The sequence below is a fragment of the Sceloporus occidentalis genome, unplaced genomic scaffold (assembly GCF_023333645.1).
Source record: "Sceloporus occidentalis isolate IW3139 unplaced genomic scaffold, rSceOcc1.0.p SCAF_3, whole genome shotgun sequence".
Taxonomy (NCBI): Eukaryota; Metazoa; Chordata; class Lepidosauria; order Squamata; family Phrynosomatidae; genus Sceloporus; species Sceloporus occidentalis.
Window position 1 is genome coordinate 127,910,594 of NW_028316983.1, and position 144,179 is coordinate 128,054,772.

Below are 144,179 nucleotides of genomic sequence, written 5' to 3' on the forward strand. Positions count from 1 at the left end.
ATGCTGAACTTGAAATGCATGCACTTTATAAATTATACTAATTTATTAACCTAATTGTCTTTGAAGGAGCAAGTATGCTCATGAAATGATATGTCTCAGAAAAAACAATACAGTATGGTCAAAGGAATAATCTCAACTCTTCTGAATAAAAGATCATACAATGAAACCTGTTTAAAGGAAGTAGATGTGACACCGTAGGTACCACAAGAGGTGTTTCCACTTGCAAAATGCAGTGTGTGCTGTTGTGCCATGGTTATTAGGGCATCCACTGGAGAGCATATGTGGTGAGAATGCTTCAGTAGCTGCATTTACATGACAGTAATTTGGAGGTGAAACAAATAGGAGTGACTCCCTGCCAAACATTCCACTATCTCAGAGGATAATTTAATGTAACATTTTCCATCCTGCGGTTGAATTCTGGTTCTGGAGTGGCTCTATTTCAATGGGGAAAATGCAGCTGTGGAGGACAGCTGTTTACTAACACCAACATCATCTTCATAAAGATGAAGGGTAAAAGTCTGTTGAATGTGTATGTTATGTTTTGCTTAGTGGAAGGATGAGGATGAGCAGAACCACTGTGTACTGAGTTTTCTGTTCCTCTAAATCTTGAAACAGATCATGAAAATCAAAATGTGATTTAGTCCAGTTAAGTAAAACTTAGGCGGGTTACAAACGGCTCTCAAGGGGCCGTTTTCCCGCCGCCGCCATTCGCTGCGTAGGGAAGCCCCAGCTGCCAGACCGCGAGGCTTCCCTGCGCAGCAAAAAAGGAGCGGCGAAATGCCGCTCCTTTTTGGAACGCGGAAGTGGCGCTGCGAGGGGTGGAGTGCGTCCTCGCGACGTCACTTCCGCCGCGACACGTCTGGACGCACAGCGTCCAGTACGTCAACATGGCGGCGCCCATGTGGATGGGCACCGCAAAAAACTACGCGCTCCGCGCGTACTGGGAGAAAGGGCTGTCAGGAAGGTAAGAACCTTCCTAACCCTAATACGGCCCTTCCTAACCCTAGTACGCGCGGAGCGCGTACTTTATGGCGGTTTGTAACCCGCCTAAGTTGCAATATTACGTGGATAGCCAGGTTTTACAGGCAAGCCATCTGGTGTTCATTTGGACCAAGATTTGGTGCTGATGCCAAGCCTACTTTAAAAGAAAATAATAAGTATCCAGAGCCTATAGAGGTTGAGATATGGATCAAAATGCAGAGGCACTTTTCTGTGAAATGTTTCTGCAAGAAAGAAGCCTGCCTGAGAATTTCATACATGGGGCAATTGCTTTATGAACAACAGAGGCCCTCTATGGACTGGCCTGAAAGGCCAGCATGGGAGCAGAGTCGGGGCATCATGTCCTCATGATGCATGCCTGACTTCACCCTCCCAGGGTGCCCTGACACTGTGCACTGCTCCACGTGATTCATGGCATCATGGCATGCCTACAGCACCACGTCCATACGACACAGCGCTGAAGGAGCACCATATAGCCATGCTGCTGTGGTTATGGTGCCCTTTTAAGGGTGCAAAAAAGAGCTGCTTTTTGTGGTTCCTTTTTGTGCCCTCAAAATACCAGATTGGGGCCGTGGCATGAGGCAGTTGAGGCCCTGATCCAGCTCAGAAACCTTTGGAGAGGTCTGTCGAGCTCCAGAATGCAAGAATCAAACCAGCACACATCATAAGGAAGTAAGGTAAGGCAAGAAGAAAAGTCAGAGAGGAAGACTAAGAAATGTGAGGGCTGGCACACAAGAAGCAAGCAAGGGGTGCACCATTGCACAAGGTGATGGAGGAAGTTAGGAAAGATGGGAATATGAGTGGTGTGAACAGCAAAGCACAAGAAGAAAGCAAGAGGTGTTATAAAAACGTGAAAGGGACAGAATATAAGAGAGTGACTGTTGTGAACAGTGTGCACAAGAACCAAAGGAAGGGTGTCCTGCAAGAGTTCAGGTTAAGAAGTGATTAGAAGATATGGGAGAATGAGCAAGTGGCAGAGTGCAAGAATTTAGTTGGGGTGCCCTGCAAGAGCACAAGATGTGGGTACAGAGGGAGTATGAGAGAGTGAGCAGTGTGAGTGGTGGTGCAGAAGAACCAAGAATGAGGTGAACTACAAGAGCAGAAGGTGAAGTGAGGAAGGAAGGGAACAATGGGAGTAGCAAAGCATAAGAAACAAGTGAGTTCAATACCATGAGGGCGCAAGGTGAGGAGAGACAAGTATGTAAGCAGTAGTATGCAAGAAGCAAGGGAGGGGCATGCCATGAAGGTGAGAAGGGAGGGGAGAGAACATAAAACCTGGGAGAATGAATGATGGGAGCAGTGATGTGCAAGAAGCAAGAGGGAGCAGACTACAAGGTGAGGCAATGAAAAATGGCAGAGATATGCAACTGGCAGAGTGCAGGGAGCAAGGGAAGGGAGCACAGTATTGGTATGGGGTGAGGTGAGGGAGGCAGTAGGAGAGATGGGAGAGCCAGCAGTGTGAGCAGTGGCACACAACAAACCATTGAGAATCTGGTTGGTGTCACCTGGTGTGTGTGAGGGGCTGCGGGGAGGTGGCAGATGGGTGGACTTCCTTCCTCCTTCCTGATGCCTTCCTTGCCTACCTTTCACTCAGCCCACTGCCACTTGGCAAGACTGCTGCTGCGGAGGCTGCTGCACCCCTCAGGGTCTGATGTGGTTGCTCAGGAGAGCAATTTCACTGGATCCAAATGAAAGGCACTGCCCACCAGCAGCACCTGCTACTCACGGGGGCAGGATGTCAGCCTCCACAGGGCTGTTTGGGGTCTTGAGCAAGTGAGAAAACCTTCTTGTTTACCCAACAGCTGCACCAGCCCCTACCAGGGTTACACCCCCGTGATGTCACCCAGTGTGATCCAGACTCTCTGTACTCTCCTCCAGTGACACCACTGTCAAAGCTCACATCACAAGTATGAAAACTGAATTAAGGGAAGGAATGGGAGAAACAGAGGGAGTGGTATGCATGGCAATGTGCAAGAAGCAAGCAAGGATGCACTTTGAGGGTGCAAAATTAAGCAAGGGAGAGAGTAAGAGGAAAGTGAAACTGAGACGAGGGGGGAGGAAAAACAGGATGACAGGCTGCAAGGGGCACCATGGGTGGCAGGGTGTGAGAGAGGGCAATGTGGTGTCACAAGATGAAAGAAGGGGAAACGGGGAGGAGATGCAGCAAGACAATGTCAAGAGCACAGACTGAAGTGAGTCCAAGAAGGGGGAGTAATGGAAGTGTCAGGTCAGGAAGGTTGCAAGGCCGAAGCAGTAGTCCTGGGGGCTGTTTCCACTTGTGATTTACAACGATTTAAAATACACCGTTTTAAATAAAACCGATTCAAAATAACCCTGGTCTTATCCCGCTTTTTTTTTCTTCGTTCTCATTTACCAACTAATTCGCTTTAAGTGATCCGCTTGCGTTCCTATTCAAATAAAACAGTGTATATATAAACCGGTTTTAGCCATATTTCGTTCCCACTCACCATTTTGGGGCTGTCAATCAAAGCAACGTCATCAAAACGTCACTTTTAAATTTTGCGTTTTTTTTATAAAAGAGCCAATGAGGAGGCACTTAAAGTGCGGCGGGAAAGGGAAGGAGGATTAGATGTGAGGAAAGGGAGAATAGATGGGGACAGAAAGGGCAACTCCCCCAAGCCGGCCCATCGCGCTCGCTCCTCCCATCCAGCTAACCCGATTTCAGAGGCTGATCGTTCCCATTTAAATAACTAGATTCCTATCCCGAATCAAGGAAAAAATAGAAGGTTCAACCCTTCTATTTTTTTAACGCGGGTTATACGCCTTTAACGCGGTTTATAAAAAGAACCAAGATATGAATCAATTTCAAATGGGGACGCATGCGGGGTGATCTAGAACCGTTCTAGGTTTAAATCGGGTTCAAATGGGCACGCTACTTTCTGAATTCACTTCGTAACCCGCGTTATACCCCAGTGGAAACGGCCCCCTGGTCCTCCAGGAGAAGGAGAACAAATCTTCTGCTTCTTCAGGCAGCTCCCTCAAGATGCTATGCTGAGGAAAGAAGGATCTGGGAAAAAGCAAGGAGAGAGGGTAAGCAGAAATTAATTAAAGTATATTTATGATAAGAATCTTCAGGTTTGGGGGAAATGGATACAAAGAATTATATAGAAAATATGAGATTTTTTTTTAATTGACTAGAATCATACTATCACAGAAACTTAACAGTTGGACAGGACCACAAGGGCTATCTATTCCTCTGAGATACAGGAATTCTACATTTATTTGTCTTGGGAGTATAATGTGAGCATTGGAACTGTTTACTCACACATGCTACTATGTTAAATGTACATAAGAGAGGATTACCACTTACCTCTATGTTGTCAGGGAAACAAAACAATAGTGACTATTGTGAGAATGTAAAAAGGATTTATGGTGAAGAGAAATACATGGATGGAGTTGGGAAAGAACATATCCATCACGCTGGATTCACACTTATTTTATTGTCATATACGAAAGTACACCCTTTAAAGTTTTCTGTGGGTTTTTCGGGCTATGTGGCCATGTTCTAGAAGATGTTCTTCCTGACGTTTCGCCAGCATCTGTGGCTGGCATCTTCAGAGAATGCTTACCCGGAAAATGACCTTTTTTCCAGGCAAGCATTCTCTGGAGATGCCAGCCACAGATGCTGGCGAAATGTCAGGAAGAAAATCTTCTAGAACATGGCCACATAGCCTGAAAAGCCCAGAGAAAACTATGGATGCCGGCCATGAAAGCCTTCGACTACACCCTTTGAAGTTTTTTGGGGGAGGGAAGCTGTATTACTTTTTGCATCTAAAATAATATGTACAATGCACCCTTGTCATACGCAGGCATGCCTTACGCTGCTTCCAGCATACGCTGGAAGCCGTGCTGGAAGAAGCGGTGCTGTGCACCAGAAAAAGCAATGGTGTGCACGCCATCACTCACTGTTGTCAAGTATACACTGAATTTTCATACGTGGGCTGGAGGTGGTGGGTCAGTGGGTCCGGAACGGATCCCCAGCATAAAGGAAGGGACCACTGTACTATCTACCCAACAGTATCAGATACTGTTTTCTACTGAACAGTATCAGATGCATGGAGAGTCACCTCAACTGGCAGATATTTATACACGTGTTCAGGGTGGGAGGATGTAATTAGCATTACCAAACAATAATTGGGTGGGAGCACAGATGTCCTAGCACAAATGAGCTGCTTATCATGTACATTGTAACGCAAAGTCAAATAGAAGAAAGACAGTTAAAATAGACTGTTTCTGAAGGAAAGCTTACCATGCCTTTCCCTCTTTAGTTATTGCTGTTTGTCCCTACATTCTTTGACATTTTGCCCTGTAAATCAGGCAGCAGTCCCTCTCAGGGGCTTCTTGTGGTATTTTCATAGATCTTAGCTTTTTGCCCTCTGTGAAACATTGATAGCTAAGTAAATAAATAAATAATCTAGTGAGAGCACCACTAGAGATGTCTGTGCATAGCAAAATGTTAATATTACCGTTACTGTCCTTTTATTTGTACTATACTAGAAATACGCATGTCCACTTTACATGGTTCTCCTATGTTAATCCCCATAGCAATTCTGTAAAGCAAGTTTGTTGAGAAGTAGTGATGGCCCATAGTCATATGGTGAATTCCTTGACTAATCAGAGACTTGAACTTGGTTTTCCTGTTCCAAGCCTGGAATTTTAAACATTAATCTGTACTAGTTCACTCAAATCAGTTGTAGCAGTTTTAAAAAAATAGTATAAAGTTTGAAACCCAGTGGGATTAATGTAACTAATAAAACTAATTTGCACAATTAGAATGCAAATTAGAGTAGCAATAATACCCCTCCAGCTAAATTGGGATGTGGGAGTATGTAGAAAGATCTAGTATTGTGCCTAAGCATGTTAAATGCCTCCCTCACAAGAAGTTTTTCAGCTTCCCTATGTTTGATCTGAGGGCTTCCAGAAGCATACAGATGAGTTGTGGGAACTGAGGGGAGTTCCAAAGCCTTACAATAAAAGTGAGTGGATAAAATATGATATCTACCAATTCCCAAACCCAAAACCACTCCTGATTTCCTGAGCAGATTTCAAACTTCCCAGGATGCTGTGGGTCCTGGATCTAAATTGGAAATACTCCCTTTCTGCCAGAAGCCATGGATTGTATGTGTATTGCGTTGCGGGTGAACTTCATTCCCACCATGAGGGGAAAAGTAATATAGACTGAGGGCCGATCTAGAAATCTATTAATGTACTGTACACTGTAAAGCCAAATTTGTTCACTGAAAATCTTATATGGATTTCCCCATATATTTGCTCACAGAAAATCTGTTAAAATCTCACATCTCTCTTTACCTTTTGGTGGACTTTAGACTGCCTGCTTATAGCAAGATCAGATCCAGGGATGCTTTTGAGTATAGAGGAGTAATCTCTACAGAATTTCTCCACAGAATCTGCCATTCTCATCAGCCTTGTCCCAAATGTGTGGAATAGAGCAAAATGGACCTGCTTTTTCCACTTCTTCCAATTATACTTTCTAAAGTTCTTGTAGGGGGTATGTATTCTATGACTTCCCTTTGACCTCATCTCCACCACTAGAATATATTGTAAGGCTGCTGGCAAACCATGGAGTATTCCTTGTCATACAGATTGCTGGATAATTGCTCAGGATGGTCTGCCAAAAGAGCTAATAATAAAGAGCTATCTGCCTTATGAAATTCCTTGTGAAAATGCAGACTTCCTTCAGATATGCCCAGTGCAGCAATCATTTACTCTCTATCCTTCCTTCACTTTCACAAATATATACACAGAGCGAGCAAAAAAGCGAGAGAGCTGAGGTGTTGCTTGATGCGGGGTGCAATCTGTGCTAATTGCTACACTTGTTAATGTATGAAGTGCAACAGAAGATTCCATTATAATAATTTACCACTATTAATCAAAATTCAAAACATGCTCAAAAACCTCACAAGTTCCTCTGCAAAGACTGAAAGGATGGCATTTGCCTGGTGGCACACAACAAAACAATAACAGTCCATTTAATATAAATGAATAGGAATGTACAATGGACCCTTCACATTCACTGGGGTTAGGGGCACAGGATCTCTGTGAAAGTGGAAAAACTACAAATAAAACACTATTTTATTTTACCTGAGAGATCTCTAGGAACCTCTATTTCCTCTAGGGCAATTCTATGGTCAGTATCTGCCATATGTTGACCATGAAATTGTGCTAGAGGATCTACAAATGCCTAGAGAAGTGTTCTCTCTAGGAATCTCTAGATCCTCCAGTGTGGCTTTTGGTGGAAGCTGACCATAGAGTCACACTGGAGGACCTAGAGATTCTTAGAGAGAACGTATTAATCAAATCCATGAATGATCACTCACTTCTACATTCCTTTTCAGTATCTGTTACATCAGATGTAACAGGATGTTTAGTTCCCAAACAGCGAAATATTCTCAGGATATTTAATATTTAAAAAATTGAATGGTTTGCCCTCAAATACCCCATAGAAGGTATAGGTGGAAATTTTGCCTTGCTTTGATTTCCCTGAGGCCATTTTAGGCCCAAAGAGACATTTCTTCCCTCCTAAAAGGAAGGGAACTGGAAGTTGCTTAGAGGGCATTTGAGACTAAAAATGGGTTGTTTTATGAGTGAATACAACAGGGGTTATGGCCTTCTGAGATCTCCTGGGGGAGGATAATGCATGTCCCAAACTTCCAGCAGCTGCCCACCCCTATTTCATGCCCTTTTATAGTCTTCTGCATATGCCATTTTTGTGGACTTTGGGGCTCGACAGATGGGCAGGAAGGGGTGATGAGATGCCACCCCTTTCTTCCCCGGATCATTGCTGTGGCAACCACACACCGTGGCAACGATCTTCTACCTCTTGGGAGCAAAAAGAAGCTGCTGAAAGCAGCTTCCTGGAAGGGGCATGATTATGGTGCTCACACACCATGATGACGCCCCTTTCATGGAATGCCATTTGGACGCTCTGATGCCCATGCGTCATCATGGCATGCCCAGTGTAGATTGGGCGTGTGCCAACATGGTGCATGGGCAGTGAAGATAAGGCTGGGCACGTGTGGACTCCCAGCCCTATCTAGTCCTACTTTCGGCCCCAGGCCAGCACAAAGTGCCAGTCTGTTTAGGGCCTTTGTTAATAGCAGTTTATGAAAGCCAGCATGGTATAGTGGCATAACTCTGGAGGCAAGAGTTCAATTCCCAGCTTGGCCATGGAATCTAGTGGGAATTTGCCAGGAAAACTTAGGGTCACCATAAGTTGAAACTGACCTGAAGGCTCACAACAACAACAACAACTTATTCTTAGTATATTATTGCATGTTCTTGTTGTTTGTTTGCATACTTGTGATATTGAATGACCTTATCACTTGGGCTTAAGTGATACCTTTCCCGAATTCAACCCTAATTCTGAATCCAGTAGGGTCTTATCACACTTAAATTGCCACCGAAATTGCTGCCATGGTTCGTCCTGGATGCAGGCCAGGTGAAAGCTGCACCCAACCAGGCTCTTTTTCCACTCGGAATCTTCCATCATTACAACTTGGCCGCTGAAGTGACAGAGGACCCGGCTGCATTTGGGACAGACCCGGCAGCAATTTTAGCAGTGATTTGTGTGTGCTAAGACCTGGCTGCCTCCCGAATTAGGATTGAATTCAGGAAAGGTAAACCTGGCTTTTAAGCCCAAGTGATAAGGTCCTAAGTACTTAAGAAGTTCTTATATATTTATTGGTTTTGTACTAGATTATATATTCTTATATGTTTGAGAGCCAGTGTGATGTAATCATTTGAGTGTTGATCTGCAACTCTGGAGACCATGGTTTGATTCCCAGCCTGGCCATGTAACCCACTGGATGACCTTGAACAAGTCACATGCTCCCAGCATCAGGGGAAGGCAATGGCAAACCTCCTCTGAACAAACCTTGCCAAGAAAATCCTCATGATAGGTTTCACTTAAGGTCAACATAAGTCAGAAACAATTTGAAGGCACATAACAACAACAAATATGCTTAGCCTCAACTTTTGCTTCTGTTTGACCACGTGTTTTTGAATATATTGGTTCTGCATTTAATTCCATTCTCTGATTAGTTTATTTTGAATTGGTTTGACTCTTTTGACCATTAATTCTGTTTTAATATTTTGTTGCCCTTTTCTGATTTTTTTTTCTTGTTCTGCCTCTGTAAAGAATTAGGACGGCTGTAATTGGCCATGAAATCCCACTGGATTACCTTTGGCAAGTCACATGCTCTCAGCCTCAGGAGAAGGCAATGGCAAACCTCTTCCGAACAACAACAAAACTTTAATTCTCTTTTGGGATGGGCTTTAATGAGCCCCTGAAGTTCCTTTCTAAGCCTGGTTGAGGAGACCTTGTTGCCATCTTTGCTAGCTACATCTAATATACTCTGCAGTTATAACATGCTCACAAGAGATTATTTAATTCCTCTTCATACCTAGATAAGGGAATATCATACAAAGATCATGCACTCATACCCACTGTACCCATGAGGCTGTTGATCTGAATTTAATCTGTAGGGTTCGGTTCTTTGAGCTGTCCTTTCCATCATGCTCCACCTTAATTGTTGTTACTTGGTGGCAGGCAGTTGACAATTCAGTCCTGTTACAGTTCTCCTTTTTCTCTTAGAGAAGACTGTGCAATGCCACCAAGCACTTAGCATATTCTTTCACAGCCTTTCACAAACAAGGATAACTCACTGCTCCTCAAAAGATGATACATGAGATGTACTCCTCATTGCCACCAAGGAAGGTCAACAGCAAAACAGTTCAGAGAAAAGAGGTCTATGTGGATATAAAGCTTTTAACTGTTACTTTGAAATCTATGCCAACGAACTGTGAGATCTGTATGCCAGCAAAACTGAAGAATGTTTATGATGGTGATATCTTAAGAATAGACACATTCGTTTCTGTTTTTATAATGAAACCTAAATGTTCTTCTTCTACCTTTACTAGTACTACTTTAATTTGTATTAATTTACGTTTTTTTCTGAGAACTGAAGAGAAGGAGAGCATCAGTGTGAAATTAATTATACTTTAATTCTTTCTACAGCTTCAAATATGTGACATTTGTGAGTCATGGGTGAGTGAAGAGGGGAAGTAAGAAGAACAGCAATGTCAGTCCTCAGAGGATGTGCATGGGACCTTGGAGGATACAGCACATGGAATGGCCTCTGCCAAACCTCAGACACATGGAAGTCAATCACTTGAAAAGTTTTACCAGGATTTCAATAACTCCCACCCTGGGCCTGAAACAGCCTGAAACAATCCACATAACAAATTCATTTTCTTGACACTGCTGTGCAACTGCACAATAAACTTCTAAGCACCATTCTCTATCAAAAAACCACCAATCGCTACACATACTTACATGCCTCCAGTTTACATCCAAAATACACTACCAAATCTATTGTTTACAGCCAAGATCTATGCTACAACCACATCTGCTGAGACTCACAAGACACTGATTCAAAACTCTTGAATGTACAACAAGCATGTCTCAAACTACAATAACCACCTGAGGAGGTGAAAAAACAAATCAACAAGGCAAGATTGGTTTCCAGAAACAATCTACAACAGGACACACCAACAACACAAAATGATAGAACAACTCATCTATGGTCCCCAGCTGAGACTACTCAAACATGAGCTACCACCCATTCTGGAGAATAATACAGCCCTTTCTCAAGGCCTGGAGAACAGGCCCTTATGAATTTGCAGACAATCTCAAACCTTAACTACTCACTTACAACAAGATGCATAACATAGACAGTATTACAAGGATAAGACCTGCTACAAACCCAGATGCCAATAATAATGTGTTGTTGATTATGTTTTCCATTGCACTTTTTTCTATGCACGGTAACTGACTGAGACTTTAAACAAGCATTTTCAAATATGCCACCTGAAGTGATAATGGGATATTGTAGCTTCTAAGGTTAGCTGTAGTTCCACCACTTTATTGACCCCTTTTGATCTGCAGAAGCTGGCCTATAAATCAACCAATGTTTGCTCCTAGTGCCAAACCTGCAGTGACCTCAGAAATTTTAACTGTATTTTTGATATGTTTAGTCTGTACATGTGTCTGTATTTGTTTAAGTGAACTTATACAACATCTTTCCATTCAAAGTTGAAAAGTCAGTCAAGATTACACAAAGTTTCATCCCTGATAGTTTTCTCCTGAGAAATGGATAAATGCAAAGGGCCTGTATTGAAGAGATGGGTAATTGCAGCCACCATGACATTATGTAATGCTTCTTTCTTTTTTTTTTTGGGGGGGGGGGGGAGGGAAGGAGTATGGCCAAGAATGTACTTCAGAAGTGATCAAAAGTCAACTTCTGATTTGTATTTTCAGGTTTTAAGGAAATTTTAGCAAATTTCTGTTAATTTAACGGAATGTAGATGGGGAGAGTCAGGGGGCTTTGAGGATGTTTGGATGCCTAATGCCACTCAGGTGGTGTTTGGAAGCATTCAATGGTCAAGGTGGTGTGGGGTCTTGGGGGAATCACAAAAAGGGGTTTTGGAACAACATGGGGCCTAGAGACCACAGTTTTCTTGTGGACAGCAGTTCTTGAACATTTCTCTTTCAGTTTCAATGAAGATTGCCAGACTGAAAATTGGAGATGGCTCCTGCACCTTTAATGGTTGTGTAGAAGTGGGAACTGCTGCAGGCATTGCTTGTTACATAAGAAAATATCATGCAACATCTGTTGGAATTCCCTCTTGTACACACCCATTAAAGACACAGGAACAGTTTTCTATTTCCAGTCTGGCAAATCTATATACACTGGCCTGATTTGTACTTCTTGGACTCAATGATGTTGCTAAAATTGGTGTCACCCAGTGTGGTAAAACATGGTGTCACCCCATTGATCTCCTCTCCAACTATTCATCTGCCCTTAGTGCAGGGCTGCAGCTGGCTCCCACAGTCATGCTACAGTTCAACTGCATTACCACATTGGTGCTCAAGTCAAACGGTGGGAGTGGCATCATGCTCATCTTTTTTCTCCCCGCCAAAACAGGAAGAGCCTTGATGGCAGCTGAATGGGAAGGAAGAGCAGATAGCCTCTGGACATATGACCCACCATTCATCCCTCGTCTGGTCAATTGCTAGAGGATGTTTTTATCTTGGTTTGATATTGGTAGTCCCGGTTTGTTAATCCAGAAAGTTAGATTTTTATAGACAGTCATTTTGGTGTCACCTCTTCTCATGGTGTCACCCAGTGTGGTGCACTCTTAGGGTGCCACTGCCTGGACTAATACATGAATAAGAACACAGTTGTACTCCCCCCCCCCCCCATTTCCCCAATTTTTGTCATATAATACCTTACTCAAAATATATACCAAAATTAAACTACAGTTACTTATTTTAGGATCAAATGTATATGGAAATGCATATTTTAGGTGGGAAGACATACAAAAATGCACATTTTGATTAAAAAATGAACATGTGGTTTCAATCTGCTATTGTAAACATTGCAAATTGATGTGGGATCAGGAACAGGATGGAATGGGTCAACACATGTGAAATTAACATAGACTAAAAAAAATCCCAACCTATCCATCCCTAGATGAAGTCTGAGCAAATGCTCACTCATACACACGCCAGGGAACTTCAGACTAGCTAAGAGTTCATTCTTTCAGCACCTGTAGATGCAGCCCCAAGAATAGTAAGAGCCCAAAGATGAAGGAAACAGAACACATCAGGCACAAAGAGGTAAATTGGAGAGGGGACAGTGTTGAGATAGGAACAGTAAATCCATTAATCTTAAGAAATAGAATTCACTGTGCAAAACAGCTAAAGCCTGAGAGACACCTCATTTGTTATCAGGTTCACTGTGAAAGCCAGGTTCTTTAATTATCTCACCAAATTCTACAGCCCATTCATCAAGGTGCCTGCACCAGGTTGCTGTGATTACCACCCACATACCATCAGGGAAAAGCTGCAGAGGAAGTCCAGAGAACTGATTCTTGAACAGTCAGCCATCTCTTGCTGCATGGGACAGAATACAACCCTATATGTGGTAACCTGGCTGAGTCCCACTGAGCTTATTAATACTTCGTGTTTCAGTACATATGGGGTTGTGCTATGAGCTTCTTCCTGTCCTAGTTCCTTTCCTTTGTACTAGTATATGAAAACCAGCTGTATGATTGACTATGATAGGAAGAAACTAACAGCCATTGGTACTGAAGATTCATTAGAGCTCAGGGCAGGCCCTTGCATCTGCAGAAGAAATGAGAAACTTTCCCAGTATGAGGGGGCTGTATTGGGCCACCCAGAAAACCTTGGGGATGGCATTTCTTGTCCACAGGATTTGCCACCATAAAATTCAGCAGCAACTGTAGAGCCACCCTATCATTCAGGAGGATATGATTTAATTGAGAGTTCCTGCATGGCAGGGGTTAAATGCGATGGCCCTTGTGGTCTCTTCCAACTCTATGATTGTATGAAAATGCTGTTTTCTATGCAAATTAACCATATGCAAATTTTATGCAGAATAAATCCCCAATCATAGTGCTTTCTGCACAGAAGATTGCTTTTTTGGGGCAGAAACTGACGTTTCTGTACTGACATATTATTTTCCATGCAGAAAATGCTGTTTCCTACATAGAAAATTCTGCTTTCTGCTTAAAACAACCATGTATGAATTTGGCACAGAATAATTCCTGAACCAGAAAGATTCTTCTCAGTCCAGGATTCTTCTCATCAGCGTTTCTTAACGCTTGAAAAACACATTTTTCTACCATTTTTCAAATATTTTCTAATTCTTTCCATCCATCCCTCAAGGCTTCTAACTTGAGATCAATAAAACAGTTTATTGTATGGGAGTTATCTATCCCACTTGCTATCTCTTCATCTTCAGAAGAGAATAATGGCAATGGGGAGTATTGATATTTCGCAGCAAAGATATGGATTTTGCAAATTAAGACCGTCTCTAGGTGAACAATGCTGAGCAAATTATCTTTGGTGCACATATACCCCAACACACACATATGAAGAAATTGATTAAACACTATTCCCCCATACTGTTTTCCTTTCTGGCAGGAACCTAACACAATTGTAAATGTGTTGGATGTTCTGAGCTTTCCATTGTCATCTGTAGGATATTCCTGTCCATCTTTTTCCTCTGACATATTGTTTTATTAATTAATGTTAATCTTTACCAATGAGTGTGTGGACATAATTTAAAAGTTTTTAAAATGACAATACAATACAATTTTTTGGACTCTCATTGTTTTAACAACTTTTGTTTTACATGTTTTAAAATGTTTAACAACAATGTGAATACTCAAGTCCCATTAAATACATTGGTGCAGTAAAATCGTGTCCCTTCTGTAACTGGCAAGATCAAGGTTTGCATTTTGGAATTTATGTATTATAAAAAATATCTTCAAAGTATGGATGGTTGAATCCTTGGATAAGGAATCTGTGGATATGGAGGGCCAGCTGTATGAGTAACAAACAGGCTGTCCAGACTGGCATCTTTGGCTGGCCTGGGGGTGGAGTTGGGGCATTGCATGTACACAATGCATGCCCTGACTCCACCCTTAGGCCGTCATGATGTTGCGTGCCATGACACACATTGTGCAGTATCACAATGCTCCTCTGGCACTATGTCTAGATGACGCAGCACCAAAGGAGCGCCATAAAGCTATGGTGCCAGTGGCTATGGTGCCGTTTCCAGGGTGCAAAAAGGAGCCACTTTTTGCAGCTCCTTTTTGCACCATGGAAAGGCCAGATCAGGGCCACGGTGTACGGTTGCTGTGGCCCCGGTTTGGTGAAGATGGAGGCTGCTGCAGGCTGCCCCTTCAGGGGTGGTCTCTACAGCCCAAAAGTCGCTTGTTTGAGCCATTATGCACCAAACATGTATAAATGCCATGTACCATTCTGAAGGAATGAACTCCCACCTTACTCCCAGTTTTATAAGCATCATTTGTACAGATGACATCAATAGGCAATATTCAATTTCTCTGGAATGCTTTCCTTTTGATCATATAACACTGAAAACAAACACATGATTCTTCATTGCATGATGTGCTTTGACATTCTTCTTGGGACCTACATTTATATCCAGAATATCCAATATATCTGAGTTGGCTGCAGTAATGAAAACTGAATCTTCAGCTTTCAGAAGTTACTAGTTTAAGGTTTTATGAAGCAGCTTAGCAAGACTATACTTATAGTATGTAAATGCCATTTTGACTAAATGTCATTCCTCAGAAGTAAGTAGTGGAATTTTTTTCTTACATGGACTTTGACAATACTTCTGGTGTTAATTGTTCTATTGTTCTCAAACAATGCAGTGTTTTATATATCCAACACAATATAAGTTGGATATATAGGGTAAAAAAAGACCCTTTTCCTGAACAGTTAAAGGGTGCAATAGAATTTTCATTCCCTTGTGCTTCCACAAAACACATTATCAGCATCTATGAAATATTTCTTTCATGCAAGATAAGGCCACAGAGAGATAGTCTACTGCAAATATTAAATTTACCACAATACAAAAGTAATGCATCCAGTTAGTTGACATATTTTCTCTTCTATAACAGGATCAACAACTGGATTGTCTGTAAGCAAAAGCCTATGTTCAAGGAGAAAATAGTCCTTTTTGTAAGACAATGTTCAGTTATTTTCTTGTTTGGGGTGTATGTCATGTGCATCACTTGATTGTACCAATTGTGTGACAATATTTGTCAGATTCTGCCTCATCATGCCCCAAGTATACAAAAAATGCTTAAGAGCATTTTACACCAAAGAGGAACTTGAACCAAAAATTGTAAGAAAGTTAAAACTAAGACCTGGTAGTGGGTACTGGACTAACAGAAGTGAACTTGGGTTGCTTTCACATTAGGTTGCTTACTATTGAACAATGTAAGTATTCTGTTGTTACTGCTTCCTGAAACCTGCAAAGGAATGTGTGACAATTTATTTCAATCTTTTTAATACAATTTTTTAAAAAATTTCAAAGCTCTTCATCTTTAAATCATAGTGTTGGAGAGGACATCAAAGTGATCTAGTCCAAACTCCTGCCAAATAAAAAAAATACATAGCTAAAACATTTGCAGAGGAAAGTGATGGAGGTTATTTTTTAAATAAATAACTTGGGAGATTTGAATTTTGGTGTTGTTGGTCCCCCCCCCCCAAAAAAAAAAAAACTGCATCACTTCCCACTTGCTTACAATAACACACATAGTGTGACATGCATCCTTTATCTTAGCTATGCAGACTTCTACTCTGCAGTTTCTTGCTATGATCTACCTTTGAAGTTTCCTCACATTTAAAGCAATAAAGACTTATTGATTCCTGAGGAGTTGCTGTGTTGTTTCATTGTTGCTGAAAACAAAGAACATCCTACTGCACCTCAAAGATTTAACATTGGCCATACAAAAACCTGTTTTTGATGATACAAACATGCTGGTAGTAGGTGAGCCAATTAAGACATATCATATAGTAAGAAACTATTATTCCGATTAATACCTGTCTTGATAACTGGAACATGTTAATGTATTGCAACAGTTTCTCTCCCTCTTAACTATTCCTCTGAAGTTTCTTTGGCCCACAGTAGTGACTTTGATGTCAGTGATAGTGGCAGAATATTCCCAATTAGGCACACTAACGGTTTTGTGGCTGTCGTATCACCTAATACATATACAGAACCTGGCATGGAAGATAAACATGGTGGATCCATTGTAATTGTTTTTAGTCTGGCCCCCAGGCCCCTAGAGCTATTTTTAGGGTGGAAGTGCTCAATGTTTATGGACAAGTCATTATTAATATTTTCCCATGTCTTTCAAAAACAGACTGGACAGCTACCTGTTGGGGAAAACGTTCACTGGAGATCCCACTGAGAGCAAGGGGTGGATCCTGAGGGCCCCTTCCAATGGTATTCTGTCTGTCTGTCTGTCTTACTTACCTATTGTATTTATACCTCACTCTTTAGAAATGTTGTCAGAGTGGCTTACAAAATGTTAATAAGACGGTTCCCTGGCCCTGGCTTACAATCTAAAAAGACATGGCACAAAAGGAGAAGGGAATGGCAGTGGGGAACGGGAAAGGGATCAAGTCCAGCAGATACTGCTGGTTCGTCTCTCTTTCTGAGACCATGGCAGTGGCTGTTGGAATGGAGAGAGGGCCCTTCTTCTTTTTCTATGATTCTATGCTTTAAAAAAAAGTAAACCCAGAATAAATTGCATTAAAATAACAAGCAGCTGAATCAGAAATAAATCTGACTACCATGAAAGGAATGATAAAATAATAAATGTAATATTCAAAACTCAGTAAATAAAAAGAAATAACAAAAATCAATATATCAAGCAAAGGGGATAATATTTAAGACCTGTTAAGTGAAGGGAAAGCTGCCTGTAAGACCTAATACATACATCCTTCTACAACACTACTTCAAGAGCAAAAACAGAAGTACAGGACTATACTTTCAAATTAAAATGTAAGCTTGAGGTATAGCGGATCTCCTGATACAAACCTGAAGTCATAGGCGCATATGTGAGATGTCACATTTGCTGGTAGCAATACATTATTTACAATGCTGGGAACAAAAAAAGATATGGAAAGGATTCTGAAAGGATTTCTCTAAACTGAGAGAATAGCTAGATGAGAATTCAGTGAAAATAAGTGTAGCATGATGCATATTAGGGCAGAAAATAAAACCCCACAACAAACCAATTTATACAATGATGGGGTATGAAGTGGCAAAAAATGATCAAGGGATCTGGGGGTCATGGTTCATATCTCTATGAAATGTCAACTCAGCTGCTGTAAAACAAAACAAAACAGCTGCTGTAAAACAACAACAACAAAAAAGTAATCCCAAGTTGGGCACACAAGGAAAAGGAATCAGAATTAACACTGCCAGTGTCATATTGCTCTCATACAAATTCATGTTATGTGACCACATCTGGAATACTGTGTACAGATCTGGTCACAGCACTTACAAAGGATGTTGTACAGATGAAAAAGGTGCTGAAAAGGGTGACCAAAATGACCAGAGGACTGAAATAACTCGCCTATCAGGACACATGTATAAAATTATTTATTTCTCATAAATCTTAGAACTCAAATTCATCCTCTGAAACTGATAATAAGGTCATCTAGAGGACTACACTGGAGGCTGATGGTCTCTCTTTAGTTGGAGACTTCTAAGCAGAAGTAGGAGGGCCACCTTTTAGGAGTGCTTTATGGTGAATCCCTTCACTGGCAAGGGATTGAACAAGATGATGAATCATACAATTATAAAATCATAGAATCATAAGAGTTGGAAGAGACCACATGGGCCATGCAGAAACTCACAATCAAAGCACCCCCAAGAGATGACCATCTAGCCTCTGTTTAAACACCTCAAAAGAAAGAAACTCCACCACTCCTCAAGGGCTTTCAAATGAGTTATGTGGGGGAGGGAGAGAATACTTTGAAAGGCAGGAGTTCTTCAAAGGGCTGGAGATAATAGTCAAATTGTTATAGAAGAAATACAGCGTATAGTGTATAATTACAGCGCTTTAGAAATAAATAAATAAATAATAATAATAATAATAATAATAATAATAATAATAATAATAGAGGAAATAAGGCAAATAGTGAGGGACCCAACAATGGGAGGGAAGAAAATTTACACAGGCAGCTAGGGGGGAGGACCCATGGCCTTAGATGTCTCTACATAAATAAAAATCTATTAATGATATACATCTATCTTCTTTTCCTTCCTCTTGTACGTAATTAACCCATGGACTCCATTCTTTATAAAAAATTGCTAAAGATTTATTTATTGAGAGGAAGGATAGCTTATCCATTTCGTACAGACTGTAATTTTTTATTTCCATTCCTCTATTGACGGTGTCTCCACTGATTTCCAATAACTTGCCTACACTAACCTAGCTGCAGTTGCTGCAAAAAATATTGATTTTCCTTCCTGCCTTTCTAAATTCTGATCCTCCACAATATTCAAAAGATACATCTTGGGTTCCATGAGAATATTAACTTTAAATATCTTTTGCATCTCCCCGTGTACCATTTTCGAAATTTTTTGAGCTTTTTCACAGCGCCACCACATATGCGTATATGTACCTAGTTCTGTTTGACATTTCCAACATATTCCATTATTCCCTCTATACATTTTTGAAAGCCTATATGGCATCAGGTACCATCTATACATAGATTTATAACAGTTTTCCCTTTTTCCAACATTAACTGTAAATTTAATTCTCATCCTCCATATTTTCTCCCTCTGCTCCAGCATGATGTTTTGATCCAGGTCTTTTGCCGAGCGGACCATAAAATCTTTAATTATCTCATCTTCCAATTCCCATTTTTAAAATCAAATTGTAAAACTTAGTTATCCTTTTTTTTTTAAATCTTCTTTAACTATTTTATCTAATTCTTGATCACTCACTGCAATTCCAATTAATTTTTGGTCCATTTTTAATCGCTCAGCCAATTGTCTATACACAAACCAATTGCATAGAAAACCGCCATTAATTATTTCCTCTTGTGATTTAAGTGTATACTTACCTCGATCGATTTTAATAATATCAGCATATTATATGCATTTCTTTTTACTGTAAACTTCTCTTCTCAGGAAAGCTTCTCCCGGCGAAGCCCATAGCAAAATTTTGGGGCACCATCTAAATTTATACCTCATCTATACTTGCAATAATGTTTTACAAACATGCCACAAACCATCCAGGGCATAAAATACTGTTTGAAAACACTGAAATTCTGGACCATGCCGACCACTACCATGTCAGGATGCACAGGGAAGCCATTGAAATCCACAAACATCTTGATAATTTCAACTGGAAAGAAGAACGCTTAAAGTGAACAAAATTTGGCTACCAGTCCTGAAGAATAGCAAAACAAGGATTCAGCAAATGCAAATGGGAAACCATTCAGCAGATAATGATCACAAACTAGCAGACATTAATCCTCTTTTGCATTAGCCTCCCAGCCTGAGGCTGGCCATCAGCACAGGACAATACACATGCAAATCGCTCCTGCATTCCCAGGCTCACACAGTATATATACACCCAACTTTTTCCAGGCAAAGCATTCTCTGAAGATGCCAGCCACAGATGCTGATGAAACATCAGGAAGAAAATCTTCTAGAACATGGCCACATAGCTCGAAAAACCCACAAAAACCCAAAATGATTATTAATTTTTTTATCAACTTTGAGCTTATCATGGAACAGATAAGCGTGAAGGCCAAATTTCAAACCAAACTCTTCTGCAGTTAATGTTCTATTGTTCTCCGATTTAACCCAATCCATCAGCCAGTTCAAAGCACACGCATGGAAATACCACTTTAAGTTTGGTACACCCAATCCACTATAAAGGAAGATATTGAAGGCACAATTTCAAACAGTTCCAATGAGGAGGAAAAATGGGAGGTGTCTCAAGAAACCAGGATGGATGACTAAGGAACTTTCAACTGAGCTAAGTTTTAAATAGGGCATGTATAAGAAATGGAAAAGGGGGGAAATCACCAAGGAGAAATTCAAATACATAGTTAGGACATGTAGGGTTAAGTCAGAAAAGCAAAAGCACAGAATGAGCTCAGGTTTGCTAGAGAGGTTAAGAACAACAAAAAGGGCTTTCTTGGATATGTCCCCAGCAAAAGGAAGAAGAAGGAGATGGTAGGGTCACTGCGTGGAGAAGATGGCAAAATGCCAACAGGGACAGAGAAAAGGCAGAATTACTCAACACCTCCTCTGTCTCCGTGTTCTCAGAAAAGGAAAAGGTGCTCAACCAGAGGATAATGGAGCAGAGGACACAATAGGAGAAATGCAGCACAGAATAAGTAAAGAGGTAGTGCAGGAATACCTTGTGAATCTAAATGAATATAAATCTCCAGGACCAGATTACCTACATCCAAAGGTATTAAAAGAATTGGGAAATGGAGAACAGGAGTAGTCCCAGCAGACTGTAGGAGGACAAACATTGTCCCCATCTTCAAAAAGGGGGGAAAAGAGGATCTCAACATTTATTGTCCAGTTAGTCTGACATCAATACCAGGAAAGATTCTAGAGCAGATCATTAAACAGAGAGTCTGTGAACATCTAGAAGGCAATGCCATAATCACAAAAAGTCAACACGGCTTTCAGAGAAAGAGGTCATGGTAGACAAATCTAATCTCTTTTTTTGATAAAATTAACAGCTTGGTAGACAAAGGGAATGCTATAAATATAGCATATCTGGATTTCAGTAAGGCCTTTGACAAGGTTCCCCATGATATTCTTGCCAACAAGCTAATAAAATGTGGGCTAGACAAGGTAACTGTTAAATGGATTTGTAAGTGGTGGTCCAGCCGAACCCTAAGGGTGCTCAACAATGGCTCCTCTTCATGATGGAGAGAGGTGACCAGTGGAGTGCCACAGTGTTCTGTCCTGGACCCAGTGATATTCAACATCTTTATCAATGACTTGGATGAAGGAATAGAGGGCATGCTTATCAAATTTGCAAATGATGCCAAATTAAGAGTAGTTAATACCCCAGAGGACAGGATCAAAATTCAAAATGACCTTAAGAGATTAGAAAGCTGAGCCAAAACTAACAAAATGAATTTCAACAGGGAGAAATGTAAGATACAGCACTTACACAGAAAAAAAAATGAAATGCATAAATATAGGATGGGGGACACCTGGCTTAAGGGAGACTGTGTGTGAAAGGGATTTAGGTGACCTAGTAGACCACAAGATGAACATGAGCCAACAGTGTGACAGAGCAGCTAAAAAGCCCAATGCTATGTTAGGCTGCATCAATAGAAGTATAGTGTCTAGATCAAGGGAAGCAATAGTGCCACTCTATTCTGCTCTGGTCAGGCCCCACCTGGAATACTGTGTCCAGTTCTGGGTACCACAATTCACAAAGGATCTTGACAAATTGGAGTGTGTCCAAAGGAGGACTACCAAAATGGTGAAGGACATGAAACCATGCCTTATGAGGAAAGACTTAGGGAGCTGGCTATGTTTAGCCAGGAAAAGAGACAATTAAGAGGTGATAGGATAGCGCTGTTTAAGTATTTCAAGGGATGTCACACTGAGGATGGAGCAAGTTTGTTTTCTGCTGCTCCAGAGACTAGAACATGGAACAATGGATGCAAACTACCGGGGGGGGGGGGGGGGAATCCATCTTAACATTAGAAGGAACTTACTGACAGTAAGAGCTGTTCGATAGTGGAACACACTTCCTTGGAGAGTGGTGGAGTCTCCTTCCTTGGAAGTCTTTAAGCAGGGGTTGGACTGAATGGCCCTTGTGGTCTCTTCCAACTTTGATTCTATTATTCACCTCCTATTATGATTTCGAAGTCAGGCTTCCACATCTACTAATCATAGTGCCTGTGGCACAATAAGGAGAAGGAAATTACTTCTCCCATCCATTATCATTCAGTCATCCTGAAATATGAAGACTCTTATGAATAACATGCATATTTAGAAGTCCTCTCCATGTGTTCACTGTAGCTCACAAGTGCGTAGGATAGACCATGTGTAGCCTTTACTATTCATGGGAGAGCTGAACTCTAATAGCTGTCTTTATATTTTGTGTGTGTGTGTGTGTGTGTGTCTTTGATCATTTTGTATACTTCTGATTGATAATTCCTGAGTAGGTCCAACTAAATAGGACTCTTGGTGGTCCAATTTTGCCTGATCATTATGGGAGCATGGGCTCATTGTAGTTCACTGTGCTTCTGTAGGAATGTGCAGAGGAATGGAACTCTTCCTGTTGTGCTTCTGCTTCATTATGCACAGCCTCACACAATGTTGTGCAGTACAATTTATCTCATGTTAAACTGGTTTAATAAAAATCTATTGCAAGATACTTACATAATAGAATAGGTAAATGACACTGGTTGGCTTTTTACCTGCCAGGCAGAAAACTGAAGGGAGGAAAGGGAGCTAAAGTCTTGGTGGAAGCTTCACCTATGCCTCTTGAAACAAAGGTATAAAAGTGCAATAGCAAAAAACTGTAATCATATGGATATGTAAGTGCTATAGACATGGCTGGACAAGTTCCCAAAATTATTTCTTACCATGTGTTTTCTTGCTGAAATATATTTCATTTAATGGATGAGAGCTTCATCACAGACAGCAAGAATGAGTACATAGAGAGATCTTGTAGCACCTTTGAGACTAATTGAAAGAAAGAAATTGGCAGCATGAGCTTTTGTAGACTTCAGTCTACTTCCTCAGATGCATGTATTCTATGTATTTAGTGCTGATTCTTTAAAAAGAAATACTCAGCTTTTTAAAAATTGAGGATTTCATTCTGGAACATGTGAAGTGTTTACAATCATTCTCTGTTTCATTGAAGAATGGAGTTTTTGTCCTTCCTTTCTTGAAGGACAATCTCAGACATCAAATCACTATGTCCAAGTACTAGCTGACTGGCACACAGGATCTTCCTCCTCATCCTATGAAACTGCAGTTATTTATCTGGATATTGCAATAAAGATATAGTCAAACATTTAACTTGGCCAGTGGTGTCCAGTCTATTATTCTCAAGTGCAACCCTGAAACAATAGATCAAGCAGTGGATATCACTGAATTCCCCAATAGTTGGATTTCATCATACAGCAGAGACGTCCCTTTTTGTTTCACCCACTGTTGGAGTCCAGTGACACTTGCTACAGTTTTTGCAATTTGTGCTCTGATTTCAACATGATTGTCAGATGCTATATTTTAAACCAGGTTTTCCTGCACATGAAATTATGCAGCTACAGCCATTCCTTTTAATCCCTGCATGCCCACCTAATATTCTCTGGCAGGCTGTGGTGTAGAGGGAAGAAATTGTGAACAATTGCACAGTGGTTGCACTTACCACTGCAAGGAGAAGCATTCCCCTCTTGCTCAGTTTTGCTTATCCTTCCATTGGCACATCAGGAAGCTGTGGATCGACTGTGGCCCGCTCAGCTACAGGGATGAGGTAAACTGAGCAGCCTTCATATTTCCCACCCTATGAAGACACTGCAGCTCCCTGGTGGTCCATGGACTGTGGGTTAAGAACCACTAGAGCATCTTGATGGGTACTTCTTGATGAGTTCCTGCAGCATCTGCTCAAGTATCCCATTGTCCTTTTAGCAAAATTCACCATTGGCACCAGTAGGCCTGAAAAACTTGTGACCAGGGCTAGGCCATTTTGTTTTCCCATTCCTGGGAAAACAGGTTCCATGTTTCTTTTTCTTTTTCTTTTTCTTTTTTATTAAATTTTATTATAACATACACAAATACAAATTCACAATACAATCTCACTACAAACAAGAAAAGACATACAAACATAACAAGTAAATGCTTCAAATACAGTATGACCATGTCGGTCTTTGTTCCACTTTAAAGTACTTCCACACATAATATGGTACTCTGTTAATATAATTTAAAAAACCATATTCCCATATCTGCAGTTCAAAAAAAGTTCACCAATGTTATACATCTAAAGTAAACGCAATAAAACAAATTCAGTTATATATACCAATTTGTTGATAATTATTGAAGATAACATAAGACAAATAAACCGTAATAACAACAGGTTGAAATTCGCCAAGCCTTACAGATCTATGGCATTGTAAATCCACAATATACATCTAAACATTCCCATTTCTTATAGATCTTTTCCACATCCTTATTCCTCATCATCTCAGTCAAAATATCCATTTCTTTTGCTTCCCTCAATTTGGCTGTCCACTCTTCTTCACAAGGTATTTCTTTCTTTTTCCAAAATTGTGCATAAATAATACGTCCCAGTGTGACCATGTATAAAATCAGCGATGTTTTTTCTTTTAGCTTTAGGTTTTCTAAAGTACCAGTCATATTAAGCAAAAATAAACGAGGGTCCAGTGGTAATTCTATTTGTAAAATATTCCCCATTAATCTATGTATATTTCCCCAAAATTCTTTTGCCATTTTACATCCCACCAAAGGTGAAAAAAGGATCCTTCATGCTTTTCACATTTCCAACACACATTGTTTGCAGTATTGTACAATTTCTTTATCATGACAGGAGTCATATACCACCTATATAGCATATTTGTATAGTTTTCTTTATAATTTTGACAGACAGTAAATTTCTTAGTATCTTTCCAAGACTTTTCCCACAATTCTAAATCTATCGAACACTGTAAGTCTTGAGACCATTTTACCATTGAATGTTTTACCGCTTCATCTTCCAATTGTCTTTTTTTCAAGATTTTATAATACAAAGATAAATGTTTCTTTCCATCATCCATCAAAATTTTATCTAAATCGTTAAATTCTTTAATAAATCCTCTCTGTTTTAAATCTACTTTGAATCTTTCTGTAAGTTGGAAGTACAAGTACCAATCTATTTTGAGTTCACCTGGAAGGATAGCCTCTTTTTGTCTCATTGAAACAATATTATCGAATCGCCAAAAGATCAAATCTTTATATGTCAACCAAGGTATCTTGTTATCTCTTGTTCTTTGAAAGAAAGCTTCCTGTGAGGAAACCCATTTAGGCAAACCCAGATAGAAAAGATCTTTAACCTTGTTCCATACAAAAAGCAGTGCGTTCCTCAAATAGTGTCTTTTAAAGTCATTATGTTCTTTTACCTTATCATACCAGAGATAAGCATGGATTCCATATCTAAGGTCTCCTACTTCAAGTGCCAATAATCTCTCATTACTCAATTGAACCCAGTTCTCTACCCAGCACATACATGATGCAAAATAATACAACTCGAGATTAGGAAGTGCACAGCCTCCTCTAAGTACCTCAACCGTTAAGACTTTCCATCTAATTCTGGCACGTTTCCCCTCCCAGAGAAACTTTGAAAGTTCTCTCTGCCATATCATAAAATATTTTCTACAAGAGATCACTGGGAGATTCTGAAATAGATACAAAAAATGAGGCAAAATGTTCATCTTAATTATTGCAATTCTTCCATATAGAGAAAGATGGAGTTTAGACCAATTAGCTAAGTCTTTCTTGACTTCTTTCCATAATCTGCCATAATTATTTTCAAATAAATCAATATTCTTACTAGTCAAATATATCCCCAAATATTTGGCCTTATGTACAACCTTGAAACCAGAGATTCTAGTCAATTCTGATTGTTCTTCTTTATCCATATTTTTAGTTAATATTTCTGATTTATTTGAATTAACTTTCAGCCCTGAAAATTTTGTAAACAGTTCGATAGTACTAATTAGCATTGGTATAGTTTTTATCGGATCTTCAATAAAACAAATAAGATCATTGGCAAAGGCTCTTGCTTTGAATGAGTATTTTCTAATGTTAATTCCTTTGATTTTTCCATTACATCTGATATTATTCATCAATAGTTCAAATGCTGCAATGAACAGTAGTGGAGACAGAGGACAACCCTGTCTCGTACCACGCTCAATTTGAAAGTATTCGGTTCTCTCCTCATTAATCAATAATTGCGCTTGTTGCTCTTTGTATATAGCCCTGATCCATGTTATCATATTATTACCCAAGTTCATTTTACTCAGTAACTCTTTCAGAAACGTCCAGTTTAGACTATCAAATGCCTTTTCCAGGTCAACTAATAGCAAAGCCTGTTTCTTATCACGTTTAGATTCACACAGTTCTAAGATATTCAACACGGTCCTCAAATTTTCTTTACCATGACGATTAGGCAGAAATCCACTTTGGTCTTCATGAATATGGTTAGACAAAAATTTCTTTATTCTTTCCGCTAATATACTAGTGAAGATCTTATAATCTACATTCGTCAGGGAAATCGGTCTATAATTATTCATATCTTCTCTCATATTCAAATTTTTGGGGATTAAAACAATCAGCGCCTCCTTCCACGTTTCAGGCAATCCATTTACAAGGATGTCGTTTATGGTATCTTTTAAAGGGCCAATCAGTATCTCTTGCATTTTTTTATAATAGATGGCAGTAAAACCATCAGGTCCAGGGGATTTATTGATGGCACTCGAAACTTCTTCTGTCGTTATTTCATGATTTATTTTTGAACATTCATCTTCTGTGAAGATCAAAGAGGATTGATTTGTTAAAAAGTCTTGCATTTTCTCTTTCACATCTGCACTTTCTACCGGTTTGCTATATAATTTTTGAAAGTAACTCTTAAAGATTTCCTTTATATCTTTTTGTTGGGTGTATTTTTTACCATCCTGTTGAATACATGAAATCACTTTCTTTTCTTTTTGTTTACGTAATTGAGATGCTAGTAGTTTCCCAGCTTTGTTCCCCTGCTCGAAAGTTTTTTGCTTTGCCATCACTAGTTTCTTTTTTATTTCTTTAACATCCAACATCTTTAGTTCTTGTCTCAAAATCTCCACACCAATTTTCAAATTTTTATCCCCCTTTTGCTTCCATTCTTTTTCTTTAGATTCTAATTCTGCCTGAAGTTTAGTTCTTATAATATTAGATTCTTTTCTTTTAATTACATTTTGCTTAATCAAAATCCCTCTAATCACAGCTTTACTGGTGTCCCAGATGATTCTCTTCTTCGTTCCATCTACATCGTTTTCTGTGAAATATTGAATCAAGGCTTCTTTTGTCTGCTTCATTACATTGTCATCATTCAGAAGATCCTGTGGTAATCTCCATTGAAAATTTTTTCTTGGTTCAGATAGTTCCATAAAAATTAAATTGTGATCAGAGAAGGATGTCGTTTGGGTATCCATATCTTTTATTAATGGTAAAAATTCTTTGGATACCATAAACATATCCAGTCTAGAAAAAGAATCATGAGCTTCAGAATAAAAAGTATAGCTTCTGCTTTGATCGTATTTAAATCTCCATACATCTGACAAGTCATAATCTTGATATAATTTGAAAAAGGATTTGGGGAGTTTTCCTTGATTTTTTTTATCTGTTTAGATCCTTCACACTTTCTATCTAACTCAGGAGAAAGAACAGCATTAAAATCACCCAAAATTAATAAGTTGTTATAATGAAATCTTGACAGTACCTTTTGAAGTTCATTAAAAAAAATTTCTCTGTTATCATTTGGTGCGTATATTCCTATAGCCAAGAACTTTAAGTTGGAAATCAGTACCTCAACCGCTATGTATGATCCATTTTTATCTTTAAAGATCTCTTTTGATGGCCACCTCTGGTTTACATATATCGCCACGCCCCTTTTTTTCTTGTCAAGTGAAGAATTGTAACAAGTCCCCAGTTTCGGGTTTCTTAACAGCCGTTCTTCTTTTACTTTTATCTTACTTTCTTGAATACAGATTACGTCGCCCTTCAATTTTTCCAAATAATGAAATACTAAATTTCTCTTATATTTAGAATTTATACCTTTCACATTTAATGATATAATCTTGGACATTTTCAGGTTAGATATTACTTTCTTTCTTACTTCCCTTCTAACTTGCTTCTTTTTGTCCTTGTTATTCCTCCTTTGATAGTTTGTAAATTGTTTCTCGTATTTATTTTGTATAACTCTTTTGTTGTTATTAGATTTTAATATTGTTCCACCCCATCCACCCCTATATAGCTTTATTGAATCTTTATTAAATCAAAAAACAAAAAAAAAAGAGAATTCATTCTCCAGAATCGTCATCTCGCAATTAAAAAGGAGATAAGAAATAAAATCTTAATCATTCCAATTTTTCTTGATTTGTTTCTCCTTTTGCTTCTTCATCCTCTGTCTCATTTTCCTCTCTTTCTCTAGTGTTCTTTGCCGCTTTAGCTTCTCGTCTCAATTTTGCTTCCATTTCTTTGGCTTTTTCCACTGAATCTATTGTAATCCTCTTCTGTTTATAAATAAAGGATAATCCTTCCACTCTACCCCATCTATATTCCAAATTCAAATGTCTCAACATAGTGGTCAAGGTTCTGTATTTCTGTCTAGCAGGCATCACAGATGGTGGAATGTCCTTGAAAATTTTTGCCTCACAATCCCCAATCCTAAGATCAGCCCCATAGCTCTTTTGAATAATCAGATCCCTTGTCCTTGATCTGACACAGCTAATTATAATGTCTTTTGGATAATTTTTTTTCTTTAGCTTGTACCAAGTGGATCCTAAAAATCTTATCAAGTTCCATCTCCATTCTCTCTTTAGAATATCCCAAAAAATCTGCCAGAGGTTGTAGCAATAATTCAAAAGTATCCTCATTGGGACCTTCGGGCACACCTCTCACCGTTACACATTTATTCCTGTATTTCAATTCCTGGTTCAGATCCATTCGTTGATAATGTATTTGTTTTTGATGGACATCCCTCATTGCTTTCTCCAGAGTTTCAGTCTTTTCTTTAATCTTATCCACCTCATTTTGTGTTTTAACAATTTCTATATTCATTTTGTCCATTCTTTTAACCACACTGTCCAGCTCCTTCTTAATATCTTTCCTAATTTCAGCTCTTATTTCCTTCATTTCCTCTCTCAATTCCTTATTAGATTCCTTAATATCCTCTTTTAATTCTGTCCTAAGTTCTTTCATCTCCGCTCTTATTTTCCGTAATTCTTCAAGAACCAGTAAATTAGGATCAATGGTTCTGATACCATCTTCAAAAGGACCTTTTCCCTGGGGCGGTGTTTGCCCTTGATTAGTGGTTTTCTTCATATTTGCAATCAAAATAGTTTCCTCTTTCTAAAGAAAAAAGTTATAAGAGCAATATATTACAGTAACTATCACAGTTCCAAATACCTATGTATGTCCATACAACTCCAAAAGGTCCCAGGCAATTTTTCTCAATTAGTCTTAATGAGGGATTTCTCACAGTTATATAAATCAATTATATAATTCTAGGATTCCTTTCCCTGTTATCTTATCAACTAAATCAATTCATTTAGTCTTAATGTCCTTGATCTCTATGGATAAATTTCAACCACAAGAAAGTCAATGTCCTTGTATCCTATCAAATACATTAGTACTTATTCAAAATTAGTTACACTATTTATCATATGTATCATGTATCAAACAGTTCTACCATGTATCATATCAAGGAAAAATAACAGTAACATTTTTACTATGATTCAATAGTCCAATATCATACAATAATTAGGTTCCAATTCTTATACTTCCCTTCTTGCGCAAGGCTTCTCTTGTTTCCATCTACTCTGTTCAGTCAAAGTTCAAGGGTTGGATAAGAAAAAACAAAATTATCCAACCACAGGATTCCTGAAAAAGCCCAGAGCAGCTTCTGTTACACTGTAATATGGTCCAAATATATAACAAAAAAGGGTTAACAGTAACAATATCTAAAGAGAAGAGAAAATGGTAACTCTGTATCAAAGTAGCATACAAAAGGCTGCTCCTCTTTCTAGCTGAGAAACTTCCTTTAGAACATTTTAACTTTGGCTTTCCAGTATAATTATTTCATTCCAGCTTGAATACTCACAGATGGCGTCCTAAGTTGTGAATAGATTTTCAGTGTTTCAAAGCAGCACAAATATCAAACAACAGAAGAGACCCCAGAGGAAAACTTCTTCTACAAAAGTAAAAAATAAGTTTATGGAAAGTTAAGATAGCTTGAGTTAAGTAAATGCTATCCAATTGACATAATTTCCCATCTCCGCCAGGTGTCACTACTTGCAGGGCTCTGGTGTCCTCCACATACAGATGTTGCTCTTCTTCTAATTATCAACAGCTTTCATTCCTCACTGTTCTTAAAGGGTCCACTCTGTTCTATGGGCTCCGTCTGTACTTTTCCAGCACGCTCCCTGTTTTTTCCTCTATGGGGGGGCTCTCACTCGATCTTGCTTTTGCCTCCCTTTCTTTCCAAAAGCGGCACCGTTTGCCACCAAGGAGATTAAAGACACAAAAATAAAGTGACTCAAAAACACAATCCTCCTTTCCTCCTCCTCTCTCCTCTCTCTGTGCCAAACAGATCCCCGTCAGTGTCAAGCTCTCGTTCGAGTCTCCCCTCGCGCGCGCGCCTCCAAGGCTTCTCCAACAGCTGCGCGTTCTGTTCCCTTAGTCTCCTTTCCCAGACTCGTGCCCGCTTGATCCGAACAAAGGTTCCTCTTCTATCAAGAAAATATATACAAAAAGTACCAGAACTATGTGTAAGCACTCTTATCCTGGACTCTTCTTTCCCAATAGTTCATAAGTGGATGGCTCCGCAAAACGTCGCCCAAAGGAACAACTGCAGCAGACAGGAGACACAAGCTCTTCGGTTCCGGTAATGTGGGTGAAGGAGGGGAATATTCCCCCAAACCCCCTTTCCTGGAACCCCCAACGAGCTCAAATATTTACCCCCTCTTAACAGAGTAGGGCACGGACGGGTAGGTATCGTCCCCGTTCCGACAAGCACCGTTGCTGCGGAGGTTGGAGTCAGGAGCCTTCCTAACTCACGTCCTCCTCACAGAACCATCGCACCGGAAGTCCGGTTCCATGTTTCATTGTTGTAGAAAGACCCACAATATTTTGTATTTTGCCTGGGCTGCCTGAGTCAGTATCATGCTGTGGATCATAACCTTTTATGGATGCTTCTGCCAATTTAAGCAGATAATCTGCAGCACCATCATTATCCCCCTCCTTGTCAAGTACTTGACAAACACTGAGGAAGGAATTTTACAGTGAAATGTTCTGTCCCACTAAGAGGGGTGCTTCTATCTTGAAGAGAAACTCATTTTTGATGGAAGTATCTCTCACAGTGGAAAACAAACCCAAGATAGAAACAACTTTCAGCACAAACCTGCTTGTGACCAACTAAGAAAAATGTCCCTACATTTAGTCAGATACTGGGCAGCTTTCTATCCTGACCTGGCTTCTACATATTCCAGTCCTATAATCTACCAACCTCTACTGCACATTTCTCACACCAGCAAAGTTAATAGTTGATATGTTTGCTAGACTTTTGTTTTGTAGTAGTTGTTGTTTTAATTGGCTTCAAATTTCATGATGGTTGAATTGCTTTTTAACTTTTGTATGTTGCTAATATTTAATTATGTTTGCTCTAACTGTTGTAAGCCACCTTGATTCTCAAACTGGAAAAACAATGGGAAAAAGAGGAGAAGGTGGAGGATGGATTGGGCTTGGCTCACAATGGCTTGCAGGAGCCTCTTTCACCTTCAGACCCAAAACCAATTTCAAAGAGGACCCCAGGAGCCACATTCCAGGGCTGAAGTGATCAGAGACAAATGAGTGGAACCAAAACTTCAAGCATGTTTGATCTTAAAGCTATTATTGCAGCATACGTAAACTGCATACTGATAGCTGCATGTGTCCTCAAGGCTGTTTTTGTCTCCCAAGCTCATATATTCAGTGGGGTAGTGACTTTGCTTCCACTACTGGAGCCCTTCAAGACCCATGCTTTTGCTTTTAAAAAGGTCACCGCTTGGTCTGGAACCTACCCATTTCAAACCAAAACCAAAAATTGACCTCCAATTTTGATCCCCCCCACACACAATCTACTTCTGATCTGGGTTTTTCATTGTTGTTTTATTTTGTTTTGTTTTGCAGAAAGAATGGAGCTTCTTCATCTTCAGCCTCCAATTATGTAGTCTAGTTGATTTCAATACTGGCCATTAGGTGATGTTACTTCCTGTGTTGTTTGAAGAAAGAGAGATATAGGCCCTTTACAAATGGGCCTTTGCGGTGCCTCCGTCACGTGCTAGGGGTTGGCTGAGGACCTAGCGTCCATACTGGCCTCACCCGTGACGGGGTGGCCATGAGTGCGTGAGTAGCGCCTCATGGTGTCCCATCTGGGGTGCAAGAAGAAGCGCCATTTTGGCGCTTCTTCTTCGCTGCGTCCGGGAACCGCGCGGTTTGGCTGCTGTGGTTCCTGGACACAGCAATCGGCGGCGGCAGAGCGCCGCTTTTTGGAGGTCTGTAACCCGCCATAGTCACTTTTTGGGTTGTTTGAAGAATGACTTGCCAATGAACAAACAATCAATATCTCTCCTCCTTCATTTCATAATCCTAGGCCAAATTTTCCTACAATCTTTCTTAATTGTTCTGTTTCCTATTTTTGCATTCTAGTCACCTAAGATTAATAACATGTCCTGTTTTGATGTGTGATCAGTTTCCACCTGGACTCCAGCATAGAATATTTCAATTTCGTCTGCTGCTTCTGCTTTTGTAGTTGGAGCATAAAATTGGATTGAGATAATATTGATGTTTTTTTTCCTTGACATCTTCTTGACATGATTCAGTCAGACATTGTCTTATAGCCTTTTTACTGCTTTGGCTACATCTTTCCTCACTATAAATGCCACTCTACTTCTTCTTAGATTTTCATTTCCTGCATAACATACTGGTGTAATTATATAACTCAAAATGTCCCATCATGTCCACTTTAGCTCACTCACCCCAAGTATTGTGATGTTTATACTTCTATTTCTTGTTTTACTATGTCTGACTTACCCTGATTCATCTTTCTCACATTCCATGTTCCTGTAATATACATTGTGCAGCTTTAGCCTTTCCTTTCACCTCTGAGCACATCAACAGCTGAATGTCCTTGTGTCTTGTGTCCAGCTGCCATGGCACTACTCATAATTGTCTTCTGCTGTACCCAGTAGCTCATTGAGTGCCTTCTGACCTTGGAGTTTCATGTTCTGGCACTATCTCTTGTTTCATTTTGGATTGCCTCATCACAGGATTTTCACAGGAAAAAGACATTCAGAGGGATTTATTGTGCCTGCTTTTGCACGGTACTATTAGCTATGGTGCCACTGCCATTGCCTCTGAGAGATTCCCTGCCAGTGTCACCTTCCAATTCTGCTACTTCCCAGTAGCTGTTTGGCACATTTAGTTTGGCTCTTCAGCTAAAGCCTGTCTGACATGGGAGACCCTACCAACAGCACTGCTGGTAGACGGGTGGAATTTGGTCCTCTACCTAATTCTACTTTGTGTCTCTCTCCCTTATAGGAAAATGCTACCCTCCAAACTACTCAATCCTGGGCAAAAACAGGCTTAATATTATTTCCAAATGATTATATGTAAGCTCCTGAAAGAGTCTGTCATGTTTCAGACAAAACCACATGTCTCTGTTCATGTCTTTTAGAAACGTTCTGAACATAGCTAAGAGCTCTCTTGGCCCTGAGGTACCAAACATCACATTGAATACTCCTCTCCCCCTTGGCTGTTTTCCCAAATAGGAGATAGGGATGTGCAACAGAAGGCAGATCCTCCTGCAACCACCCACATCAAGCAACCTGTTCTGAGCCTCAGTGTTCAGTACTGGATGTTCAGCTGAACAGTCAACACTTAGCTAGACTTTCCAGTTCAAACATTATCTGTGTGCGTGAAGGTGACTGAATAGAACTGGGTCTTTAAGATACATATCCCATGCCAAGCTCCTTGAGAGATATCTACAATTCTGTCTACATCAACAGGCAATTCAGCTACATCCAAGAGGGAGGAAGGGAAGGAAGTAGAAAAGGAGAGTGAAAGAGCAGGAGCCATTTGTGAAGCATGGTTGCTCTAAGGGCCTAGAAAGAGAGCCAAGCAGTCCAAGCATTCCTCAAAATGTGCTTATATATTATATAGACATTTAAATTAGGTACCTGTGCAAATCAGCAGGTCATTAATCACCCATTCGCTTAATTGGTTTCCTTGCCAAATTGGTTACAGATAAATAATTAAAGCTAAAAAGTAGGTTTGGATGCATTTCACTGGAAAGCAGGGTCAGTGGCTGCATGCAAAATCTTTTAACCCTTCTCCTATCAGACCTCAGCCAGCTGGCAAGGAAACAGAGGAATGAAGCAAGAGAGGCAAAGTATGGCTGAGAGCCAGGAATGGGGGCTGAGTATGAGCAAGGAGAGGGACTAGAGAAGGAAGCAGAGCAGAAGAGTGCCAGGAGAGCTTTTACAGTCACATCAGCAGAGCCTGGCTCTCAACTCCATTAAAGCCAAGTGAGGTGGATCTCAGAAAGAGCCAGAGTGCCTGATTATGAAGCACACATCACTGAGGGCTGCTCAGCCATTTTTCATTGCCAGGCAAGGCCTGCTAGTGTAGATTTTTCAGTGTGCTTGGCTGCTAATCATGCATAATAATCGCATTTGCAAGAACACAAATGTCACTTGGCTGAGTGCTTTTATTTACTGCCCTGTAAACATGCCCCAGGGAATGCAGGGCCTATAAAATATTGACAGGGTCCTCATTTTTAATGCCATCCTAGATGCTTCTCCTCTCAATATATAATGAGACCACTCCACAGCACCAGGTTGTCCACGTGCAAAGGAGTTTGGATGGGCCTTGTCTTGCAAAGGGTACATACTTGTATGTAAGGAAATAAGATTTTTCATAACATTAGAGCATGGTTTCTAGCATTGTTGCACTTTGCTTTTGGAACAGTGTAATCTGATTATGGGGCCTATTTTTCTTTAGTCAATTAGAATCTGACTACAGTGTGTTAGACTGGACTCCTATGTAATGTATGAATGCAATATGTTTAAAAACACATGTGCTGTACATGTATGTTCATCAAAGGCCTGAGATTGGTTGGAATTCACAGTCATACATACTCTCAATAAAAATGTATGCTTTTGTGCTACATTCATTGTAAATGGGCTCTTGCAGATCGACCATTCTGAAGCAACCTGAGTAGCAGAGGTTTACATAAAGCGCAGCCATGAATCCTGCTACATTCAGTTTCCTTAAAGAGAAGTCAGCTACGTGAGTTACACTTTTTTTAGATGCCTAGTTCTCAATAACTTGGTAAACCTTTGTTTAGACTTTGCCACATCTAGTTTATGACTGGGGTTCACAAAGTGGAATATTTTGCCTTGGGGGAAAAAAAAATCTCATAATTCTATGTCCAGATAATCCTAAAACCAGAGAGCGAGTCTACAGTTTTCTACTACAATAATTTAAATATATAACATATTGGCACATTCTGAGTTGCATTTAAATAAGATATTGTAAACCTTTTGGACAACTTCCTATCCAAATGACTTGGAAATATCCTAATTTTAAAAACAAAGTGTCTTCTCGTGTATCTTTATCCTTGAGTAATTTCCAAAGTTTTATGCTCTATTATATCTCTGCTTTGTATTCAGGTTCTTAAGTAAGTTATTTAGCTTTTCACTTTTCCAGTTTGCTCTCCTATGAAATGGAAATAGCTCTGGCCATCATGACAACTACAGCATACTCTCTCCCAATTTCAAATATTTCCACCAGCTCCAGTTAGACTATTGTAACACACTATATGTGGGTCTGTCCTTCAAAAGTGTCTGGAAATTGTAATTGGCAAAAATGTGACCGCTAGGTTGTTGGTGGAATGTAGGCATCTTGCCCACTGTTGTGCCTATTTTACTTGTGGTGCACCAGTAGTAATTCTGGAACTGGTTGAAGGTACTGACTGGGACTGCCTGTGGCCATATATGCCTACCTACATGCTCCAGTCATCATTTGCATCCCTTCTTTATATTCCCCTAGTTTCATCATGCAAGGGAAGCAGTCACTACATCGTGAGCCTTTTGGTTGCACACTCACCATGTGCCCATTAGAAGCTCTCTGCATGAAAAAACAGATAGGCTAGAGACGATCTACCTTTACAATCTTTACTACTTAAATTCCTAGTTATTATAGCCGGGGTATACATTCCATGCAAGTTAGCGAATTGAAGATTGGTTTGATTTTTGATAGACAGATTTACCAAACTGGATCTCCCAGTGTGTAGCATTGGCAATCATATGTAGAAAGGTTGTTGCCTGCAAAATAGTAGATACAACTTCTCTTTCAAACACTCAGTTTCTGCAGCTGTCCTGACTTCTTAATTCATGCCACCTCTACCTCTCTGTTGCTGTGCACTTCTCCGCTTGTGTTATCTACTGAGAAATCCTCCATTGTGTCAAAGCTGCCTGACTCTCTTTTTCATTTGTTTTCCTTGTTAAAGGCAGATTTCAATAAGTAGTTCAGTAACTCAGCCATTTGAGAATCATCATTAATTTAATATCCCTTCTTATTTATTAATGGCCCTACTTTGTCTGATATTTCTTTTTCCCCTGGTATATTTGTAAAAGCCTTTCCTATCCCCTCAGCCCCTTTGCTTTGCACTAACTTTCCCTTTATTCTTGCCTTTATTATTTCTTTTCAACCTTACATGACTCTGTATGCTTAACTCTTGGACTCTGTTCCTCTGAGTTGTGATTTCAAATTCTTTCCCACAGTTCCTTGCAAACAGTTTTGAAGTCTCTTGAGACATAAGGCACAGAAGGCAGAAAGCTACATCCTGCATAGCTCTCCTGCATATGACACTCCTTAAGTCAAGGTAGTTGTTTTATCCCTATTCTTGAACAATTTGGATTATATATCTGAGAGAGGAATATGTATTGGTGGGGATTTGTAAGGGTTCTCCTTCAAAACTCAACATTTATTAAAAGTGAAGGATTCCCACGGCAGAGCCCTGCTAGCCCACATTGTATATTTGTTGTTGTTAACTGCTCTCAGTCGACTCCGACTCATGGCATCCCTGTGAATGAGACATCTCCAAGCCTCTGTGGGTTTAACTCTTGAACTCTGTTCCTCGGAGTTGTGATTTCCTCCACTGCTCTGCTTAGGTCCTATAGATTCAGGCCCATGGCCTATGGCCTCTGTAATTAAATCTATTGATCTGGTGTATGGTTCTTCCTCTTTTTATTCTACCTTCTACCTTTCCTAACATTACTGTCTTTTCTAATGAGTCATGCCTTCTTATCATGTGACCAAAGTATGACAGCCTCAATTTAATCATCTCGGCTTCCAGAGAGAGTTCAGGCTTGATTTGTTCTATGATCTATTTGTTTGTCTTTTGGGTTGTCCAGAGTATCCTAAGCACTCTTCTCCAGCACCACATCTCAAATTATTTGATTTTCTTCTTATCCACTTTCTTTACTGTTCAGCTCTCACAACTGTACATGGTGATGGGGAATACAATAGATTGGACAAGTCTAACATTAGCGTTCAGTTGTATATTTTTACTATTTAAGATCTTGTCTAGTTCTTTCATCACTGCCCATTTCTAGTCTTCTTCTGATTTCTTAACTGCAATCTCCATTCTAGGCAATGTTTGATCCAAGGTATATGAACTTTTTCACTATTTTGATTTCCTCATTGTTTAGGTTGAATTTATGTATTTTTTGTGGTTATTATTTTTGTTTTCTTTTTGTTCAGTAGTAATTCTTCCTTTGTACTTTTTTCTTTGACCTTTCTTATTAATTGTTCCAAGTCTATGGTGTTTTCCACTATTAGTATGGTATCATCCACATATCTTAGATGGTTGGTATTCCTTCCACCTATCTTTATTTCTCCTTCTTGTAAGTTCAAACTTGCTCTTCATATGATATTTTCTGAATATACATTGAGCAAGTAGGATGATAAAATGCAGCCTTGCCTGACCCCTCCATTCTGTTTCTCCATATTCTCTTCTAACAGTAGCCTCTTGCCTTAAGTACAGGTTTCTCATCAGGACGATCAGATGTCTTGGCACTCCCATGTCTTTAAGAGCATTCCATAGCCTTTCATGATCAAAAGCTTTGCTAGTCTAAAAAAGCACAAGCTGATTTTCATCTGGAATTCCTTGGTGCACTCCATTAACCATGATATGTTTGCAATATGATTCCTAGTGCCTCTTCATTTCCTGAACCCTGCTTGTGCCTCTGGGATTTCTCTCTCCATTTATGTTTGGAGTCTCTGTTGTAGAATTTTGAACATAATTTTGCTTGCTTGGGAAATAATACTATGGTCCTATAGTTGCTTCAGTCTTTTGTATCTCCTTTTTTGGATGAGGATATATATTGAACATATCCAACCCAGCAATATATGCCTGCTCCTATTCAGACTCATCTTCCAAAGTGTCAAAGGAAGCACATTCCAGAAAACAGGGCAGCATTGGCTATGGGGCAAAGGAGAGCTCTGCCACAAAGTCTATACTGCTTAACTACAAAGCATGTTATCTTAACATTACATCAAAGAACATAAATGTTTCTCTTGTTCTCACATATCTGCTCCCCATGAAACACAGGACAAATAGAGAAACGTATCAACAAGATGCAACTAGGCAAACTCTGAGGAGGGAATTGGAAAAAAAACTGTCAAAGATACCCATCAATTTAACATCTATCAACACATGCAGTTTAAAAAAATAATAATTTCTGCCTCAAAACTGGCATTGGCTGTCTTCAAAACATTTATCTCATACATTTCAAAGCAAAACTGTTGAGTTATTTTTCTAATTTTAAATCTACTGACCATCACCCCCTTCCAATTACTGTGTAAATTATAGAATACAATTCATCTGAGTCAGTTTTAACTACTGGGCTTTCATAATATCAAAATTGCACCAATGGCACTACCTTTCTGTGGTGGTGGGATTGAGTGCTCCTGTAAGGCAAGAAGCTAGGCTGATGGCAGCAGTGCTGCTGGTAGAGTCTCCCTTATCAGACAGGATTTTGCTGAGAAGCCAGATTAAATGTGTCAAACAGCTACCGGGCAGAAGCAGTAGTGGAGAGTGAAAATGGTGGAGGATGTCTGAAACTAAACAGCAGTAGCACCATAGCTACAGAGCTGATGGAAACAATACACTGAAGAACTGTGTAAAACCATGAAGATGGCACTATTTCTCACTTGTTCCACAAGGAACAGATGGCACATCAATACAGCTGTTTCAAGCTACAGAGAGAGAATTTAGTCTAGTTCTAATTGATCAACAAATATGGAAAACAAAACAATGGCCCACAGATTGGAAATACTCAATATACATTTAAATCTCAAGAAAGGAGACACCAAGCATTTCATTAACCACTAGGCCATTACATTAATCTCCCATGCAAGCAAAGTGATGCTCAAAATACTACAACAAAGACTTTTACCATATATGGAGCAAGAAATGCCAGATGTTCAAGATGGGATTAGGAAAGGAAGAGGCACTAGGGATCCTATTGCAAGCATATATTGGATAAGAGAGTGTACCACATTTTTTGGAAAGGAAATCATCTTGTGCTTTATAGATTATTGCAGATCCTTTGATTATGTGGCTCATGACAAACTCTGGAACACCCCTAAAGAAACCAGTGTATCACAACATTTGTGATTGTCCTGGTGCTTAGATTATACTCAGGTCAAAAGGTTAGCATCATGACAGAATATGGAGAAACGAAATGGTTTCCAGTTCATAAACAGGTCAGGCAAGGCCGCATTTTATCACCTGTCTTTTTAACTTTTACACTGGATGTATCATATGTAAAGCAGGAATAGACTTGGAAGAAAAAGGTGTGAAAATAGGAGGAAGGAACTCCAACAATTTAAGATATGCTGATGACATCATATTAACAGCAAAAATTAGCAGAATTGGAAGAATTACTGAAGGGAGTCAAGGAAGAAATTGCAAAGGCGACTTTGGCGGTAAACATGAAGAAAACAAAAACAAAGGCCACAGATGATTTACATAACTTTAAAGTAGACAATGATATAGTTCAAGATCTTCCCTACCTTGGCCCAGTCATTATTCAAAATGGAAATTGAAGTCAAGAAATCAGAAGAAGACTAGGACTTGGAAGGGCAGTTATGAAGGAATTAGACAAGATCCTGAAGTACAAAGATATGTTATAGGCCCGATATACACCAGTGTTTTGTGCTGGCCTGGGGCCAAAACTAGGGCTCAGTAGCGTACATTAACCACACACTGCCGAGCCCTAGTACATGTGGGGGCCACCATGATTGCACAGCCCCACCTACACGTTGCACATGTGAGTGATGTCACACATGCACCGCGTCCAAATAGCGTGATGCACCTGCGACATCACTGCACCATCCTACGATGCTTGTGGCATTGCAGCTGCGCAGCCAACAGGAGCTGCTTCTGAGCAGTCCTTTTTTTGCTGCGTAGCAAAAAGAGGCAGCTCCAGACCGCCTTTTGCAGGCTGTGTGTACCGCATCATAGACTACTAAAGTTAGTATTGTCTGTGCCATTGTATTTCCCATATCTTTGTATGGTTGTAAATGTGAACAGCAAAGAAAGCTGCTAGAATAAAATCAACTCATTTAAAATGTGGTACTGGAGAAGAGTTCTGCAGATACAATGAGCCCTTGGTGTCCATTAGGGGTTAGTTCCAGGATCCCCCGTGAATACCAAAATCCATGGATGCTTAAATTTCATTAAATATAATGGTGTCATTAAATGGTGTCCCTTCTATTAAATGGCAAAATCAAGGGGGTTTGTTTGTTTGTTTGTTTGTTTGTTTTGGAATTTACATGTATTTTCAAGCTGTGGATGGTTAAATCCATCGATAGGAAATCAGTGGATACATGAGGCCAACTGTACTATGGGTTGCTTTAAAAAAAAAGATAAATAGAGAAAATCAAGCCTGACCTCTCACTAGAATCCAAAATGGCTAAACTGAGACTGTTCTACTTTGGCCATATCATGAGAGGACACCACTCAATAAGAAAGTCAATAGCGTTTGTTAAAGTGGAAGGCAGTAGGAAAAGAGGAAAACCTCATTACAAATAGATAGACTCAGTGTGGGAAAACACAACCCTGAGTCTGCAAAACTTGTGCAGAGCTGTTGATGAAAGGGGGATTTGGAGGTCTCTCATTCATAGAGTCACCATAAGCTGAACTTGACAAGAAATAGTTAACAACAATAACAATATCAAAATGTGTTTTTAAAATATATTTTTAAATATATGTTTAACAGTGTTTATCTTCCAACAAGATATCTTAAAGTTTAAATAAAAGATTTAAAAGCATCTTTTAAAAGTGTATTTTAAATGCCAATCTAAAATTTTAATTTAAAACATACAAATTTAATGGAACAGATTAATGCAGAAATGGGATTGAATGGAACAGATCTAGGAAGAGTGAAAACATGAAATTAGATGAATCAGAAACAGTGTGGTTCCTCCATTGCTATCTACTGTGCATAATATTTTTTCTACACAAATCTAATTTACATATAGGCAGGGTGAAAGGATGCATTTTCTTCTTGACTATGGATGGCTGTAAATCCCTTTCCAAGTCATTTTTTAAAGAATTTACCAAATTTAGAGGCACTAAATTCTTCATATCTGAGACTAAAAGATCTACAGATTTTTCTAAACTTTCACTAGAGAAAAACCATGCCCAGATTCACCTATCCATGCCCAGTGTTTCTAATCCTTAACTTTTAAAGGTCTGGTTTTGAGTCCTTCGATATTCAGCCACATTAGTAATGATGTTAGGCTGCTGCCTTGTTTTTCTGATAGATGGCTCATCTTAAATGGTTACACAGCAGACAGTACAATATCATCCTCTCTGTGCTGGGATATACTGTACTTGTTAGGTTTGGCTCATGCAGATAATAATAATAATTTGTTTTATTTATATACCGCTATTCCAAAGATCATAGCGGTGAACAGCAAGTAAGCTAATTAGCAAGTAAGCTAATTTGCCCCCAACAGTCTGGGTACTCATTTTAGCGACCTTGGAAGGATGCAAGCCTGAGTCGAGCTTGGGCCCTTTTGCTGGTCTTGAACTCACAACCTTGTGGTTTTGGCTGCAGTACAGGCATTTAACCACTGCGCCACCAGGGCTCCATCCAGTGGAAACTCAATTTTTAATAAGCTTTTACCAAAATTCACAAATGCCTTTATATTTCAGACAGAAAATAAAGGAGATCTTTTTCTTTTAAAAAAATCAAATGCAGAAAAAGTGGACATGATAGATTCATTGATTGATATTTTGGACCTATGGACTCTTAGCAAAGTGGACCCTTGCATCATCCTCTCACAAGTGGCAGTGAACATCTTTTTCTCAGTATGAGGTGGCAGCTCAATTTCTTTAGGTGGTCTCAAGGGGTTCCATCAAACTGAAGGGGGACCAAGAGCCCTCACAATCAGAGCTGCCGCCACCTACTGATTTGACTCCCCCTTTTCCCTAGCAACACAATAAGAAGTTACTTTGGGATACCTTCCATCTCTGATGCTATAAAGATTTTCTTCTCCCCAACCCTGGTGAGGAGATGAAACTGAATAAAAGGCATGTGAAAGGGAATGTGTTTGAGACAAGTACTTTTAAAGGAGAAACCTTATTCTAAGAAATCTCCATTAGTAAAAAGTATCATGAAGGGCCACCTTCCTTTCAAGAACACTTAGGAGTTACAAATTATGGAACAGATTAGAATCATAGAGTTGGAAGAGGCCACATGGGCCTTCGTGTCCAACCCCCTGCCAAGCAGGAACACCAATCAAAGCACCCCCAACGAATGGCCATCCAGCCTCTGTTTCAAAACCTTCAAAGAAGGAGACTCCACCACACTCTGAGGCAGGATATTCCACTGTCGAACAGCTCTGACCATCAAGAAGTTCCTCCTAAGGTTTAGGTGGAGTCTCCCTTCCTGTAGTTTGAATCCATTGCTCTTGTCCTAGTCTCTGGAACTGTGGAAAGCAAGCCTCTTCCCTCTTCAATATGACATCCCTTCAAATATTTAAACATGACTATTATACCCTCCTTTAAGCATTGTTCATCCCCAGCTCCCTAAGATGGTCCTCATTGGGCATGGCTTCCAGACCTTTCACCATTTTGGTTGCCCTCCTCTGGAAATGTTCCAGCTTGTCAACATCCTTCTTTAATATTGACAAGCTGGAACGTTTCCAGAGAAGGGTGATCATCTTCAGCCAAGTCAGTAAAATAATCAAAAGTCCCAGATGTGACTAGCTAATACATTCTGCTGTTCTACTCACAGATAGTTGGAATCATGAGTCCTGAATATGCATAGGGGTAGACAGGAGTATGAATGCTTTTGTCCAGTCTCAACTAACTCCCCCAATGTGGGATAAGACCCCCTTTCCCCAAGCATCTCTTTGTTAGAGTCTGTTAGAGTCTGACCCTTGTGGTGATTCGTGAGGTATTTATAACTTCCTTGGAAGATCTGGGAATGTCTCCCAAGCTGGCCATCTCATTGGGCACTTGTCTCTCATGACCTGTGACTCCTTGTGATGCTGACCCCCCCCAATAACTGCAACTTAACCTATCATCTTATTAAGCCTTTGTTATCTGGAAAGAAGACTATTTATGCTACTTAGATAATGGGTGATGCCCCATTATCACACTTGGGCAGATTCATGTGGAAGAATCAGGTTCTTACATATGAGATATGCATGGAATTCGAACATCTAAGTTCGTTTTTTTTAGCTTAGTAAGTTCCTGTTGACCTGCCTAAATACCCTAAAGGGACCAAATCCTGTCTGATCTTGGGAGCTAAGTAGGGTCAGTTGTAGGTAATACCTGGATAAGAGGCTGCTAATGAAGGTCAGGTGTTATGGGCTATATTTCAGAAGTGGCAAAACCACTTCTGAGTAGTCCTTGCCTAAGAAAGCATATGAAAAGTTCATGAGGTCACCATAAGTTAACAGGTGATACGAAGGTATGCACGTGCGTGTACGCACACACACACATTCCTGTCATTAGATTTTTGTGGGTTTTTCGGGCTATGTGGCCATGTTATAGAAGAGTTTATTCCTGACATTTCGCCAACATCTGTGGCTGGCATCTTCAGATGCTGGCAAAACATCAGGAATAAACTTTTCTGGAACATGGCCACATAGCCCGAAAAACCCACAAAAATCTATGGATTCCGGCCGTGAAAGCCTTCAATTCCTGTCATTGTCTTGTTGCAGTGACTGATGGACTGAGTTTGGTCCCTTGTCAACAAAATAGTGAAATTGTGCTTAAGAGGCCTGCTTTCCCATTGTTTGTTCTCCTGCTATCTAGTAAAACACTGGAAATGCAGGACATGAGAAACCACTCTTAACCTAGCACTGTGGGTAAATGGTACAAATCTCAAGTGATCAGTACACAGAGAGCTACTTTTAAGAGATAAGGTTTACCTATCTCAGAAACTTGGTGCCCAGGCCACCTTCTGCTCACTTATAGCACCATACACTATGCACACAAAGTGGAATCACACACTATCGTGCAGTTTTCCCATCCCACCTCAGAAAAATTTCTGGGGATGCCCTTGGATTCAGTTATTATCTGAGGGTTGTGTTTCTGTAACTGTTTCTTGCCATGAGGTTGAAAAAAACCAGGAAAAAAGGGGCAAACAAAGCATGTCACAAGGGAAACAGATGTGCACTGAGGTCAGGTTACCTGCTTGATTAGAAGTACGCTGACAAATAGACTCCTGCACATAACTCAAAGCAGAGTAATAAACAAGTAGTATTACAGAGGCTGAAGATTTATATAGCAGTTTTTCCCTGCTTGAGCTGCCACAGAACAGTTTATTTCCCTGACTTTACTGCCAGTTGACAGACTCTTTGCGGAAGAGGTAAGGCAGTGTCACCATGATGAGTAAGGACTCCTGCTCTTCACCAGAGGGAGGGAGTTATGCAAGCACATCTGATTGAGAAAACATGGATGTAGTATATAGGGAAGATAAACCCCAAAGTAAACTGTGAATGCCTTTAAGCATCAGTGTAGATTAGTTTAGAGCTTTTGCAACATCTCTTGGAGAAAAAACGGATCTACAGAGATAAAAAATATTGCACGGTCTGAATTGCATTATTTCCCCATCCCCACACCATTTCCCCACCATGAAAGCTAAGATGTTTTCACTTCCAGCAGTGCTGGAATTATTTCACACTAGCAGTGGGAACCCATTTTAATCCATGCCCAGCATTACAATCTGAGAAGGGTTTTAGGAGATGGATGCCATCTCTGGGTAAAGGCAGAGTGGCTAGGGCTAAATGTGATTATTACTGATAAGAAATAAGCAAAAGTCTACTCAGAAGACAGTATAAGCAACATCTCCTCAGACATATGCAAGACAAGCCTCCTGAAAGCAGTGGTGTCCCTAGGGTTGGTGTCATCTGGTGCAGTACCTCATGGTGTCACCCCTCCCATTTCACACCATACAGAATCTGTAGTAATGCTTTTTTGCACTAATGTTACTCGTAAATCATAATCCCCATATACCACTGAATGTAATGCTAATAGTTGTGACATAATCAACTAGCAAAATTAAAATTATACCTTCAAATTACAATATCATATGCACAACCTAAATGTATTTATATATACATAGACATTTGGTTAAAATGTGATGTTTTAAAGAAAATTTAAAAATAATATATATATTTTAAAAAAATCAAAAAATATTTTTAAATAAAATAAAATAAAAATTTAAGGTGCCACATTATTGGGCTGCAACAGGGGCGGCGAGCCTCGGGATTGGCTGGAGGCCGGGGAGGGCTGGACCTCTCCGGCCTCCTGCCCACTGATTGGCCAGTGGGCCTACAAATGGGTATGTGGTACTGGCACTTGGTGCCATTTTTGTGCAGCTCTCCACCCTCCCTCCCTCCCTCTGTTCACGGTTGGTGATGTGCTGTCACAACTTTCGTTAGGGTGGTAGCATAGGTCCCGGATCTGATGGGCGTGGTTTTCTGTGCTGCAGAGCACTGGATTGGGAGTCCAACGGGGACCAGGGGGTGTTGAGAGAGTAGCAGTGTCGGCAATGTGGGGGCGTCCCCTGGTGATAAGGGGTGGAGATGGGCATATGTGCTCAACTGAAGTTGCAAGCACACGATAAGTCAGTTACCCCTCTATCATCCCGAAGCCTGGCCATGACCAGGCAATTTGGTTCATTGAGCAAAATGGGTTGGTGGATCAGACCTTATGCATTTTGGGCCAACCCTCTCACTTGCTGTATTCAATGAAGTTGTGACCCTTTTCAGCCAATTGGGTGTTTGTGGTCGTTATTGCACCTTCCCCTTTCCACAACAACTGGATATGTTTAGCATGAAAAAGTGAAGGCTGAGATGTGACAATCGCTATCTTTAAATATCTGAATGGCTGTGACATAGAAGATAGAGCAAGCTTGTTTTCTGCCACTCCAGAACTAGAACCTGAGCAAATAGATTGAAATGAAGGGGAAGGAGATTCTGACTAAACTTTTGGAAGAATGTCCTGACAATAAGAAGTATTTGACAGAAGGCAGTGAATTCTCCTTTGTTGGAGGATTTTAAGCAGATGAAGGTGGGTTACCTCACAGGATAATAGAATCACAGAATCATAGAACTGGAGGAGACCCCAAGGGCCATCCAGTCCAACCCCTGCTATGCGAGAACTCATAATCAAAGCACCTCCAACAGATGGCCATCATGCCTCTGTTTAAAGACCTCCAAAGGAGACTCCACCACACTCCAAAGAAGTGTGTTCCACTATCAAAATTCTCTTACTATCAGGAAGTTTCTCCTAATGTTTAGATGGAATGTTTTTGTGTTAGCTGTGGTCCTGCACTAGCAGGGAGTTGGGCTGGATGATCCCTTGGGGCCCTTCCAGTGTTATGATTCAGTGGAGGTTTCTTAGATTAATGTGGAAATAATAATAGTAATAGTAGTATTTATCTGTATTCCGCTTAATCTCGAGAATCCAAACAGATTACAGCAGTAAAACAAGATACAGTTAAAAGAGAAATGCATTAACATTTCCAAGATCCCCATCCCTCCCCCTTGTCATAAAAACATAATTAAACACTAAAACGAGATTAAACCAAGAAGAAAAGTTAAAAAAAAACATTAGTGTACAATAAAAATTAAAATGAAGTAAAAAATGTTCAAGTGGAGTCCAGGTAGAGTAAAAGATAAAGATGGAGGATAATGGGAGAGAGAAAAAAAGAGAGGGGGAGAGGCAGGTGAACAAGGATGTTCTAGTCTGGTTAGGCCCACCAGAAGAGATCTGTCTTAATAGCCTTCTTAAAGGTTTCCAAGCTGGTAATCTGATGGATCTTGACTGGCAGGTCGTTCCAGAGTCTAGGAGCGGCTGAAGAAATAGATCGCTGGGTCACTGCAGAAAGTTGAGTCCTTTTCGGTTGAAGCAGATTCTTCCCAGCGGAGCGAAGAGTGCGGGGGATGATATGGGAGAAGGCGCTCCTGCAAGAGGTCAGGACCCAAGCCATGTAGGGCTTTAAAGGTTAAAATCAACACTTTGTATCTTGCCCAGAAACTAATAGGCAGGCAGTGAAGGGATTTTAAAACTGGTGTGATGTGGGCAGATCTAGGTGTGCCAGTAACCAGCCTGGCTGCCATATTCTGTACCAATTGAAGTTTCTGAACTTGACACAAAGGTAGCCCCATGTAGAGTGCATTACAGAAGTTGAACTGAGAGGTTACTAGCACATGTACCAATGTTTCAAGGTCTTCCCGCTCCAAGAAGGGGCACAGCTGGCGTATCAGCTGAAGCTGATAGCAAGTGCTCCTGACTGTCGCATCCACCCAAGCCGTCAGATGGAGAGACGGGTCTAGAAGCATCCCTCAGACTGCGAACAGAGTCCTTCAGGGGAAGTGTGACCCCGTCCAGAACTGGCTGGCATAACTCCATTCCCGGATTGGGGATCCCTATTGCAAGTACCTCCATCTTACCTGGATTCAACTTGAGTTTGTTTTCCCCTATTCAATCCATTACCACATGAAGACAGGCATTCAGAGGAGAGATGCCATCCTTAGTCACTGCATCAGTCTGAGACATAGAGAAATATATTGGATGTCATCAGCATACTGATAACACCCCGCCCTATGTCTCTGGATGATCTCACCAGAACACTGTTATCCACCTATGTGTGCACATAGGCTTAGCACCTTAGCTAGTGCCTAACCTTTTTGTACAAAGACCAGAATCAGGCTGGAGATTTTGGGAGTTGCCATGCAAAGTGTGACTTTTCAAAGCTAAGAGTTTGCATTTTCCAAATCCCAATTTTTTGGGAAAACGTGTATTTTCCTCAAATACATTAAGAGAAAATGTATTTAAATGTTTATTTTAATACACATTCACTGTTTCTGAACTGCACAAACACCGAGTGTATGGAGGTGGAGGAACAGAATTATAGTTTCTGACATTTCCTTTTCACATCAGTTCCTTCTGCAGAGTGAAAAGGCATTGCACATGCTTGTGTCTTTGCACAAAGACAGGCAGGCAGGCAGGCAGGCAGGCAGGGCAGGTTGGTATATAGGCACAGGACCCTTCATGTGACTGAGAAACCTGATTATGCAGGATCCCTCATTGTATGGAGGACTTTATGTGCATCAGATTTCCACTCCACATAGAACTATGAGGCAGCAGGCTTAGCTAATTAAGTAACTTAAACTTACAAGATGGCTAGATAAAGTCCACTTTCTCCTGGTAAATGAATTAAGAAAATTGTTCCTTGCAGGAATGAAGATATGAGACAATTGTATTTCTACTGGATTAAACAAAGCCACAGTTTAATGAATGTTATCATCTGTAGCACACCTCTAAGATTAACTATTTCACTCTCAAAATGTCCCAGTACAGGTTCCTGGACTAAGCATGGACACTGAAGAATGTAAGTTAGAAGCTGCTCCAATATCCTTTGTTTCCTGAATCGCTCTCCAACAGCCCTCAGCCTGCACATGCAGCCCTAGTCCCTAGATTCCAACCACCATTGTATCCAATAAATCATAAGGACACCCAGCTGTGTAAGCATAATTTTATTTGACTGAGCTGTCACCTCATCCAGCCATGAATTATATATGCCACCACAACCTAAACTGAACATTTGTGAAAAGGTCAGGCCCCAAACTTAACCCTTGAAAAGCCCAGGGCTTCTCAGTCCCTTCCCAAACATTAAGGCCAGGTTGAGCTCTAATGAAACAAACGGAATCCAAATTCCTTAGATAGAGAGTACTACCTGCAACATCACCATAATCCAGTACTGGAAGTGGGATCCACATTTTATTTTTGCTTCTTTTCTATCCTCAACTGTTTGAAGAGCTTCATCTGTCATCCTTTGAGGAATTTCTTTCTTTTTTGGCTGGAGATAGTGTCTTTTTTTGCATTCCTCCCTGACAATGGCCCAGGCTTCAGTCCAGAGTTCTTCTGGCTCCCAGTCAATTGGACCTAATAGTGCAAATCTTATTTTTACATAATCTTTAAATTCTATGGGAATATGCTTCAGGTTGTATTTTATTTATTTTATTTAATTTCATTTCTATGGTGCCTTTCTCCCAGAAAGGGACTCAAGTTGGCTCACAAATGAAAGGTTTATTTTGGCATGTGCTTGTTTATCAGGTTGTATTCCAGCATGATTGTTAGTGTTCATCTTTAGCTTTACTCTAATTTTTGATATTAGTAGTTCATGGTCTGTGACACAATCTGCTCCTTGTCTTGTTTTTGAAGAGATAATGAAGTTTCTCCACTTTCTGCTTCCAATTATGAAGTCTGTTTGATTTCTGTATTGGCCATCAGGTGATGTCCATGTATACAGTCATCTCTTTGACTGCTGGAAGAATGTGTTTGCAATGAACAAACTGTTGGGCTTGTAAAATTCATTCACTCACTCTTGCAGGTCAAATGTTCCTATAGACTTTCATTCTGCTCTGTTTCCTACTTTTATATTCCAATTGCATATAATTAACAAGAAGTCCTGTTTTGTGTGTGATCAATTTCCTCCTGTAATCCAACATAAAATATTTTAATTTCTTCTTCTGCCTCTGTAGTTGGAGCATACACTTGCATTATGGTTACTTTGGTGAATTTTTCCTAAAGTCCTACTGATATGATTTAATTATATCAATGCATTATATCCTTTGACTGATTTTACTTCATCTCTCATCACTATTAATGCCTCCCAATTTCTTCTTAGATTTTTTTTCCTGAGTAAAATATGATGTAATGATCTGACTCAAAATGTCCAGTTCCTATCCATTTTAGCTAGCTCTTCCCAAGTATTGCAAAGTTTATATGTTTCATTTCTAGTTTACTATGACTAAACATGGTAAATTCCTCTCACATTTCATGTTCCTATAATATGTGTTGGGCAGCTTTGGGCTTTCCTTTCTCTGAGCACATCAACAGCTGAACAACCTTTCAGCTTGAGTCCAGTTGCCTCATTAGCCACAGCACTACTCGTAATTGTCTTCTGCTGTACCCAAGTAGCTCACCGAGTGCCATCTGACCTTGGAGTTTCATTTTCAGGCACTATCTCTTGTTTCATTTCAGATTGTCTTGTCATAGGGTTTTCATACTAAAAGACATTCAAAGGGGCTTTACTGTGCCTCCTTTTGTGCAGTATTACGAAGTATTAGCTATGGTGTCACTTCTCTTGTCTAGCAATAGCAATTGTAAGTACATTTCTATATCGCTTACCAATGTGCTAAGCAGTTTACAAAGTGTAAGCTAATTGCCTCCAACAAGCTGGGTACTCATTTTAGCAACTTATGGAAGGATGCCAGGCTTAGTCAACCCGGAGTCCCTCACTGGTACTGAACTCACAACCTTGTGGTTTGTGAGTGAATGGCTGCAGTACAGACATTTACCCACTGCACCATCAGGGTTCACCTGTTGTCTCTGAGAGACCCTCTGCCAGTGTCCCCTACCCATCACTGCTGCTGCCCATTAGCTGTCTGGCACATTTAGTCTGCCAATGGTAATGCCATCAGTGGGGTTTACATTCCTAGCATGAGACAATAGAACGACACTTCCCTTGTGGTAAGTGGGTGGTAAAACAGCTGCCATTCAGGACTTGGTCCTGGAAGAACAAGCTGCCCTGGCATGTATAACAGAGACCTGGTTGGATGAGGCTTGGAAGATTAAACTCTCTCAGCTTTGTCCACCAGGTTTCTCTATGCAGCAGCAGGCAAGACCTGGGGGTGAGTGGGTGGGGAAGGTGGAGTTGCAATGGTCTATCATGATGGTAGCTGGGACAGAATAGGGATTCTGTTGGTGTATTGCTCACCCTGCTGCTCAAGAGTTTCCCTTCCTGAGCTTGCCAAGGTGGACTTGGGGTTAGTGTTGGAGTCTCCACAGCTATTAGTGATGGGGGACTTCAACATCCATGCTGAGACTGCTCTTTCAGGAGTGGTGCAGGACTTAATGGCCTCCTTGACATCCATGCATCTGTCCCAAGTGGTATCTGGCCCTACTCATGCTGCTGGGAACACTCTGGATCTTGTTTTCTGTGCTGGGTTGGGTGATGATGATCTTGGTGTGGAGGAGCTTTCCACAGTTCCGTTGTCATGGACAGATCATTATCTGGTCAGGTTTAGACTCACTGGGACTTGGAACCTCTGCAGGGGTGAGGGAGTGATTAGGATGGTTCACCCCAGGAGGTTGATGGATCTGGATGGATTCCTGAGAGCTTTGCGGGAGTTTACTACCACCTTAGCAGGTGATTCTGTTGAAGCTCTGGCCAACCTTTGAAATGAGGAAATGACTAGGGCGGTGGACACAATCTTTCCTGACAGTCCTCTCTTATGGGATATAGCCAAACCAGCCTCTGGTTCTCCAGGGAGTTGATGGTGATGAAGTGAGTGAGATGGAGACTAGAGCGATGTTGGCGGAAGACTGGAAGTGAATCTGACTGAACACAGGCTATAGCCTAATTCAAGGCCTACTTGAAATTATTGTTTGTTGCCAGCATTGTATCTGCATAGAGCTGTCCAGCATAGCTCTTCCGAATGGTCAATGGTCTTTTACACACTCACTCTGAAGTAGAAAATGCAGCGTCACGCTGTGAAGAATTTGCATGGCACTTTGCAGATAAAATTGCTCAGATCTGCTTCAACTTGGATGCTGTAGTTGATACAGTGCCAATGGATGTAACCTTGGCACCTGTCTGTCCAGCGTTAATGGATATTTTTCAACTTGTGCAGCCTGATGATATGGACAAGATCCTTGGAGAGGTGAAAGCCACCACATGTGTCTTAGACCACTGTCCGTCTTGGCTTATTGAACATGCTACAGGGGGACTGGCTGAGTGGGAAAAGGAGGTAGTGAATGCCTCCCTACATCAAGGCAGAGTCCCAACATGCCTAAAAGAGTCATTATGATATCTTTGTTAAAAAAGCCATCCCTGAATCCCACTATAATGGATAATTATTGACCAGTACCCAGCCTATCATTTTGGGGCAAGGTACTGGAATGTGTGGTAGCTTCCCAACTCCAAGGGTTTCTGGATGAAACAGATTATCAGCCAATTATTATAAAAAATAAAAAATGAGTTTAAAATCCCACTAAGAGACCATATAAATACAACAATAAAAGAAGGAATCCCAGAAACCTGTAAAATTGCTAATATTGTGCAACTTCATAAAGAAGGAAAAGACAAAACTAAAAATGGAAAACTATAGACCAATATAGTTTAACACTGATTATAAAATATTTACAACTATAATTACTAAAAGATTCAAGGAAATAATCAAAAATATAATAAAAGAAGATCAAACTGGGTTTCTCCCATCAAGACAACATAAAGAAAATATAAGGACAGTCATTGATCTAATAGAATATTATGAAAAAAAATGATAAAAAGATGGCTATGTTCTTTGTTGACACTGAGAAAGCCTTCAACGGTTCACAAATCTTCCATTAACTGTGAATAAAGATCCCTTTACTATATGGAACTCTGAAATAATTTGTGAAGGAAAAAAGGAATGATGATGATGATGATGATGATGATGATGATGATGATGATGTTTATTATCTCCCAAGGATCGAGGCGGGATTACATCAATAAAATAATACAATAATACAAATACAATTGATAAAACTCTAATACTGAATTTACCACATTCCTATTAGTTTTCTAAAATACAGTTCATCAGTAGCAATGGGTTAGCTGGAAAACTTTGATAGATTCTAAAATTAATGGTGGCTGTGACCTTCCCGATTTGGAAACATGCTATCAAGCCAATGTACTTTCATATGCCATAGACTGGATCAGATTGTAAGTAAGTAAATAAGTTCATTTGTGTAGCATATGCCATTACAAAAAGAAAGCAATCCATCAAAGCAAATATGACATCAATATATTGTAAAAAGCATAAAAAATGATAAAATAAAACATCAAACACATCAAAAACATTATAAAATAATACATTGCTTACGAAGTTAAAATCATCTTTAAAACAGAAAGGCAAAGATACAAATGAAGGCTGAGATAAATCTAGATAGGCATAAGAACCAGATACACTGAGACTATATATGGTTGAATTACAGAGCTGGGAATATTCAGGGATAGTAGAGATTCAGATCTATCCTGTAACCCAACCATCATCTTTACAGTGCTTCCTCCTTATGATTGATGCTTTAATGGGAGGGAGGGTTGGGTCGGGGTCTTGTGGGGCTTGTTGTTTTTATTGTTGTATATTGTATTAACTTTGCTGTTACCCGCCTCGATCCTCAAGCAGAAGAGGAGGGTTATAAATAAATTATTATTATTATTATTATTATTATTATTATTAAAGCAAAACAGGCTACCTTTTCAGAGATACATGTTTGGTGTCCCCTAGTAACAAAACGATTGTGAATCAGAGTCATAGTTGTTTGATACCAATCCTAATTATTTGTATAGAGCATTTCTTATGTCTTTATAAATTGGACACACCAAGAGGTAATGAGATAGGTCTTCAACAGTGTTGGAACCACATGGGCAAGCTCTTTCTTCCCACATGGTCCTTTGGTAACGCCCTTGCACCACATCCGTGGCCATAGACTGACAGCATAGGGCTGTGAAGGCATGTCTCTGTTTGAAGTTAGTTATATTATTTAAGTATTGTGGGTAGCTTGTTTGGAAAGGGAGTTTGGCATACCAAGGAGCACATTTTGATAGGCCAACAGAGGTACAATCTAACTGAAAGTTATGTTTCAAGATGTGGGACTTCATATATTTTACAGCTCTATGATAGTTTAAAGAGCACAACAAATCCTTTGAGAGCCCATGCAAGTCAATAAGATGTAAAATTTCTTGATTCCAGGATAAAAATGTTTTGTTTTCAAATTTCAACATTTCTTTGAAACCAATCAATATAAGAACTGTTCCTATCTCTTTAGTAAGTTTCAGCCAGTATTTAATCGCTTGAACCTGAGTAATGGCCTTTACAGTATGGAGCCCACCTTCTAACCGAAGGATAGAGGTCTCAGTTCCTTTGGGCAGACCCAAAATTGCTTGTAAGTAGTTATTTTGAACTGTTTCCAAGTAACTTTAGCCTCACAAATTTTAATGGCTGGAGGGAACTGTTTACCACCTCTGCTCCAATAGAATCTTAATAAATAGTTGGCTGTATTAGTAGCAATTGCTTTCATATTTTTAAAGTGACAACTCCAAGAACCAGTTGAGGAGAAATTTAGTTCTAGATATTTAAAGGACTTCATTTGTTCTATGGGTTGCCCATCAATTGGCCATATATGTTTTTTATATCTATTGTCAAAAACTAGTATTTTTGGTTTTTTATAAATAATTTTCAACTTGTCCTGTGTTGCTAGTTGACTAAAGGCTTTTAATAATCTCCTTAAGTCTTGTGATTGTGACAGTAAAATAGTGTCATCTGCAAACATTAGAACTGATATTTTCCTATGTCCCAGTTTGGGGGGTACATAGTTGTCATTGTCCCTTAAATCAGTTATTAATAAGTTAACATAAACATTAGTCAGTGCTTGTGCTAGCAGGCAGCCTTGGTGTACACCTCGAGTAGTTGATATTGGGTTTGTTAACGAGCCAGCGGTATCTAATCTGACTTGAATTTTAGTATCAGAGTGGAGGGAGTCTATCAGCGTCAGCAATCTTTTATCTAGAGATGTTTTGCTTAGTTTATCCCAAAGGTGTTCTCTGCTGATAGAGTCAAAGGCTGCTGAGAAATCAATAAGTGCAACATTCAAACACTTTCGTTTTAATCTGACATATTTATGAATGAGATGGCATAACACAAAACAATGATTTATTGTTGAGCGAGTGCCTCAAAAACCTGCCTCTTCTCCTGCTGTTATCTTGTTAACTTCAATCCAATCGTTAAGTTTTTTTGATAGATATTTGGTATATATTTTGGAAGAAATGTCCAACAGGCTGATGGGACGAAAATTGGCTGGGTCATTTGGGTCACCTTTTTTGAATATAGGGACAACAATACTGATGTTCCATTGGGGAGGGAAGTATCCACTATTATTGATTTCTGTGAATAGAATTGAAAGAATAGAAGCCCACCAATTAGGTGCTGCCTTATAGACCTCACCTATAATTCCATCTTCTCCTGGGGCCTTTCCATTCTTTAGAGTTGCAATTATTTCACATATTTTCTTGGAGAAAACAGGCTTCCAGACTGGTAAGTCTTTTTTCCCCTCGAAGGTATAGCTGTTAACCTTTGAGTTGTTTAGAGAGACATCGAAGAAGTTATTTCTAGGGACTTCATTGAAAAGAAGTCAATCCACAATGCTGTTTGTGGATCAGATTGAAGAACAAGAAGCTACTGAACCTCGAGGGTTTTAATCTTTGATTTGGATGACATACTTACATATGGAATAAAAAAATAAAATGTTCATAAAGATTTCACACATCATTTCGTATGAAAAGCCATTATAAGAACTTGGGAAGAGATCAGAAATATATTCTACAGAGGAATAACAGGGTAAGTCTCTCCCCAGGAAGTTTTTTTTGGGGGGGGAGGGGGAGAAGCAACAAAGATAATGAATATCTAAGATATAAAGATCTAATAAAGTAGAACAGTTGAAATACATGGGAAATGAAACCATTGCAAGAAATCAAAGATCTGAATCTGAATCTAAAACATCATGTTTCTACAAAATCAGCTACAACAAAGATTTTAAAAATACCTAGAAGAGGAAAGATTTGCTCAAATACAAAATGAATTAGACATTTTCATGGAAAAAAGCAAAGAGAAAACAATCTCTAAATCGTATAAACTCTTATTGGAATGGAAATTAGAGAAAGATGTAATAAAACAATTTATGATTACATGTGCAAAAGACATAGACAGACCACTTTATTTACAAAGCTGGCATTCAGCTAGAATCAAGACTTCAAGAATCAAGACTAGAATCAATTTACAATTTACAGCATACCAAAGAACTTGTGAAAATTATCTTGATGGCTTACTGCTGGAATTTGACACCAGAAAAAATTGCAAAAATATATAAAAACAATTCATAAAACCGCTGGAAATGTGGTAACACCAAAGCTTCATGGATTCATATGTGGTGATACAGACCAAAATTGGATTTTGGAAAAATATCCACATTATATATAAGATCCTAAAGATCAACTACAGAATGACTCCAGAGGCATACCTATTAAATATGATAGATATGATAAATAACATCCAAATAAGAAAATATTGGGGGAAAATACTGTATATTTTTCTCAATAGCGACAATTAATTTTGCTAAAAAATGGGAAAATGAAGAAACCTCAGACATGGATGAATGGCTTATAGATATAATGCCCTCCTTCCCGCTTACTGACAATTCGGTGCACGATCCAAACTGATGGATCGGTTCCAGAGCAGAGCGTGATTCATGTTACTATTTGTGAGGAAGCCAGGGATGGAGAGGCTGAGGAAGCTGGGGACAGATAAGGCAAGGAAGCCAGGGACGGAGAAGGGAAGGAGGCCGGGGGCGGAGAAGGCAAGGAGTGGGAACCAGGTGGATTCGAATTTGTCCCGGCAGCCCAGCTTCTCCAGCCTCTCTGCCCCGGCCATACCTCCTTCCTTCCACCCCGGCCATGCCTCTTTCCACCCTGGCCATGGCTCCTTCCTTCCTCCCGGCCATGCCTCCCTCCTTCCACCCCAGCCATACCTTTCACCCCAGCCTTGCCTCTCCGCCCCGGCCATACCTCCTTCCTTCCACCCTGGCCATGCCTCCTTCCTTCCACCCTGGCCATGCCTCCTTCCTTCCACCCTGGCCATGCCTCCCTCCTTCCACCCCAGCCATACATCCTTTCACCCCAGCCATGCCCCCCTCCACCCCCGCCTTGCCTCTCCGCTCTGGCCATGCCTCTCCTGTCCCTGCCTTGCCTGTCTAATAGGCACAAACTGGAGTGGGAACTATGCTCTGCTGCTGAACTGAATCATGGATTCAGTTCAGAAAATGACTCTCAGGTAAGTGGGATAAGGCCAAGGAATGGTCAAAAATAATTTTAAAATATGATAAGTAGCAAACATCAAGAGCGCAACAAAACTTAAGGTAGCAGAAAATACTGAAGGAATACAATATTCAGAATATTAAGTAGAAAAGTCTATAAGCATATGAAACTATATCTTACTTTATAGGGAAACTCAAGGAAGTTATATAAGAAGAAAATAATTAAAAAGAACAAATATAATTACATCAGCAATTAATATTTTTGTTAAAATAACTTACAGTTTAGATTAGCCGAAGAAAGCAGAAATTTGTGTAATATATGTAACTCACTTATTATACCTAAAATTTGTATTAAGGAATCTTTCAGTTAGAAAGAAAGAAAGAAAGAAAGAAAGAAAGAAAGAAAGAAAGAACTCTACTGGCTGCCGATTTGTTTCCAGGCACAATTGAAAGTGCTGGTTATGACCTATAAAGCCCTATATGGCTCAGGTCCATGCTATTTGGCAGACCATATCTCTTAATATGAACCGGCCTGGGCTCTGAGATCCTTTGGAGAGGTCCTTCTCTCCGTCCCACCACCTTCACATGCATGGTTGGTGGGGACATGAGAGAGGGTCTTCTCAGTGGCTGCCTCTAGGCTCTGGAACTCCCTTCCCAGGCAGGCCAGAATGGCTCCCTCCTTGTTGGCCTTCCACCGGCAGGCTAAGACCTACCTATTCAGACAGGCTTTTAAAATGGAATGTTTGTAAAGGACTAGCTTGGGATGTTGTTTCATTTTAAAATGTGCTACACAGCTTTATCTTTTAAAAATGCATTTTATTCTTTTAATAGCTATCTATTTTAACATTGTAATAATTTAATTCCTTTTCAATGCACCTCTTTTCTACATTTTAATTGTATTGTTCTTTTAATATTGTGAAGCCGCTCTGAGTCCCAGTTCTGCGAAAAGAGTGGGATACATATAAATATAATAATAATAATGGCTGTTGACGCACTAAATATCACAGCACATGTTCATTTATTTAAAATATTTACTTATAATCTTTCTGCCTTCTCTGTTTGTAATATGATGAGTTCTAGCACACTTCTGATCTACCAAGTAGGTTATGACCTATAGAAGCCCTATATAGCTGAGGTCCAGGCTATCTGGGAGAACATATCTCCCTGTATGAGCTGGACTGGGCTCTGAGATCATCAACAGCGGCCCTTGTTTCAGTCTCACCACCATTACAAGCATGGTTGGTAAGGACACAAGAGGGGGCTTTGGTGGTTGCCTCTCAAAGAGACTAGAACAGCCTCCTCCTTGCTGTCCTTCTATTGGCAGACTAAGACTTTTTTGTTCAGACAAGCTTTTAAAATAGCAAGTTTTTAAAGAATGTATTGGGGGTGTTGTACTGTTTTAAAGTGCTTTTATATATTTTTAATTGTATTCTATTTTTTAACAAGTGATCTGTTTTAATATTGTAATAGATTAATTCTATTTTAATGGTCACTTTTATATGTTTTTAATTGTACTGTGCTTTTAAATTGTAAGCCTCTTTGTGTCTCAATTTTGGGGGGAAAGCAGGATATAAATAACAACAACAACAAATAATCTACCAATGCGAGGTACAATAAAACAAATAATAACATTCTTTAAAACAAAATATCAGTTTAAAAAACCTACAAGTAAATGAACAATTAATTTTAAAATCACTTTCAGAAAGCCAAGGCCAGCCTACTTTCTCTTGAGATGAAGTTTGACAGTTGAGGTACCGCAAGAGAGAAAGCCTTGCTTCATTTGGTCACAAACCCAGACTCTTGAAGTGGTGGGACACTACAATAAGGCTTCAATTGAAGATCTCAGATTCCAGGTAGGCTCAAATAGGGCACGGCAGTCCTTCAGAAATCCTAAACCGCAAGCCATTTAGGGCTTTGTAAGTCAACACTGGCACCATGACTGAGCTCAAGCACACTGAAAGCAAATACAGTTTGTTCAAGACTGGTGATATACTGTCGCTGAAATACACAACACTCTGGTTGATGACGTTTGTATTAGCTGTAGTAGCTGCTGAATACTTTCCAAGGGCTGGTGGATCCAAAATCACTTAGGCAGTGAATTTGGTTTGGATTTTACTCTGAACTTTAAAGCAGATATCAAAGGTGGAAAAACTTGGGAGGGCAGGGTAGGATCGGCACGTTGGATTGCTCTTTTAATACGGGGGTGGTGGTGGGCAGAATGGGTTCACATCCTCCCTGACAGCAAGGCTAACCACCATTATACTCAGCTGGGATATATGCCTGTGGGGAAGTATACCTCAGTGTGGAATTTGCTGCTGCAACAGTGAAAAAAATAATGCTATTTTCCCTTCCAAGAGTGCTGTTCCGCTTGAAAATAATGTACACCTTTTAAAAGGGAAAGCAGTGTCTTTTTTACAGCAGCTATGGCAAATTCACTGGTGGGGATGACAGGGACAAAAGTGGATTAGTGGGGCAGCCTGCAGGCCATGTTTTATCCAGCCCTCTTCTGTGTCTTATACAGACTCCATAATAGAATGAACATAATAGAATTCAGTAACATCCACAGTTCCTGAACCTCAGCATGTTTCACTGCATGCCAGCAGCTTTTTCCAGACTTGACATTAGAGTGGCATCTCCATAGAATTAAAAATAATCTGAGAAGAAAGAAACCCACCATTGGCCAGAATATTGGGTGATACCCCTTATTTTCTTTTACATTTACTTATTTACTTATTTACCATCAGTAGTAAAACTGCTAAGCTTGCACACAGTGTAACAGTTTCAACAGGTTTACTCTCCTTGGCCAGTCTGATTACAACTGGCAAGTTTCCCTGCCAGCAGAATCAAGTGTTTCTTTGTACTTTTCATACAACAGAAACTCAGCTCACTATGTTTATACATAGAGTAAATATGTTTGTTTTTTTTGTTCATGTATACTGTAGTAGAGTTTCCCTTACACTGCATAATTTTGGAAGTGTATATTCAATTAACAGGAATACTTTAAACTATAGCTTTCAAGTGTAGATTTTGCATAACTGTGTAAAGGAAAGAAGCATTCATCCACCACTGCGCCTGCTTCTGTCTGATAAGTCAGGAAGTCATGATCAGCATTGCCATGCAACAATTTGCTTGGAATGTTACGTACTCCACTGTATTGGTGAAATAATGCCTGCTTTTCTGAATCTGCTCAGTAAATATTAATTTGCCCCATTGCTGAACTCTATTTCTGATCATTTCTTGTACACATCACTGCAATGCAAGATTTCTTGGATGAGGAATGCATAAATCCTCTTTTTATTCTTGACAGCAGTTTTCCTGTTATTAAACCCCTGGCCACTACCCTTCATGGCCTTGGTCTGTTCAACAGATAAACTTGCTAAAAATTCGATGTATTTTTTATCAAAAACGTATCCTTTTTTGAAAACCTCAAATAAGAAACTGGAACGTTGACATTAAAAATTAAAATTAAAAGTTAAATTACATTAAATCAATTCAAATTGTCCCTGTGTCTGAAATGGAGAATGCACCAAAGTTTGCTGCTGACCAGATATCTGAAAAATAAAACTTTGTCGGTGACATCTCTTGACTTAGAAAGCCCAAAAGCAGACTGCAGAGTGAATCAACAAATCTCAAAGAAGATTAAATGTGCAGGATTAATGAAAGAATAAGATATGTCACCCACATCACTCCTTCGCAACCCTTTCTACCATCCATCCCCAGAAAAGGAGCTCCCACATAATATCCAGCTCGCAGCTTTCCAATTTCCTTGTAGCAAGGGAATCTTGCAGTTACTTGGAATGGATAAATCTATCAGTTTTGGTTTCTTTCCATCCATAATATGATGAAATTGGTTTGTGCCATTGCTTGTTAAGGGGATATGATCTCTGAGATTAAAAAAACTCCTTTTCCTGCTATATATATAAGGAAGCTTTTGCAGGAAGGAACTGGGGAAGAGGTTACATACATTGAACTTTACCTCCTTAGCACAGGGATGGTGCAAGAATAGCTCCCCAAAGCACTTTGTATTTAATTTTTCTTGCTTGCAAACCAGTGAATGGAATTTGTTGGCCTGGGGAAATGTTGCCTACAAGAAGTGTAAACTATGATGTTATACGCTTTAATTCTCCAGCTACCTGTATGTGTACCTGTGTTCAGAACTCAGCTATAACCAGTATGCTTCATCATTCTTTGGCCTCACAGGACATAACAAAGGTAGGGAGATCCAGCTGCCAAAAAATAAAAGTGCCCTGATTCGCGATCAATTTTAAGATTTTCCAAACATTCAGATCATATGGAGTTATAATGTAGCATCATCTTGGCAGCTTTTAAAGGTTTCCCTTCCTGTATGACAAATCTCCTTATTCACAGCTGGACCACAGACTGTGCTATGTGTGCACAGAGAGATTCTTCCACACACGGTGTCACCCTCAGACCCCAGTCTGAGCTACACCTGCTTTCCATGGTCTACTCTTTGGACAAGTAATTGACACCCCTCTTTGTGCCCCTCAGACTCCACTATCCAAATTCCATATTTCCATTTTGGTTAGCTCTGAATGCTGAATCTATTTGAATTACTATTGCATGTTTGATTGTACATTTCCTTCTTAATTCACCCAGACTTGAAGTCATCCTCAGTGAGTACTGGTAAACACAGGCACTAAAGGTTTTAACAGTTACCCAGCCCCTTGCAAAGCTTAAGCTAATTTCCACAGCATTTGAAGTAAAACTGATAGTTGGTCAGTTTCTTTAGGTAACACCCACCATCTCACTTCACACCAGTGGCCTCCTGAGCCTGCCTCACAGCCTCACCAGCAATTCCTGGGCCAAGCAGCAGAGTGGCAGCCCTGCAGCAGCGTGGGAGGCATGGCAAGTGAGCGGAAAACTCAAAAGCCTCTCACTCCACCATCCTCAGGAACATTAGCCACCCTTCCCACCACCAGCCCCATATTACCCTGCCAAGAACATCAGCAGGATGGCAGATTTTACAATGTAGCTGTTAATAAGAAATAACAAAGATGGCTCTAGTGTTGATGATGCATATTAATAATAGCGTCCTCTCAATAGGGGACCGCATATATAGGAAGAGATGGAAATGATTGGGAAGGGCGACCAAGAGTAGAAGAGAGCCATCTGGGAATAGCAATTGAAGTTGTGCGGGGCAAAAACAGAGTGAAATATTATTACCCTGTTCCCCCCAAAAAGCTGGAGACTGAGCCAACCTCATCACAGAACCTTCCCTTGCTCCTATGCAATGCCAGGTCGGTCAAAAATAAGACCCATATCATCCATGACATTCTTATCGAAGAAAAAGCCGACCTGGCATGCTTTACTGGCTGGGAGATGACAGTGCTACAACCTGGATTCAAGCACTCCCAGCTGAGTATTCTGCCAGTGAACAGGTAAGGGAAAGTGGGCGAGGGGGTGGAGTGGCCTTAGTCCACAGAAACAATCTTACCATGACCAGGATACCTGTCTGGAAAATGAACCACTTTGAGTGTATGCACCTCAGCCTAAAGACTAAAGATAGTTTGATGATTCTGTTAGTATACTGTCCACTCCATTGTCTAACAGACTCCCTAACCGAGCTGAAACAACTGGTCTCAGAATTGCTGCTGGAGTCGCCTAGACTACTTGTTTGGGGTGACTTCAACATTCCACTTGACAGAATTACCAAGTGCAGCTTGGGAGTTCATGATATCCATGTCACACATGTGCCTATCCCATTTAGTCTCTGGGCACACACATTGTGCAAGTCATACTTTCGATATGGTCTTTAGTACGGAACAGGAATGTCCGTGGGCAGAGATAATTAATACCTTCGCATTGTCATGGACGGATCATTTGCTGGTCAGGGTTGAACTGAAAGTCACTACCACCCTGTTGAAGATGGAGGACCGATTAGACTGGTCTGCCCTCAAAGGCTGATGGAATCAATGGGATACCAGAAATCCCTAGAGGGTTTATTGGTTGGTAACACCAGTGATTCTGTTGATGCTTTGGTTAATATCTGTAATAGTGATCTCTCCAGGGCAACTGCCACAATCATTCTAAGCATATTTTCCAGCCTGCTCACAACCGTAAACCATGATACACAAAAGATTTTAGGATTATGAAGTGGACTGGACAAAGACTAGAGCCCTGCTGGCAGAAAACTCAACTCTTATGTGACAAGACACGCCATAGGAGATTTCTTCATTTCTACAGAGTGGCAATACTTGCAGCAAAGAACTCTTTCTGCTCTGCACGTATTGCATCTGCAAATTCCCATCCAGCAGAAAAGTGTAAGGTGGTAAGGGAACTAACTCAGTTACCACCTGTTCAGAACCCTTTACTTAACCCGACAACAGCCTGCTGTGACATGTTTAACAATTACTTTGCAGATAAAATAAGAGCATTAAGGCCCTCTGGAAAAAATCTGCTGCAGCCAAAAAGACCAAGTTGGCTGCGGTTACCCAGAGGGCCTGCTTTTCAACTGCTTCCAGATTATGGAACATCCTGTCGGAGGAGATCCATCATATTACCAGACTTGACATGACACCTTCAAAAAAACTGTCAAGACGGATCTCTTCCAACAGGCCTTTCCTGAATCATTCACTTGGCCATTCCCTAAAATGGATCAATACACTGGATATTTCCCTATCTCTTCTCACCTTTGATTATTTTAAGGATATTTTTTAATGACTATGGTAATGTTTTAACTGTTTATTTATTATGTGGGGATTTTATATGTTTAAGGGAGAGGGAATATTTTTTGAGTTATTTTGTATTACAGATGTTTTATTTTTTGCTTTGTAAGCTGCTTCGATCCTGGTGGGGAAGAGACATATAAAACTGTATCATCATCATCATCATCATCATCATCATCATCATCACACATGAAAGGCCTGAGCAACACTACAAAACTGATCATGGGCATCCTTCTGGCAGTTCTTCTTATTATTATGAAAAATACAAATATCTGTATATGTTTTCAGTAAAAAAGGAAAAGAAGGAAAAAGAACTATGATAAGTCTTCTTGGTCTAATTCGTGCAAATATAGCCACAGAACATATTTATCAGCTCCTTGTCACTTTCTCTCTCTCTCTCACACACACACACACACACACACACACACACATATATATGGATTAATAGCAGTGAGCCATTTGTAGGATTCTCATTACTAATTTAGTTTAAACAACATGCAACTCAATTAATTTGCAAGGAGCCTGCTATGCTTAATTGGTGGATTTGGCTGACTTTGTAAGAGTCTCTGTGTCTGCAGTTCACCATTGTTTACTGTCCCCACTACATTCATATCTGTCCATACCTTCTTGCTAATGTGGAATCTCCTCTGTACAGATATTGTGAAAGGGCCTTGATTTAACCTGGCAGCTCTGTTTGCTTGCTTACCTGCCTGCTTACTAGCCTGCCTGCCTGCCTGCCTGCTTGCTTGCTTATAACTTGCTTTGCTGCTCCAAACACTGATAAACTCAAGGTGGCTAACAATAGAACACAAGCAATTCAGAAAAAGAAATATAAAAAAGAAAACTGTTATTAAACTGGGTCAAATGATGAGAGAGCTCATGTTTCTGCCACTTGCACAGGGCCAGAGCCATATGAGTATATAAATTTCCTTTCAGGTATTTGGCTGTGCCTGTAGAAATACTAAAAAGGACAATTATTCAGTGAATGGACACACCGAACTTGTCCAGCTGAGCTGGCTGCCAGGTAGAAATGTCAATGACATCAACAAGACAGCCCTACAGCTGATGATGTGGCAGCCAATATGATGTTGGTGATCTAGTCTCCTGAGGGTGCAGCAGACTCTTAAGGTCAGGTGAGCAGCTACAGCCCCTTTGAGGAGGGTAACAGGACTCTCAGCAGAGGAGGACCTGAATTTCTCTCAGAGGGAGAGTAGAAGCAGGCATAGCTCCACCATACCTAGTCCCAGAAGGAGATGAAAGGCCCTCCCTTCATTCCAGTTACCACCACCATGGCCTCAGAGGGAGAGAAAGGTTCTGTTGGACTTAATCTCCCCACACACACACTACCATCCCCTTTCCTTGTGTGTCGTGTCTTTAGATTGTAAGCCTGAAGGCAAGCAACGTACAGTGATGGTGCTCTATAAGTAAATAAAGGAGGAGGAGGATCCCTGTGCACAGCTGGCCTCACTCTGTTGAAAAGTGTTTTGAGGTTACTGCAGTAGATACTTCATAAGGTCTGTCTAGCTACCACGTGCTTGCCCTTCTCCACTTCTCAAAAGTTTCTCAGACTGTGGCCAGCAAAGAGGTTCAGTGGGAGGAAGCAATCACCATGAGGAAATACTGAAATGGGGGATAATATACTGCTTTTGGAGTAATATGGTACACCAAGATTATTCCTTTGTGGCTTTTCCTAACATTAACATTCCCAGTCCTGTTGCTACTTTCTATGCACTACCCTAAATGGCTAAAGCCACAGTACAACACAGTACACTACCCTAAATAGCTAAATAGTACTCTCAGTGACAGTACAAGGTGGGCCCTGTGACTGTACTGGACTTTTGCCTTCCCATTCCCCAAAATGTTTGGCCGGTAGAAGGCAGAGGTTACTGGACCGTATTTCCCAGAGTCTGCCCACCAGCACCCCAAAAGATTTGGACAGTGTTTATCCAGTCATGCATTAACCCCTGCATACCATTAATCACATTTTCTTTTCAAATCTTTACAAAAAATCAGAAAGATTGCAGAATCCCTAAATATTTTTGGGAAAGGGCATCCAGCCAATTTTCCAGTGCCAGCAGGGAGTGGATGGGCCTTTTAATAATTAACCCATGCCTGGGTTATCTTTCCCCTGTTTTTTCTTTGCGTATTAGAGAATATAAGAGTACAGGTTGTGATATCCCCCCTTACTACAAATATTTCAAGGAAGGGATAGGCAGCTCCTTTGGAGCCATGGGATGCTGGTCTGGTGCCCCTCAAAGGGTGGCAGGTCCATTTGCCAGTGCTTATTAATTGTTTGTGCCCATTAATTAATGCTCACCACTACTTTTCATCCTGGAGAGAAGTGCCCAGTAGGGTCCCACAGGACTCTGTCCTCGGCCCAGTGCTATTCAATATCTTTATCAATGACTTGGAGGACAAAATTGGGGGCATACTTATCAAATTTGCTAATACCCCAGAGGACAGGATCAAGATTCAAAATGACCTGAACAGGTTAGAAAACTGGGCCAAAGCTAACAAAATGAAATTCAACACAGAGAAATGTAAGGTACTGCACTTAGGGCAGAAAAATGAAATGCACAGATATAGGATGGGGGACATCTGGCTAAACAAGACTACATGTGAAAGGGATCTAGGAGTCCAAGTAGATCATAAGTTGAACATGAGTCAACAGTGCGATGCGGCAGTTAACAAGGCCAATGCAATTTTAGGCTGCATCAATAGAAGTATAGTGTCTAGATCAAGGGTAGTAATAGTGCCACTCTATTCTGCTTTGGTCCGGCCCCACCTGGAATACTGTGCCCAGTTCTGGGCACCACAATTTAAAAAGGACATTGAGAAACTGGAGCATGTCCAAAGGAGGGCGACTAAAATGGTGAAGGGTCTGGAAACCATGCCCTATGAGGAATGACTTAGGGAGCTGGAGAAGAGAAGGTTAAGAGGTGATATGATAGCCCTGTTTAAATATTTGAAGGGATGTCATGTTGAGGAGGGAGCAAGCTTGTTTTCTGCTGCTCCAGAGACTAGAACGCAGAACAATGGATGCAAACTACAGGAAAAGAGATTCCACCTCAACATTAGGAGGAACTTCCTGACATTAAGGGCTGTTCGACAGAGGAACAAACTCCCTCGGAGTGTAGTGGAGTCTCCTTCCTTAGAGGTCTTTAAACAGAGGCTGGATGGCCATCTGTCAGGGATGCTTTGATTTGGATTTCCTGCATGGCAGGAGGTTGGACTGGATGGCCTTTGCAGTCTCTTCCAACTCTACGAGTCTATGAGTCTACTACTACTACTACACTCAAGTTGTGGAATCCCCCCTGGTTCATGAAGGGAACTAGGTAATGGGGCTGCCTATGATGGCACTGGGTTTCCAGTCACCAGGAGCACCTTGAGGCATGCTGCCTGCCCCACTTGACCCTCATAATGGTCCCAGGCAGCTGCTCCCCTTGCAGAGGACAAACCACAATATCCATGGTGTCCCTCTGTGACTACAATGGGGAGCATTCCTGCGTTACAGTCTTTAGCTCTAGAATTTCAAGCCCTAGTATTCTGTAAACTGACCATACTACATTCTAGAAAGTCTAGACATTCATCAAAAGAGAGGCTAGGGTTCTCCAAAGTGATTATAAGTACATCTGGGTCCACCAGAAGATTAGGGGTCCATGTGAAGATAGATTGAAATATGGAGCATGCTTGCCCAGTCTGATACTTTACTTTCAAGATCTCCATCTAATGGAAATACTGTACCAGGAGAAAGCAGAGATGGGAAGGGGAAAGTGTGCTCTCTGACAGACAGGTCTAACTTCCAACTAAATGATAACTTGATTATTTATTTGGGTTTTTTTCCCCCTCCAGTCACAGTGTCTGATTTTGTTTTTGTTTTGAGGGGCACAGAAGAAAATGGTCAGATAATGCTCCTGTATTTTTAGCTGGTAAATCCTGTATCAGCTACTGCCAGTTCAGTCGGTGGCTGCTGACATCAAACCCTCTAACCAGTTAGGTGGCATCCTCAGCTGTTCAAACTGAATTGGGGTCCTTTCTAAAGTTTTGTAGCAGAGTCTTGGATGGGAAGATAGTTATAGGTAGTGTTCTCCTAGTCAAGCCAAACACACTACTCAATAAAGCCAAACATTTACTTTATCTTGTTCTTCCCCCCAAATCCCAGCAGAATATATTTACTCCATTTTTGAGACTCTGTCAAAAGAGGAGGTTTGGAAGTAGTAAGTTTTATGGTCAAACTAGGAAACATAGCTAAAATGTTTCTGGAAGAGGTGCTCCCTCAAGTGATGAAATATGCCTCTTTGCCATAGCACATGATTGTTCTCACCTACAGGTTTTGTATTTACTGTGCCAAACAATATGTTATAGGGCGTTGAAAGGTAAGTGGGGCTTTTTTTGTGCGTGAAACTGATTGCTAAGGCACACATCTGACAAATTCACTTGAGGAAGAAGGAGCAAATTTATTGCAAGAAATGAACATTCTTCTTAATGCCTAATTTCATGCTAAGTCACCCTAATTTTGTCTCATCTCAGTTTGCCTTGAGGATTTCAGTTCCCTGCTACTCTGTTAGTACTGAGAGTTTTTGGCTGAACACTAGGTACACGCCCTCCTCTCATTCAAAGCTAGATCTTGGAATCGTTATTTCTTGTGATTTTACCTAAATCCCACAGACAGTATGGCCTGTTGCCTGGGAGACTCTGGGTGTTATAATAATAAAAAAAGTTACTTTCCCTAGCTCTGATGATTTTATGTAGTATCTTACCTTGAGAAAGCATGTGATTAGTTTTAGGAACCCAATATTAGCCAGTGAGCCTTATGGATATGAAGTATTTTGAACACACTGGCTCTCCACAAGAGACGAGGAGGACCGGCATCCAAAGTGCCCAATGGTACAGTGACTCAATGGCTACAACTTTATAGGATTCTGTGTAATAAACTACGCCAGTTCAACTAGAATTAAAAAGTTCAGTATGTTTGTAGTACAGGTATGCAGGAATTCTCCCTTTGCATGTTGATGACTGAGCCTTTGAAAAATGTGAAAACCACTTTTGTCTCTGGAGTAGTTTATTTCTTTCCACTTGGTTCTTGATGGCTGCCTATAAATGGAGAGATGCAGCCTGAATGAGCGCCTGTTCTTGTGTATTACAGAACCTGCGTACAAAGAACACAAGAAGGCCATTAATTTCCTGAAAACCTTGAACATGATGCATACAAGGGAAGTCGCAGAGTAAAAGCTTTCCAAAGACACCTGGCATTCTTTGGCATATGGAAGATATTAATAGATCTCAGCAGTGATGTGAAAACTTCCCCAAGCTGAATTCAAAATGGGCTCTCCTAAACAATTTAACATGAGCTCAATTGGTAATGGGCACAGATTAATTCATTTTAAATTTGTCCCCATTTGAATTCCTGGTCATTGGAATACATTTGTAGGGCTTTTGAACTGCTTGTAAGTTTCTTTCTGCTACTCTCTTTCCTTAACTTTAGCAGGACACTAGAATCCTACAGTAAAGGGAACAAATATCCCAAGACCTTTGTTTTATTAATTAGGACTGATCCTGCAGTACTATATTTTTCATATCCCTTGCTGAAAGAAAAAATACAGCTGTGTATCATTAGCTAGAATCCATGTTATTTTGTTTAAAGCCTTCAGAAAGAAAGACATGGTATATTAAAATGTAGATGTTGAATTTCAACATGTAAAGTCTCCCAAACCTGGCTTTCCAATTTGGGATGGGCAGCCAGGCATGGAGCCTGATCTGTCACTGGCTAGCAAATGATGGACGAGTCTCATAAGTTTATTGCACAGGCTCTAGAATGGGCCCGTCGGCACATTACAAAAAGGGGGCATGAAGGGAACCAGATGGGGCAAAGAATGCATCTTACCGCACAAGAGAATGCCACCGCCGGTGGAGGACGTTCCCATTGCATTCCACATTTGTCCCAGAGGAGGAGATTTTTGAGAACACTTTTGAACAGTTCTCAAAAATTGCCCCCTCTGGGACAGATGTGGAACGTGATGGGAAAGACTGGCATCGGCGTCAGCGTTCTCCTGTGCAGTAAGATGCATTCTTCACCCCCATCCAGTTCCCATTATGCCCTCATTTTGTAATGCGACGGGCTCGTTCTAGAGCCTGTGTGATAAACATATCAGTTGGTTACTCTCTGCTACCCCTCCCATCCCCATGTCTTATGTCTATGTCCATGTCCATGTAGTGGCAGTACAGGAAAGAGGGGATAAGGATTGTCCATCACAGCCAATACACACCAATGCAGGATGTCCCTTTGGGACTTCCCAAGGATCCTCCAACCTTCTACCTGTCATTATGGTGTCCTGGGGCAAATCTTTTTTCCTTGTTTGCCCCTGCCAGCCACTACATGACCATGGAAGGGGGAGGCACAGGAACAGAGTGAGTCCAAGCTGGCAGGTGGGATCAATCCTTGATTCTATTTGAGGACAGGGTGGGAGACAAGAAAGGGGTTTCAAAAAACCACAAGATGGTTTTCAGTTCTCAGACACCATGGGTGTGGTCTTGGTCTCACAGAAGAAAGGAGAGGCAACAGTCAATGGGCATGAAGTGTCTTGGGAGCCCCACTGCTATGTCATGCATCTTTGTCTCTAGAAGGCAAGACACCTCCTAAGACATCCTGTTAGACCTGTACTCCATTGCTTTGAATAGCCTCAGCAGAGACTCACCTGCCCCATCACGTGCCTCTTCTTTCTCTGGGGAATGTCAAGACTGGGAACCTCACTGACAGAAGTCTCCAAGACCACACCTATGCTGTCTGAGAACTGTTATACCTGCGCTCCACAGGAGAGCTCCAAACTCATACCACAGGTTCTGTTTCAGTGTGTTGTATTATTCCAAGTGTGTGATTCCAGTGTTTAGGAGTTGGCTTCCTCCCTAGAGGGATCTCTAGTGTGTTGATCTTACAGGAGAGTACGGTATGTTGCACCTTCTGTTCCAACAGGGCAACCAGCTTCAGGTATAGCTCCTCACTTGCTCAGGCAAGAAAACACACATATCATAGAAGTTAGTCACCATTGCAGCTCATTCGCTATCCATATTCCTTTGTCCTATACAGACAGTATTACGGCACTCCAGGCCACTTCTTCCAACTTTCCCCCTAAATGTCCTTGCCAAATATCCATTTTACTCTATGTTACCAGCTCCTGTTTGTGAGCTCCAGAGACTGAGATAATACGTATAGAGTTAGTAGCTTCTAGCACCATCCCTAAGCAAGTCAAAGCAACCAGTTTCAAAACTGAGTTGAAGACCTGTTACAGACTGCCAAAATAAAGCTGCTTCGTGTCTCTTTGGAGGTATGCTATTTAAATGATGCATGGGTCCTAAGAGTCCGGAGGTCACGCCAAAGCCACACTCCATTCCTGAGCACTGGAGTGCAGCTTTGGTGCAGCTTTCGGATTCTTAGGATGCAGGCATCATTTAAACAGCATATCTCCAAAGAGACCCAAAGCAGCTTTATTTTGGCAGTCTGTAACAGGCCTATATTGTTCAGGGAAGTGTTCCCAGGCATTGTGTGACTGTTTATCCAATTGTTATCTGATATTTTATTTTATTTGATCTCTGATGTTCTTAGTCTGTTGCCTACCTATTTTATCTAATTCTATCTTATATTACTGTCTATTGTTTTATATGTATTTTGTAGAATGTACACCATTGGCAGCTTTCATTTTTATCGATTTTATTGTCTGTATGTACAGCACTGTGTAAATCTACAGCGCTATATAAAGTATAATAATAATATAATAAAGTCTCACTTTCAACAGAAACCCCTTAGACTATATGCTCAAGCAGAGCACACAAGGGGGAAAAAAGTGAAAACATACAGTGGGTCCTTGGTATTTACTGGGGTTTGGTTCCAGGAGCCCCCATGGACATCAAATTACATAGATGCTCAAGTCCCATTAAATACAGTAATGTAGTAGGTGTCCTTATATAAAATGGCAAAATCAAGGTTTGCTTTTTGGAATTAATATATTTTAAAAAATATTTTCAAGCTGTGGATGATTGAACCTGTGGATAAGGAATCTATTGATACCGAGGGCCAACTGTACAAGTAAACATCTCAGTAAAACAATCAACCTTAACCAAAAAGATAATGGCTCATTTCATTCCTGTCCTTTCAACTAATTCAATGCAAACAAACAAACAAAAATAACCCCGTTATAATAGTGTTAGAATTCTGAAGTATTCTACCAGATGTATTCAAGCTGTGGATGCTGGGGGATGGGTTGCGCTTAGCATAGCTTGTAGAGATGGTGATATGTAGTGCTAGGCTGGACCAGATATTGAGAGGCTGGCTTGCAGAGACTTGGAATGTAGTTTCGTTTCTGTGGGAAGAGCAGCTCAGGGGATAGGGATGGAGGATGGGAACTAGTGATGGGAAGGAGGGGTTCTGCTGCATGGGCTTTTGCTGGGGGTGGAGTACTTTGGCTTAGGGGAGTTTATGCATTGCTTTGGCTGGGAGGGGTCAGTCTCAGCTTAGAAGCCGGGTGATGAGGAATGGCTGATCTTGGAACCTTCAATAAAGTCCTGTTGTTTCATTAAGCAAGCTGACTGGTTGATTGTCCAGGATTCTGGTCCCACACTCTGACAAATAGTCTCCCTGTTTCATGAGGTCTTATTCACAGCCTTGAGAAGTCATAGAGAACTAGTGGTTGCTAATGACATAACAATTGCACTCAGTATAGCAAACTACCACTTCTAGAAGCCTCCAAATGTGGCATAAATTTAGAAGTTCCTCCCCTGCACCTATAAAAATAGGCTTTAAAGGGCTGGAAGCAGAAAAGGGCTGGAAGCAGAAACCACTGCCAACACTTCCAATGTTCTTTTTAGCCATGTGGTAACAGGCTTAGATGTTGTAAGGCAGGCTTGCCTGTCACACAGAATGTTGTCCTCCGGTACTTTGCCATCTTGTCTTTACCATTTCACTTGGTGCCAGCAATGTAGCATTGCCAGTATGCATCCTGTGCACAAAGCCGCACATGCACATGAGTCCTACTATAAAACATTGCCTCCGCTGCCTGCCTGCCTTCTCAGAAGACACCCAACCAATCCATCTATTCTCATTCTACTGTCCATGATGTGTTCAGAGAACACAACTAGGTGAGATGGATAGATATCCCTTGCCATGATAAACAAGCATAATTTTACTAAGGCACTTTAATAAGTTTGTTATTGTGACTCTCCAGTTTTACCCTGAAAATGGGTGGGGGGGCACACTGTTCCTTTTTCTCAACTTCTTCAATGGGTGAAAGAGAATCCTATTGGGAGTAGGTACTCCTTCTACCTATCTTTACTATGAAATAGAAATTCCTCCCCCATTTCTTTGGAGTCCTTCCATTCCCTTCTCTCTACTGGGAAGTACTCTATATGTCACACTTGGACTAGGTTCTGTTTTAAACTGAAAGCCGATTCATTCATATATGGAAATATTAAGGCTGCAGCCTATGTCAGATTGCATTATTTCTACTGTGCAGGGACATAGCGAAGGGAGGGGGGGGGTTCTTGGGGTCCGGACCCCCCTCCCCTTTCCATTAGAAAAATGAATGGTGTGTGCTGCTGCGCCGTCGCACCCAAGCCTCATTATAATGGTGGCACTTAGTCTGGACCCCCCCCCTTCCTAAAATCCTGGCTACGTCCCTGTACTGTGTAGATGCATATCTACTCTTACGATGCATCTATACTGTGGAAATAATGCAGTTTGACATTATTTTCAGTGCTCTGGGTCCATCCCATGGAATCCTGGAATTTCTAGTTTTATAAGGTCTTTAGCCTTCTCTGTCAAAGAGTGTGGGTGCCTCACAAGACTACAAATCCCAGGATTCTGTAGGATGAAGCCATGGCAGGTAAAGTGGTATTAAATTGTATTATTTCTACAGTGTAGATGCATCCTTAGAAACACCTGCAGGCACAACATGGGCACCATACAGTCACAGGAGTATCTTATCCTGGGGTTTAACATTCACCAGCATCTCACAACTTAAAATGACAACAAGTTAAAAGGAATGGCAGCCTCACAGACACCAGTTATATCTCCTAAAAATACAAACTCTTGTTTCTGGCTTCAGGTTGTAAGATCCACCACTGCCTGTGTCTTTCTCCTCTGGATTTCTGAACAAAGAGCTCTTAGAAATCTGGACTGCCAGATTAATGATCCTTCAATGCTCTTGCTTGGGTCATTTCCTTTGGTCAGAGATCTCATTCTTCCTGAGTCTCTACCCAATGGCAGAGCCAGTTTGAATGTCGATAATGCAGGCAAAGTGAGAATGTGATGTGGCATAATGGTTAAGCACGGGCCTACTAGCTGCTATTATCTCAGGGAGCCATGAGCCTTCAGCAAGAACCGGTGGGGAACAGCTGTTACTTTTGAAACTGCTTCATTCCACCTAATGGTAGTGTCAGCCCTGCTTAACTGACAGAGAAGCAGGATTCCCATGTATCTCTTCATACCCCCACTGTCTGAACTTTGTGCACTGGTTGATTTTGCTGTTTTATATAAGGGACTTCATTTTAATATGCCATTATATTTAATGAAACTTGAGCATTTTGGTATTTGTGTGTTCTGGAACCAAACCCAGTGAATACAAAGGTCCCACTGTATTTATTTCTGTCTGGGATATACTCTCTTCCACTTTCCTCACTCACATCCCACCCACCCCCTCCATCCCTCTACTTCATGGAGCCATCTTCCACAGCATTTGATATGGAAATATTTTCTAGACTCAGTTCTTAGATTTAGTACATTCATTGAATGACTTTCTAAATTTATACACTAACCACACAAAATAACATCATACCGGTTATTACACTTAGACTGGTAGTTGTGCTTAAATCTTTCCTCACTCACTGCTTTTCCACATCAAATGAGCCCCAAGTCTCTTCATCCACTACTTTCCCCCAGTAGTACAGGTGCATGTTATGCTCACAGGCATATGCCTGGAATCAGATGGGTGGGATACCCACCTGACTGTGGAATTAGCAGGGCTAAACATTGCTTCCCTTTTAGTTTTCTACTGAAATCTGCCATCTCCCATATCTGTTTTTTCCTAAAGGAAGCAACTACAGGAATCTTAATTCATGGGCTTGTGTAACATATAGATCGGTTTTCAATGCAAGTGGGAGTGAGAGTGTTCTCTTGCTTATAATCCTGTCGAAAACATTCACCCACCATCTGCAGTATGGAATGACAGAGATAAAGATGATGGCATCAACAGGGGAGTAGCACTGGAAAGAAATGGAGGGGGGCATGTAAATTAGCTATTTGGTAAGTACTGGTTGCACTGCTTCAAAACTTCTGTGTAGATAGTTCCGTTATATACCAAACAGAGCTTTTACTGCAGTCATTGGGAATTAGTGGGCTGCAAAGTATCCATGCTCTCCAGCAGAGGTTCTGCCAGATAGAAAACCTTTTTACATCTGAATGGGATGCCCTTATTGTATCAGAACTCAGTGGATTGGACTAAATTATATTGAACCTCTGTACAATGCTTCAGCAAAAGACAAGGCCGTTATTATCATTATTCCTCTTCCTCCTCCTTATTTTTCTTTTTCTTCTTCATCTTCCCTTTTTGCCTGTTCTAGCAGCTGAGATGAGCAATGAAAGCATCATCAGCGCACTCATGAATTGGAGCAGAGGAAATGCTTTGACTTTGAACATGTAGTGCAGTAAGTAATGACTTTAAAAATGTATCATTCTGAACACTAATTAAGCAACACAGCTGAATCCAAAGCCAGCCAGTGAATTGTGAATAACCTCTACTAGGCTGGCATATATAGCAAACTTGCTAGAATTTTTTTAACCCTGTGTGTTCATCCCTAGGCAAGCAATGAGTTTGTAGTCCATCTCACCAGCAAAAGGGTCAGGAATTCCATCCCAACTCCTGACTTTGAATTTATCTTTCAAGAGCAGCATTCTTTCCATTAGGTCTGTCCTAGTTATCCATCTCTGTGTCTACAATAATTAAGAGGCTCAAGAACATAACTGAAGAAAGCTTGGAAGAACTACTTTTAGCCTACCACTCTCACAATCCCCCATCAAACACAGCTACTGGTCATGCCAGCTAGTGAAATTCTGGGAGCTGTCATCCAAACTGTAACTTTTCCAAGCTGTAGGAAACCCTTCTAGTATTATAATCTAGTCTGCCTCTGTGTGTGTGTTTGGGGAAATAACAAGAGGATGATGCTGTGAATGTGCACAGTAGTAATAACACAATCCTCTACTTGGAGAAGTACAATATGTTGAGCTAAGTGGGGCTTGCTCCCAGCTAACAGTGTATATAATTTTCTGTTAAACAGACACATATTGCATTGTTAATAATGTTTGAATTTGACTACACAAAATATGGGCATTGGGGCAAATGAGAAGGCATGGATATAGGGCAAAGGAAGCAAAGGGGTATCTTTTTCACATTTGGAAATTGTAGTGTGAGTTGTACCAGGCAGTATGGTTTTAGCTTTCTCTTCAGGGCTTCTAAGAATTTAGCCCCAAACTGGAGCTTCTACCTGGATTTAAAGTCGACACTAAAGTGAAATATTTCAGTATCACTTTGACAAATAAAAATTGAAACATATTTCAAAATAATTATGAAAAGATTTGGCAGGAATGGAACAAGTTGAAATTATCATTGATTCGATAAATTTCAACGATTAAAATGAATGTCCTGCCTAAGATGTTATTTTTGTTTCAAACGTTTTAATTAATGTTTTACCTTTTGTGAAGGTAAAGATTTATCTGAATTAATCTGTAACCAAATTGTGACAGGATGCTAAAGAAAGGGGAGGTTTTGCATTACCAGATTTAAAATTATGCTACTTGTGCTTTAGACTGGTTAAAAGAATGGAAAATGCCGAAAGGTGACAGATTGTTAGAGGGTCATGATTTGAGCTTTGGTGACATTAATAAGGATTTTGATAATTATTTTATAAAAAAGTTCCTTTCTAAGAATTTGGAAAAAATATAAAGCAAGATTGTCTCCAAAAATCCCACTTTGAGTTTTCCTTCCAGGGAAGGAAGCCCCATTTAGAAGGGATAGGAAAAGTTGTGAAATGTGGATTATTTATAAAGATCAAATTAAGTGGTAGGATAATGAGGCTAAGGTGCATTACAGACCGCCCAAAAAGGGCGGTCTCGCGCCACTGCCGGTTGCTGCGTCCGGGAACTGCAGCAGCCAAACCGCGCGGTTCCCGGACGCAGCGAAGAAGAAGCGCCAAAATGAAGCGCTATGCATCCAGCATGTAAAAATGGCAGCGCCCGTGTGTATAGGGCGCCGCCATTTTTACGCCCCCGTCATGTGCTAGGGGTGAGGCCGGTATGGACGCTAGGTCCTCGGCCAACCCCTAGCATGTGACAGGGGTGCCGCAAAGGCCCGTTTGTAACAGGCCTATATTTACGTTTCAGGAGGAAGTGGTCAGAGACAGAGAGGTGATTTTTGTTGGTATCAGTACAAGCAATTATAGGAAGTATTGAAGGTAGATAAAGAAGTTGTTGGGATTTTATAAAGATAGAACTGAGTTTGAATTGAATTTATGTACTGATGATGAGCATTAGATTGGGAAAATGCATGAAATCTTTTTGAAACTGAACTGGAAAATGAACAGGGAAAAGACTGCATGATTAAATGGGCCTGAAATTTGGGATATAATATTGAGTTGGAGTACTGAAAGAAAAGGCAAAAAGTTACTGGATAATTCAAATGGATAATTAAAACCAGAGTAATTTTTGTTGGGTATATTAAAAGATATATTTAAAGGTAGAAATGATAAAGTGGTTTTTGCTACAAGACTGCTGTATGAACAGAGTTGGAAAGTTGACAGTCTTCCTACAGAAGAAGAGTGGACTTTTAAAGTTTCTGGGCTGGCTGAGATGGACAAACTGGTAACATTGATTAAAGAAAAATAGCTGGATAAATTTTTAAAAGATTGGGAACTATTCTTACTTTAAAGAAGAAAGAAGGGAAGAATATAGTTGAGGAAGCTGAGGCTTGAAGCAATTTTATTTATTTTTTAGGTGAGAAGTAAAATAAAAGTAAATTAGCATTACTGAGAAAAAATACTTCTTGAGTATTAATATTCTCAGGTTTGGGAAGTGGGAACTCATCTTTGGTTTGTGTTAGTTATCTTAATTGTGTTTGTATTTATTGTGTTAATTGTTGTAATTTTATAGAGGAGGAAGGGGTTGGAGATTATGGGAGGCTTGGGATAATTTTAGTTTAGTATAGTGTTGTGTATGTTTAGAGTTATGATTTCGTTTTTATGGTTTTATTTGCGTGTGTGTTATGCTTGTAATTGAGTGTTTTTTTCAAACTTTAAAGTTTGTCTTAAAACTTTATGGGTTTTATATATATTTAAAAGGCCTAAATCCAGTCGTTAATGTCAAATGGATGGGAATTCATATAAGTTTCATTGATTCAGTGGGTCTACTCTAGTTTGGACTAAGTATCCAAATGTTTATAATCAACATGGTTCATAGAGTAAGAAATGAATGTGGCAGACATTGGGCTGTTTTACACAATAGAGAACCTTGTTTTGAATTGTTAACAATACAGTGTACGACAACTGTTTCCCTCGTATATCTTTTGGTTTTTTTAAAAAAAATCTTTTTATTCTGTTTCTCCAGAAGATCTCCCCATTTTTATCCACATAGCAATCTTGAAGACACAGTGTGAGAAAGAGTCCAAATACCCAATATTTGTAGGGAGAACATTAGAAAGGCAAAAGCTCAGAATGAGCTCAGGCTTCCAAGATAGGTTAAAATAATAGGGGTGGATCAGCTATGACCACAGTAGGAGAAAGAAAAAAGAAGCATTAGGCAGACAATAGTAAAATGCTAATAGGAGGCAGATAGGAAGCAGACATGCTCTATTTTGTTTCAATTGCTACTTTGCTTCAGAAAACAGTGTTCAGTCTGGAGAAAATAGAACAAATGGTGGTGTGAAGTGGCTCCAAAATAGGTAAAGAGGTAGTTTTGGAATGCCTAGGTATTTAAATCTCTGTAGTGAGATGAACTGAATCCATGTAGATGGGATAATAATATAATAATAATAATAATAATAATAATAATAATAATAATAATTTGTTTTATTTATATACCGCTATTCCAAAGATCATAGCGGTGAACAGCAAGTAAGCTAATTTGCCCCCATCAGTCTGGGTACTCATTTTAGCGACCTCGGAAGGATGCAAGCCTGAGTCGAGCTTGGGCCCTTTTGCTGGTCTTGAACTCGCAACCTTGTGGTTTTGAGTGAATGGCTGCAGTACACGCATTTAACCACTGCGCCACCAGGGCCGCCATTAGAACTTGCAGACTTATTCTGAGAGTCTCTGTTCTCATTTTTGGATGATTCTTGGAGAACAGGCGAGGTCTCTGTAGAATGGAGGTGGGTAGATGTTGTTCCTCAACTTTAAAAAAGGGAAAAGAAGAAAACCAACACTGGTCAGCAGAACATGTGACAAAGATCTAAGGATCTTAGTAGACCATTAGCTAAACATGAGTCAAGAGTGTGTTGTGTCAGCTGTTAAAAAACTAAATTAATTCTAGGCTGCATTAATCAAGAGTACTGTATAGTGTTCAAACTATGGCCCGGTACCTACCTCTGGGAAAGTCTGGACTGGCAGTGGCCTGTTTTCCCATGGAGGGACACCCCAGCAGCCAAACTTCCCAGCATCCCTCTGCCCCAAAAAGAACCCAGAAAAAACGGGTTCTTTTTGGGTAACCAAAAAGAACCCAATCTTGGATAGATTCCAGATGGTGCAGCTGGGGGACGCTTGCTCCGACAAGAGGGAACTTACATCTGGTGTCCCTCAAGGAGCTATTTTGTCCCCCATGCTATTTAACATTTACATGAAACCGCTGGGCGAGATCATCCGGAGACACGGGGTGCGGTGTTATCAATACACTGATGACACCCAGATATGCTGCTCTGTGTCTCCGACTGATGCAGTGACTAGGGGTGGCATCTCTCCTCTAAATGCCTGCTTGGAGTCGGTAATGGGCTGGATGAGGGAAAACAAACTCAGTCTGAATCCAGAGAAAACGGAAGTACTAGTGATAGGCTCCCCAGGCCCTGGTAGTGAAATTTTTCCACCTGTCCTAAATGAGGTCACGCTCCCCATGAAGGACTCTATTCGTAGCTTGGGGGTGCTTCTGGACTAGTCGCTCCAATTGACATCTCAGGTGGATACGACGGTCAGAAGTACCTGTTACCAGCTTTGGCTGATACGCCAGCTGCGACCCTACCTGGGCCAGGGGGACCTCAAAACTGTGGTACATGCTCTGGTAACCTCTCGATTGGATTTCTGTAATGCGCTCTACATGGGGCAACCCTTGTACCAAACCCAGAAGCTTCAATTAGTGCAGAATATGGCTGCGAGATTGGTCGCTGGCTGTTCCAGGGCTGACCACATAACACCCATCTTACAAGATCTCCATTGGCTGCCCATTCGCTTCCGGACGCAATACAAGGTGTTGGTAATTACCTATAAAGCCCTAAATGGCTTGAGCCCAGGTTACTTGGAGGACCGCCTCTCCCCATATAATCCGCCCTGCACACTCAGGTCAGCCGGGAAGAACCTGCTGAGGGTTCCGACTGCAAAATATGTGTCGACCTTGCAAAGGGCCTTCTCTATCTCGGCCCCCAAAATTTGGAACACCCTTCCCGATGAGCTCCACTCCATCACCTCCCTGGATCTTTTTAAAAAGAAACGTAAGACCTTTTTTTTCCATCAAGCTTTCCCCCATGTGCTCTGATATCATGTGGTTCCCCCTATATGTATTTTCTATTTGGATCATCAGCTCAGTTGGCTTGATTTGGTTTAATAATTTTTAAATTGTATTTGTAATTTTTCTACACAATTTTATTGTTATGTATATATTGTATTGTTGTATTGTTGTATTCTCTTGTCCTGTTCACCGCTTTGATCAATATGGAAAAGCGGTATAGAAATAAATTTTATTATTATTTATTATTATTATTATTATTAACCAGGCAGACGTCATGAGTCCTCTTACACCAAGATGGCGGCGCCCATGTAGATGGGATGCCATGAGGTTGGTGCACGGTCTCTAACCCTAGTATTGACAGCGGCACGGCACTTCGGGACCAACTGTCCCGGGCCTAAATGAAGTAATAGTCATCTCTCTATTCAATGTTGGTCAGACCTCACTCTGGTGTATTGTGTTCAGTTCTGAACAGCACAGTTCAAGAAGGATATTCACAAGCTGGAACATATTTTCCCCCTATACGTTGCCTTCTTCCATTCCAGACAAGGTCTCGCTATTTTCTTGCAGGCAGCAGGCAGATGAGAACAGAACAGCCCGCAAAGAGCCATGTGATGCATTTCATCCAGTCCCAATGTTCATTCTTTTTTGCCTTTCCTGTTTTCCTGAATCTAGCAGAAAGAGAGCTTCATTTCCCCCTAAAAAAATTCTAGAAATAGAAATAATTTAAAATAATTACGCCAAAATGACATTTCATTTTATTATTTAAAATAAATCTAGTAAACAAAGCCATGTTAGCGGAAATACTGAACATAAGAATTTCACAAATTAAAATGACTAGTTTTTTCCATGTTCTGGGCACAGTTATGCCTTACTGCTATTGTCTTCTTACAGGTCTATGTTATCTGTGTTTTGGGATGTGTACTAGGAGCTTATCCCATGGCTTACTAAATTGATTTATCTCTGTCCATCTTAAAGCTTAATTCAGACAGCATCCTGATATTATCAGAAGGTTTTTGCTGCCAAATTTGCCACCTGAATACATCCCGGGTGCATCCCTGCTTCCAGGAGTGCTCCTTGCAGCTTTTTTTAAGATCTGGGAGTTTTCAGTCTTAGGAAAAGGGCTGCTGCAGTGCTCCTGGAAATGGGGATGGACCCAGGCTGTATTCGAGCGGCAAATTTGGTGGCAAAAACCTTCTGATAACATCAAGAGGCCGCCCAAATTAAACTTTAAGACAGATATAGGTAAATCGATTTTGTAAGACATGGGATAAGCTCCCCAGTCTTCTCACAAGCACCAGTTCTCCAAAGGGAATTTTTGAAGTAATAGTTGTGTGTCCAAACAGGCACATATAATTTAATCAGTAAATTAGGCATGCAAATCTAGACTGGAAACTACTGAAACACTGACTACAGATATAAAATGTAGTGGAATTGCATGCCAACAGATGGATACAGTGGTACTTTGCATAATAATTCTTAGGGTGTTTACAAACAATCAGTCTTTCTGGAAAACATCTTTAAAATCTGTCTCCCTGTGCAGGAAGGAAATCCTGCATATGGTCAGAGGCAAACTCTTAAGGAAAGTGTCAGGGATAAAAACTTTAAAGCCCTCTGCCCTGGCAACCCTGCTACTAAGTATCCAATAATGATTCTGACTAAATGGACAGGTCTACAATTATTTACTGGGAGGAAGGGGAGGCCATCCATTCAAATAATCCTAGAGAAGGGATGAACAGATTCCAGGCAGCATTTCTCCTCCCCTAGGGACCACAGCGTACCCCCTCAAACAAAAGTCAAAATGCCTGTAAGACCACATTCAGTTTTTTAAATCTGATTATGTCAGTGACTAGGCAAAACAGGGGCATGAGTGTATAGGTGGCTTCAGCTTATTCTAAAGGAGATTCATCTGTGTGAGGCTTTGGGGAAAGGCAATTCTTCTTTGCCCTCCAATTCCAGGAGAGGCTCAGGTCAACCAGAAATTACTGGGGAACTGTATGCAACATACATTCCTTGTAATACGCACTCCTGACACAGGTGGTCCAAGAGGAAATCAGTATGGTGTTGAAATCACATTGTTGCAGGACTGAACCCTGGCACAAATTAAGCCCATACATGTCTGAGAAAACAGGGTTGTGGTGTGTCAGGGCAAGGGAGATGCTCATATTTATTTGCAAAGCTTTTGTTTCTGTAAATAGATAACAAGGTTGGGAGAAGAACTACACTTTATTTTACTGCAAAATAGAAAAATAAGGGTGTTTTTCCATTCAGTCCTGTCTAGTTGTAGAACAAGTCACATACGTGCTTAATGTTCTGACATTAGTAGATATAGTTCTGTTAGCTTTTGCTTTTGTACATAATACACTTTTGATATCTTATTAACTTATTTCAGTATGTTGACACACAAGCCCTGTTCTTGCTGCAGTCACATTGGTTAATGAAAATGGAAACATAGAGCAGACATTATCACATGTCCCCACAATAGAACAACTGGGGCTGTTTCTGCCATTGCACTCTCTTCTTCAAACCCCCCCCCCCCTTTAACTCCACCTCTGGACCCTATGCCCTACCAAGTGTACTCTTGGGGTTTTAAATTTTATTTTTATTTTTAAACACAATTTTGGAGTTAATTTTTAAGTTTTTAGAAAATAAAAGAAATAGAAAAAATAAATAAAGGCAATCAGCCTGCTTGGAATTAGCGAGGGGGAGGAGAGACAAGGGGAGAGGAGGAGACATTGACACCACCTGACTGCCAATATTGCAACTGCAGTAGCAGCAACATTTGACACCTGAGGACTAATTAACCTGTAGCATGATTGGGAGCTTATTGATGGGTTTCTCCCATCAGGGAAAATGCACTGATCACAGCAGCTATGTGTCAGAAGCGATGTCATGCAATACATATCACCAGAGGTGTGCCATTTTTTTTACTGGAATTGTGGTTTAAACACTAGGTGTAGTAATCTCCTTAAACTGCGGCAGAAGAAAAATAAAAATAATTTTCAAATAAATGCACAGTGGGCCCTTGGTATATGCGGGGGATCCGTTCTGGACCCCCCCCCCCCCGCGAATGCCAAAATCCACGTATGCTCAAGTCTCATTTGTCCCCAATGGTGGTGTGCGTGCAAAGGTCCCTCTCCTCCCCTCCTCTTTCCCTCCCTCCCTCCTACCTAGCTACCTAGCTACCTACCCTCCCTCCCTCCCCCTCCCCCTTCCCGTTTACCTGCTCCATCGCTGCGCCGCCACCTCCTGCATCCTTGCCACCTCCGCGGTTTAAGGGCCGGGGCAGCTTGGAGGCCAAGTCTGAGTTTTAAAGTCTGAGTTTTAGAAGCCCCCCCCCCCCCCATGTCTTTTTAATTAATGCAATTGGTGGAAGATGGAGAAAGCTAGTTTAATAAATTTCTAGAGTTGTAATTTGTTTAAATGCAGTGGGCACTCAGTATCTGCAGACTTGCCATCACAGATTTAATCATCCACAGACGGCAAGCTGCCTGTTGTCCCAGTGGTGACACATGCACATGGCCATGTTGTCATTTTATTTATTTATTTATTTATTTATTTATTTATTTATTTATTTCCAATTTTTATATCCCACCTTTCTCCCACAGTGAGATTCAAGGTGGGTTACAATATTTTAAAAAGACAGAGCTAAAACATTGATTTCAAAAATTAAAAAACAATTAAATACTACCAACATTAAAAACAGCATAGTTAAAAACAGTAAAAATTAATTTAACATTAAAATAGCACACCACATTACTCACCTGCCTAAATAAAAATGCCTTCAGCTGCCAGTGGAAAGAGAGCAGGGAGGGGGCAACCCTGATCTCCCATGGCAAGGAGTTCCACAGTCTGGGAGCAGCCACGGAGAAGGCTTTCTTCTGAGTCCTCGCCAACCGCACTTGTGAAGGTGATGGGACTGAGAGAAAGCCCTCTCCTGCCAATCTTAGTGCTTGGGCTGGCTTTTACAGGAAGATAGGGTCCTTCAGATAGCTTGAATCCAAGCCGTTTAGGGCTTTAAAGGTCAAAAACAGAACCTTGAATTTTGCCAGGAAATGGACCGGTAGCCAGTGTAGCTGTTTCAACAAGGGAGTGACACGATCCCTGTAGCCAACCCCAGTCAACAGCCTAACTGCAGCGTTTTGCACCTGCTGCAATTTCTGAAAAGTTTCCAAGGGCAGCCTCACATAGAGTGTGATACAATAGTCCAAATGGGATGTAATCAAGGGATGTGTCACCATAGCCATATCTGACTTCTCAAGGAATGGGCGCAGCAGGCACACTAGTTTTAACTGTACAAATGCACTCCTGGATACAGCCAAAACCTGGGCATCCAGGCTCAGATCTGAATTCAGGAGCACACCCAAGCTGGGAAATTTAAGTTTTAGAGGGAGTGTAACCCCATCCATCACAGGATTAATCCCTATTCCCTGACCTGCCTAACAACTGACCAGGAGCAGCTCTATCTTGTCTGGATTAAGTTTCAGTTTGTTCAACCTCATCTAGTCCATTGCTAACAGAGATAGTTTCCTTGACGTCAGCTGGAAAGGAAAGATAGAGTTGGGTGTCATCAGCATATTGGTGACACCAATATCAGCATATTGGTGACATCAGCATATTGGTGACACCAAAGCTCTGGATGACCTCCCCCAGCAGTTTCATAAATAACATGGAGGACAGAACTGAACCCTGAGGGAGCCCACAGGCCAGTGGCCAAGGAGTCAAATAGGAGTCCCCCAACACCACCTTCTGAATCCAAGAAGGAGCAGAACCACTGCATAACAGTGCCCCCAAGTCCCATCACAGAAAGGCAGCCCAGAAGGATACCATGGTCGATGGTATCGCAAGCCGCTGAGAGATCCAGCAGGACCAACAGGGACACACTCCCCCTGTCCAGCTCCCTGCATAGGTCATCTGCCAAGGTTACCAAAGCTGTCTCTGTCCCATAGCCAGGTCTAAAGCCAGATTGAAATGGATCTGGATCATCCAATTCATCCAAGTGCTCTTGGAACTGGGAGGCCACCACACGTTCCAACACCTTGCCCAAAAATTGGATATTTGAGACTGGCCGATAGTTCTCCAGTCTGGTGGGATCTAGGGAAGATTTTTTTCGGTAGTGGCCTTGACACAGCTTCTTTTAGACAAGCTGGGAACCTGCCTTGCTGTAGTGAGGCATTCACTACTTCCCTTACCCAGCCAGCCAGTTTCCCTCTGGCTGCTTTCAACAGCCAGAACGGACATTGATCCAGTATGCATGTGGTGGCTCTCACCTCTCCAAAGATTCTGTCCAAATCCTCAGATTGCAGAAACTGAAACATATTCAATAACAGTGGGCATTAGGGACAATGGAAGCTTACCTGAGGTCCCCTTGTGCATGCACCGCTATTGGAGACAACGGGACTTGAGGTCCCACAGATTTTGGTATCTACGGGGGGGCTCAGGAACAGATCCCCTGCAGATACTGAGGCCCCACTGTATATTGTAATATTCATTCTGCTGTTTACAATAACTTTTATCTCACTCTGTGAAGACTGAATGTAGTGGATAATCCATTTAAATGAGAATAGGTACCCCATGTTCTGCATATTGGATAACAGAGCGCACTAGGGAATTCCAAAAGAAAATCTGCATGTGCTTCATTGACTACCATAAAGCCTTTGACTGTATAGACCATGAAAAACTATGGAATGGTCTCAAAGAAATGAGAGTACCTCTAAATTTGATTGTCCTGATGCATAACCTGTACTCAGGACAAGAGGCTGCTTCAAAACTGAGTACAGAGAAACATAATGGTTTCCAGTCAGAAAAAGGATCCAGCAAGGCTGCATATTATCACTCTGTATCCAACCTGCATACAGAAAATATCATACACAGAGGCAGGAGGAGTGAAGATCAGAGGCAGAAACATTAACAATGTAATATATGCAGACAACATGATACTATTAGCAGAAACTAACAAACACCTGGTGCAATTATTGAAGATCAAGGAGGAAAGTGCCAAGGTAGGCTGAACATTAAGAAAACAAAAACAATGCCCTTGGAAGTTCTACAAGATTTCATTCTAGATAATGAGAAAATTGAAATAGTCAAAGAGTTTGATTCAAACATTAATCGATTGGAGACTGCGGTCAAGAATTTAGAAGAAGGCTAAAGATTGGGATGGGCAGCTATGAAAGAAATGAACAAGATCCTAAAGAGCAAAGTTATAACTCTGAACAATAAAGTGAGGATCGCCCAAGTCATCATATTCCCAATCACCATGTACATAGGTGACAGCTGGACAGTGAAGAAAGCCAACAGAAGGAAAATCAACTCCTTTGAAATGTGGTGCTTGAGAAAACTATGGACAGCCAAGAAGACAAGAAAATGGGTTCTTGAACAGATCAAGCCCAAACTATCCCTGGAAGCCAGGATGACTAAACTGAGGCAGTCATATTTTGGCACATTATGAGAAGGCATGATTAGAAAAAAAACAATATTGCTAAGTGAGGCAGAAGGAAGCAGAAAGAGAGAGAGGCCACATGTAAGATGGCTGGATTCAGTCAGAAAGGCTATGGGCCTGAGCCTTCAGGACCTGTGCTGACAGGTAATGCGCTCTACATGTGACTACCCTTGTACCAAGTTCGGAAGCTTCTGTTGGTTCAAAATGCGGTAGCCAGATTGGTCACCAGTTCGTCCAGGTTTGACCACATAACACTTGTTTTAAAATCTCTTCACTGGCTGCTGATTAGCTTCTGGGTGCAATACAAGGTGTTGGTTGTTACCTTTAATGCCCTATATGACTTGGGTCCGAGTTATTTGCGGGAACGTCTCTCCCTACACAATCCACCCTACACTCTCAGAACAACTGGAAAGAATGTGTTAGAACACCAATCAACCAGGCTTATATTGGCCTCCCAGAGAGCCTTTACAGCAGCTGCTCCAAAATTGTGGAATGGTCTTCCAGAAGAGATCTGTCTTATTACCTCCTTGGAGGCGTTTAAGAGAGCATTTAAGACAGATTTCTTCCAGCAAGCTTATCCACCTGACTTTATGTAAAAAACACCTTCTGACCATTGTATAACTTTATTGCATTGCCACTTGATGATGAGTTAGTTTTTAAGATTAATTGTTAATAATTTTATTGATGTGTTTTTATATGCATTTTAAATATTCATGTATGTATTTTAGTGGACTGTAATCCCATCTCGATCCACTAGAGAGAGGCGGGAAAATATAAATAAATTATTATTATTATTATTATTATTATTATTATTATTTATTGAAACCCAAAACATAGTAAAAAATGCCTCCATATTCCCTAGAGGCATTTGGGAGGAACACTTTTTTTGGTCTTTATTTGTTTGTTTACGGGAGTAGGTGTGGCCTTCAAAGATCTCCTAGGGAGCCAACACCCTCTAGCCTTCTACAGTTGCTCACATCTACCCTACATCAACATCTTAAGAATACTCTTCTGGTCTAGATTGCTATGTCCTTAGTGTCTCCTTTGGATTCCCCTGTACCATTCTGGTCCCTCGGGGTACTTAGTAAAAGCAAATATTTTTCCTCTCCTATATTCCATAGTATTCTGCCAGATGGGAAAAAGGAAAAAGGAAAAAGTAGGTTGCATAACTGCACCATTTAATAACATACCCAGTCTCTACTCAACACTATGAAAGAGTCCCTCATCCCACTTGCTAACGTGATGAGGATGGATAGGATCCTATTTGCCCTCTAGGCAACCAGCAAAGGCCACACAGTTTTCAGGTTGCATAGCTGATCCAAGGAGAGGGTGAACTCATAGGCTTCTTAGCTACCCTTTCATTGGATAAACTGCAATGTGCTTGTTTGAAGCCATCAATATCCCTGGCATTGTGACTCTTTTCTTTGGAGGTGCAACTCCAACACAACAGCACAGCTGGGTATGGGAGGAGTGCCATTCTACATCCTAATGTGTCATTACCTTTAAGAACAGCAGATATTATTTTATGCACTACAGTAATGTATGTCACATGAATTCCTGCATTTGGGAAGCAAATAAATGGGTGAAAGGAGAAAGCAAGAAAGCAGCTAACTTCCATTCATGTATTCTGCCTAAGCAACAGAGGCCTCCAGAGGACAGTGCAGGAAAACTATTCCTATATTTTTTGGACCTTTCTACAGTTGGCTTCCTCTTGTCAGTGGTCAAGCATCAGCTCTTATAAAAGAATCAACCCATTTCTGTAAGATTCTTAGGTATCCTGAGGCTGGGACCCTGAACTAATAACAAAAATTCATGAAGCAGAAAATAGGTTTGATATGAGTCACTTATCCTGAAATCTGTCCCATTCCACTGGATATTTTGAGAAAGAGGCAAAAACCCAGAAACATCAGGTCAGACCCTTCTTTCTCCAGGTCATGGAAATCTCCTAGAGAGGAGAATGACTTTCACAGGGATGGCTGAAGCCTAGACAGCATGTTGTCAACCTATCACAATTGCTAGTGTCCTTGGTAGCTGCCTAGCTTTGATAAAATGGTTAGGAAACTGAGAAGGCCTGGAAATCTTTCTCCCGTTGAACAGCAAAGTTTAAAATATTGCTTGGAAGTATTTTGAAAGGAAACCCTCTTCAGTTAGTGATTTTTCCTTTATTTTCTACTTTGGTTTTGGTTTTGCTTGCTTTTGGAATAGGAGGGGGGTGGATTCAGGGTGAACCTCAAAATAAGAGAAAGGAAGCAGCGTGAAGGAATTTCTGATGCTCTGATGTGAGGGAGAAAGGGCAGAAGGCTTGCTACCTTTTTCTCTTTCTCTTACTGTTTCAACTAGAACATTACTGTGGGCAGGATAACAGTAAGCAGTTGAGCTCTAGACACTGCTGCCATTCATCCCTCCCAAAAGTGTTTTGGGAATGATGCCATTCTATCCATGTGCCCTGAGAAGGGTGGCAACCGTGAGAACTCTGAGCTTGCTGTTGTACCACTGAAGCCTCCAGTAGAGGCTTTTGCAGTGAAAACATTGGGAGAAAGGTTGGACCCTTCTCCACAGTAAATCCTTTCCCTCCCTGATTTAATAATACATAACCAGCAGACACCCAGACAAACAGGTTTTATTTGGAGAGCAACTGTTTTGTTTGGACCATTTCTCTAAATTGTTTCTTACAAATTTCATATGTATTTCTCATTCAGATTTAAAACTTTCCCATGAATGTTTGCTTTAAGGACAGAGGATGTTGCCCTGCCATTAAGACAACTGCCTGCAGGAAGAACTGTATGTCAGGCTGAACCATTTCTACATATTAATTGTACCAGTCGTCCCTCTCATACCGTGTGGGTTGGTTGGCTAGTTTGTTTATTTGCTTGTTTGTTTATTTGTTTTGTGGAAGCATTCCTCTGAAATCTGCCTCTTTCTTTCATAGTTGAGGAAATACCAGTGACAGATACCAGTAGATGTCACTGGAAAGTAATGTCAGAAGGCATCAGTCTTCCAGCATGGCTTTCCAAGGTTGGTTCCAGGCAAAGGAAACCCCACTGGTTTACTATTGAGTCTGCTGAAATAATTCATGTCAAATATGGTTATCAAAAATAAATATCAAATATTCAGCAAACACTTGAATATTCAGAAAATGTCCATGTATTTTGCACCATATCAATCTGCAGATGAAAATGTTAGAGAGCAAATTGGTTACATCTCCCCTGAAAATTTCCTCCACTAGATAACAGGTGACACTCATTCCTGGCAGTTGACCAGCCTTCTTGATTCAAAGATTATTCTTTTAGTTCAAAAGTCCCTAAATCCTGATGTTAATTTTTTTTTTGTACTATACACCATTGCAGATTTCAAGCACATGCAAATGTAAATATGCCTAGGAACACTTTTTTTCCTCCAGGCCTGCTTGGCTGATCTTGGATTGTTCATTTTCTTCCATGTTGCTTGGTCAAAACACAGGACGAGTTCACATGCAAGGTGAAGAAGTTCCAATTAAGATGTTCCCAATTTGGGGGCTCTGTTTCACATATTCTCCTGTTGTCACAAAATATTAATTGAAGCAAAATTCAAAGCAAATTTGTATGTTTCTGGTGTCTAAGGCATTCCAAATGTTCTAAAAACTGAGTACAAAGTTCTTATAAAATCTAGTAGCATTTTTCTCTCTGTGTGAGCATATGCACACACAAACACACATGCAAACACATGTGTGTGTACACACACACACACCTTTTCTTTTTGCTGTCTTGTTTCAGATGCCTAACATGGCCATTTCCAAAGCTAGATAGAGATGAATAGACATCTCTTGTTCCTTGGGTTGAGCTATACTCTAGGTTTCACTCTGCCTGTCTTACACTTTAACTTGAAGAATTCCTAGGAGAATGAATATCTGTATACATTGACTGAAACATTGGGCAAAAGGAGCAAAAACTACCTTTGTGTGATGGCTCCAACATTCCCTTTTCCACAAGATTTTAATCAGTGGATACATGTGCATAAATAGACACAAACTGAAAGTTCCAGGAAACACACAAGAGTCTTCACAAAGTCTGGAAGAATGACTTGCGGCAAATTGGAATTTCTCTGCAAATAAATTCAGGTAATCTGAAATCCCAAAATCTAGAGGGAAGATCAGATGGGAATAATAATAATAATAATAATAATAATAATAATAATAATTTGTTTTATTTATATACCGCTATTCCAAAGATCATAGCGGTGAACAGCAAGTAAGCTAATTAGCAAGTAAGCTAATTTGCCCCCAACCGTCTGGGTACTCATTTTAGCAACCTTGGAAGGAAGCAAGCCTGAGTCGAGCTTGGGCCCTTTTGCTGGTCTTGAACTCGCAACCTTGTGGTTTTGAGTGAATGGCTGCAGTACAGGCATTTAACCACTGCACCACCAAGAATTTTCTATGGACCCGAAGCCCTCTTCCAGTGTTCTCCAATAATGTCTGAGCACATTCCTGTGTGATAGGCTAAGAGTTTGGTCTTGATGTTTGTGGACAGTCATGGATACCAGCAATTTTGAAAGGGAACAAGACATACTCCCCCTTGGCCCTTCTGGAACCTATAAATGTTAAAGCAGAAGTTGTATCCCTTGCAGTGAATTTCAGTTATAAGAGACCTGCTGCATTATTTCTTGCCAAACTCCCAGACTGCAGCCAGGCAAGCTTTCTGGCTATATTTCAACAGTTGATTGCTAGGGCTTCAAAAATATCTACCCATTTCAGTAAGAGCAAGCTACCTTGGCTAGCTATAGGAACAACTCCTTACTGGTTACTGAGGCCAAGGACAGGCTAAGACCAAGTCTCCGTTGCACGCCTTCTCCAGTTCTTCACAGTAACCCCTGAGGGAAATGTTAGGCTTAGGGAAACTTGCAAAAAACTAGTGCAAAGCATGACTGCTTTTATGTGAAGCAGCCATCAGCGGAAGCCCTCTGCTTTGCCCATGTGTAATAAAGTGCAGCAGAGGGAGTGCCCATCCATTGCTGTTTGCCATTTTGATCGTTCGCTTGGAAGAAGCCCAGCTTGTGTCTCTCCAAACAAAGAGCTGCAATGAGGAGATTAGGACCCGGAGAAGGGGCCTGTAATTACCTTCCATCTCACATTTCATAAATGTGTATGTGTGTGTGTATGAAATAAATATAAAAAGTGCACTCAGCAGAGCTCACCCGCACTACAGTGTGACCTTTCAGAAACAATATGTGCTGGGAGGCACATCAACACGCCAGGCAGGCGTTGCCATGGCAAACACTGAGCACAGAAACACAGTGCAATTAAAGAGAAAGAGAGAAAGATGGGTGGGGGGGGGGGGGAGAAAGCTCCCAAGTTGCATGGACCTGGGGAACAGCTTATTCTGCTTGAATAAAATTTCTTTTTGCTGGAAATGAATGTTGTTAGAGTCCTCATTGATACAAGCTTACTTCCTATCATGATCCAGCCACTGTAATGTTGAGAGCCCTACAGAGTGTGAGAAAGACCACCTCTCTGTGATTGAGGAACATGTGGCCCTCCAGATGTTTGTGGGCTGCACCTCCCATCAGCTAGGGCTGATAGGAGCTACAGTCCAACAGCATCTGGAGGGCCACATGTTACCCAGCCATGCTTTAAAACCTTGCTTAATAATCATACGGAGGCCAAGTTTCTGTCAGACACTGGTGGAGCATAATGCTCAGGGGCTCTTGGGCACCATCAGGCTGAGGTTTTGCAGCTGAAAAAACATAAGAGCTTTGCCTCCCCATTCTAGGTGGAAATCTGGAATTGTGATAGCTCTTCTTTTCTCTTGACTGCAAAACTATGACTGGATGAAAACTAGAGAGTGGCTACTGACTGGTCCTAGGGTTGTCCTCTGCCTTTGGCAAACTGTGTTTCAGATGAAGGCAGAGGTAGGTGTGCAAGGAGGTATTCAATACCTCCTTCCACAATAGGAGGAAGGGAACATAATCTCAAGATTACGGCAACATATGTCTTCAATGAAATTCTTGCCATAATCTATGTTTCGCCAGGCAAGGATAAAAGGTGAGACCACTGCCCTTTAGTAACAGTTCATGGTACAGTGGGCCCTCCCCTTATGCAGGATCTGTTCCGGATCCCTCCATATAAGGGGAAATCCGCGTATGCTGGAGCCCCATTAGAAGTAATGAGGCTCGTGCCCGTGGTGCTCCGTGGTGCAGCACCGCACACACACCATGGTTGCGCCCTCCATTACTTCTTCTGAGGCGCATGAGGGGCTTTTCCAGCATGGCTTTCAGTGTATGCTGAAAGCTGCGTATGCCACACCCGCATAAAACATGGGTGCACTGTATATTACTAATCATATGTGAAAATTATTCTTCATTCACACCATCTGTTTCTATGGGGGAGAGATGGTTCTCCTACTTTCTCCAGGTTCCCTTCAGACAAGATGACCAGATTTTCTCCTTTTCCAGGACATGTCCTATATTTCAGCCTTCTGTCCAGGAAGAAATCCAAAATGTCCTCCATTTTGAATATGATGAAGAAGCATGAATTTATATGTATATGACAGTTTTTAGCTTTTATTTTGTAGAGTTCTACATTTTTCTTGAATGTCCCACATTTTGTGGTGTCTTGTCCTCCTTTGCCATTCTGACATCTGGTCAACCTGCCCTCAGACCCTTCCTCCTTTTCAATTCAAGTGAATTTGAAAAATCACATAATAGGAATCACATCCGTGCTCCTAAGCTTGCTGTGTGGAATTTTAAAAGAAGATTTTCACCTGTTCTAAATACTGCCTGTATGCTTCTCATCCAGGCAACCATCTGGGACTGCAGAGTGAGTAGTGTTTATCAGTTTATGCTGCTTCTGGATAGCCATCAGAAGAGCTTCACTGGATTCAGAGACAGTGGATTCAGTGGGTGATCAGCTAGTTACCCACAGGTCATTTACTCTTTTTCCCCCCTTTCTTTTTCTTTTTTGAATAAAATTCTGTACCAATGAATGTTTGTCATAGGCCCCATTCCCACTGGGCTATAAAGCGAATCAAGAATCGGATTATAGGAACATCGTTCCTATTTGAACTCTCGTTCGATCCTAGTTTAAGGAAAATTGTTCCCATTTGAATTCGCATTTGATCCTACTTTGATCAATTTCTCTAGCGAAAACTCGAATCAGCAGTGGATAAGCCGGGTTATCCTGATACCACTTTTCTAGCAGTTCTTCCAATCCAGGGTAAATTAATGGGAACGTTGGTTGTCCGATTCGGGTATTTTGGGATGGGAGGGCCAATGTTAAAGGGGCTGGTCTGGGAGTGTCACCTGCTTTGTTCTCTTTCCTGGCATTCCCGGTGGCATTTTCGCATTCGCATAGCCTTTCCTCGGTGGTGCAGGAAGCAATCGCGTGTGTAGCAGGCCCATAGCTAGGCTGGGGCAAGGGGGACCCAAAGAGATGGAGACAGAGAGGCTGTATCTACACTGGAGAAATCACCCGGTTTGGCACCGCTTTCACTCTTTCCTGGCTCTAGGCTATGGAATTCTGGGAGTTGGGCCCATAACAAACCCCAGCTCCCAGAATGCCACAGCCTTGAGCCAGGATGCTTAAAAACAGTGCCAAACCGGGTGATTTCTCCAGTGTAGATGCAGCCTCAGTCTCTCTCTCTCTCTCTGGCGTGCACACATCTGCATGTTCCCCTGCCTGCCCCTCCTGGGAGTTGGAGTTTGTTGTGGGACTGGGCGCGCGCACACACATGCACACACGAGAAGACCTTTGGATCTGAATTGGATCCCCTCTTATTCTTTCTCCTCCTACTCTTCCTCCTCCCCTCTTGCTCCTCCTTCCTCCCCTTTTCCTCCTCCTCCTTTTTTCCTCTCCTCTTCTTCCTCCTCTTCCACTCTCGGCCTGACAACATGCTCCAACTCCCAGAATTCCATAGCCTAGAGCCAGAAAAGAGTGAAAGAGGTGCCAAGAGTGTGGATGCAGCCTCTCTCTCTCTGGTGCGCGCGCTCTCCCCTGCCCTGAGCCCTGGGAGTTGGGGTTTGTTGCTGGCCAGCTGGGCACATCTTATTTCTCTTCCTCCTGCTCTTCCTCTTCTTCCTCCCCTCTTCTTCCTCCTTTTCTTCCTTTCCTCCTCCTCCTCCTCCTTTTCTTCCTCCCCTCTTCTTCCTCTTCTTCTTCCTCCTCTTCCTCCTCCTTCCTCCCCTCTTCCTCTTCTTCTTTTTTATGTTCTTTCTCCTATTCTCCTCCTGCTGCTCCTCCTTTCTCTTCCCCCTTCCTCCTCTTCCTTTTCTGTTGTTGTTGTGTTGTTGTTGTTGTTGTTGTTGTTGTTGTTGTGTGCCTTCAACTCCTTTTGAACTTATGGTGACCCTGAAGAGTTTCCCTGGCAAGTTTCTTCAGGGGGTGGTTGCCTTTACCTTCCGCTGAGAGGTTGAGAGAGTGTGACTTGCCCAAGGTCTCCCAGTGGGTTTGCATGGCCAATCTGTCTCCTCCAATTCTCTAGCCACCAAGCCAGCCCCCTCTTCTTCCCCTCTTCTTCTTCTTCTTCTTCTTCCTCCTCCTCTTCCTCCTTTTCTTCTTTCCTCTCTTCCAATCACAATGATGCCTAGCCACCCAAGTGCTCAGGCGCTTCAGCACTCCATTGACCGCTAAACTCCCCCCCCAAAAAAAAACAGAAAAATGGATTTGAAAGATGCAAATGGGAATGGGGAACAAAAATAGCCCATGTCAAAATGCATCAAAGCAACTGACGTCACTGTGGCGTCTAATCGCCTTAGCGTTTGATTGACAGCTTAAAAAGAAAAAAACTGGTTCAGGACAGGGAATGGGAATGGGGAACAAAAAATGTGAAGTCGAAGGTTTTCATGGCCAGCATCCATAAATTTTGTGGGTTTTTTGGGCTATGTGGCCATGTTCTAGAAGAGTTTCTTCCTGATGTTTTGCCAGCATCTGTGGCTGGCATCTTCAGAGAATGCTTGCCTGGAAAGTGTGTGTGTGTGTGTGTGTGTACACACACACACACACACACACACACACACACACACTGTGTGAGCCTAGGAATGCAGGAGTGATTTGCATGTGTATTGTTCTGTGCTGGTGGCAGGCCTCAGGCTGGGAAGCTAATGCAAAAGAGGATTAGTTTCTGCTAATTGGTGATCATTATCTGCTGGGAAAGCCCCTGACTCTGAGCGGTTTCCCATTTGCATTTGCTGAGTCCTTATTTTGCTATTTCTCAGGACTGGTAGCCAAATTTTGTTCACTTTAAGGGTTTCTGCTTTCCGATTGAAATTATCCAGATGTTTGTGGTTTTCAATGGCTTCCCTGTGCATCCTGACATGGTAGTGGTTGGCATGGTCCAGAATTTCAGTGTTTTCAAACCATCCTGGGCATAAAGTACTGTTTGTGCCATTTCAAATTGCACAACTTTCAAACTTTTAATACATCATTTTGTTTTCTTCTTTTATTCATTAATTGCAATTTTATAGTAAAAATATCCACATAAAATTCATACCCATTCCAGTATATATTTGCCACTATGGGGCTCCTGTACCTTTTGGGGAAAATGATACACAATGCATGCAGTGGGAGAAATATGCATAACAATAAATGCAAACATATGAAAATTGAGGCATAATTGTTTTTGGGTATGTATTACTAGGCTGCTAGGTCATTCTTGATTAAATTTATTTAAACCAGCCAAACCAATTTTCCCCCTTCCCTACCTTGATGCTCAACCTTTTCAGAATTTTTGCTATTTCATTTTCAGTTGTGATGCATGACCACACATGTGTTCATTACAAAAGGATGATCACTCCTTAAAGGTACCTTATCCTATCCATCATCACCAGGCAGGAGTTTCAGTAGGATGCATTCACTCTACATCAAACAGTAGTTTGTGGAGATGTCTCAAATCAACCTATGAAAGAAGCACCACACTTCTGTCAACTTTTTTGTACGAATAAAGAAGATCATTCAGGGTCATATGTTGTATAGATGGCAACAGTTACAAAAGAAACAGAAGATAAGAATGTGTGCTTCCATTTCAAATGAAGTCATCTCATACCTAAGGCTGGATTATCAATGGTGAATCTGGAACAAAGACTCCAGGGCCCTCAGTTGCTAGTAATACCATGCTTCTCTTGGTACTGTGCTTGTATTGTGTAATGCCAATAAAAAAGAAATGCTCCTGAATTGGAATACAGATGTCTTCTCTCTTAATCTCATCAAGATTTAGTAGTCTTTACTCTGGAGTCACCAGGTTGGATATAAGATGTGGCTCCTTAACTTTAATCCTGAACAAATTATGAAGCAGGCTAAGGTTCCATAAAGCTTTGTCGAAATTACCAGTCCTCCATTACTTTCCTTTTTCTTTTATTTTCTTGACAGTAAGAGTTGTTCGACACTGGCACGCACTACCTCAGAGTGTGATGGAGTCTCCTTGTTTGGCGGTCTTTAAATAGAAGCTGGATGGCTATCTGTCAGGGATGCTTTGATTGTGATTTCCTCCATGGCAGGGGGTTGGACTGGACAGCCCTTTCAACTCTATGATTCTATGAAATGTGGTATCATTTTATTGTATTTTCCCTTTTTTATTATTTACATGGTACAAAGTACAAATTATATGAGTTCATAATTAATAATATACTTTTTTGTTGTTTTTTGCTCCCCCCCTTCTTACAAATGGACACTCAGAAGGTATAGATTGCATATTAAATTAACAATAATTCTTGGAGAGATGGAAAATATCATTATTATTTTTTTTACTTCTTCATACCCCATTTTTCTTCTATTTTCTTAATTACAAATTCCCATTTTTTCTTTCTTATGATTTCTTTACTTTCCAATTTTTCAGCTACCCCCGCCCAACACAGCTATTGCCCCACTGGTGAGGAGGGAGAAGGGGGCATAGAGAAGCATTCAGCTCTTTCTTTGTTCCCAGATGAACAGCGCTGAAGCTGAGATTATTGCTATGCACCTGATTACAAGAAGGAGCGGGCAGGTCCTCTAAGCCCAGGCCAAGGCTTTACAGCACTTTGCCATGCTCCACAATCTGTTGCAGATGAAAGTTACAGAAGCTGCTGGAAAACAGACAAGGGCTAAGCCCCTCAAGCTTGCATGGGGATGGCTCTGGTCATAAGAGGGGCTCTCCTATGCCTGTCAGAATGTCCAAGCCTCCAACAGGAGAGCTCATCCATGTGCACCCATGTTCTCCTATTATGGGAGAAAGGCAGGACAGAAATCCTTGGAATAAATAAATAAAAATAAACAAATTTTCAAAACTGCTCTGGAGCCTCAACCACTTTAATACAACCTTGAGAACAGCATCCTAGTCAGAAACCTGATGCTGAATTACAAAGCCTTTTGCAGGAGACTAAAATATCAGCATTACAAGAAAAAAATTCATGAGAGAACCATCTCAATGAAAGTTTCTTCCACACTAGAATATGTCAGTCCTCCTAACAGAAAACAATGGGAAACTGGCATAGCAGGCACTCCTGAAATACTACTCTTAAGGATCCTCTCCCATTAAATGGAGACCTTTTGACTGCTTGGTTAACGGGGAGCTGTGAGTGATAAAGCACCTAGAGAGATGGCTGGATGCAAGTGATGGAAAACTCAGTGTGAATCCAACAAAATACAGAGAAAAATCCATTGGTGAGCCTCCTCTGTGGAAGTGATAGTTATGAAGAAACATTAGGGGTTTTTCTGTAATCATTAGGTTGTTTCAGTGTTGTCCAGCAGATGGTTCATGGCATTCTCCACCTTGGTTCCAAAATAATATAAAAAGAATTCTCAAAGTCCCACTCTGACTTGTTTGCTAAAGATTACAAGGGAAAAGTTGCTCAAACTAATCTTGGCTCAAATGCCTTTGGGATTACAACTACATGGATGTTTCCAGGGTACCGCCTGATTTACTTTTACTGGACAAATTTCTATGACGTGCTTTGAAGATGTAGGCAACATACTTCATAGAATGTGTCTACCACCAACTGCTTGAACATTTTCTCTTTTTGTATTATACATTGCAAAAGAGCAGACAGACCAACTGAGTCAAGGAAATTATTAGTGCTTCCTTGCAAGAGGGAGAATTGCTACATCCGGCCAAATGAAGTCCTCTCTTGACCTTGACAACTACATATATGACAACTTGACAACATGACCTTGACAACTATATATTTGAGAGAAAGAAGACTCAACAAATGCAAATGAGAAATCTCCCAGCAGACAATGAGCACTATCAAGCAGACACTAATCCTATTTTCCACCTCCCACCCTGAGGCCTGCCATTAGCAACAGAACAATACATATGCAAATCACTCCTGCCTTCCCAGGTCACACAATATATATACCCAACTCCTTTCCAAGCAAGCATTCTCTGAAGATGCCAGCTACAGATGCTGGCGAAACATCAGGAAGAAACTCTTTTAGAACTTGGCCACATAGCCCGAAAAACCTACGAAAAACTATGGATGTCGGCCATGAAAGCCTTCGACTTCAAACCCCTTCCACTACAGTATTTCTCTATAATGCTTCTTCATGTCATAGCATGTAACACCAACATACCTGCAGTCATATATGTTCGCTCTGCCTTCATAACTATATGCCAATGAGCAAAGCTGTAGAAAGAAAGTTGACTGTGCATGAACTCAAACTGGAGAATTTGTTCCTTCTCTGCATTCACATGACACACGTCCAATCAATCCATATCATAACCATTGCTAATTTCATTCCGAATAACTCTTGGCAATTGAAACTAGCATGGGTTACTGCAGCTCCTTTTTTTTGGTATGTCTTCAAGTCCCACATGAATTTGCTTCTCCCAAATGCATTCCATTTCTGCTGTGCTGTCCTTTTGCAGACCTTGCTACTGCATCATATTTCTATGTATGTATATTTGCTTCCTTGGGCCATTTCCCAATAGCAGCAAATTGCATGCAGATCTCTAAATGCAGCAAAAAGCTCACTGGGGTGGGCTGTCTGGGACCCCATAAATATCTGAAGTCATCAGACATTGCTTTCTAATTCTTCCTTCCTCCCCTTCCCACAGCTTCTGGTCAACAAGACTTCATCAAGTAATTCTAATCTCCCCTCATCAATACTTCTTGCCTTGGACCAAGAATTAGTTCGTTTAACACTCCTCCCTTTCTTTTGGGTGGGATTGCACAGTTCACTACAGCACTGTATATGCAGAAGTGCTACAAAGGTTATGGAGGTATTTCAATGTGTATTTCTTGTTTATATAGCTGGCCCTCCACATTTGTGGCTTTGACTTTTGCGGATTTGATTATTTGCTGTTTTGATGAATACTAGGTCCTCTGCCAGAAGTTGACCATACAGCAGCGCTGGAGTACCTAGACGTTCCTAGAGAAAACACTGTTCTAGGCATTTGGAGGTCCTTCAGCATGATTCTGTGATCAAAATCTGGCAGACGTTGACCACAGAATTGCACTGGAAGACCTGAAGATTCCTACAAAGGTGTTCTCGCAGTTAAAAAGAATAGTGTTTTTTTATTTGAGGTTTTCCCATATTCACGGGGGTTATTCACCCCTAACCCCAGTGAATGTGGAGGGACTGCTGTATGCCTATGGATGTGGGGAACTTCACTTGCACCAAGTGCAAGTTGGTAGCCCTCTTGGAAGAGAAAGTCCAGCAGCTGGAAACTTAGGTATCTACACTTCAGCATCTTAGGGAGCAACAGGTTTTCCTGGACAGAACAGACCAGATGGTCTTGGATGGGAAACACACAGAGGAAGTTGCTGGGAAGGAGGTCACTTCACATATAACAGAGGTAGACGGTTGGAGGAATGCTACACACAGACATAGGGAAACCAGGGATTGTTCTAGAGCTTGCAAGCTAGAGAATCAATTAGAAGCTTTCTCCCTTATAAGTGATGATGAAGAACAGTAGCAGGGATAGACTTCAGGGACAGAGCAGGGGAGCCTGAGAGTACCACCACAGGGAACAGAATCATAGAATCATAGAGTTGGAAGAGACCACAAGGGCCATCCAGTCCAACCCCCTGCCATGCAGGAAGTCACAATCAAAGCACCCCGACAGATCGCCATCTAGCCTCTGTTTAAAGACCTCTAAGGAAGGGGACTCCACTACACTCTGTCAAACAGCCCTTACTGTCAGGAAATAGTCACTGCTAATAATAGTCAGGAATAGTCACTGCTAAGCATTGGAGGAGGCATGTGGTGGTGGTGGGGACTCCTTCCTGAGGGGTACAGAAGCAGTTGTTTGTGGGCCTGACAAGCTGTCTCAGGAGGTGTGTTGTCTCCCTGGGGTAAAGATCCATGATGTGACGGAGAAGATGAAAAGACTTGTCAAGCTTATTGATCATTACCCCTTCCTTTTGGTCTATGTGAGAACTAATGATACTGCAAGGTACAACGTTTAGAATATCATAAGGGATTATGAAGCTCTGGGTAGGAAGCTGAAAGAGCTGGATGCACAGGTTGTCATCTCATCTCTTCTCCCAGTTGAAGGGCAAGGTCCAGGAAGGGAGAGGAAAATAGCAGATGTAAACAACTAGCTCTGCAGATGGTGCCGCTGAGAATGCTTTGGATTCTTGGATCATGGTCTGCGGTTCCATAAGGGGGGACTTCTGGCAAGAGATAGCTTGCACCTCATGCCAGTTGGCAGGAACATTTTTGCCAATAGTCTCAAAAATTGATCAGGAGGGCTTTAAACTGAGCTATGTGGGGGAGGGGGAATAGTATTCTGAAGGCAAAAGGGCTGGAGAAAATAGTCAAACTGTCATAGAGAGAACAAGGCAAACAGTGCAAGGACCTAACAGTGGGAGGCAAAAAAAAAAAAAACTTGCACAGGCAGCAAGTAGGGGGGACCCATGGTCTTAGATGTCTCTACACTAATGCACAGAGCATGGGAAATAAGCAAGATGAACTTGAACTCCTAGCACAACAAAGCAAATACGATATAATAGGCATCTCTGAAACCTGGTGGGATGAGTCTCATAATTGGAATGTAATAATAGAGGGGTATAACCTTTTAAAGAGAAACAGGCCAAACTGGAAAGATGGAGGAATAGCATTATATGTCAGGGATATTTACACCATTGAAGAGGTCCAGGACAACAATCCTGGAAGCCAGGTAGAGAGCATCTGGATAAAATTAAAGGGAAGGGAAACAACAGGGATGTTTTTGTGGGAGTCTACTACAGACCCCCAAGTCAGATGGAGGAATTGGATGATGCCTTTCTAGAACAGATGATCACAGAAAAGAGAGGTATAGTAGTGATGGGTGACTTCAACTATCCTGACATTTGCTGGAATTCAAACTGAGAGCACCACAATTCTAAAGGGATGTTGAGAAACTGGAGCATGTCTAGAGGAGGGTTACTAAAATGGTGAAGAGTCTGGAAACCATGCCTTATAAGGAACGACTTATAAGCTGGCAATGTTTAGCCTGGTGAAGTGAAGGTTAAGAGGTGATATGATAGCCCTGTTTAAATATTTGAAGGTAAGTCATATTGAGGAGGTTGTTTTCTGCTGCTCCAGAGAACAGGACCCAGAAATGGATGCAAGCTACAGGAAAAGAGATTCCACCTAATTAGGAGGAACTTCCTGACAGTAAGGGGTGTTTGACAGTGGAACACAGTCCTTCAGTGTGAGGTGGAGTCTCCTTCCTTGGAAGTCTTTAAATAGAGGCTGAATGGCCATCTGTCAGGTATGCATTGATTGAGAGTTCCTGCATGGTACGGGGTTGGACTGGATGGCCCTTGCAGTCTCCTCCAATTCTATGATTCCATGAATCTATGGTTCTATGAATCCACTGCAAGCAGGGCAACAGAAAAAACAAAGTGATACTGTCTAGTTGTAGGTGCTAAATTTCTCTTGCATCAATAAATGGAAGGTGACTGTTGTCCCTGCAAATGTTGAAACAGGAGGCTGGTGAGGGCTGGGGTTTGTGACAGCAAAGGCTAAAGGAGCTGGATGTTGGTTATAGGAGCCAGCAAAGGTCCATCTTCAAGAACAACAACAACAACATTTAAATCAAATGATTGATAGGGTGTGAATTGCTAACAGAGGTACATAGCAAAAGATGAACATTAGAAGAATGTAGCATCAAAGAGAAAGGATAGATGAAATGTTATGATACAAAGCAGTAGGAATATAAAATATACATTGGAACAACAGAGAAACAGATGTTTTAAAGTTACCCATCTGGATTCCCTCTGTAAGAATGGAATCAAGCCTTGTAAGCCGCATCAGTGATGCCAGTGCTGTGTCATTTTAGACCCTGGATAGGGGTCCCTGTCTAGATAGGGGTCTCTGTCTAGATAGGCATGTGCATTACTTCATTTATAAAGACCATTAGCATTCCTGTTTCTCCCCTCCATTTTGACACCCCAACCATTTATACAGGACCTAAAGAAAACAAAACATAACAAAACAAAAATCCTGTTTGTCAATCCTTATTTTAAAAGACTGAATCTGACTTCATGCCCTCCTACATTTTGAACTTAAACACATGCACCATCATGAGTTTCTAAAACATTTCATATGCTAAATTATACATATAGACAAATAAAAAACAGAATGCATATCACCATGATTTTTTCCTTCAAATGCAGCTCTCAGTTCTTTAAATTTCCAGAACTTGTGAAGAAGACTGTATCCAGGTGACCTCTCCTTCTCCTGCTCTCTTTTCTCTCTTCTCCTGCTCCTTCTGCTCCCTATGTATTGCCTAATAATGGGCGACCTCAAGGCCACTACTTTCCCTTCCTATATGTCTTGATCTTTACTTGAACTGAACCTGGATTAGATAGCCCTTGCACTATGGGCCACTTTCAAATAGAGGACTGTCCTGTGTAAGGTAGGACACATGGTTACTATACCAACCAGTCACCTGCTAAGGTATGAAGAAAGAAAAGATGCTGTCTGTACCCATCTGTGCCCTTCTGGTGGGCCTGAGGAGATATTTTTCCATGCTGGCCCAAGTGCATATTTTGCTATTTTGTCCATTGCATGCTGCTTTTTAGGTAGCAACTTGTGGGCTACCCAGTCTGTACAAACCTATGTACATCTCAAGCTGCAGCACCCTGCATACAGTTACAGCGAAGACAGATCCATGGAATTTTGCTGCCTTTCATGAAAGGTGCTACCTCCATTCCAGGCACAGAATGTGGCTAAAAAGGCAGCTCAATCTTACTTTAACACTGCCAAAGGAGGAATGTCCTTCAATAAACACAGCCAATTTAAGACACCAAATCCATTTGTGGAAATCTAGGATGGGATGTGTAGCAGAGAGGGAAAGCACTGAATCCAAGATCAACAGCCAGGAGGCTGCCATTGCTACTGCCCATCCCCAGTGCTTCACCTCTTTCTAATAGTGGCACTATATAAGACATAAGAGGGCATCTTGTTCCTTGAAATAACTAAAACAGCTATATGCTCTCTCAGAACTAAAATGCAGGCAAATAAGAACTGCATGTTCAGCTGCACTTCTCCCTTCAGCTACTCTTTCTAGGAGCAATTTGCCTTACAAACCTTTTATGCCCTCCTCTCCACATTGTGAGGAATTGTTCTCTGCTTTCCCTGCCGACTCATCTCAGCAACACTAGCAGCATGTCTCATTGCTGACTGCCAGGGAGTACAGCACTGTTAACTGAGCAGAGCTGCTAGCAACTGCATGATGGGGCTTTTGAAACCACCTGTGTTACCTTTGCTCATTTATGATTCTAGATCTTGGGTCAGGATGCCAATTACTAAAGTTTTGCTATTGGGATTTTATAAAGGAAGAAACAATGGCAGGTATGAGTCCTTGCTGTGGAAGTGAAAGCCATGTTTCCCACCTCATCTGCACCTTATCATATGCCCTCTAACTGATTTCAGGGCAGACAGCTGGCAGAGCCAGGCAGCAAGGAGAAGGGGAAATGATAAAGCCATGCTTCAGCAGAAAAAGCTTGCAAAACTTTGATAGATGAATGAGACCAAAATGCCCAGGATGCAAGCTGTAGCCCATTCCAGTCTCTCCTGGATTTGGATTTCTGGATTTGTCTGTGAGCTCTAATATATTTTTAAACTTTCCTTCCTCAGGCTAAAATCTCTCTCTCCTTCTCTCCCGCCCTCCGAAAAGAGCCAGAGGCAGGCAATTCTCGGAGTTGTACTTTAGGAAATATCTGTAGGGAGGAGCAGGCTGATGGCATTGCTCATTAATGAGATTCTGCCCCTCTAGGAGTTGGATGTGGAAACTTGGTCAAATGTTCTTCTCTGACAATGGACATCTATGCTCTGTTAGCTTTTTGACAGTTTCCATATCATATGCAAATCACATGAAATATGCAGAACAGCAAATTATATAAAATGTGTTGGCTAGCTTCAGTTGCCTATAAACTAGATACAAACATATCCTGCCTCCGGGAGAATGAGCACAAGATGGGCAGAACGTGGCTTCTGCAGTGAAGCCGGGTGGAGGGCCGATACTGAGGGAAGGCTGGAGCACAGCCTGCAAGATAAAACAGGGCCTGACGGTGGAGATCACTGAACAGGGGATTGCTCTCCTCACCTTCTGACCTGCATCTTTCTTTACTCCCTCTTTCTCTTTCTCCCCCTCTCCTTTCCCTTTCTTTCTGCATTTATATCCCTCTATCCAACACTTGCTGAGGGGATTTATAACAACAGTTTCACACTATAAAACAAACTGAAAGAAAGCACTAACATTCTGAAGATTAAAAGATAAAGCATCAACAACATAACAAAAGGCCTTCCAGAGCAGCTACAGGGAGCTTGCATTTCCTCTCCATGTCAGACAGAGCTCTGCTCACTCTGCCAACTGCCCTGGGCTTCCACCGTAGGAAGGAAGTGCTGCAGTAGGGGTAAGAACACTCCCACTAGGGATGCTATATTCCAGCCCCTCAAATATATTATTGATTTGTTAGAGCCAGCATGGTTTTTTTTTTATTTGAGTGCTGGATTAGATCAGAATTAAAATCCCTGTTGGCCATGGAATGCCACTGGGCCCTTGTTCCCACTATGTTTAAATTGGGATCAGGATCCAGGTTAAACGGGCATGGTTCCCACTGAATTCGATTTTAGAAATTGATTCAAAAAAGGTGGCACATCCTTTTTGACCATTTTTGCCCAATTAACCTGCATCAAAAAGATGCTGGGAAAATGGGATGTTTTTGGGCTGAATCGATTTATTTAGAAATAAATCGATTCAGCCCAAGTGGAAACCAGGCGGATTCGAATAGGATTTGAATCTGCCCTGGTTCCCACTGGCAGCCCGGCCCGGGGGGGGGGGGGGAGGGGGCAGCTGGCATGGCCCGGCCTCTCCTGGCGCCCAAATCCCCAGTACAGCCTCCTTACTGGCTTCTTTGACCGCTGGCCAGATTCCCTGCACTTTTTTTAAAATTTCCCACAGCCAGGGAGGCCAGAAGGAGGTTGCAGAGAAGCCTGAAGCCTTGCAGTCTCTTTCCCAGCTTTCTCCTGGCTTCTCTGTGACCTCCTTCTGGCCTCCCCGGCCATGGGAAATTTTTAAAAAGGCCACAGGGAACCTGGTCAGCAGCCAAAGCCGGTAAGGAGGCTGGGCTGTGGATTTTGGGGCCAGTAGAGGCCAGAGGTGGGCTAGGCAATCCTGAATCCTGCCAATTCTTGAACCGATTCCTGAAACCGGCACAAACTTAGTGGGAACTACATTTTTTCAGAACCAGTTTCAGGAATCGGTTCAGGAAACTGATTTTCTGATAAGTGGAAATGGGCCCTTGGTGAATCTGGGAAGTCACACTCTCTTAGTCTCAGAGGATGGCAATGACAACTTCCTCTAAAAAAATATTGTCATGATAACTTGAAAGAACACAACAATAATATTACTCTGCATTTTTATTATGCAAATTTAGCACCCTGCTCATTGCATCCCCCCGCCCCCCCAACCTGTATGTTTCTGCCTTGGTACAAATTTTATATTACTGAATTTTCTGAGGAGCTAGTATTGGGTATGGTTTGAAGTTTTGGACCTGGAACAGAGTGTCTCAAATTCAAATCTCCACTTGCTCATGGAATTTAAGATGTGATCCTGTGCCATCCCTACCTCTCATCAAATCTACTTTACAGGGTTGTTATGAAGATTAATGGCAGGGACCATGTAAAGCAGCTATGTGCATCTTTTTTTCCTGGCTGCAAAACTGTAGCTCCACTGCCCTTACCAGCCACTGATCAACTACAGGGATGTGACTTGGTGTTATCAACTTAACTTGAACTCAGAGGGGGTAATTGCAGAAAAAGGTGCCTCCTTCTGCAATGTCCTTAAAAGACATATACTAGTGTAAAAAAAAAAAAAAATCCACCATATGTCACCACTTGGGTATCTATCTTTGTGTGTGTGTCTTAGAAAATGAATAAGGCATATGTGTGCATGCACGTGTGTGTGTCAGATGGTCCTCTTGTGTGATGGGGTGTGGATGTGAATTCTTCATTCTGCTTCTCTTCACTTGCTTCCTTTCCAGCAGCTCTTCTGGCCACCATCGACCCTTGATCTCAAGTTTAGCAGCAGCTAAATGATACATAGGATAATTATAAAGGTAAAGGTTTCCCCTTGGACATGATTGTCTGGTTATGGCCAACTGCAGGCAGTGATCATCTCTGTTACTAGGCTGAGGGAGCAAGTGTTGTCAAAGATAACTCCATGGTCATGTAGCCAGCATGACTAAATACCAAGGCACATAATGCTGTTACCTTCCTACTAAAGTGGTACCTATTTATCTATTTAAATTTTTACATGCTTGTGAACAATTAGGTTGGCAGAAGCCAGGATTAATGACAGGAGCATCACACAGTGCCTAGGTCTTGAACTGCCAATCTGCTGACCTTGCAATCAATTTGGTATCTTAACTGCTCAGCCACCGTGTCCCTAGGATAATTATACCAGGGCCATTAACTGTGAGGAGACACTATACACTATGGAGCCAGGAATTGCATGGAGTCCAAACTGCAGCCCTATTGCCACAAGGGAGAAAATTATATTAAAGTGAATATTGTTCTTGAGGATATTTATGGAAAGTTATTTCCCTACATCTCTGCAGCTGTTGTTCAGCTTTGTGAGATGTTATGGAGCCAATCAGAGGCAATGTTAAGGCAGAACAAGTGACATTATGAACAATGTCTCACTGTCCCCCATCCTTCTCTAGAACAAGAGAGCACAAATTTGCATTTCTCTGACCACGAGCAGAAGCTTTTATACACACAGGACCTATGATTGATCATGGTTCCAGATCACAGAAGGGATTCTCTTCAAGAGCAAGTGAATGCAAGTTGAGGTGATTTGCAGACCTTCTCATTCAACATGCATGAGGATATAGGCAGCCAAAACAAAGCACCATAATAACTGGGGACATTCAGGGACGTAGCCAAGGGGGGGTCCGGACCCCCCCCCCTTCCATTCGAAAAATGAATGGTGCATGCTGCTGCGCCGCCGCACCCAAGCCCCATTATAATGGTGGCACTTAGTCTGGGCCCCCCCCCCCCTTCCTAAAATCCTGGCTACGTCCCTGGGACATTGATCTCAGGGACAGTGAAAAACGGTGCTACCTCAGGATTAAAAAATGCATTAACAGATATATCACCCTCTCACTTCCTTAAGTAAAGTATGCTGGAAAGGGGAGAGATGAAATTCCCTCTGAAACACATGCAGCTGATTGCTCAGAGATGGTTCCAGATTGTTTTAGGGCCCAAGCAAAGAAGCATCGTTGAGTATGCTAGCTCTACTGTTCAATTACTGATACTTGTGGGAAAGAGCTTGCAGGGCAGAAAAGAGGGTATTTCAAACCTATGGAAGTTGCTAGTTCAAGTATATACTACTTTGCTCTCCTCCAACACACATAGCCTCTTCCTGCTTTCATGAGCAGAGCCTGGAAAAGATACTCTTGGTCCCAGAGCATCATCCTACTAATGGGTAGCTTCATCACATCATTATATTGGTCCTTCTGAGCTATGTTCATGGGATCAAGTCCAAGTGATTGGCCATCTGGAGCCTGTGACCCCTAGTCCTGCCTTTGTAGAGGCAGGTTACTGAGCTCCTGTTGAAACCAGGTAAGGGGAACTATTGGTGGGGAGCAGTGACAGGGACTGTGCTGTGATGCCAACAAACAAGCAATCAGAAAATCCTAAGGTGAGTTCCCCAATTCATGCATACATTTCCTCTTCATTGTCCCACTGTTCTCACTGGTGCTTTGTTTCTGGAGGAAAAAAGAAGCTTCCATGCTAACAGCCTCCATTCCCTAGTGTATATGCTGTCTGTATAGTGTGTTTTGCTCTGCTCTTTTACACGAGGAGGCTGACTGAAAGCCTACCACAGCATTCTCTGAAGTGTTGCTACCATTTAACTGACATGGAGCCACCCTCTCCTCTGTGTAAATTTGCTGTGAGCCTATTAGACTTTAGCTAGGCAAGATGACTTGTGCTTTATGCCTAAGAACAGCTGCAAAGACCTCAGCATTACATGGTGATGGAAGGAATATGCAGAGGCAGCTGCTCCCAGCTCCAGCTTATTGGATGGTGTGCAATAAAGCATCTGTAAGCACCTTCATCAGCAATTCAAACAGGCATCCAGCACAGTCAGCAGCCCGCACTACCGTCTTTTCAAAATGGGCCCAGAATTTAAGTTGGCTTGGTTTGTGTATCTCTCTGGTAATCATGGAAGCTGCAATGTAATGGAAGAATACAGTTCTAGCTCTATCCCCAAGGCGGCATGGACCTAAATGCTACAGTGTCATCTGTGGCTCTGAGGTAGTGTATCCTATTGCATAGCTAGAAATGCTGACTCTTGTGCATTTTCCGGCATTGCCTTGGATCTTGTAAACAAATGTAACTTGGAGGTGCTGCACACCACCATCCTAGTTCTGAAAGAACAGCCCATGCCAGAGGATACAAAATGTCCTTCTGGTCTGGCATTTTGTCTCCCGCTGGGGCCAAGCAGATGCCATGGCTCACAGGCAGAGTAAGATGAAAAGAGCCTGCCCCTGATTGTTTGCCTCCAGATCTGAAAATCAGAGCTGCACTGCTGGGTCTGAATACAAAGGTTGCATTGAGCTGTCATCCCTTTAATTCTGATGCTTCCTTGCCAGGTGATTGAGAACAGTGTTTAAGGGCACTGTGGCCATGCCACTATCCCCTTAGATTCAGCCTCCATCTGCAATATGAGATTACAATTCTGTTGCCAGGATTACTAACCATGTGTGTGACATGCCTCAAAAGCCTTATGTTATTCAACGATACTGCACAGCAGTAACAACTACTGCCTGCCCCACAAAAGGGCACTTTTCCTGGGTACCATAGTGCAGCTTGAACCATTTGGGCTCCCTTTTGATGTGGCCTGTCACCCATGCTGTGGTTCCTCTTCTGCCACCAGCCACATCTGACCATTGGAGTCTGTTGTGATTTCTTCCTCTGCCCCTCCTGCTCTCCTCCATCCTCTGCTGCCTTGTGCTTTTCTCTGCACAGGCTTGGAGGCAGCCTGAAGCCCCCCTCCCTCTCCCACTCTTCAGAAAAGGGGCTCACTTGAGCTGTGGCTAATTGAAGCCTTTGGGACTCAGCACACGCTGCACTGAGAAAGATGAAATGCTACAGGGCGGCACAAGATTAGGCGCGCGCCTGTCAGAAGCAGCTTCACTTCCACCCCTTGGCATCTCTGGACCTGTCACTTCACCATCCGCCTGGTGTCCTTTCTAAGCACCATCAAAGCAGGAGCTGTTCACTGTGATATCAAAGCTCTGGGAGCACTGGATGTATCTCTGTGTGACATGCCTTGGCTCCCAGCCACAGCTCAGTTGGGGGGGGGGGGGGGGGAGAGAAAGAATTAGACCCATCTCCTGGCCTGGAAATGCAAGCACCTCCTGCAGCACCAGCAGCTGGGCAACTGCCACCACTATGCATGATGACACCCTTCACCAGGAAACACCCAAGCACATCCATGGGACTGAGCACGTGAAGTTAGATAGGGGTTATATTGCTAAGACGTTATGTAGCTGCGCTGGCTTAATTTAGCCTGAACCCAGGAACTGTGGAGTAAGAGAGGAGAAGAAAATAAAATGGTTCTGACTAATTATAATGGTGGAACTCTTGCCTTCTCATGAACTCACCAGGTGGGAGGACACTGTCTCAACCTCCACCTGCCTGGCCACATACAGTTGGGGATAATAACACTGACTTACTTTACTGCAGGAGTGAGAACTGTGCTTTTGAGCCATAGCTCCCAGCAGTCTGAACTGCTGACTATTCTGGTTTGGTCTGATGAGATTTGCAGTTGAACAATATTTGGAGGACTGTGCAATTTCCATCCCTGCTTTGTAGGGTTCCTGTATTAGTACCATGGTAGTAAAAGTTAAGTGTTATTGTTAGGAATCCACTGGTGTTTGTGGGGCAGACAGAGAGAGACAGAAAGGATTGTCCAAACTCTCAACCCAATAGATAGAAATATGATCCCTTAATCATTGGATCCACCATTCTCCTGCTGGAGACCTCACCAAATACATCCATGAAGGGCTTACAAGATGGTGGTGTGCACCCCAGAAATACTGGTTATGTTCTCATAGCCAGAAGCCCAATGAAAACACCATCCTCTGAGGATCCCCAGGAGGTCCAGGAGTATGTCTTCATTGTTGTGATACCAACTATTGAAACACAGCCAGACACTTCTAGGCCACCCAGCTGAGCAGCCAGTACATGGCAAGGGGAATGGGGGAGTGCAAGAGGATGTTGAGTCCAGTGTGTGGGAAGAAGGGATGGAATGATGGAACATTATACTCCATTTTATGATCTCATGATCTGGGTTCAACTTATCAGGAAAAGTTGCATAGTTCCCTCCAAATTTTGGAAATGTTTACAAGATTCAGGACAATGAAGTCTGTCCAAGATATTGAAAGTTGGTCAATGTTTTGAGATTCTGGAGTATCCAGAATCTTGGATGCTTCTCTTTCCCTTAATACTTCTCATCCTGTTGTTGCCCCTGTGTAGCATAGAAAACTCCTCAGTAGGGTATTCAAGGCACAGGGGCAGCATTAGAATGATAAAAGGTTGGGTTATCCCAACAAAGGAGCAAGAACGATCGATTTGAACATTTAGTAAGTTGCTTGGTGGCTGTGAGCCAATAACAAGATTGCAATAATAAAAACTGTGGCTGGCACCTTAGAACAGGACCAGTGTGTTGTCTGTTGTTTGCCTTCAAATTGATTCTGATTTATGGTGACCCTATTACAGGGTTTTCTTGGCAAGTCTCTTCAGAGAGGGTTACCATTGCCATCTTCTGAGGCTGAGAGTATGACACCCAAGATCACCCAATGCCGAGCCAGGATTCACACCCTGCTCTCCAGAGTCATAGTCAAGTCAATACACCACTCTGGCTCCCAAATGTTGTTGTTGTTGTTGTGACTTATGGCAATCCTAAAGCGAAAACAGGGTTTCTTGGCAAGTTTCTTCAGAGGGGAGTTTGCCATTGGGGGATGACCAAAGTTCAAATGACTGCTGCACTGAATGTAAGCAGTAGGCCTCTTGGCTTGAATATATGGGCAAAAAGCATTTTGAAGAGCACACATAGCACCCTCACTGACTAGGAATTATGTTCCTTGTAATAATCACATTCATGAGTAGACTCAATAATTACTTCATATTTTGGGCTAGCACATGTATCATGACTGAGCAGTCGTGTATCTAGTACACTTGACACCTGGTACAGAACATTTTTTAACACACCACCTCCTCTCTGCAACAGCCAATGGCACTGGTGTGGGTAGATGGCTCCTGCCTCCCCATGCCCTTTGTGAGTCTGCCAGAGCTGCTAGCCAGGTGGGAGAGGGAACTCTCTTGCCTTCCAAGCCAGCAAATCCACCAGACATGGAAAAGCTCCCCTTACAACCAGTGGGGGTAGACTGATGGTGAGGGTGCTCTTGCAGTCCCACAGCCTTTTTGGATCTGAAGGAGCTGGTGTCCAGGCAAGAGACTCAGGGATGAAACAGACCACCCCAAAGGAGCAGCTTCCACATGCGGTGGCTCCAATCCAGCATTTTTCCAGACTGAAAAGAAATGGCAAGATGTCGCTCCTTTTTGGGCTGGAAAAAATCCACTTTTTCTGCCATAGTGGCAGCTTTTCCCCATTTCTGCAAATGGTGCATGTAAACGGCAGTGGGGCGGTGTGACGCTGGCTTGGGGGTGGTGTTGGGGCATTTGGTATGCATACGCCACAGCCCCACATCACCCTGAAGCTGGCTCTTTATGCCAGTCTGCTTTGCCCCTCAGTTTCTGACTCAGCTAGCAGAGGTACCAGATGCAGAAGCAACTCCTCAGAGACGTAGCTAGGATTTTAGGAGGGGGGGGGGGGGGTCCAGACTAAGTGCCACCATTATAATGGGGCTTGGGTGCAGCAGCGCAGCAGCACACACCATTCATTTTTCTTTTTTCTTTTTTTTATAATAGTCTTTATTGGAGTTTACAATATTGACATCCCCTACGTGTTACATTCATCGTATATGTATATTTGCATTCCAAAAAACAACACCTTTTCCCCCCTCCCACCGTCCCCACCCCCTTTTCGTTTGTAGTAAATACTTTCTTAACAGCTCTTCTCATAAAAAATATTTCTCTTTTATCAACAATTTTTCTCTATAACACCATTCATTTTTCTAATGGAAAAGGGGTCCGGACCCCAAGACCCCCCCCCTCCTTGGCTACATCCCTGAACTCCATCTTATCAGTCCAAGTGACACACTCCTGGATATTTTTTAAAGTTCGATATTCTGTGCGTGTGTAAACATGTTCTGTGCCAGCAGATTTGAGTCCTGCTGTCTTACCTGTGTGACATATGTCACTACCAACCTCTATCTAGTCATTTATTTTGCATAATTTATTTTTAAAATATTTTCTTTAAAGGATAACAAGCAAAGAATTCCCTTGGGTACTAAAGCACCACCGCCTGATGACCACTGGAAATTTTATTCTATCCTACTCAGTTTGTAATTTCAGCAGTCACTGTCTACACCAGTGATTCCCTAACTTTGGTCCTCCAGGTGTTTTGGACTTCAGCTCCCAGAAGCTGAAGGGCCAAAGTTTTGGAACCACTGGACTACACATTCAGGCAGAAGTATTTTTTTTAAAAAAAGAATTGAATTCAATTACTTTTGGGATATTTTCCAAGTCTGTGAAATTAGGGTGATTGGTGTGGGAGTGTGTTGTGTTAAAGTGTGATTACATCCAGGAAAAAGAGCCTTTGGCAATAAAAATTGCACAATGCTTTCAAGTGCACTAGTCCTCAGGTGTCATGCAGTTGTGATACTGGCAGTCACATGGTGTCAGTGTCTATTCGTTTCCCCCTCATTATTCCCAAGGAGGCTGATTGCCTTTAATTTTTGTTCTATTTATTTTATTTCTAAAAACTTAAATCATATCAGCAGGACTCCAGAATTGATTGAAAGAGTTAAAATAAAGTAAAATGTAAAAAGACACATGAAAGGTATGCAGGTTTAGGGTAGGACATATGGCAGGGAGGCAAAATTAAGGGGGAGTCAGGAAGAGCAAGAGATGGCCGAAACAAACCCAGTCATGTAATGGATCAGATGTATGATCATGGCTGCTCTAAAACCAGTATTTTTTTCCATTTTTATTAACTGATGCAATTGCAGCAAGAACGGGGTTCATGTGGCAATGTCCATGATTATGGTTAGGACATAATGTACACTTCTTGAATACCCAGATCCCAAGGAAGCTTCAAGTGGCCTGCTGAATGAGACCAACCTATCAAAATTCAGTGTGTCATTTCTACTGCGTTGTAGTTCTTGGAGAAACAGCATAGGAGATTTTTCTAAAAATTAATTTTAATTTATTATTATTATTATTAACCTTTATTTATGAAGCGCTGTACATTTACACAGCGCTGTACATACAATCTTTTTAGTTAGACGGTTCCCTGCCCTCGGGCTTACAATCTAAAAAGACATGACACAGAAGGAGAAGAGAGTGGTAGAGGGAAAGGGTAAGAGGTCCAGCAGTTCCTCTCTACCTCCAAGGCCTGGACCAAGGCCTTTCTTATGTCAATGTGTTACATTGGCTAGCCAAAAAACAAACAAACAAACAAACAAAAACCCCAACAGATATATCAGGAGTTTATTCTTATTTTGTTCTTGGCTGATTTTTGTTGTTGTTGTTTGTAGGAGGAAAGTACACATGGCAACTGGCTGAATCATGATGACATTGTTTACAGATGTTTTCACAATATTGTAAAATGCCTCCATTGTAGTTCTTTTTGAACACTGCAACAAAACTGGTTCAGGGAGACCAGAATGCCCTATCGTAATGTATGTTCTCATAGATGTTAAGAGTAGAAATATCTCTTAAACAATGAAACTAAGGGTTCTTAATTTAGGAATTCTGGAATCAATACCGAATTCCACGTTACACAAAGAATGATGAAATGTGCATAGTTATCCTAACAGGCATCTTCTTGATTCTCACAAACCACCATGATCCACTGAAGTAGCAGTATACCCAGGCAAATTTCTAGAACTCCAGATGTCCCATGTCAAGCACATGTTTCTCGTATGCTTTCCCAAAGGGGGATTTTCATCTGGGAATGTATGAGGTTATTCATACACTACCCAACAGTTAAATGGAGCCTGCAGTCAGGATTGGGGCATACACAAAGGCACAGAATTAATCCCATATATCCAAACCCATCTCAGTCTGGCTTCAGGCCTTGGTTGACACTGAAAGAGCCTTTGATCACCCAAACAGATGACCTTTGTTGGGAGGGAGGGAAAATGCAACCCTGTTGCATTTTTAGCAGCTTCTGATATTATCAACCATGGTGCTGTACTGGATTTTGTGACTCAGATGTCAGAGGCACAATGAGGCAGTGATTCCCATCCTTTGTGCAGAGAAGTGGTACTGGAGACAAGTGGCACTGGGGAAGTTTGGTTTAACTGTGGCATTTGAGTTAGAGAGGCACACAGAGATGCATCTTGTTTTATGTTTTGTGATATCTATATGAAACTACTACCCAAATTCACCAAATCCTCAAATCAAAACAAGAAGTCAACATTGTGGTGTTATTGTAAATATATTCTGTGAAATGTGGTAAGGTAAAGTTTTTTGTGGGTTTTTCAGGCTATGTGGCCATGTTCTAAAAGAGTTATACTGTGTGACCCTGGGTAAGGAGGAGTGATTTCCATGTGAATCTGTGTATTGTTCTGTTGTTGATGGCAGGGTGGGAGGATATGCAAAAGAGGATTAGTGTCTGCTAATTGGTTATCATTGTCTGCTGGGAAGGCCCCTGACCCTGGGTGGTTTCTCATTTGCATTTGCCTTTGCTGAGTGCTGATTTTGCTATTTTGCAAGACTGCTAGGAAACTTTGTTTACTTTAAGGGTTTCTTCTTCCCTGTTGAAGTTGTCCAAGTGTTTGTGAATTTCAATGGCTTCCCTGTGCATTCTGACCTGATAGTTGTTGGCATGGTCCAAAATTTCAGTGTTTTCAAACAGCATGTTGTGCCCAGGATGGATTATAATGTGTTCTGCTACTGCTAATTTTTCTGGCTGACCCAGTCTGCAGTGTCTCTCATGTTCCTTGATTCGTGTTTGGACATTGAATTTGGTGGTCCCTATGTAGACTTGTCCTCAGCTGCATGGTATGCGGTAAACTCCTGCGGCTGTGAGAGGGTCTCTCCTGTCCTTCGCTTAGCATACCATTTGCTGATTTTCTTGGTCGGTTTGTAAACCATTTGGAGGTTGTGTTTCCTCACCACTTTCCCTATTCTGTCTGTGACAGGCTGTCATAGGGTGTGGCATACCCTGCTCCTGCTAATTCATTTATATCCCCAGTACTGGGACTCAAGGTGGCTTACAAAATGATAGCCTCACAGATCAGGGCCCAAAACACACAGGCCAAAAGATGCAGATTCTGACCATGTTTGGGTGTAGCATTCAGATGACACATGCCCCAAATGTGGCTGGAAGCACGCTGAGCCCGCATCATCTGGAAAGAACCAGGCCAAGAAGAAGCTAATTTTATCCACTCCTTCTGATGGCCCAATTCAGGATTGTGGTGGTGGCCCAGATTGGGATCGGGCATGTGTGGTTGCCATGGTCCTGGCACAACTTCACACCCATCTGCTCTGGGCCTAGGAGTAGTTTGTCTGTTCCTGGGCAGGACTAATTTGGTACAACAGTGGTTCATGACTGATAACTTCCCAGATGGATTTCTATAGTGCATTATACATTAGGCTATCCTTAAAGACAAACCAGAAGCTTCAGCTAGTGCAGAATATGGCAACTTAAAACTGTAACCAGTATAACCAAGCAGACCTATATTACATTGTGCTGTGCTACATTAATGCTAAAGCTCTGAATGGCTCGGGACCCAAATGCAGGTGTATCTGTCCTCATACTATTTGCCAGGACATCAAGGGAGGCTTGTTTCTAAGGGCGCTAGGTACCCTATGTATCAACCAGGAGCCTTCTGGTTTGTGGCACTCCAAATGTGGACCACTCTTCATCCAGAGATGAGATTAGCACCCACACAGGAATAATTTCAGCACCAAGCTAATGCTTCCTGTTTGCCAATCCACTTTAAAACCAGCTGCCTCTGTTTTATTATTTTTCATGCTTTACCTTTTCTTGCTGTAATGTTTGAATATTTCCCCCTCTCTATTTTACCCATTTTTGTATTTTGAATCTTTTATATAGATTTTTATAATCAAGTTTTTTTTAATTTTGTTTTATTTATGGGTTTTGTACTTAAATTGTATGGCTTTCACAAAGTATCTGTACGGTATTTTATTCATATTTTAGATTTATTATATTTAGCTTTCTCTAATTTCTATAGAATTTCTATAGAATTTTAATAGCGTGTTTTATCTGCTTTTGTATTATTTTGATATGGCCTAAGGGCTAATCAATAAACATTGATTGATAAACATTGATTGATTGATATTTTTCATGATTTACCTTTTCTTGCTGTAATGTTTGAATATTTTAATGTCAATTATTTTATCATTTTATTTATCCCTGCATACCACATACATAAGGATAAATATTAATTTAAAGTATTAAAAATAAATAAATAAATAAATAAATAAATAAATAAGCATGCATGCATGCATGCATGCATGCACATAAAAAGATTGGTTATCAGTCACATTATGATGTTATATTTTCCTGATCATAAATACACTTAGGATTATTTGCACTTGACAACAGTGCATCCCTATGACATCAGGTCACTCACAAATGTCTGCTTAGATATATCTGAGAAAGTAGACTTTAGTCTATAAAATTTCATGCTGTCAACTTCTTCTTTCATTTAGTCTCAAAGGTGCTACAAGATCTCTTTACATAGTGATTCTACAGACTAACACAGCTATATCTTTGAATTCTACCTGCATAGATATAGATTAGGTATGTGAAATATACCCCAATGAAAAGGGAGCACACATATACAAGTACATATCTAAAGTACACATACAAAACAACAATTAAATAGTTAAATGCTGGAACCACGAAGCACAAAATCGTATATGCATCTTTCAGAAATAAGGCTCAGTCCACACCTTCTCAGTACACAAGCCTGAGTTGTATTAACTCTAAATGTTGGGACTCCCCAGTGTTTACTGCAGGTGATTTTTCAGGTCTCTAGTAGGGAAAAACCCACTAATTGCAACTCCTTTGTCATTTGAAAGAAGAAGAACATCCCTGATTGGTGGTAATAAAGCTGCATGCTACAGCTCAGGGAATTCACCCGCCTGCAAAATGAAGTTAAATAAATAGCTAATAGGCAGCACTCAGTAATTCAGAATCATGTGTGTGTGTGTATGCTCACACACATATAGAGGCATGCACAGATATACACTGATGAATTGGTTTATGTTAGAACTAAATATGCATGTACACATACTAAGATTCACAGCTACAGCAACATGCTCTACAGAACATATACAGATGGAAGAATTTTCATTGCTACGTCTGAGAGTGCATTAATTTATTTTCCCCATGGATATTTCATTAGCACACACTGTGTTTAATTCTACAGAAACATTTGGTTTATAATGTAGACATTTACAACACCGCCTTTTTATGGTATCAGTAACTTATTAAGAATTGTTATACCAATAACAATATACTTTAAGCATATAACTTCCAGAGGGGGCTTTGGATAAAGCATGGTGTGCTGCGTTCTGAGCATGCTCCCCTAATCCCTCTGTGTTGATTATGGAGCCTGAAGCTCAGCTGCCAACCAGATTTCATCTTCTAAGGAATCCCCAGATAAATTATTCTAGGGAGGTGTTGTAGCTCAGGCTTTGCATACAGAAAGCACTAGGTACAATCAATTGTCAGTATTTACAGTATGGGAAAGACACTTTTATCAAAGCCTAGAGTGCATCAGCATAATAATAATAATAATAATAATAATAATAATAATAATAATAATAATAATAAATCTGTACAGACAATGCTAAGCTAAATGGAACACTGGCCTCATTTAGAATAGGACCTCTCCATATTACTTTTGGGGGAATGGTTGTCATTTTTTGTTTGTTTGTTTTTGCTTTCATGTGAACCCCTGGACAAGCAGAGAACCTACATGCCTATATGCTGTGTGTGCACACATGATTGCACATTGATCCCTCACTCCTGAACGTTCAAAGGTTTCATCCAGTAACAATGGGTTAAATACAATGTTAATCCTACCTAGAGTAGACAAATTGGATTTGTTAATTTATTACAAGTAACTGAAGCCTCGTTTATTTCAAGGGTAGGACTGGCACTGGATTTAGCTCAGTTGCACATGAGCAGAGCTTTATAAATTATTCATGGCACAGAAAAAATGGATAGAACATTTTCACCACCTCATACAGGATGTGGAGGAAGAATGTGCAAGGAGATACCAGGTACTTCCTTGCACAATGAACTTGAAAAAACTTACATGGGACTAATCCCAAGTTATGCATGCTTGGTGGTCCAAGGAAACTAACTGGCAGTAGACTCAGGACAGACAAAAGACATAGTATTTTTATAAAAAGTACAGTCAATTTTTGAAATTCAGTGGATGTCACTAGCCAAGCATAAATGACTCTGAAAAGACCAACCTTTGTCAGGAACAGCCAGATCTAGCTTGCTAACAAAGCTGGAAGAGATGTTCCTCATAAATGATGCTAGCTACACATCTACCAAGTGGGCTAAATCAAGGAGCACCTCAAAGATCAGCCAGTAATTGGAACATTTCAAGTTCACTGTGCAAGGAAGTATCCAGTACCTCCTTGAACAATGACCCTTCACAAGCCTGCTTCACAGGACAGGCATGCATTCCCTTGGCCATTTAGAAGCTGGGGGGGGGGGGGTAGTATGTGGCTATTTAGTGGCCAGGGAAACATAGGGGCAGCCATTTAGTGGCCAGAAAATGCTGTGGATTGCCTGGACAGCATTAAGCTGCAGCAGAAAAAGAAGAGCTACCATTGCTCTTCCATATTTCCCATGTACTCTTTGTAAATCTAGGAGATCAAGAGCTTTTATTTCTGCCTGGCTGCTGTAGGAGAGCAGATGAACACTGTCCAGACATCCCACACCCTCCCACAACCACTAAATAGCCACATAAGCACAGTCCACAGCTAGGAAGCTGTCTTCCACATTGGGCAGATGCAGCAATCAACTGGAACTATGGCCTGTTACAGACTGCCAAAATAAAGCTGCTTCGGGTCTCTTTGGAGGTATGCTATTTAAATGATGCATGGGTCCTAAGAGTCCGGAGTTCGCACCAAAGCCACACTCCATTCCTAAGTACCGGAGTGCAGCTTTTGGTGCAGCTTCCGGATTCTTAGGATGCATGCATCGTTTAAATAGCATACCTCCAAAGAGACCCGAAGCAGCTTTATTTTGGCAGTCTGTAACAGGCCCTTGTCAGTGGAATGTTATGTGCCACCTGTGCAATGCAGGATCTTGGCCATCAGATGTGAAAGAAAAGAAGATGAATGGGATTGCTACATGATGGTTTTTAAACCAATGTGATTGGTTTCTTGTTTAGTGATTTGTTGTCTGCCATACGTGTTTCTATTTCATTCAAAAGCTATCCAACAAACATGTACCCATTTTAGTGAATTAAGTCCAAAACATACTGTAGAAATAATCCAGTTTGAGACTGCTTTAACTGCCTTGACTCAATGGTAGGGAATCCTGGGAATTGTAGTTTGTTGTAGCACTAGAGCTCTCTGACAGAGAAGGTGAAATGCCTCACAGAACTACAGTTCCCAGAATTCTCTAGCATTGAGCTAGGGCAGTTAAAGTGGTTTCAACCAGGATTATTTCTGCAGTATTTTGGACCCAAGTCTTCTCAAATATGCAGCTGCTGGAGCAGAGATCTTCCTTTCCAGAAAGATAAAAAGGGGGTAAAGGACCCAAATGAAACTCTCATGGAATAGGCAAGATGAGAAGGTATAGCTACCTAACCATGGAATCATAGAGCTGAAAAGGGATCCTGCCCAGTGTAGGATCTTAAATGTCTCTACACTGATGCAGAGAACATGGGAAATAAGCAACATGAACTTGAACTCTTAACACACCAAAGGAAATATGTTATAATAGGCATCACTGAAACCTGAGGCACGTCTACCCCGGCTGCTTAATCTGGGGCAGTCTGGAGCATTATACTAGTAAAATGTTCTAGCAAAATGACTTCCCACAAGTGGTGGATAGATAGCAAATGGTAGTAGAATGTGCTTTCTCAGATCTTCAGAACCTCTGTTCCAGCAATATGATTTCCACAAGGTCATAAACAATAGTCAATGCAAGGGTGGTTGCCCCATTCTGACAGCAGCAGAAGCAACAATGTTGGCCAGCTTTTCACAGGGAGCTGCATGGCCAGTGAGGCTGCAGAGGGGGCAGTCTGTTTTGGGAGCCACAGCCATGTCACCAGGACTCTTTGTTGATCACATGTCCAGGCATCAGTTTCTGTCCTCAGCATAAGCAGTTGCATGCCAGGCAGGATTTACACAGGGCTCCTGCCCATGGGAAAGTGGCAGCAATTGCTCTGAAAACAGGCCATTCTCTTTCCCTGTCTTGCTCAGAGCCATATAGGCAGAAGGCATGTCTCTTGGCATATAGACAATGGATCAGGCCAACTTGGACCTGATCCAACTGTCCACATGCCAAAAGAACTCCAATATTTCTATGAAACACTGGGATTTTTTTTCCTGAATTTGCTTACTTAAGAGCAAAGTTAGGTAAAGAGTGAAAAACACAGTATCTCCCTGGAAGTAGCCATATATCCTGAGAACTGCCAGCAGCAGTTTCAGGGCAAGTTCAGGATTTTTCCCCAGTGGGATTTCTCCTGATTGTAGTAATAGAGGGTTATAATCTAGAGAAAAAGACCGAACAGGAAAGGAGGGAAAGCAGCATTATATGTAAAGGAGGTTTACACCTGTGATGAGATCCATGACTTAAATCTTGGAAGCCAGGTTGAGAATATCTGGGTAAAATTTAAGGGGAAGAGAAACATCAGGAATGTGGTGGTAGTGGTGGGGTCAACTACAGACCTCCAAGCCAGACTGAGGACTTGGATGATGCCTTCTGATAACCAAACATTCAGAAAGGAGAGATGTAGTAGTAATGGGAGACATCTCAATATTTGTTGAGAGTCAAACTCTGTCAAAAATGTAATGTCCAACAAATTCCTCACTTGCCTTGCAGACAATTTCATTGTCCAGAAGGAGGAAGAGGCAACTGTTGTAACCAACAATGATAACCTGGTTAGTGGAGTGAAACTGACAGGATCATTATTTGGGAGTGGCCATAGGAAAGGTGGGCATAGTCAGACACACATTCTAGATTTTAATGAAGCTGGTTTTAGCAAACTTTGGGAAATATTGGGTGCAATCCCATGGTCAGAAATAGTAAAAGAGAAGGGAGTTCATGATGGATGGAGGTTTCTTAAACATCAGATATGAAAGGCACAATTTCAAACAGTTCCTGTGAGGAGGAAAAGAAACCAGGAAGAATGTCTAAAGGGCTTTCAATTGAGCTAAGATTTAAAAGGGAATGTACAAAAATGGAAATGGGGTGGTGGTGGGGGAATCACCAAAGAGGGATTCAAATAAATAGCTAGAATATGTAGGGAAAAGTAAGAAAAGCTAAAGCTTTCTAGAGAAGTTAAAAACAATAAAAAGAAAAATGTTATTATGCCAGTAGTAAAAGGAAGAACAAGGAAATGGTAGGGCCACTGCATGGAGAAAATGCAGAAATGCTAACAGGGGACAAGAGAAGGCAGGACTACTCCACACCTTTGTCTTGGTCTTTCCCCAAAAAGAAAACAGTGCTCAACCTGGGGGAAATGGAGCAGGTGACACAGTAGAGGAAACATAGCACACAATAGGTAAAGAGGTATTGCAGGAATATCAGGGCAGTCAACATGAATACAAGTCTTCTGGGCCAGACGAAATTCATCCAACAGTACTGAAAGAACTGGCAGAAGTAATCTCAGAACCACTGCCAATAATATTTGAGAACTCCTGGAAAACCAAAGTCCCAACAGACTGAAGGAGAGCAAATGATGTCTCCATCTTCAAGGGGGGAGGGGGGATGACCCAAACAATTACCATTCAGTCAACCTGACATCAATACCAGAAATGTTGCTACCGCAGATCATTAAATTGTAAGGTTTTATAAAAGAATGCCATGATCAATAAAAGTCTACATGGTTTCTCAAAAACAAGACATGCCAAATTAATGTTTTTTTTTTCTTTTTTCTTTTCTTTTCTTTTTTCTGGATAAAATTACAAGATTGGTAGGTGAAAGGAATACTGTAAATGTAGCATGTCTTGATTTCAGTAAGGCCCTCAACAGGATAAAATGTGGGTTAGACAATGTTACAGTTAGATACATTTGTAGTTGGTGGACCAAACAAACTCAAAGGGTCCTCATCAGTGGTTCCTCTTCATCCTCAGAGCAGTCACTAGTCAGGTGCCACAGGCTTCTGTCCTAAGCCCTGTGCTATTCAACATCAATGGCTTGAATGATGGAAAACAGGGCACAGTTATCAAATATGTAGATGACACTAAATAAGGAGAGATAGCTAATAGCTTAGAGGACAGAATCAGATTTCAAACTGACCTTAACAGATTAGAGACCTGGGCCAAAACTAACAAAATGAATTTCAACAGAGAGCAATGTAAGGTACTACATGTTGGCAGAAAAAATGAAATGCACAGCTATAGGATGGGTGACACCTAGATTGACAACAGTACATACAAAAGGGATATAGGAGTCTTAGTGGATCACAGGCTGAACATTGTGATGCAGCAGGTAAGACAGCCAATGCAATTCTAGGCAGCATCAATAGAAGTACAGTGTCTAGATCAAGGGAAGTAATAGTACCACTCTATGGAATGTTGTGTCCAGTTCTGGGCACCATAATTCCATTTTACTTGGAACATATCCAGAGGAGGATGTCCAAAATGAGGAAGGTTTTGGAAGCCATGCCCTATGAGGAACGGCTTAGGGAAATGGATATGTTTAGCCTGGGGAAGAGAAGGTTAAGAGGTGACATGACAGCTAGGTTTAAATAGTCAATTAAATGTCATATTGAAGATGGAGCAAGTTTGTTTCCCACTGCTCTGGAGACTAGGACATAGAGCAGTGGATTAAAACTACAAGAAAAGAGATTACACCTAAACATTAGGAAGAGCTTCCTGATAGTAAGAGCTGTTCAACTGTGGAATACACTGCCTCAGAGTGTGGTGGAGTCTCCTTCTTTGGAAGTTTTTAAACAGATGCTGGATGGCCATCTGTCAGGAGTGCTTTGATTGTTTATTCCTGCATAGTGTTGGGGTTGGACTGGATGGCCCTTGTGTGGTCTCTTCCAGCTCTGTGATTCTATGACTTCCAGCCAGAGCAGCCCCCACATGTAGCTTTCTAGACTCTTTCTGAAGACATCCAAGGAAAGTGAGCCCACCACTTCTCTAGGCAGTTGGTTCCATGTCTTCAATCTGTCTCTTTCTGATTTGTGTGTTTTTTCAATTGGATACAAACTGAATATAGCAGATTAATTAAAGGAGACATTGAATGAAAAATGATGAAGTAAGCTGTGGAAAGGTATTCTCTTTTTGTGGGACAATACTGCTGCTCATAAGCCTGGCAAGATGATGGATGGTTTGAAGAAATCTGGGCTTCAGTGCATAGACCATCCACCCTACACACCAGATCTTGCTCCATCTGACTATTTCCTGTTTTCAAACCTTAAAAAGAGTTTGAATGGAAGGAAACTTTTGAATGACTCATAGCAGCAGCAGAGCAGTATTTCAGTGACCAAACACACACACACACACACACACACATTAAGGGTTAAAGAAACTTAAGAAACTGTTTACAAAATATGTCAACGTTCAGGGTGAATATGTAGAATAGCATGTCAGTTTCATGGCTCTAGGTCACTCCCTTCTTGGGCTGAGAACTTTTCAGCACCCAATCATAATGTTTTGTATCCTAACCCCAAAGAAGGATAATGTATTTCCAGTTTTTGCCTTTGTCTTCTTCTTTATTCCAGTTTTTCTCCCTTTCTTTCTTGCATTTATATTTTTAAATTCCAATAAAATTGTCAAAATAAATGTACACATTGGGAAAGGAAGAGATGGAAATGTACATTTCTCCATGTTTTAATCATCCTTTCCCCATGCTTTGGGGATGGTGTTCCAGAGCTCAGAGATGAGTGGGAGATGTCGGTGAGCCACATGGGTCAATCCATACCAGATTTTGTCAGACTTTAAAGGCACCATCCAAGGTGCTGAACTTATTTGGGGACTGGGATCAGCACCTTGGATAACACCTCTAAAGTTCAGACTAAAACTTGGAGTGGCTGTATGTGGCCCAGCCCTTTTATAGTGTATCCATTTCAGCAACAGAAAGTTTAACTAGTTCAATCATTCTTTATATCCCAGAGAATACTAGAAATTGTGGTTAAGGAAGGCCTTTGGAATTCTAACATCTTCATCAAACTACAGTTAGGATTAAAGACAGGATAAAGTGAGTGGATTCTCTTTTTTGTTTTCTTGCAGTTGCCCAAAGAAATAATACAATGACAAGGATCAATCCCAACATGAAAACAAATAGTAATCTCTAGTGTGGTTAAACTCAGGAGACCTCTCATCCCATTGGAGACCATTGCTAAAGCAATGCACCAAGGGGCCATCACATATCTGAACTTGGAGTCCTTTCTGGTGTATCTGCACTGAATACCTGATATCTCTCCAACAGAGATGTGTACTGATCACAAAATTTAGTTCATACCATGATCTGATTTGGGGGAATGTCCATGATCTGATTTTGGGAAATGGCTTGCTTCATCAGAGAGCAGTTTAGAGCCTTTCTGTTTCTGCATCTCGAAGTCATTTCGACCTAAGTGCAGTACCTTACATTTCTCCCTGTTGAAATTCAAGCTTTTTAATCTATTCTGGTCATTTTGAATATTGATCCTCTCTTCTAGTAAATGTAGCTATCCCTCCTAATTTGGTGCCATTTGTAGATTTGATAAGCATGCCCTCTATCCTTTCATTGAAGTAATTAATACAGTGCGGAAGAAGTGGTGCCACATGCTGGAAGAAATAATGGCCCCGCACCACCGCAAGCACAAGCCCCATTGCTTGTAATGGGGCTCGAGGATACACGCTTTTTCTTTTACGTGGGGGGGGGGGGGGAGACGGATCCCCTGCATAAAAGAAAGGCGCACTGTAAAGACTTTGAGCAGCACTGGGCCCAGGAAAGAACCCTGTAGCACCCCACTGGTCACTTCTCTCTAAGTTGAGAAGGAGCCATTGCTGAACATCCTTTGGGTTTGGCCGGTCAACCAGTTACTAACCCACTGGATAGTCATATTGTCTAGTCCACATGTTACTAGCTTGTTTGCAAGTGTTGCAGAACACATTAATGTTCCTGGGCATTCTATCTCTGACTTGAAGAGAACAATCCTTGAACAAAAGAAAACAAAACACTGCAAAGCAAGACTGGAAAGAGAAACAGCTGAATCATAATATATCCACAAACTCTAGTCCATCAACAGTGGGTTGAACAAAGACAATGGGTTCCTGGCACACTACACATATTTTCATAGAATCATAGAATCATGGAGGAAGAGACCACAAGGGACATCCTGACCAACTTCCTGCCATGCAGGAACTCTCAATCAAAGCATCCCCAACAGATGGCCATCCAGCCTCTGTTTAAAGACCTCCAACGAAGGAGACGCCACCACTATCTGAAAAAATATGTTCCACTGTCAAACAGCCCTAACTGTGATGATACTCTCACACTCCCCTGCTCTGTCTACAAAGTCTCTCTCTGCTGATGTTCCTTATCATCCCTGATAATAGAGAGACTCAAATTGATTCTGTAGCTGCACACTCACAGAACGATCCTTGGTTTCCCTACTTTTGTGTGTGACATTCCTCCAACCATTTGCCTCTGTTGTATGTGAAGTAACGTCCTCCTCGCCAGCAACTTTCTCTATGTGTTTCCCATCCAAGACCATCCTGTCTGTTCTCGTCACTCTTGATTCCTAAGATGCTGAAGTGTAGATACCTGGGCCTCCAGATAATGGACTTTATCTTCTAAGAGGGCTACCAACTTGCACTTGGTGCAGGTGAAATTCCTCATATCTGTAGGCAAGAAGACAAACCTCCCACAAATCTTGCAGGTGACTGCTGTAGGTCCCTCGGGCCCGTTACAAACGGGCACTTTAGTACGTGCTCTGCGTGTGCTAGGGTTAATAAGGGGCGTCCTTTCCGGACGCCCTGAACCCTAGGACGCGCGGAGAGTGCACAAAATGGTGGCGGCCATTCCACACGGCCGCCGCCATGAGGACATCACGACCGCACCACCTCTATACGGGGCGGCGCGGAAGTGACATCCTCGCTCTGCGCCAGGGCGTCTAGTGCGCCCTTAGCGCGGAGCAGGAAGAAGCTCCATTTCGAAGCTCCTTCCTGGTTTAGTCCGCTGGGTGCAGCCTTCAGACGGCTGCGCCCAGTGGACCAAAGGAGAAAGGGGCCAAGCGGCCCCTTTCTCCTCCTCCCCACCGCCGCGGGGTGTCCTTGGGGCTTGAAGCCCCAGGGACACCCCTTTTCAGGCTGCGGGGAAGGGGCCTTTTGCCGCTTCCCCGCAGCCTGAAAAGTGGCGGATCAGGGCCTCAGCGGCTGCCATTCTGGCCACTGAGGCCCAGATACACTGGGGAAAGGGGCGGGTGCAGCCCGCCCCAAACAGGCGGTCTGTAACCCGCCTCAGTCTCCATACTGAGAAGTCTTAAGAAGGCACTGAAACAAGACTGTGGTCTTCCCCTGCTAAACACCAATGTAAAGAACCCCTTTTGGCTTGGCCTTTGTCCCCAAGCTCTGTCACTGAGTTCAATTCATTGGGCCTATAGAGAGCTTCTGGTTGCTATCTCCTTCCATAGGCACATCTCTGACTCAACAAACCCCCTTAAGGAAAAAAATGAAAAGAAAAAGTGAAAAATTAAAGGAGCTGCCTCCAACACTGTTCCCAGGTCACCTTCTCCTCTGTACTCCAAAACTTCCTCGACTATAAAAAATGAAAATGAATATAAATATAAAAAATCTGCAGCAGTTATATAGAATTAGACTTCTAGCTCCATCCCCCCCCCCCCCCCCAGAAGTGGCTCAGAGTTTAAAAGTTTAAGATGTCACCCAACCAAAATGGATACAGAGAACCAGCATTTCCTCTTGCAAGATGGGTTAACATCACAACCTCATAAGGATACTCTTGGCCAGTTTGTTATATCTCCTTTCTGGTTCCCAGCCTATACATACTGCATTCCAAAACTTCCATCATTCATATGATCATCCATCCACCCTGGCCTTAGGCAACATATTTCCTCCTACTTTTGCCCATCAACAACCATAGTTAAAAATGAACTTGTCACCTCACCATCATACCACACGTTTTTTATTTCTATGGGTATTCATAGATTCTTTTTATAAAGGTCCTTCCTGGGCAACACTTTGCTCCATGAGTCTGAGAAAGTAGACCAAGTTCATAAAAGCTTATGCTACAACATAATTTAGCAGGTTAGTCTCAAAGGTGCTACAAGATCCCTTTGCATACTGGTATTCCACATTAAAATGGCTATGTCTCTAAAGGATCTGTATGAGACTGTGCATAGTAAATTTGGGTTAAACCATACAGGTACCAAATATAATATTTAAAAAAACTGTTGTGATAGAGACAATTCTCTGTGAAGTTGGTTTGTTTATTATTCCACTACTGCAGCTTGACACCTGAAGAAGTAGTGTTTAATCCATGATATAAGACTTAAAGTTGTTCAGACAACTCTTTTCATGGACTTCTATTTAGCACTTTAACAATTTAGTCAAGTACTAATATAGTAAATAGTGTTTGTCAGTAAAGTCAATTTTGCAAACACTGTTTATTACTTTTTATATATAATTATATAATTGTTAGTTACTTTTGTGAAATTTTTTGGTTTGTCTAATTTTAGTTCATCTATTGTTAGTAGTTACTCTCTATGTTTTTTGGTTACTTTTTTGTTCATTTTTAAAATATTGTATTTGGTACCTGGATGGTTTCCCCCAAATTTGTTAGGCATAGTTTACTTTTCAAGACCCTCCCGTATTTCTTTGGTGTTAGGCTGTGCTTATTGCCCTGTACAAAATTCAAACATAAAAAAGCCCCAAAAAACAAAATTGGAATAAAGAATTCCTAACACATTGCTTCTACATTTACAAGTTAAAACAGTTTAATTTAGATCTCTAAAATCCAGGGAGAAATTTAGATGAAGGGACCTTCAGAAGCATCTCAGATTCATATACATCACATCTCCCCCTGCCGACTGCTGAGAAAAGAAAGGTGGCTACTCATCATTGCTTGGAGGACTTCCCCTCTGGGCCACTAAAACCTCAGTAAAATCTGTGTCTAATTATTGCATGCTATTTATTAGCTCTTTCAAGGTGAGCTCCCATTGATGTTTAGTGCATGCATTTTCATCTTAAGAACTTTGTCTTCAGGCTATGGCTCTGTTCCAAATTATACTTACAAAGCGATGCTAAATGATCTCTTTCCTTACCATATGCTTCAACTGGCATCTTCCTCTGCAAAACAATTTGGTACCTTTTCTTATTATGGGTCTTTTTGATCATTTCTGTTAGGGATTAATATGGGGGTCCTATTGTAACCAGTGACTCTTTGCCAGTTTAAATGCAAGTCATTCTTTGAGTCACAGCCCTAGTTTTTAAGAACTATAGAATCATAGACTTGGGAGAGACTTCAAAGGCTACCAACTCCAACCCCGTGTCATGCACAATGAAAGTACCCCTGAAAGATGGCCATCCAGCCTCTATTTAAAAACCTCCAAAGAAGGAGACTCCGCCACACTTGAGGCACCATATTCCACTGTCAAACTGCTCTTACTGTCAGAACATTCTTCCTAATGTTGAGGCAGAATTTCGTTTCCTGCAGTTTGAATCCATTGCTCTGGGTCCTATTATATGGAGCTGTAGAAAACAAAGTTGGTTCATCAATATGGCATGCCTTCAAATATTTAAATATAGCTACCATATGATCTCTTAACCTTCTCTTCTCCAGGCTAACCATATCCAGCTCTCTCTCTCTCCTCATAGGGCATGGTTTCCAGACCTTTCACTATTTTGAACATCCTCCTCTGGACATGCTCCAACTTGTCAACATCCCTTTTGAATTGTGGTGCCCAGAATGGGACACAGTATTCTAGATGAGGCCTAACCTTTCCTTAGCTTTCCTCAGCTACAGCCACACATTCATATCTGCGACTAAAAAGCCAAACAAGGAATCAGCTGGAGAGAGATGCACAGAACCAAGGAAATAAACAAGATGAAATTAAAGTCTAAACACAGAAAGGTAAAAGCTGCAATTGTTAAGAGCCAGCAGAGGTTTTTAAAAAACAAGTCATTTCAAACTACATCCCCCAAATTCACTGGTCTCCCTTTCATGGAATTGATGATTCACGGATTTGATTACTATGTTCTCTTGAGTAACCTTTATGTCCACCAGTGTGATTCTATGGTCAACTTCTGGTGGAAGATATTCCTAGAGAAGTGTTCTTTCATGTTAAAAAAAATGCTGTTTTTATTTGTGTTCATTAATATTTACAGCTTTCCACTTTCAGGGGGTGCTGCGCCCCAAAACCCCATAGATGTTGGGGGCCAACTGTTTGTTTGTTTAAAGTAAGTCCTTTGGAATGAACATTGTAGAAAAAAAGTTTCATGGGGTCTCACCCAGAGTGTTTAGATATGGTTTATTTAAGAGCATTGGGATAGAATAATAAAAAGACTGCATGCTATGATGCAATAAAGTTTAGAATAGATCTATTTACATTATAGCAGATTACCAGCAGTGGTGTATCTCCAGCAGTAAGAAATACACTTAACTTGATTGACATCTTTATAAACCTGTGGCTATTGAGATGCAATGCCCAGTATGTGGTATAGATATAAACCCAGAATATCCAGCAATGAATACAATGGAATGACCAGAAACATAGGGTGGAAAGCATGAAACATCCTGGAATTATGAAGATGTTATCTGGCTCTTAGAAAAAGTAGTAGTTACAGGAGCAAAACTCGTTGCCTTCTGTTATATTTGGCCAATCTCAGGAGCTTTGCGGCTGGGATAGACCCGGGATATAACTTTCTTGAGGAAGAACTTATTGCATTCACCCATCTCTGGGCAGTATGCAACCTGTATGCAACCTGGGAGTCTCTGGACCCACATCTTTTCAAGAATGGAAAAACCCTGTTTTTGAAAAGTTACGAGAGACACTTGGGTTAAATACGGGCTGCATACAGTCTCATACCATGTGCTTTAAAAACTCTTACAACACAATTTGTGAAAGTGTATTGCCATGATATTCAGATATTTCTGTTATCTCAGCAGAGCTTGAACAGAATTATGTCTGTTCTCCTCCTAGATTATGTCTTGTTTCTCACCCTACTATCCTTAATACCACCCAAAGTCCATCACTCGAGGAAAGTGCTTTGCCATGATGCATGATAGGATTGTCTTTTACACTTAATATATATGACAAAGCAGATTAAATAATGCAGCCTCATATTTTCCCTCAGGGTAATGCTCTCTTGTCTGAATGAAAACAAATATGTATGAGGATTGATGCAGTGCAGCTGCAAATGAGTGAGGTTCAAACTACACCTTACAATAAATGAGTAGCATAAAACTATGTCACAATTTCAAAATTAGTAGTAAGTGTTGGGGGTAATTTTCATCAGGACCATAATAAATGGAGAAGGAAACAGTGACCACTTCTTATTTGTAATCCAAGCCCCACCCTGCACCCTCCAATGTGCACATAGCATTTAATCCTAGGGGAAATTTTCTCATCGGTGTCAACTGGAGTGGGTTTCCCTTCCCTATCATTCACAGTAATATGGAAGGAGGATTTTCATTAGGGCTGCATCTGGGAAAGAAAGGTCAAACATCATTTTGTTCAGATGGAGTCTGAAAGGAAGGGAACCACGATGGAGGTAATTGCAGCTGGCAATAGTTTGAATTGAGCAATGCCTTGGCTGTGTTTCTCTGGAGGCATCTGAAGATAAAGCAGGATGAAAGGAGCTCCCTTCATTTCACTATTGCTTTGTATGGAGGGTTCTTCTGCCTTGCCTGTCTTTAACTTTATAGAGGTTCTTTACTCCCTATGCTCTAGGTCCTCAATTTCTGGAGGGCATGGATTTGACTGTGCATTCAAATTTCTGTTTGCTATGTCCTGTGAGGTACATCTAAGACTGCGGCACACTAGCAACCAGCCCTGCTGAGGGAAACAGAACAAAGAGACACTGGTGCTCCATATTCTCACTGGTGAATGGAGGACTCAAGACCTGTGGTTGGTGTAGACTTGCAACTGGCCTGCTTACACTCACTGCATTCATGTTCTTATTTTTAAAGGCTTCCCCTCACCTAAGAAAACACTGTGGTGGGGGTGGTAGTTGCTATTGTTTTGCCTAGTGTCAGACCTTGGCAGGGCAACTAAGGTAACCAAAAATAGCTCTTTCTGGGTGTTTGGGCACATCTACACTGACAGAAAAATCTATTTTACCTTCAGATTTCTTCCATCTGCAGTGACAACGGGCTTGTCTACATGCACCAAGGTGAGTTTGGGAGAACTGTCTACATACATTCTCTGCCACTCCAGTAAACTTCAGTATGTAGGGCCACAAGGTCCTCTGGGGTTCCCTCTCACACCTCCTATGTGACCAAATGTACATATTTCTGAACCGCTGCCCCCAGCCTCATATTGAAGTCACTATGGAGCATGGTCTACACACACACACACACACACACACACACACACACACACACACACGTCTACATTTTCTGCTCAAACCTGGGAGAAATCTCTACTTTTCCCTCTCCAGATCAAAACCCTGAGGCAATGAAAATACCCAGATTCAGTCTCAATCATTCTGTACATCATTTGGACAGCTTGCTAGGGAGATTATCACACCCAGAAATCTGGCCAGGATAGATGCAGAATTTAAAAGTAAAAAATGGGTGTTATCGCACTTATCTGTTCCCAGGCTGTATGTAGCCTGTACCCATCCCGGGCAGCCCATTGCAACCTGTACCTTTTTCAGGAATGGAAAAATCCTGGCTGCAGCAAAAGTCTGGGTTGCAGATGGGCTGCCCAGGATGGGTACGAGCTGCATACATCCTGGGGAAGGGTAAGTGAAATAGCACCTGTTTTTGACTTTTAAATTCTGTATCTATCCCAGCAGGATTTCTCCTGTATGAGTACACTTTATTTGGCCTGCATAGACGGGCCCTTTGTGTCCCCTCTGTGTTGCCCATTCACCTTCACACATATACTACTGTCCAAGCAAGGAGCTAAGTAGAGCTTACCAGAGCTGGTCATATTTGAAGTGCTTAGGACCAAAGGCCACCTTGTAAGATAATCATTTTTCTGTGCATATGAAGAATGTACCATGCACTGGTGATCTTAGTTCAAGAAAGTTGAGCTCCATGACATGTTGTCACTTACACAAATCAAGGAAATGCTCTGTTTTTCATCATTTTGTCATCATTTTTAAAACTATTTCAAGCATATTTGTGCTTCCTGTTATACAAAGCACAAAGCCATCACTGTGATATTCAGCAAAACTTTTGGCATCCAGGTTTTCACTAGATCAATCTATTTCTGGTCCTTGATGGTTTTGCATATGTTTATTCATAAGTCAGTTCCGTTCAGTTGTTGAATTGTTCTAATTTTTCTTAAAACATTGCATATATATTGACACGATTTTAAATCATTTCCCTCTGCATTTTGTAAGCACTTTAGCTCCATATGTGCATTTTTGTACACACTTTAAAAGAAAATATTCATTTCGCTTCATCCATTGCCTGAGAGTTGTAACACAAATTCCAGAAAGTGCAAAACCCAAAAGAGAACTATATTCTGAGTTATGTATTAAATAAGGTAAGTGTAAACCAGGTCAGTTTGCATAAAACTGTCAATAAAATGAAATCCTTGGGAATATCTCTTTTTTTACCAGTCTTCACTAAAAAAATGACTTCAAGAATATTTTCACCACTCATAGCAGTCAGAAGCCTGCCCTTTAAAAATAAAAGCTGACATTTTCAGCAAACACTACATTCTACAGCATTTCTCTACTTATGTGAATTCATGACACACCTAACAAATACCATCTGCCTTCTGAGTGGGTCACCTTTCTAACTACACAATATAGCAAATGTTGTATTTCAGGAAACATCACTAAGAGTCGAGAGAAGAAGGGGTATGGTAACAGTGAGAAACTGAAACTTTAGTTTGTTATGAATACACTTCCATTACTATCATTCATTTGCTTGAAGGCTTTCGTCTGTTCAGCATAAGCTATATTTATTTATTTACCTATGCTGAACTGGCTTTGAAACCAACTGAGCTAATAATTATATAATAATAAGGGATTTCAAAATTTTATTTTTAAGTAAAAAAAATTAATTAAGCACTTCAGTTCACAGTAGATCTAGTACAATACATCTAGACCTGATTAACCCCCACAAGCTAGACTGAAGACACAGATAAAGCTTTCCTGGAGCAGATGATCACACATTCAGTAAGGAGAGATACAGTAGTAATGGGGCATTTCAATTATCCTCGTATTTGCTGCAAGTCAAAGACTGCTAAAATTTTGAGGTCCAAAAAATTCCTAACTTGAATGGAAGGTGGAACAGGCAGCAAGAAGTTCAGCTATTATAGTTCTGATCCTAACCAAGAGTGATGACTTGGTTAAAGGGGTAGATGTGGCAGGATGTTTAGGAGGATGTGATCATGTTTTCCTGGAGTTGGTTATTCAGTGGAAAGCGGAAGCCAAGCATAGTCAAACATGCTTTCTAGGCTTTAGAAGAGCTGATTTCAGCAAACTTAGGGGCTCGACAGACCGACCCAAAAGGGTGGGCTTGAGGCGCCCAGTTTTCCTCCAGAGGGATGCTGCAGCAGCCAAATTGTGCAGCATCCCTCCATCCCAAAAAGAACCCGGTTTTCTTCTTTGGGAGACTGCGTGGATGTCAAAAGTGCGTAAGTGATGCACAGCAACATCTATATGCTGTGTGTTGCTTACATCACAATGGTGGCCCCCATGTGGACTGGAGGCCGCCATTATGCCACCGCCATGGTTCATGCACGCTCCCTAACCCAGAATTTCCACCAGGACACCACTTCCTGCCAATATGTACCAGGCCTTTGAAAGCTCAGCATGAGCTCAGACTTGCAAGAGAGGTTAACAATAGAAAGGGCTTCTCTGGTTATGTCCCTAGCAAAAGGAAGAAGAAGGAAATTGTAGGGCCACTGCATGGAGATGATGACAAATTGCTAATAGGTGACAAAGAAAAGGCAGAACTACTCAACACATTGTTTGCCTCAGTATTCTCACAAATGGAAAAGGGTGCTCAGCTGAACCTGGGAAAAGTGAAGCAGATAGGCAATACAGCATAGATAATATAAAGAGGTAGCATGGGAATACCTGGACAATCTAAATGAATGTAAGGGCCTAAACAGACAGGCCAAAATAAAGCTGCTTCAGGTCACTTTGGAGGTATGCTGTTTAAATGATGCATGCATCCTAAGAAGCCGGAAGCCACACCAAAGCCTGGCTCCAGTCCTAAGGATTGGAGCGCAGCTTTGGTACAGCTTCTGGCCTCTTAAAATGTGTGTGTCATTTAAACAGCATACTTCCAAAGTGACCCAAAGCAGCTTTATTTTGGCCTGTCTATTCAGGCCCTAAGTCTTCAGGATCAGATGAACTACATCCAAAGGTATTAGTAGAACTGGCAAATTTAATTTCAGAGCCACTGTCAATAATCTTTGAGAAGTCTTGGAGAACAGGAGAACTCCCAGTAAACTGGAGGAGGGCAACTGTTGTCCCAATTTTCAAAAAGGGGAGAAAAAGAGGACCCAAACAATTATCACCGAGTCAGCTGACATCAAAATGTGGAAAGATTCTAGAGCAGATCATTAAACAGATAGTCTGTAAGCATTTAGAAAGAAATGCTAAAATCATGAAAAGCTAACATGGGTTTCTAAAAGACAGTTCATGTCGGAATACTCTTATCCCGCTTTTTTTTTTATAAAATTACCAGTTTCGTAGATAAAGGAAATGCTGTGTATGTAGCACATCTTAATTTCAGTAATACCTTCAATCAAGTCCCCCATAATTTTCTTGCAAACAAGCTTTTAAAATGTGGTCTTGACAAGGTTAATGTTAGATGAGTTTGTAATTCATTCACCAGCCAAATGCAAAGGGTGCTCACCACTAGCTCCTCTTCATCCTGGAGAGAAGTGACCAGTGGGGTGCCACAGGATTCTATCCTGGGCCCAGTGCTATGCAACATCTTTATCAACAATTTGTATGAAAATATAGAGAACATGCTAATGAAGTTTGCAGATTACATAAAATTGGGAAGGTAGCTAATACCCCAGAATAGTTTAGGGCCAGCCAGGATGTTTACAAGCAATGTAAGAAATAGATTTGGTCAGATCTTCGAAATCCAAACCCATGGCTTCCTTGATTGAATCAATCCATCTGTAATGAGTTCTTCCCTGTATTCTACTGCCTTTCACCTTACCAAGCATAACAATATTTTTTAATTAGTAATATTGTCTCATGATGTATCCAAAGTGTAATAGTCTCATTTTAGTCATTGGAGATTTTCATTTGGCAGCAACTCAGTGATGGCTCTTTTGTATAACGGTGCTCACCCTTTAGAATGATTTCCTCTCTGTAGTATGTCAGGCCATAATGCTAGTAGGTTTATTTTAACCCAATTGTCAAAAACTTGTCTTTTCACATTGGCTTTCACCAAGCCTTGAGCTGTTGTTAAATTCTTTCATGCACTGTACTATTACTGTCTATACTCATGAAGAAGTCTAGAAATTTTAATCAAAAAATTGACCCCCAAAAACCTGGGTCATCTTATCCATTGGGTCAATGTAAGTATTGCACTTTGACTTTTATTTTTTAAAAGTGGTGTGTGTGGGGGGGCCATCCCTTTCTCTCAGTAGTGTGGCAAAAGGTGAGAGTCAAATCCATCCTGGAAGCACATAAAAGAACCATCGACCCCACTACTCTATCCATCATGGTGCCACTTCTGATTTTGTTGAATACCTGTGTGAGAAAATAGCAGTGATGGCAGGTCTTTGATGATTCCCTCAAAGGAGCACCAAGAATAATCATGCTTTGAAAGATTTGAATAAAACATTTGTGCCTTTCCCCCCAAATTTTCTCAATTAATATCAGGAAACGTCATCATATTAAAGTTAAAGGTGAACTATTGCTAACACAGGGCCAGAACAGATAGCCAGGAAGGGGTGGCTTCAAGCCACCTGTGCTGAAGATTCCTTTTTTAAAAAATAGCCTTTATTGCAGTATATAATAAAATACAAATACAAATAAAACTCATATTGACATTGTTTGTTGTCTTCATGTCTTATTTGACCCATGTTATACCTTTCTTTTGTTCTTGTAGTCTTGAAGAGTACGTTTTGAAACTAAGCTGCCCCATAATCACTGTTATGTATATAGCTCTCTGTATTACAAAAAATCAAACCAACAATATTTATATATAGTTTTTTGTGGGTTTTTCAGGCTATGTGGCCATGTTCTAGAAGAGTTTCTTCCTGATGTTTTGCCAGCATCTGTGGCTGACAACATTCTCTGAAGATGCCAGCCACAGATGCTGGAGAAACGTCAGAAGAAACTCTTCTAGAACATGGCCACATAGCTCGAAAAACCCACAAGAAACTATGGATGTCGCCCAGAAAGCCTTCGACTTCACAATATTTATATAATTTATAAACTATAACATCCTGAAATCACATCAAACTTCTAGTCTATCTGAACTCTCCTTGATATAATACATGCTTACATTCTTAATCCTCATCTCTATATTTTTTTAGTACGCCTAGGCGGAAGTGCCATTGTGTCTTAAACAGACCTAGAATAACAAAAAATGTAATTTTATAAGAATACTATTGCTTAGTGATATTTAAATTAAACCTCTAAGATTCATTGGGGCTACAGCAAACACATGCCATGGCCCCAATCCACCCTGAACCCAGCTCAAGTGGAAAATATCTGTTCCTATTTGGACCAGGAAAGGGCCAACTTTTCCAGGCCTGCCACAGTCCCAGGGCAGCTTCAAGACACTCCGGTGGTGTGTAAACGCCACACTGCTGGAGTATCTTGAAGCTGCCCACATCTGGGCAGCTTCTGGGGGGGCTTCCTGGTGGCTTCAGTGCATTTGGCATGTAAACACTACACTCCCAAGACACCCAGAAGTGGGCTTTAATGGGCCGTCTATTTCAGCCCATAGTCACCATTTTCTTTGCTTTGCCTTTACATCCTTTTTGACATCTGCACATTTTCTTAGCCCCACCCATGTCTGGTCACCTTCCCACACACATCACAGAGCCACCATCTACTGTAGTTCCCTCCTCATCCATCCACCTTTAAGATGAGCATAAATAGTTATGCCTGCCAGAATTTTTCAGCTTCTTTGGCATTGTTTTCCTTTGCTTTGTCGTTTAGATCCTATGTTATATGCCCCTAACTTTTACCTTTGACATAGCCACAAGTCATATCAAAATTCATAATTTTGGCCTAAAAACCGTCCCTTGACTTATACATGAGGTCAACTTATAGTCAAGTATATACGGTAAGTCTTTGAGGGAGTGTTTTATTGTTTTGTTTTATTTCTTGGTATTGCATACTGCTTTAACATTTGTGCAAATGAGAAGAATATTTTTAATAAATTCTAATAAAAATAATAAAAGTTAAAATATTTTCCATTATCCATCTTCAGCCAGCACTAGAAAGAAAGCTAACCCATAACTAGACTAGTTTTCGTGTTCAGATAACCCATGTTTCTGCTTTTACCTTCTAGTAAGACCTGAAATAAGCAGATGTTCTTTGTGCAAACAAAGGCCAGAGTAAATAAAGGCACTTTAGCTGTGAAAGAAGAGAGCTCTTATGTCCTCTCATAATTGTCCAAGGCCAAGCTTCACAAGCTAGGAGTGCAAGGGCAATTCTAAGGACTAAACATCTACAGGTTCTTTCTCTCTGCTCTCTCACCTTGTTGTCATGAGTGCAGAAGCAGGCATGCTGTACAATAAAATGGCTTTGAAAAGGACTGATGGTTGAAGACCTCTTTTTTTCCAAGTCACTTAAAACTTTCTATCTCACTTCCACTTCGATTACCTCCTACTGCTCTGGCATGAGGGGATTTGATTATCACAGCCATGCAGTGAACACATTTTTTGTGTTTCTTTTTGCTGTAAGGTACATTTCACACCATCAATATGATATTCCTGAAGTGTAAATCAAATATGAATATTTGTTTAATTCAAGGACAGAGGCAAGCTCAGCCTTTCTGAGCTATTAGATTTGGTGGTATTCTTAAAGGACAGGCCTCAAATTACACAAAGTTACCATGGAGAGTTTTATGGATGGAAGGTTTCCTGCTACTTCCCAGAGGGGATGGGATGAGATACAGATGCAATGGCATGCTGACTTGGCAGGTTATCAAAGGAAGTGCACTGATACTGTGGTGCAGGGACTGAAGACATGATTGAAGACCCCCAAGCCTTGAATGACACCATCCTGGAACATATGACCAAACATTCCAAGAGGAGGGATGTAGTAGTAATGGGAAATTTCAACTATCCTGCTATGTGTTGGAAGTCAAACCCTGCCAAGAATATAAGATCCAACATATCCTCACTTGCCTTGGAGACAATTTCACTGTCCAGAAGGTGGAAGAGGCTAACCAACAATGTCGACCTGTTTAATGAGGTGGAAACTGCAAGATATTTAGGTGGGAGGGACCATGTTATCCTGAAGTTTGATATACAGTGTAAAGGCGACGCTAAGTACAAGTGCACCCGTGCCATACGCGGACGTGCCATACGCGGCCTTGAGCATACGCGCTCAAGCCGCAGGGCGTGTGCGGGGCGGAAGGGGCGGCATGTCCCATTCAATGGAATGGGCGCATGCGCCCGTTGCGCCCCATGCGCTGCTGCGCCGCTGTGCCGCCACGCACGAGCCCCATTGTTTCCAATGGGGCTCGAGCATAGGCGGAATTTGCCTTACGCGGCGGGTTCCAGAACGGATCCCCCGCGTAAGGCGAGGACAGACTGTATAGTGAGATAGTCATTGTAGACATTAAAGAAAGCTGATTTCTGTAAACTTTGGGAAATACTGGGTGTGATCCTGTGGTCAAGATTAATAAAAGATAAGGGAGTTCATGATGTATGGAAGTTTTTTAAAAGTTTCAAACAGTTTGATTGAGGAGGGAAAATAAGAGAAGTCTACAGAAACCAGAATGGATGACTAAAGAACTTTCAACTGAGCTAAGATTTAAGAGAGAGATGTACAAGAAATGAAAAAAAGAAGGAAATCACCATAGAGGAATTCAAACGAATAGTTGGCCAATGTAGGGAGAAAGTCAAGAAAAGCAAAAGTGCAGAACAAGCTCAGGTTTGCTACAGAGGTTAAAAACAATAAGATGGGATGTGGTATTATGTCAGTAGCAAAAGGAAGAACAAGGACATGGTAGGGCCACCATGTGGAGTAGATGGTGAAATGCTAACAGAGGAAAGAGAAAAGGTAGAACTATTTAACACATTCTTTACCTTAGTCTTCTCCATAAAGAAAAACAGTCCTCAGCCTGGGTGAAATACAGCACAAAATAAGTCAACAGCTAGTGCCGAAATACCTGATTAATCTAAACGAATTCAGTTTTCCAGGGCCAGATGAGTTACATTCAAGGGTATTAAAAGAAGTGGCAGAAGTTATCTTAAAACCACTGACAGTAATCTTTTAAATTCCTGCAGAACAGGAAAAGTCCTAGCAAACATGAGGAGAGAAAATGTTGTCCCCATCTTCAAAAAGGAAAAGATTAAAACAATTCCTGCCCAGTGAGTCTGACATCAATACCAGAAAAGATTCTAGAGCAAATCATTAAACAGATAGCCTGTAAGCACTTAGAACTTGATCACATGGGAGGCAAGCATCCTCTTACCTTCACTAAATTGACATTAAATCCCGTATAATCCCATGAATAAAAACGACATGATTTTGCTGCTTTATTCACAGGATAATAATTGTGATGTTACAAGATGTTGTGTGAAAATCATCCCATTATTGCGGGATATTGATGGGATTTAACGTCCATTTAATGATGGGAGGAGGACACTTGCCTGCTATGTGATAAAGTCCTTAGAAAGGAATGCCGCGATTACCAAAAGTCAGCATGGGTTTCTCAAAAACAAGTCATGCCAGACCAATATTACCTCTCTATTTTAAACAGAAGCTTAGTAGATGAAGAGACTGTTGGGGGTGCGTGTACTATATCTTGATTTCAGTAAAGCCTGTGGCAAGCTCCCTCTCTATATTCTTGAAAACAATCTAGTGTGATGTGGGCTAGACAATGTTCCTGTGCAGTAAGTGCAATTCTTTGAATGACCAAATGATCATAACATTATTTGTGGGAACAAATAATACTGCCAGATGTGGCCTTCAATATATTCGAGAGACAACACAGCTCTGGAAAGGAAGGTAGAGGAAAGATTGATGAAATAGATGGCTATTTTGTCACTCTTTCCTAGTGAAAGTTATAGTACAAGAGAAGAGGAAAAGAACCACTTGAAATAAACAAACAAACAAAAAACCTAGCTGCACAAGTAATCCATGGTTTGCATTTTCATGAAATCATTTAGCAATCACAGTAGTTGGGAAGAATGACATGTGGTTTCAGATGTGTATACTAAAATACAAAGCATGGGCAATAAATATGATGAACTTGAATACATTAACACAGGAAGGCAATTTGATTGAATTTGTATTAATGAAACCTGGTGGGATGGGTATCATGACTTGAATGCAACAGTTATAGCATGTAATATATTCAAAAGCAGCAAACCAAAATGAAAGGTAAGCACAATAGCATTTATAGTCACCCCTTCTAACTCATGGACCTCAGATCCGTGACCTCAACTATCCACGGCGGGGTGACCTCTACTATTTCTAATGGCACGTGCCTGGGGGCATGCCCCATTCAAGCCTATAAGGCTTGAATACGCATGAGCCTCCATTTTCCTATGAGGCTTGATTATGTGTCAGCCTCCGTTTTCAGTGGGGGGGGGGGAGGCGGAACAGATCCCCCATGAAAATGGAGGGCCAATTGTATACTGGTATACCTCAATTAACAATTCTGTAACAAAGAAGGTCCTTTTTGCAAAGACTATGGCCTGATACACACCGGTGTTTAGCGCCCGCCTGGGGCCAAAACTAGGGCTCGGTGGCACGCACCAACTGCACGCTGCTGAGCCCTAGAACGTGTGGAGGCCTACATGATTGCGCAGCCCCACCCACACATTACATGCAGCTGTGACATCACCACACCATCCTACGGCACTTGTGGCATCGCAACTGTGCAGCAAACTGGACCTGAGCAGCAGTACCGCACCATTTGGCTGCTGCGGTAATGCTGCGCAGCAAAGGGATGCGGCTCCAGCCCAGCTTTTGCAGGCGGTTTGTATCACACCTTTGATGCTCTCTCAGATCCTCCTTTTTGTCCTTGTTCTCTATCTAGCTGAAAAGTGTTTGGTTTTTTGTTTGTTTGATTTTAAGCAGCATTGGCAATGACAGAATGGTTAAGGAGGTCTGGAGAAACAGACTATTAATACATCGGCATGGAGATTATCGCACATGTTTTTCTCCCAAGTTGGGCATGGGCTCGGCACAGGCATAAACTGCTTAAAAGTGGATGTTTTTCCATGTCTCTGTGCCCAGCTTGGAGGCATCACATACTCAATTCGGACTTCTCCAGGACTTCGCAAAGAATGGGAAAGTCCTTTGTGAAGTCCAGATCAGGCATGCAATGCCTCCGAGCTGGGCACAGAGACATGCAAAAACATCTGTTTTTAAGCAGTTTATGTCTGTGCCCAGCCTGTGCCCAGCTTGAGAGAAAAATGTGTGTGTAATCTCCCATGTCTGCAGGGAACAATGCAATAAAAGCTTGAAAGAATGGGATTCTGCTCTAGCTGATCTTACTTCAGTTATGTGTGCCTGCTTACAACAGGCAAGGTAAACAGTAGCTTCTTCCAG